This window comes from Lepidochelys olivacea (genome assembly GCF_965140295.1).
Source record: "Lepidochelys olivacea isolate rLepOli2 genome assembly, chromosome: 4".
Taxonomy (NCBI): domain Eukaryota; kingdom Metazoa; phylum Chordata; order Testudines; family Cheloniidae; genus Lepidochelys; species Lepidochelys olivacea.
This window is the reverse complement of record NC_140414.1, coordinates 26,936,948-27,081,126: the sequence shown is the minus strand read 5'-3', so window position 1 is coordinate 27,081,126 and position 144,179 is coordinate 26,936,948. Positions and strand designations below refer to the sequence as shown.

Sequence of the window (144,179 nt, the reverse complement as noted above, 5' to 3'; positions counted from 1 at the left end):
GATAATGATTGTAGTTCATGTACAGAACACCAAATGAAGCGCTCCCGGTTTAATACAAGATGAAAATCCAGACTATTGAAAGGGACTTCCTGAAAACATAAATACATTGCTTTAACATATTCTTTGAAGGGTCTCTCCGCCAAGGTGCTGAGCAACTCCTGGAAGTGCTGTGAGAGTCTGTAGCTGTCACTAATTTAGTAGGATGTGAAGGTGTTCAGCACATTCAGGATCAAGCACTTACATACTACGGGTGAGATCCTCAGCTGGGGCAAATCTAGTCAAGTGAGCAAAGCTGATTAAAACCAACAGAAGATCGGGCCCTATTTGTGCTCAGAAAATCTGAAGGGACTCTGCCAAATATTTCAGCTATGGCACATACTCTTCCAGTGGGATTATTATTTATTAATTATTTTAAAGAAAGCCATCTGATACTCCATTGCAAATGTATTTCTCATGCATGATGGATCTTCTACTGTATAATTGAGACATCTTTTCATCTAAAGAAACGATATTCTACAGAAATATGTATCTGCTGTGTTCCACATTGTGACATAGTACTCTTCAAACTGACACCTCGGGACAATTGGACAATCAAATTAAATAAAGTTAAATTGGTATAAATGTCTTCTTCAAATGAATTTAATGATAGCTAGAAAGTCTGATCAGTAGACAGATAATAAAAGGAAATGTGTTTCACAAGTAAGGGGCAAATGTTTTCTTCTGAGATTTGTGCTGTGGATCTTGACTCCCATCATCTATTCTTTATACCAGTGTGCTGGTTGCCATGTTGAGGATTTTCTAAACTAGTTTCCTAGATGGGATCTGAAAGGGAAGTGACTTAAAAATGTATCTGTAATGTTTACATTGGCCCAAATCCACAGTGGTATTTAGGCTCCTAACTCAGTGAACATTGTTGTTAGATACTAATGCAATTCAATTATTTCACACTGAAAGTTTGGATCAGAGATAAAAAAAAAAGACGCCTGAAAAATGATGATTTTCTGTAAAACTAAAATCAAAAGGGGTTTCTCTGGATGTTTTTTAGAATAAGGTTATCAAGTGAGAGAGGCAAACAGATATAGGAAAGGACTGCTCCTTTACCCATCCCTGAAAGATCAAAGAATACTCTTTCTACAGTAAATAAGAATGAGATTAATAAACTGGTGGTGACTCATCCCTCCCCCGGAGAAAGGAGAGCTCAGAGATTGGTATGACAGGCTTTCTGCTGGGGAGGTGTGAGTGAGAGAGAGAGAGCACACCTTGCAATGAAACTGAAAGGAATTAGATATTTCTATATTCTGTACAAAAGTATAGCACTATATCAGCACCAAAGAGAGAAATGATAGATCTTTTCTATGAAACTAAGAGCTCTAAAAGAGCATTAGCATACATTCCTAGCTAATGTTTTAATGAGGTTACTTTATAATCTATTACATTCTTCTGTTGTAACATTTACCCTTGTACACTCTTAGGATGTATTATTTTTATAGACTCTGAGGAGAAGTTGATGTTTCCAACTATCTTTGAGAGTACTGGCTGTCCCAGTTCTAAGGAGATCATGACCCATCTATCCTCCCTATCTAAGAAGGCAAAAGTAAAGTGTGTGTGAACTCCCCTCCCACCAATCTTTCCAATTTTCTCTTTTAAGTAGTTGAGCTGTATGGTCAGCTCTAAGGAAGTCCTAGCAAAATCTGTGGGTGAAATTTGTGCTCAGAGAGAGAGAGAAGATCACATTGGACGAGAGTTCATGACCTGGCTGCATGGCTGAGATCACATAATCAGTCTCTGTGTCAGGGAGAGGAATGGAATCTGTTTGTTTCAGCTTTTTCAGAAGTCTTGGAGATGCAAAGTGTCTTGTTATGGGCTAATGCCAGTATATTTAAATATCTTTTAAATGCAGTAGAGATTCTGGTGTAAATATCAATTAAGGAACACTCCATTTTTAGGGAGCTTGGTCAGGCAGCCATCTTCCGTCTCTGATGTCAGGTGACTTTGGACAATGGTGATTATTTACTCATTGAGCCCCAACAGTATGAGCACAGACGGGTAGACTGTTGACCCCATGGGTTTATGATCAAACTCAAAACCACAGACCACCTTCTTGCCGCAGGCCGTGCCCTCATTTTCATCCTCACTGCTCTTTCCCAGGCCAGCGTGAATTTAATGAAGCATTAGGAAAGATGCCCAAGTTGAATTCCCTCTACTTCTCCTTACCAGCCACTTTGCTTTCAGCATGGAGTTTACAACCCTGGCCAACAAAGGAAACAAACCTGCACCTGTGACTTGTTGATTTTGGAGCCAAACACTCATGCAATTCACCATCTTTTCCACTCTCCCTTTCCTTCCTTCCCAAGAAAACAAAAGGAAATGTCTCCACCACCACTGCTGGCCTACTGAAAAGTATTTGTTTTCTATGAATCTCATGTAATACTTCAAATCCCTTTCTTGCTGGTGCACAGCCTAAGGGCTCAATCCTCCAATGTGTTGAGGACTCTGTCTCGGATCCAGCACTGCACTTCAGCATGTGCTTAAATATAAGCCTATGCTGAAGTGCTTTGCTGGATCAGGGCCAGAGTTATCAGCATCTTGCAAGACAGAGCACTAAGACCCCACTCCAGCAAAAGACTTCTGAAGCTTCAGCTTTTGGATGTTGGCTCTACCTATTCAGCAAAAAGGAAGACTTGATGCAGAGGGCCAATACCATACAAAAATGCAATGCATTGGGCTGCGTATTAGGGCGTTACAGTGCTACCTATAGAGAATAAAGTCTGTGTAAATGAGGGGTTTCTAAGGAAAGGTCAGGGCTTCCAGTGGTGCTAGAATATCCATAGTGTAATGGTGTTCTTATGTCCCGCTCTTGTCCAGATCAACGTAACACAGAGGATGTTATTTATTTCTACTGACGAATATTAAAAGTGGTAGAGAGAAGCCAAAGGTATGGGTTGGGAATTGAGAGTGGCAGCCAAAAGGAAAAGTTTTTCAGTTTTTCCATTCTTGTCAGCTGTGCGTGTATCTGCTCTCAAATGCCCAGCAGCCCTTCCCCACACCCAGGAACTTGCAGGCTCTATCACTGCATTTGAGAGCCCTCAAAACACCTGTCTTTTTCTAGGACCCGTTCAATTATTGTCAGCAACTAATAATATGGGGACAGGGTAAGAATGTTATGCTCACTATTCCCATATTTTCCCTCTTCCCCTTTCACAGGCCCTCCATTTACTCTCCTTTTCTCGTGCACAGGTAATGAACATGGGGGTGAGGAGAGAAAAGATAATATGACTGACTCTGCAGAGACTTCTGGAACTCCACGGTGAGCCGCATAAACTGTTGCTGCACTCTCAGCAATAAAAGACCTGCAATAATATAAAAGAGCAATCATTTAGGTAGGGAGCCATATGCAAATCAACCGATTAATATTTTTTTTTTATTTAAGGGACCCACCTTGGTTGTTCCAAAATCCTGGTAAGGAATATCAAGAAGGCCATTTCAGAATATTAAAAGAGCAGAAATTTAGTTTAATATTTGATTTTTGTTACCTACCCTGAATGGAACTTGGCTATTTTATATTGTTATATTTCTTCTATCTCCCTTACTTCAACAAGTTGACAGGTGCAAGTGATGATAAACCAATGGGAAAGAGGCCAAAGGATCCAAATTAAGTCTTTTAAAACCTTCAGGTGCATTTTTTAACACCATGTGTTGCTGCTACCAATGAACCAAATAGGTCTGCGCCATGCAACACAATTGTAGAGGCAAACCAGGCCAATCTTATTCATCACACTCACCATTTCTCAAAGAAGGGGAAAGAGAAAAGACTTTCTGGGTGTGATTATCAGGGAAATGTAAGCTGTGGATAATATTTTTAATCATTGAAGGGAGAGAAAATTAAATGTGCTACCAAAAACCTTCGCCTAACAAAGGAAAAATACATAAAAATCTACTGAATGTATTAACAGCATGAATTAATTAGGTTTCTCCTGCCTCCCATGTTACTAACCTGCTCATTTTATCTAATTTTGTTTCAATAAATATACCTTTTCCTCCTCATTGATTTGCGAGCCTGCCACTTTCAAGCAGAATTGAAGTATTTATCTTCTCTCCTGCATCACAAGACAATGAACTGTATTTCACTGAGCTACAGTGTTTGGAAATGGTATGGCAGTTAGAGGAATAAGTGTAATTAAATACAGAGGTCTGTGCTTTAAATGACTTCATATCCTCAATGTCGCTTCCATGGAATTTATAGGTTCTCAGACTGGACTACAAAGGGTGCCCTTCACATAACCATGTCTCTTTTAATTGGCAGTTGAATTCCCTATTTTTAGATTGGTCCAGGCATTGCATTGCCTTTTGGAAACTATTCATTCCCCCAGCCAGCCCTGCAGTTGGGGATCAGGTGCCTCTGTAGCACTATCCCCTTCACATAGTACCCCGCAGAGGGATCTTAACAGCGGCTGGGGGAGCAGAGAGGCCTGGCATTTTTGGAGCTCAGAGACAAGGGAGCCAGAGGATTCTGTCTGTCTGCTCATCCTAGAAAGGAGAAAGGATGGTCTTGTGGTTAAGACACTGGACTGGGCCTGAGGAGATCTGCATTCAGTTCCCAGCTCTCCTAGAGGCTTCCCGTGTCACGTAGGGGATGCCACTTAATTCAGTCAAACTAGAGTATGTCAAAGTACACTATGGAACTTTTAGTGCACAGTAGCAGGGTCCACATAGCCAGTTAGTGCCTGGTGCTGCACATTCACATCCTGGCATGCTGCTCACTAACTAGCCTTGTAGACAAGCCCCAGGAAGACCGTAAACCCTTCAGGGTAGGTTTCAGAGTAGCAGCCGTGTTAGTCTGTATTCACAAAAAGAAAAGGAGGACTTCTTTCCTTCAGGGTAGGGACTCTCTCATACTGTGTGTAAGAACATAAGAGTGGCCATACTGGGTCAGACCAAAGGTCCATCCAGCCCAGTATCCTGTCTGCCGACAGTGGCCAATGCCAGGTGCCCCAAAGGCAGTGAACCTAACAGGCAATGATCCAGTGATCTCTCTCCATCTTCACCCTCTGACAAACAGAGGCTGGGGACACCATTCCTTACCCATCCTGTCTAATGGCCATTAATGGACTTAACCTCCATGAATTTATCTAGTTCTCTTTTAAACCCTGTTATAGTCCTAGCCTTCACAACCTCCTCAGGCAAGGAGTTCCACAGGTTGACTGTGCGCTGTGTGAAGAACTTCCTTTTATTTGTATTAAACCTGCTGCCTATTAATTTAATTTGGTGGGCCCTAGTTCTTATATTGTGGGAACAAGTAAATAACTTTTCCTTATTCACTTTCTCCACACCAGTCATGATTTTATATACCTCTATCATATCCCCCCTTACTCTCCTCTTTTCCAAGCTGAAAAGTCCTAGCCTCTTTAATCTCTCCTCATATGGGACCCGTTCCAAACCCCTGATCATTTTAGTTGCCCTTTTCTGAACCTTTTCTCATGCCAGTTTTTTCTTTTTTGAGATGAGGGGACCACACCTGTATGCAGTATTCAAGATGTGGGTGTACCATGGATTTATATAAGGGCAATAACATATTCTCCGTCTTATTCTCTATCCCTTTTTTAATGATTCCTTACATCCTGTTCACTTTTTTGACTGCCGCTGCACACTGCGTGGACGTCTTCAGGGAACTATCCTCGATGACTCCAAATGGTGCATTGCTCTAGATACCGGACTAGGCATGCATGTTGTAATTGTTGCTGGCTTTGGACTTACATCTTGCATTAAATTGTCTGTTTCTTCTGGTACTCAAGGAGCTGCAGCTCAACATCCACGTCAAATGCATTCCTATCCATCATCACCAGTCCTACTTTACAAAAATTACCCACAACTTCCTGTTGTTATTTCATATATAAAAGACAATATCTCTGCCTTCAGGAGCTCTTAACTAGATGATGCTATTTGCAAGCAGCTCCGAAAAAGTACAATGCCTCCCAGGGGGCTCCATGGATAAATTAGTAGGAAGTAACTTGTGGCATTCTTACTGTAGTGCAGCATATTTCCCACATAGCTCCCCAGATGTGACTCCAACTGCTCCTTATCCTTTTCTGCCTAATTGGAGGCTACGGTAGTTCAGATGAGTTAGAGCAAAGGTGTGAAGCAGAACTTTAGCAGCAGGAACAGAAAGGAAGGGGCAGATTTCATGAAGGTTAGACTGATAAAAGAGACAAGATTTGTTGAGAGCTTAGATGTGATGGTTCAAGGAAAGAGAGGAATCAAATCCTACAGCATATATCAACTGTTTTCCTGCTTCACAATTAATGTTTCATGAGAGAAAAGCCACCAAAGTACAGGAAAAGCATTCATTCCCTGAGAAACCCAAACTTATTTTATTCTCCTTCTTTTTCAATAAATGCAGGGTCCGCTCTTCCTCTGGTTTAAATAGGCATAGCTCCAATTAATCCATCCATTTCAAAGAAGCTATTTTAATTTGCTCCAGCTGAGGAGATCTGGCTGTCAGCCTCGAGTGTAGCTCCCTGACTGAACAGTATTAATATCAGAAAAGATGCATTTCTACATTAATTAGCAGAACATTAATTTTGCACTCTGCTAACACGATCCTAGGTTCTGTGCCATCATCCTGTAAACTGACACCATACTGAAGAATTCAGACTAGCATCCCAATGCCAAAGAAACTTCCGCGTTAGCTATGCAATAGCCGATAATGTATATTATTCTGTCTTGAACTGACAGTGCTCTGTAACACCTATTGATAGTAACGGTAAACTGCTGGGAAAAGAGACTATACTTCTAAAAACTGTTGCCATTTAACAAGTTTATCAGGTAGCTACAAAATGTTGATAATATAATTATGGATTATTTAAATTCACCGCTGTATACAGCACACCACCAAAAGCTGATAAAGAACCACCTCTCTCTCTCTCTCTGCTAGTACAGAGGCTCAGTACTCAAAAACAATATATCTGAGATGTGTCATGGTTGTGGGAGGCTTTTCCATAGGGGGCAAACTCTGCCTCCCCAGTGGGGTGATAGGAGGAATCTCCGCATGGGAACTTTGATGGAATGGTTGGAAGGGGACATTATTCTTCAGCTGGCATTGTTTTATCAGGGTTTATCTGCCATCCTGAAGTCCCATTCAGATCAGGGTGGAAGCAGCATTATACCTTATGTGATAGATTTCCTTTGGGTTATGTAAAAAAACAAAAATATTATTCCATTTCCATAGCTGTGATAATGGAATCATGCTGAATATCAGAAGGTGAGAACTTTTGTCCTTCTCAGAAACATTATTTCATTGTCCCTGTAATAGACTCTGGCACCAAAGTCCCTGCACATTGTTCTGTTTTCCTGTATATTTGCTAGGATCTTCCTTCCAAATCCGTCCCATTACACACACAGACCAGCTCCATCAGGATAACAAACAAAGGAGCCACTGTGTATCCTTCTAATAGAAATTACAGAATTATCTGTGGCCTAATACGTTTCTTAGAATATTTTTCATAGGTAGGCATTACATTACAACTATGCTGTAGAGTCAGGGTGAAATCCCAGCCCCACTAAAGTCAATCACAAAAGTCCCCTTGGGAAAGGATTTGCTGCCCTTTTAGTGTTTAATACAGTAAGAGTTCATATTTTAGATGCTAATATTATGATAATGCTAAGCTACATTTGATTTAGGCCTGTAGTGCACAGAATGGTACGTCTGGAGCTGCAGCTGTGTTCTCACGCCCTGTTTACATTAGTCAGGAAACTGTATTGGTCCTTTTAGTGAATTATGCTTAAACATGGTTCTTGCTAGACAGGTGTTAGCATGGCCAATAAGGATCTCGGTCACTGTACAAATATCTCAAGTATGAGTTACTTTGTCAGAAAGCTTTCCAAGATTTCCAAAGGTTTGAAATCTTATGGTTTTTATTTTGTTGTCCTGCATTTCTTAAAATACTTTTATCAACAGCAGCAACATTTTAGGGTAGGATTGGACCGACTGGTGGAGTCAGAGCAAGGGAAATGACATTTTCATCAGTGCCATCAATTGTTCAGCTGGAGCAGCATGTGATAGTCAAGTAGGAGGTAAAATGTTGAAGGACTTTGCAGAGCATGAGGTAACTCTTAAAGTTTGAAAGGGAACCCAATGAGGAGTGCACTCATAGGTCAAAACAGAACGACATCCAAAACTATGATTGGAAAGCTACCAAGAGGCTACCTTCTAAAAACACTGGAGAGCCTACAGTGAACAGTCCTATAATAAAGTATGGACCAAAGACATGGAATGAAGCCTATTAAAACAGACTAGATTATCCTAATGGTCCCTTCTGGCCTTAAAATCTTTGAATCTCTTAAAATAATCACAAAGAAAGTCTACATTCAGTAGAATTTGTTAATGAAGGACAGAGGTCAGAGTCTATCCTCATTAACACCAGGGGCATTCTGGAGTTAATCCACTGAGGTCATTGAGCTTGGATAGTCATCTCACTTTGGTTTTGCAGAGGTGTAAATTAATAATTCCCGGGGTATCACCTCTGATTTACACCTGCTAGAGGTGAATCAAGCTATGAGAACTGTTTGGAAGATGCATAGCCCAAAATATTGACTGAAAGCTGTTTGGCTCCTAAAGATGCCCAATTTAAACTACTGAAACAAGACTATATAAACTGGATTAGGACTGTATACTGTGGACTGGGAAAAACATAGGAAGCTTGAAAACAATAGATGATTCACTAGACAATACAAGGCGTCACCAGTAGCTCCTTATAAATACTACAGATTATAGACAGTAGTGCTGATCAAATTATTTGTTCAATAGTTTATGTGAACAAATTTCAGTTTGCGTTATTTGTGAGCAGTCCACTTTGACCGTTCGCTAGTCAGGATTTGTTGTTGGTCATTGAAGTTGTATGGCATTATTTCTGCTCCTTGATTGGATGTCTGAAACTTTTTAAGAAGCAGAATGACAAATAATGAATAGTACACTTCTAGTATGAATGTCTGTGTAGATAATTGGTGCTTTTTGGATTTGTGAACAGTTTGACAAGTAATTGCAGTCAGATGGAGGTTTATGAACAGCAAATAATATGAGGCTATCAATAACAGTGGTGTGAACTTGAGAAGTTCCCTCATGAAAACATTCATGAATCATTTTTTTTATTAGAGAGGATCTCAAGCCACAGAATTTGGATCCAACTCTGTAACAGCCCGAAGCTCAGGTACATTCACCTTTATGGCTGCTGTGTGGCCATTCTCAAAACATGATTTTCTTAATGAATAGTAAAACATACATTTAATCAAATGTTAGCTGCAGTCTGAACCAGAATAAATGATATAGCACTAATAGAGGCGATTTTGTGGCTAGGATCTTGCTACATGTGTCAACTGAAAAGGCCACATTTTTGGGATGAGAGTTCTGGCTATGTTGAAAGAGGCCCCCTATTTAAAATGATTGAGTCAAACTCTTATTTAGTCAAACTGCGCAGAACTGCACCTCAAATGCAGAACTACAGTTGTATGATTAAGTAAATATTAAAAGTTCCTCATGGGAACAGGACTGTAACTCCAGAGCTCAAAATTGTCCTCCACCATTTGAGAAAAATGTTACAGGAGATCCTATGAGCCAACTCAGAAACATATTGAGCAATTAGTTTTTGCAGTGACGCTAGCTGTGCCCCTCTGGATTAAGCATTTATCGATGTTGTTAGCAATCCATTTCAATACTGGAGAAGTACGGCTGGTCTAGTCTTGCCAGTTTAGTATTTGAACTCCTAAACTGGTCACTAACAATTCTTTTATTTCTTTCCCTTCACACACACACACACCCCATGAATGTTTAGCAAAGGAAACATTAACAACATATGGACTGTCCTGCAGCATAGTTGGGTTCACCTTTGTTACTGGAACCTTGTATCTGTATGTGTGTGCGTAGCTGGGCAGTGAACAGGACCACTATGACCGACATCTAAGAGTAGGTAGCATAATTTAGTGGGTCTTGTGAACTGCAAATGGCTTCCTGAGTCCAGCTCTCAACACTTTCCATGGATTATTTCTGTCTTCAGAGATAAGAGTGCATATCACAGGGCGCCTCAGTTGTGATCCAGTGAACCGCACCGCCTGGCTAGTTCCAGTAGTTTCACAGTCACAGACAGAAAGCAGGCAGTTTATCTTTCACCAAGGTGTGTATTTATTCCTCTCTTACATGGAAATACCATGCCATGAAGTTTTGGGCTCAGGCTCCCCCTACCCCATCCTCTGAGCCCCTTTTGAGTTACCTCTTGCTTCCTGTTTCCTCCCCTTATATTCTCCCCATTGAACTTGTTAGCTGAGTGATTGTCACCCAGGTGCTCACAACCCCACAACAGAAAGTGTATAATTGCCCTCAACTGGGTCTGTAGCCTTCTACAGGCTGCAGCAATGTCAGTGATCAGGGTGCTGCTGACGAGATGCCGCACAGTGTGCTTTGAAATCACTAATAACTGAACCCATATGCTATATCACAGGGCAGAACTGGGATCCTCAGTCTCTTCTTTTCTTAAGAGGCAGAGCTGGGCAAGCTGCAGCGGCCAGCAATTTACAATGTAAACAGCAGGAGGGGAGAGCCGGGAATTTAGCTTGATTTTTTTTCCTGCTCAGTTTTAAGGCTCAGCTGTCAGACAAGATAATTGCTATACGTAGGTCTGATATGCAATCAGTAAAAAACTAATAGACAGCTTATCAGTGATCGCATATAATTTGAAATGGCCAAGGGAGCAATAGTTATCCAAGAAACCCATAGGTGCATGAAACTTTGCTGTCGCCCATCCTTTGCTTTTAGAGCTCCATTTGCTGCAAAATGATTTCCTAACTACAGCATTTAGATTTTTCTTCCTAGACATGGATGCAGTGAAGCATTGAAATTGAATAATGGGGAGTAATGCTCTGTGCAGCAGTGCATGCTGGCAGTACTTCCTGTCCCGAGCACAGAACTCTGGGGGGGGGGGTGCACAGATGCCAACATTTTCATGTTTGAGCACCTATAGCAAGGCACCTAAATCCATGTGCAGGTATTTCATAGGGAGCTCTGGGTGCTTAGCACCTCTAAAATTCTGACCCTTCTTTAGGTGCTTAAGTCTGAAAATTTTGGCCTGAGCCCCTGCTGTGGGAGCAGTGCAGGTCTCCAGCAGAACACAGGGCTGCTAGCTCTCTGCTCCCCAGTGCTTTCCTGACCCTCTCCGCGATAGGTGGAAGGGCAGGCTGCTAGGGAGGGCTGCAGACACCTGGATAAAGGGCTTCCCACTAGTGTTGGGAGTGCTGGGTTTGTAGCCCACTAGCGGACACATACAAAGAAAAGTCTTCTGCTGTGAGGAAGGACAGTTCAGCAAGGGTGCCCTTGTACCCTGTGCGAGCATGTAGGAGGACAATAGGGGTCAGGAGCATCCCTAGCATGACAGTATTTAGTTTTGGAGAGACAGGAGGTAGGGAATTCTCATATGCATTGGAGAGAATTGAGAGTTGGAAACTGCATTCCAACAAGGTTTCTCTGCATTTCTTGTCAGAAGCCACTAGATGGAACATGCCAAGTCGCACAGCATGCGGGGAGTATGCTGCCTGTAGAAATCTAACCCTCTACTCTAGCTAGGGCCAAATTTTGGCTGAGAGACATGCGCAGAACCCCTATTGAGATCAATAAGAGCTGCAGACACATACCTGAGGGCAGCATTTGAACCCTACTCTCTTAATCGTTCCTTTAGTGTTTGTTACCCAGGATACCGCCAAGGAATAGTGTAGTGGTAGAAGAAAAGGAACAAATGGATTGATGGGAGTTTAATGCCTTCCAGGCAGCCGGTACTCTTAATCCTGCTTTTGTGGAGTGCCTGCTGCCAGCCCTGGTTATCATTAGACTAGTGAGTTAGAGCTAGGATTTAAATAGATGAGATTGTATTAAGGCTCAAACCTTGGAAAGATTCCTGTTTTTTTAAAGACATATTTAATGAAACAGAATGAAATTCAAGACCTGGTTTTATTTAATACTTTTGTTAACAGCAGAGTTGGGGTCTTCAAAGGAGTCTTGGGCTAGATTTACAAAGGTATCCAGGCTCCTCAGGATGCAGATAGGCAGCTAGTGGGATTTTCAAAAGCCAAGCGCCTACCTTCCATTGAATTTCATCGGCATGAGATCAGACCCCTAGAGAGCTCTGAAATACGGACAACAAGTAATGGAGGTGCAGCTAAGAAAAATGAAAGCAAATGCATGCCAAGAAAGAGTGGTGGGAAATAATACAAACCACAGATATTAAACAGATGAATGGAAACACTTGGAAGCAGACCCTCAGCTTGTGTAAATCCATGCTTGCAATAACTGACTTTGAAAGAGTTATGTCAGTTTACATCAGCTACAGATCTGGAATTCAATCCTGCCTGACACCAAGTGCCCTCAACTTCCAGGGCCAGGCATCTAAGAAACAGGAATGCTACAAAAAACATAGGGTTGCTCACCAGCAAATTAGATACAATGTGCTTGCCATGCATCTGGATGAACATCAAATGTGAATTTGGCCTTCAAACACAGAGGCCTACCATCATAAACATGGACCTCTTTGCTCTACACAACTCTGTGAGAGAGATCCTGGATTACGATATGAGTACCTCAATACCAAAAGATGTAGAAAATTGATATTCAGAAAAAGGCAACAAAAATGATTAAAGGGCTGGAGGGAGTGACTTGTGAGGAAAGATAAAAGGAGCTAAATATTTGTCACTGGGGCAGGGCACAGTTATGGTAACTGTGTACGAGTATTTGAGTGGCATTAACACTAAGGAAGGAGAAGAGTGGCATAGGGCGCTCCAGGATCAGATAGCGAGAAGTGACTAGGTGAAAATGGGTAGAGGAGATTTTAAGCTCCCTTTTGGGGAAGAGGAAGTGGTGTGTTGGACACAACTATTCATCAGGAATTTGGCTAGGAAGGCGAACTCACTTCATTTCATTTCTGATTTCTGTGCAATATTTCAGCAGGACCCGAGCCTGTCAACACCACTAGAAGATGTGAGCAAGCAGTAAATACTGGATGGTTTGATTCAGTAATGCTCCTGGCTTCCATTGTGATTGACAGGTAGCAATCCTCATGGGGTATATCAACATCTGGAACACTGGGTGGAAGCAGGAAATGAAGTGAGAAGATCTGAGGAAAATGCAGGAGTTTCTGATTAGGGCAAAAGGAGAGTGGACTCTCTCTGGAAGGAAGACGTGGGACCTAATTCACCATGTCAATACTCCAGTTTTACACCTGTGTAACTCTATTAAAATGAATGGAGCTACTCCAGGGTAAAGCTAGAGTAACACAGTGGTGAGTCAGGCTCATGATATTCATTTGGAAGGGTGACAGTGTGATGTTTGGCTGGCTCACTGAAATCTCCAGCATCACCATAGGGCTAGATTCATCTGGATTTACATGATCAATTCGATATTGTTCTTTCTGAGACCAAACCCCAAAAGCAAGTTATTTTAAAGCAGCTCTACAACACTAGGGGCCAGACTCTCAGCTGGTGTAAATCTTGCCCTCAGATCTGATCGCTGCATGTGCAATTGGCCAAAAAACACAGGGCAGAGAAAGGGATGACCCTACAGGTGTCCTGCCTCGTTTTCCTGTCTTAGTACAGTAACAGGGGCCAAATAAATATCTATCTTGACACTTCACAATCTTTAATATAATTATCCTCACAGCACCCCAGTGTGGTACGGCAGTGCTATTATCCCCATTTTATAGATAAAGAATTGCGGCACAAAGACCAGTTGACTTGCGCAAGGTTATTGAGGGAGTTTGTGGCAGACCATGAACCCTGGCCTTCCAACACCTCAGCCAGCAATTTAAACACCCAACTCACCGCCTTTTCTAATATAATAGTAACTTTTCTAACTGATATACGGGTCAAATTTTTGTGTAAACCTCCCCGCTCTTTCCAGTCAGAAGCCTGACTGTAGTATATTGCCCTAATAACTTTGTAGACCTACCCCACGTACCATAAGAAATACATCATTCTGCCCAGAATGACTTTGACTTGTGGAAAACATGATTCCAATTTATCCAGCTGAAGATGGAACCAAATTGCGTCACTCTGTTACCAAATTGTGTTACAGCTCTGGTGTATTTTGCCTGGCCTTAAAATAGTGATAACTGATACTTTGAATTTCAGGCTCAAAGATGCTATGAATTTGTATCACAAACAAAAATGCAGCTTGGGGGATAAACGCAACAACAATTGTTCTTCTGAATAGATTTACAACCTCCAAATATAAACAGAGCAGCAGGATTAGAATTAGAATAGAGCATAATTTCTGCATTATATAACGAGAACAACCAGTTCTCAAAAGGATTTTTTTTTTATAGTCAGTTCACATTAAATCCCAGTGTGTACCTTCCCCCAGCAAACTGTCTGTAACAGCATCTGGTACTTACAGATCTTCAATTTTATAGTGACACCTACAGTAGTAAGAGAAAAGTACCACGAAATGAGCCATTCACCTCAGACGCTAGCTGCCAACAAATTATGAAAACTATCCATATTGCCAGTTATATAATTATATGCCTTTAACCTATGCATGCACATGGAGATTTTCACGTTTTACATTAGTATGAGCTGCGATACGCTTTGAAGGTAGGTAATGAACCAATATAACATATGATCAATTTTTACAAATCTCAGTCATTACCAAGTCTTTGGGTAACATCCTGGCCCCATAGAAATCAATGGTAAATTCCTATTGACTGCACTGGAGCCAGGGTTTCACCCTGTATATCTAAGGAGGTAACAAAGGTACTTCATGTGGAGAGGGTGTTCCATATGGCTCTAATCAGGGTATTCTGGAATAAGCAGCAGCTGTTAGCAGACATAGAGTATTGTACTGCCTGGGCGTTGGTGAGTTTACAATTAGAGGGGTTGGCCTAGAGGTCTAAGCAGTGGTGAGCTGGAGCCGGTTCACGCGAACCGGTTGTTACATTTTTAACCAGTTTTAGAACCGGTTGTTAAAAATTGTTACGGCTCCCTGAGCTCCCGGCCGGGGAGGCTCCCCCGGCTTCTCCCCCGCCTTCCCCACTCTCGCAGAGCCTCAGCGTGCCGTGCCACCGTGATCAGCACTCTGGACCACTCCTGGGCAGCTCGGCAGCTCCTGCCGCTTGGAGCGGCATGGTAAGGGGGTGGGGTTGCGAGCTCCAGGGCCCTGGAGGGCCCCCCAAATTTTTTTTAAACAGCGGAGCACAAGGCTGCCTCTGCTCCCCGCCTCCTGGCTCCAGAGGGGCCGCCCGTGGCGCGGCCAGTCCCTCCGCCCGGGGGAGCAGCCGGCGGTGAAGCAGGGAAGGGGGGGGTCTAGCACTAGCAGTTGTGTCTTCTTCCCCGTGCCGCGGGCCGAGCCAAGCTTCCCACCCCCCAGCCAGCCACGGTCACCTTCACCCCTGCATCAACCTCGGGACCCCCTGCCTGCCATCTCCCTCCTGCCCACTCCTCCCTTGTGCAAACCCTTCTCTGCCACCTTCACCCCCCTGCAAAAACCCTAGGTACATACACACCCCCGCCTGCCAGCCCCTTGCAACAACCCCCTCCTGCCCACTTCTCCCTTGTGCCACTCCCTCCCTGCCACTGCACCCCCTGCAACAAGCCCCTTTTGCCTCTGTGCAATCTCTTCCCTGCCACTACACCCCCGCCCCCTCCACCTCTTGGCACATCCCTTAAATCAGAACTTTTTATAGGGAACCGGTTGTTAAGATTTTGGCAGCTCATCACTGGGTCTAAGCATCAGCCATGAACCATCTAGATTCTAGAATTCAGGTTCAAATTTTACTGTCTTCAATTCAGCCCTTTGTCCGTCTGAGTGAGGGGAATTGTGTAAAATTCATGGAACTCTCTAGGGATTTCTCAGATGAAACCTTAAAAATGAAGGTCCTGTCTGCTTTGCGTGGACTCTATTTGTGCCAAATTCAGCCTTGACTTCCAAGGGTGCAATTCCTGTTGACTTCTGTGGTAGTTCCATCCATTGAAGACAGGCCTGATTTTGTTCCTGGAAGTAGGGGATTGCCCCTGTGCCTTTGGCAAACAGAGGAGGCTACATTTTAGTGATGCTGTATACATAGTGGATTGGATTCACTGGAACACTCTGGCTGCTTTAAGCCACAAAGCCCATGTAAACCTTAACTAGCCAGCTAAAACATGTTTACAGCATCACCGTTCAAGGCAACTGCACCTGTATTTCCCCTCATGGTCCAGCAAGGGCACCCACTCTAGCCATTACCACTCTTGGGCAGAGACCCACATGTCTCTCCAACCTGACCAGAGTATTTCCAGGCTACCCAGTTCCCTGGCTGCCCTGTGATATTCCCCAGCAATGCAGAGTGCTTCAGCAGGCCTGCTTTGCCTTCCTTCCCCAGAGGGTTTAAACAGTGATTGCCCACAGTTTAGTTACCACACAGCTCTTTCTAAGCAAGCACCTTTATTCTTCCGATAAAAGCATTACAGAGAAAAGATATTAAACAATAAAAGACTCTACATGCATGCTAATAATCTTACCTGAGATCGTCCCCTCTCCAGCAAAGGCTCTGGCAGGTGAACAGGCCTTCAAACTCCACGTAGGGGTTTTTGTGTAGTCACAAGTTCATAAACCACCTCAGCTCAGAACAACCACCCATTAATCTGGGAGACACTTTTTTATCCAATTTGGGCCTTTTTGGTCCATCCTCATGTAACAGGCGATCCGCAGACAATAGGTCTTCTCCTCCTGGCAAAGCTTCAAAGGCTGAATTCCTACATACCGGGAGGCGTTTACATTTGCATACACCTCCCCCTAGAGACTTCCTGGGAAACCCATTTAACTTTAGAAAGGTCATAGTGTTTAAAAGAGTCCTTTGAAGCTGATAACACTTCCCAGGATTTTGCTTTCGTCAGGTCTCCTCTTTATGTTACCTACAATGCCACAATCACACATGAGCTTTTGCATTGTAATACAATGAACGCCTAATATACTTAAATTTAATTCAATCAGGTTTGTGCAGGATATTGATGGAAATTGCCTGGTCACATAAAACTCCTTCAAATCCATGGTATTTAATACCCACTATACTGAACAGAATGTGAATATGCATGGATACAAAGTGAAAAATCTAACCCTGGCAATACATACAGCACAATAGATTCTGAGTCTAAAAAAACATCCCGGGGAAAGATGGGCTAGTTGCAAGTAGCAGCCCCCAGAAGCTGCAGGATTATGTTTACTATTCATAGTGTATGTTCCTAGAAAGTCAATGCAAACTTTCAGAATTTCACTGCATAGATGTTGCTATAGATTTTTGTGCACACTCCAGCCAGAAACATGGCAGAGAACAGGAGAAAAATATAGATCCTTGTATTAGAATGGCAGGGTACCATTTGTGAAGAATCATTGCCTCTAACACACAGTGCTCCTTTTGGGAGTGGAAGGATGAGCCGGTGGTTAAAAGCAGAGGACTAGAAGTCAGGAGACCTGGGATCTCACTTTATACACTTATGATGATGCTATATTAAAATGATCATAATTAATCATCTCTTCCTTGAGGTGCTCCAGGCTTTCACTTCTCAGTGCTTCAGTTGTCTGTGAAGATACTCACAGGTAAGCAGCACATTATAAGTCTGAAGTCCTATTATCATCTCTGCCACTGAGCTGCTGTGTGACCTTGGACAAGTCACTTCACCTCTGTGCCTCGGTATCCCCACCCTTTGTCTGTCTTGTGTATATACACTGTAAGCTGCTCAGGACAGAGACTCTTTCACACTATGTGACTTCACAGTGCCAAATTCAATGGGGCCCTGTGATGGACTGTACAAACCCTCACTGGAGAGAAAGGGGTTAAGGAGCTACTTTAGACCCAGACAGCTCCACCCTGCCACACCTGCAATGCATACACAGGCTGGAGGAGGAGCTTAAAAGGAGAATGGAGTAGCTTACTTCAGAGGTAGCTGGTGCAGGTGAATAGCTCTGCAGCACTGCAAAAGGAGTACAGTGGGAAGCCTAGCTCCTGGGGTCCCTGACTATTGGTGGTTTACCTGACCTGATGAGGAACAAGGACTCTGGCTGTTTGCAAGGTTAGAGACTTCTTCTTGGATTTATTTTGGTTGTGTCTTTGTATTCCCTTCTTGTGTAGGAAGGATCACAGGAAAAGACTGAGGTAGGCAGCTACATAGCACTCTAGGGTGCAGGACTCAGTGACCTATCTCTGGGCCCTGGGTTGGAATCTGGGGGGATTCTCCTACCTACCCTTGATGAGGCTGGAGGCAAAAAGCCCAAACCTGATACCAGAGACTCAGGATTGGGAAGACTGGATATCCCAGAAAATCCTGACTATGGGGCAGGGTGAAACCTGAAGCACCTTTCTGGAGGGTAGAACTAGTCTTTTGTGGGACTCTTTATGTATCCTGAAAGGAGTGGATGCAACTTGTGGGCCAGCTCAAGGACTGAGCCCTACAAGGGGACAAACCACTGTAGGGCTAGAGCAGCTATCAATAGGGAGTACCAAGGACAGAAAAGTGCCTGTCGTCATACCCTCATCTGACGATTAGGCAGTGACTGAGGAGCAGGCCCTGGTATCAGTTGGGGTCTCTAGGTGCTACTGTAGCAATAATCATTTGATGGGGCTTTTTTTTTTAAGTGTAAAAGGGACCATTATGATGCAAGATGTAAATGTTAAACAATGAGGACAATTCCCCATTGGAAAAGATCCTAAGGGATTTGATAGAATCACCATTACTTGGAAGCTCTAAATCAAGAATAAATACTATGATCTAGTTCAACCACAAGCTGTTGGGCTAGATGCAGGCATCACTTGGTGAAATCCATGACTTGTGTTATGCAGGAGGTCAGGCTGGGTGATTCTTCTGGCCTAAAAAGAACCTTATGAATCCATGAAATTATTTAACTTCTGTGTCTCTCTTTCCTCATCTTGACAACAGCGATAATGGTCATTACTAGAGTTGGGTGACTACTGGGGCAAAGAATCTGTGAACATCTTGCAAAATCTAAAACCAATAGTTTTGCATCATGTTTGCACCCCTTTCTTCCTGCTGTCTGTGAACGCTTGTGGCAATGAAGACTTTCATATAAATGTTAGTGATCAATGAATTCCAAGCCGGTAGCCAAAAGGGGTTTAATCATGAAATGAAATCCATTATGTGCCAGATTTGGCCCCCTTGTGAATGCTGAGTAGTACCTTGCTCCTGACACCCATCTCCCTGACTTCCAAGTGTAAGGGGGGAGCAGGCCATATGCCAGAATGATATGCAGGTGTGCTTTTGCACCAGGGAGTACACAGTGCCTCTCAATGCTCACCATGGTGCAGTGTGGCTCAGCTCTGCCCCCTATGCTAGGCTGTGCCCATGTGGCAAGCTCTAAGCTCCAGTAACCTATTGAGACATGTATATTTGTGGGAAAGACCCGTGCCCTCTTCGAAGTCTTGTTCTGAGATTGTGGGCCTAATTCAGCATTGAGTTACTTTGAATTTAGAAGGAAGTAACGTTATTAAAATCAGAATAACACTGGATTTCACACATCTCACTGAGAGTTGAGGCCTGTATCTCTGCCTTGGCCTGTCCCTAGGAAGGGTCAAAGTACTGTCCTTTGAAGAATCCAAAGCAAGGGGTGTTCAGGATACCAATGCTGAGGGTGCTACAAACACATCTTTCTTCTAATCAGGACTTCTTTCTGTGCAGCCTCATAGTAAATGTAAAAAGAAAAGGAGTACTTGGGGCACCTTAGAGACTAACCAATTTATTTGAGCATAAGCTTTCGTGAGCTATAGCTCACTTCATCGGATGCATACTGTGGAAACTGCAGAAGACTTTATATACACAGAGACCATGAAACAATACCTCCTCCCACCCCACTCTCCTGCTGGTAATAGCTTATCTAAAGTGATCACTCTCATTACAATGTGTATGATGATCAAGTTGGGCCATTCCCAGCACAAATCCAGGTTTTCTCACCCCCCGCCCTTTTTCCAAAAACCACACACACAAACTCACTCTCCTGCTGGTAATAGCTTATCCAAAGTGACCACTCTCCTTACAATGTGTATGAAAATCAAGGGGTAGTAAGTCACTCAAGAACACCATCTTCTACTCTACAAAATAGAAGGATGTGTTAAACCTGGAGAAATTATCAGAGAACCACATATAGGTCTTCATTTTTTCCAAAAGATCACTGGAGTAGGTACCTAGTCTCTTCGGCTGTGCATACAACTCTGCTGCCATTTGAGCTGTGAGAATAATGGATTTGGCGGGTTGCTGTCAATTCTGGAAAGTACAAAGGTGGTTTTGTGTCAACTCCAAAAGAAAAACTATTCTGAATTTTTCGCAGATAGTCATAATTGTGTTTGACTTTTCAAATGAAATGTGTCATTTAACTCAAAACATTGTTTAGATTTTGAGCATTTTTTTATATCAAAGGATGTTTCTGAAGAAGTTGTCTCCAATCAATCCTTTTGGATTTTTAAGGGGGGTTAGCCCAAACAAGTTACTGAAATTGACACAAATTCACAAAATATTTTGGGCAACTTGAATCTGCTTTTTTTTCCCCTCTGAAATTGTTTTGACCATAATTTCTCCCAGCACTAGTTAGCATTCAGTAGTCTGAAGGGGCAAGTGAGTGTAGAACTGTAATTAAGCCATGCCAGGACAAAGTTTGAATGATCCCTAGTATGTGACTTAACCTCTGTAGCAGGGAATATTTGGGTATTACCTGACAATGAGGGCCCAAAACTGAAGCCTAAAGGATCTTGTGATCACCATGAATGAGATCTCTGAAAGATTAAAAGTGCAGACAAAACTTAGAGTCCTCTGTTAGATGGATCAGGACAAGAAGCAGAAGCTAGCTTAGAAATTGAGCTGACTCTTCCTGGCTAGAAGAAAATAACAACATATAGAACTTGCATTATCTAGTTGCTCAAGTTTCTCTAGAGGACTGGTATCGCACATGCAGAGGCAGTGTAGTCCAGTGGATAGATTCCTGGACTGAGACTTGATTGCTATTCTTAGCTCTGTGCCTGACCTGATGTGTGACATTGGGCAAGTCAATTTTCTGTGCTTCTGTTTTCCTGCTCCCACTTTTTGTTTGCCTTTTCTATTTAGAAGCTCAACTTTTTAGGACAGTCTCTCTAAGTGTTGGTACATTGCCTAGCACAATGAGGACCTAATCATCTGCTGGAGCTTTTAGGTGCTCCCATAATGCATAATAATAATCTGAAGAAAAAGACAAAGTGCAGACACAAGACAGCAGTGGTATGAGGCTGGGAGTTCCTTTCTCAGGTCTGAAGAAGATCTCCATGTAAGCTTGAAAGTTTGTGTCTCTCCAACCGAAGTTGGTCTAATGAGATATTACCTCACCCACCTTACCTCACGATTAAACGAGGCATGTTAGTGTCTAACAACCAGCTAAAAGATGATGGCCACCACTAAAGAGTCAATGTTTGTTCACAATACTATATACAGTGTTATCTGAGTTACCACAATCCCTCCCTGCCACCTCCATTTAGAATGATGCAGAACTGTTGTATCCCAGATTTGCTGCAGGGTAGCTTAGCAGTGGCAGCTGGCCATCCTGATAAGTATAAACTAACTGTAGTCAACATTCTACTTCCTTTGTAAAATAGATGTGATGAGGTGTATCGACCCCAATGGGATTGCTAAGAAATGGGTTAATATGAACTGTCTGGTTCAGAAAGTGACCATGGCTATATTTCCTACGTGCTGGGATTGTCATGAGAGCAGAGCTGGGCTGGCTGTGGTAAATTTAGTAACTTCAGTGGCAGTGGAGGATGCTGGGCACATTGCCAGATGGGGTTCTAAATAATACAACCACACATCTTGCTACATGAATGTCAAATGGTAGAGCATTTAAAGTCCAGTCCAGTCGCTTCAGTGTACAGTGCAACTGGCAAACTCAGAATACTGAGTGTAATTCATTCCTTGAGCCACACAACAGACGTGATGTACAAGTCAAGGGGCACATGCATAACTGGAAGAGATGAGAAATGTAGTCCTGTTTATATCAAGCCCTTGGGGGGGTGGGGCGGGGAAGCAACAGTTTGTGAGCTAGGCGCTAATTTGTTTCTGGGCTAAGGCAGGGATAGCAACAGTACTAATCAAGGTTTGCTATTAAATTGGAAACTTTACTATGTTTGTAGAACGATTGCTTTCCTAAGCAGTCCTCTAAAACTAGCGGTAGGGAGAAGAGGAAGACCAACAAGTATTATAGGCAGAATAGAATCCCACAGCAAGAATCCCCAAGATGGGCCAAGCTGAACAGAAGGGAACTTAGCATGGTATCTTCAGAAAGGCTTAAAGCCTCAGCTAAAGCAAGAAATTCCTTGGGTAGCTAACAGTCATGAGGCTTCCTCACTTGGAAAAAGAGCTAGCCGTGTAGCAAAAAAATATTAATGACTCTGTTCAGACTCTGAGCAAGTGAGATCTGATGAGTGTCCGGTTGCTCCAGAGGCTATGGCAGGGCTGTGAAATTCCCCACCTTTGGGGTTCAGTTCATGGAAGAGTTTACAAACTGAACCCCAGAGTGGCACTCAGAGGAGTGGAAAGCAATCAACCAACTAGTCCCATACACCTTTGCCATCAACAGGAGTGTGCTCGAGAGCTTCATCCCTCTGCCAACCCCCAGCAAGCTCGCAGGCAAATATCTTGTAAGGAGCAGCTGCACCTATGAAATATATCAGACTGAGACAGGCTAGGAACCAACTTTTCTAGTGATATTCAGCTTACCAAAAATTGCATCCCTATTAATAAGCATTTCTTCAAGACCTTTGCGTTCAGAATTTGCAAGACTATCTGAAATAGTGCTACCTGATTCCTATTTAGCTATCCACAGGGCTCCTATCACCAGAACATCTTTCTCCTCACTCCTGGGAGGTAGGGAAGTTGACTCCATTTATAGCAGGGGAACTGAGGTACAGAGAGAAGTGGCTTGCCCTGGCTCACATAGGAAGCCAGTAGCAGATCTCCTGAGGTCCAGTCCAGTGCCTTAACCATAATTCCATCCTGCCTCCCTGGAAGTCCTGCTAATGTTATACTAGCAAAATTTAACTCACATGCATGTCTTTGGCCAGTAACCTTTCTGATGGGCTAGTAGAATATCATTAGCTTGGTTCCCAACATCATCATGGTAAAGGACAATCTAGTTGACAGACTTGCCTGTGCAGGTAAACTTTCTATTTATTCCAGGGCTACCCAAGAACTTTCTCTTCTTCAGAGATTGATTTTATTTATATTTTGCAGAACTAATATTTAGCCAAATTTTCCTCCCTCCTTTTCTTAGAAAGGGCTTCCTTCCATTTGGTCTTATTTCTGCTCATAATTTGTTTTTTCTGTGCTTGAATTACTATTGTGGTACAGTAATATGTGGGAACCCTATTGTGCCAAGCACTCTACAAACTAGAGACAGACTTGGTTCCTGGCCCAAAGGTTTATTCTTAGACCGCACGCTAAGGAAAGGAGGGGCTCCTTTTACATGGATTTTACTTGGCTTTTTGTTTGGGGTTTGGTTTTTTTGCTTTAACATACTGAGTCAAAACAATCCGTGTCTGGTAAGCCAATACCATTTGAACTTGCATTATCAAGACACTCCTGTAAATAAACTATGACGTGGTGCCGGCTGCTGCTTTTCCCAGCAGAATAAACTAAATGACTGGAACTTTTTTCAGGGCTGACTGGAGCAGCGCAGCTAGAGTATAGACACTATATACCCTCTAAAAGAACAGGAGGACTTGTGGCACCTTAGAGACTAGCCAATTTATTTGAGCATAAGCTTTCGTGAGCTACAGCTCACTTCATCAGATCCATTCCATTTCCACTGAATGCATCCAATGAAGTGAGCTCTAGCTCACGAAAGCTTATGCTCAAATAAATTGGCTAGTCTCTAAGGTGCCACAAGTACTCCTGTTCTTTTTGCAGATACAGACTAATACGGCTGCTACTCTGAAACCTGTCTATATACCCTCTGATTCTGAAACTTGCATCTAAGTGAAGGCAGATAATGTAGATTTGGAAGTTCGCAGGCTGACTCAACAGAATGAAGCTTTGAGTCTTGCAAAGCTGAGACTTAATGAGGATTCTCCTGGTAATGAGGGGGAGAGGGTAAATGGTATTGTTCCGTTACTAGATGGTAATGGTGGCTGTGATGTTACACCCCATATTCTTCATATGATATGAATATGGTATAACAAAGATGTACTTTATGCAAGATGGGTCTTATAACCTTTCCAATGATATCTTACAATTTGCTGAATGTGTTTATCCAATTTGTACACATCTATCACTTTTGTATCTGAAGCTGGGAATATTGACCATGTCTCTGTATTCCAAATGTGCTATGTTGGATGAGGCCAAACAAGGGTAGTAGCTTATTGACGAAATGCACATAAGGATCACTCCAGGAACTCTGTGCACTAGAAACCTCTCAGATAGCTCTATACAATGAGAACTGTTTGACCCAAGTCATAGCAAAAAAAGCTTTCCAGCAAGTGGGGGAAAGATCTAGAAGAGAGACACTGACAACATGGGGGGCCCTTGCTCTCCCTACAACACACCTGGAAAACACCTGAGGAACAAAGACTGAACTGAGAAGTGATGATCCCAGGCTAAGATCTTTAGCTTGTGTATGAAAACCTGGGACAGCCAAGGCAACTTGTGCCTTAATAATCTGCCAGCCTGTTTATCACTCAGGGTGAGAATTTGCTAATTTGTATCCTACCCATCTAGTATGTGTTTTGCATGTTTTGTTTATTTATTAAGATAATCTGCTTTGTTCTGTTTGCTATCCCTTGAACCACCTAAAATCTACCTTTTGTAGTTAAACTTATTTTGTTTACATAAACTGGGTTTAATAATTTCACGGGGTGGGGCAAGAAGTCATGCACAGGTCTCCTCACATTGAGGAAGAGCAGATTTTTATGAGTTTGCCCTGTGCAGATTTTTCTATACAGAGCAAGACAGTATTATTTTGGGTTTATCTCCCAAGAGGGGTGTGCAAGTGAGTGCTGGGGGAGACCTCTCACACAGAGCTAACTTCAGTCTGTGGCTGCAGCTGGGTGTGGCAGTGTGTGTGTGTGTGTTGCAAGAGGCCAGAGAGCCTAATTCAGCAAAACAGGGAGAGGGAACCCAGGCAAGTTGAGCAGGAGAGGCTCAGTGAAATACCAGTACATCAGGTGGCAACTTAGAAGAGGAGTCCAACCCATCACAGGAGCATTATCAATAATGCAGAAAAAGAAGCTTTCAATAAACATGTCTGTATAATATTTGGGGGAGGGGGACAAATGATGTAATGACCTCATGATAAGACACTTTTCCATTTGGCTAGCATCCTGGGAGGATGTTAAACAGCGGCCATTAAAGATAGGCATTTTTAAATCAACAGAGCTAGATAACTTGTATCCAAGAGTTTTAGAAGAGCTGGCTGGGGAGCTTGCTGAACAACTAATATTGTGGGGGTTTTTTCAACAAGTCTTGGAACACCAGGAAGTTCTAGAAGAAAGCTCATGTTTCAAATTTTAAAAAGGGTAAATGGGACAACCTGGTAATTATAAGCTTGTCAGCCTGACATAGATACCAGACAAGATAATGGAATGGCTGATATGGGATTCTTTTTACTAAAGAATTTAAAGAAAGTTAATATAATTAATGCCAATCAATGTGGGGCTTTATACAAAAATAGATCCTGTCTAACTTGATATCTTTTTGTTATAAAAGTAAAGATGTAATACTTAAACTTCTGTAAGACATTTGCCTTGATCGTACATGGGGTTTTTAAATCTAAAATGAAGAAGGAAACATTAAATTGATTAAAGGCTGGCTAACTGATAAGTTTCAAAATGTAATTGTAAACGGGGAATCATCAACAGGGGTTTCTAGTGGGATCCAGAGTAACTTGTTCTTGGCCCTATGCTACTTAACACTTTTATCAATGACCTGGGACAACACATAAATAGCTGATAAAGCTTGCTGATGACCCACAAATTGGAGTGGTAAATGAAGAGGACAGGTCACTGATAGAAAGTGAGCTGGATTGCTTGGTGAAATGCTGCAAGCAAATGTAGGAATGAAGAATGTAGGCCATGCTTACAAGAAGGGGGATTCTATCCTGGGTAGCAGTGACTCTGATAAAGACTTGAGGTGCTCTTGGTGGATTATTAGCTGAACATGACTTCTGAGGGCTACACTGTAGCCGAAAGAGCTAATGTGATCCTGGGATGCATAAACAGAGGAATCTTCAGTAGGAGCAGAGGTTAGTTTGCCTCAATATTTGGCACTGGTGTGACTGCTGCAGGAATGCTGTGTCCAGTTCTGGTGCCAACAATTCAAGAAGGGTATTAACAAATTGAAGAGGCTCAGAGAAGAGCCACAAAAATGGTTCAAGGGTTATAAAACATGCCTTATAGTGATAGACTGAGGTCCTTGAGTCTATTTAGTTTAACAAAAAGAAGGCTAAGGAGTGGGTTGATTAGCCCATAAGTACCTACGTGGGGGTGAGGTGGGGGAATAAATACTTGATAACAGGTTTTCAGTCTAGCAGAGAAAAGTGTAACACAATCCAGTGACTGGAAGCTGAAGCTAGAGAAATTCAAACTGAAAAGAAGGTACATTTTTAACAAGGTGGGTAATTACCTACTGGAAGAACTTAAAGGGTCATGGTGGATTCTCTGTCACTGGCAACTTTAAAATCAAGATGAGATTTTTTTTTTTTTTCCTTTTCCCTAAAAGATGCTCTAGGGATTTTTGTGGGTAGCTTTATGGCCTGTGTAATACAAGAGGTCAGCCTAAAGCACAATGGTCCCTTCTGGCCTTGGTATCTACAGGGTTTAAGGCAATAAAACGACAGTCATTGGAGCTCCCGAACTGAAGGTTAAGATGTGCGCTACACTACAGTGTTTTTGCAGGCCTGGGCTTTTGTGTGCCTAGAATGAAATGTGAAGAGATTTGGTTCTTAAGCAGCACCTATGTTTCCATTGTTCACTTCCTAGAATCATTTGTTCTCAAATATGGGATAAGCAGAGAAAATATTCTGTACATATGCTTCATTAACTCACCTATTAAAAAGCAGTTATTTTTATGGTAGCACTTCAATGTCCCATTTTGCTAGGTGCCTGACAGTCACACAATGTGGGAGTCCCTACCTCAAAGCTTACAATCTAAATAGACAAGTAGCAAGGGAGATCACCTCAAAAGAGGTGAAGTGACTTGCCTGAGATCATACAACAGGTGATTAGCAGGCATAGCAACAAGGTTTCCTGGCCCTCAGTTCACTGCCTTGTCCATTAGATCACACTACCACACAACATGGCTTTCTGATCCCCTGGCTCTTCCAGAAAGCAGGACTTCAAAAGCCCCAACTCTAATGTTTGAAAACCCAAAACTGCTCAGTTCAAGTACTCCTCCTCCACACACACACCCTTAACTCTGGGCCCATTAGAATGACACTATCTTGTGCTATCAATCTTTTGGGGTTAGTATATTTCCCTACACTACAGGAACCCCCCTAATTTATTGAGCCTGCTTAGTTGTTGTGCAGCTGGAAATAGAAAAAGGCAGCTTGGTGCCTACTAGCAGCAAACGATCACTCAATCAGGGCTGCTAATAGATGATACTGAAGGTCCCATCAGCCTGTAACAACTGGAGGTGTGGTGACATGGAAGAAGTAACTCTCCTGTCAGCATTATTTTGCATGTGGAATCCCTTTCCCAAGTACTCTTAGCTGAGCACAGGCTGGGTTCCTTTGAGTCCAGTTCCTGAGGTAGCTTTGCAAATGAGGCTTTTCACAGATCTGAAGGGAGAGATGCAGAGTGAAGGGCAATGATCTCAGAGTATGGTGCCCAGCTTGTCTACCAAATGAAACAACTTTTCAACTGAGCTAAAGGGAATTGGGAGGAGAAAAGTGTTCTGTATAATGGTCTCTGCCTTATGACTAGATCTAAAACCAGTAATGTATGGTGCAGCTGCATTTTTCCTTCCATAAATGCCAACAAAAGGCTCTTTCCCAGCTACTTGATTTCCTGAATCAGAAGAAAAAACAGATGGATATTGGGGAAACTTCACCTCACCTATGCCCTTAAGGGAGCAGTCTTGATAAGAAATCAATGGCAAACTGTTAATCTAGAGAAATGTAGGTAGAAAATGCCTGATACTTAATGACTAAAACATCAGGCCTGCTCATCAGCTGGTGTAAATCCGCATACCTCACTCTCCCTGAGATGGGGAAAGAAGGACTTAGTGTGCTTGCATTGTCTATGAACTGTGGTACCAATATTACTGTTGTGGTTGCTAAACTCCTGCACTATGAGAGGGGAATTCCAGCAGCTCTCCATGGAAAACAGCATATTGGATTTTTCTTGTGGAATCTAGAGCTAGCTTTTAAAACACACCCTTAGATATTTAACTCTCTGTGGACTCCACTCCTGAAGATAGTTGCTGGAAAGCAAGTTTGAGTCCAAACTCTTTTGTTTTGGCACTTCTCTTGCCAGTCTTGGACAGAGTCAGGAATTGCAGAGCTGAGCAAGCGTGTAATAACCGGATGGGGGGGATTAAATTTTAAACTTCCTGTAAAGTCCATTTCAAGTGACAGATGAAGTTTTAGGTCACTTACTACTCAGAACCAACTGTCTCACTCCAGTTCAAGTCCAGCTAAAAGTTTAGACCTTTGACCGCTTAGAAAACTGAAGTTGAGTGTGGCTTTTGAACACATGCTAATTTAAAAGCACCAAATGAAGCAATTCTAATCGATTATTTCTTGGAGTAGTAACACTTGATTTGCCATCTTTTATTGTATCTAAATTACAAACTCTGCAAGGTGATGGCTCCGATAACATATCTTCCTTGCTGATAGTTACTTGGTAACAATCACCTCCTGCCGAAGGAGACAGACCTCTTGCTGAAAGCCACTTCCCTGTTGATCAGCCCATCAGTATTGCATGGGAAGAGAGGAAGGAAAAACAACCATAGAGAATCTAACTTTGAAACAATGATTAAAAATAAGTTAAAGCTGCTTGTGTCAGATATAGCAGGTTTATTTTATAAGGACTCTTCTGGGGTGGGGTTGGGGGAGATTGCAATCTTGCTGCTTAATGAGAAGCGAATCAACTCCGTACTAAATGTGGGGGAGGAACGGTCATTTTGAGAGGAAGGCACAGGGCTGAGTAAGGAGGCCTAGGGTCAAATCTCACTGACAGTTTTTCATGTGAACTTAGGCAAGTTACCTAATCCCCTTGTGCCTCTGTTTATCTGCCAAATGGGGATAATGCTTAGCTTACACCATCCCTGTAACACTAAATTCATTCATGTTTGTAGAGCATTTGGAGATCCTCAAACACTGTCACTAGCATTATATAAAAGGCGCTGCTTTCTTCTCTCACCTCTGTTTTTTAGTTTATGCACCGAGCTCTGAAATCCTCTTCCTTGCTACTTTTGTCATTAACCCCTTCAGTCACTGTAATGGGGCTGAACCTGGTGCACTTTTTGTCAATCAAGGCAGCTTCTCATATAGCAAGCGTCCACAATTGGCGGAGTGAGGTCATCTTGATCCAGGCACAGAGATGTGGTGATGGATCATATCCCCATGCTGACATCACCACAACCACAGTACACTGCAGGCCCTCTTTCAAAGCATGACCAACCTACTCTCTATTTACATTGACTTAAAGGGGAACCTGGAGTCAGTGGGGGAGGCTTGGGGTGCAGGGGAGGAATTTCTCATGATGGCCTTCTTTAAGGAGGGAAGCTCTGCTCAGCAACCCAGACATGTCTATATGCAGTGAAGAGGGCATTAATGTGCAGGACAATGAAGACTATTTGCAGGAGTGTGAAGTGAGTGCAAAGCAGGTGTAAAGAGATGCCATTCTGACTTAGTGCCAATCTATACTCCGCACTGCTGAAAATGACTACAGAAAATGCAAGGCAATCATCAGCCCCACATATCCATGGTGATATCACCCTCATTACATGGTGAAATATTGCTGGCACTTGGAAGAACACCATCTTGATCACATCTACAGCAAAATATTCAGAGTTTCTTGAATGAGCGGAGCGCTTTTTTTCCCTTTACCTGCAAACAGACTTTGATTATTTTTTTACAGGTTTTTTCTGAAATTATTTGGTAAATGGCTTGTGAACATGGCTCCACATATGGACTGCTCCTGATTTAACAGCTAAGTGTTTAGCTGACTCCCCCAGCAGGCACTCAGACTGGATTTTGACAAGCTGTCCCACGTTCCAAATACATGTGTAATGATGAAAAATTGTGAGTAGGAAACCATTTCACAATGGCTACCAATTACAATGAAACTGACATTCACTGCAAAAAAGGCTTCAGCTATTTGATGGTCTTAATTTGCTATTACCTTTGATTAGACACATGCTATTTCTGATTCCCATGTGCACAAACAAGTCTCTGACAGCCCTGTAAATGCTTGTCTGCACCTGTTCACTATACTTTCACTTTCTGTATACATTCTTGCTAACAAAACGTTTCTGTGGGGACACACTTAAGCTAAATCAATACAAGGCAGCTGTAAGCCAATTTAAGTTGATTCCTTACTCACTTAAACTAAATTGATGTGAGCCAATTGGATCTCCCTTGTTATCCAATATTTATAGTTTGTACTACAGCTGATCAGATACTAACTCAGTGCATGAGAATGGTGAGTCTGCGTTCTCTGTCTAACTAATGGCCATAACATATCTATTATTAAAGTGTCAGTCTAATTACTAGTCACCAAGAAGGCTGGGCATGACTCCCCACTGTCATGCAGCATATTTAGTCACTTCCACAAATGTAAAGCAGTGTCATTCTTATTGGGTGGTTCTTTACACTCATATTGCACATATGTGACTGTCAGGTGCAAGGTGAGTGGATCAGGCCCTTTGTGTGCTAACTGGTGTCTCTTTTCTCCTTAACAGTCTATTGTTCACTACACCTTCACCTTGATAAACTGGAGGTGGGTATCACACATCAGGATTTATACAATATAAACTACAGTGGTTGACATTGTTGTAATTAGAATATTCTTATTTTTAAACTGATTTTAAAACCAAGTTTGGTTAAACTGATGCTGATCTGTATACTGAAAAGGCCTAACAGCTCTGCTGGATCAGAGCTGGAGTACAGATAGGCTGGCTGCCACAGGTGTCTTAAGCAAAGGATCACCTAACTCTGCTTAGAGAAGGTGTAATCAACCTGGTGCTTAAATCAGAAGTGTCAGTCTCCCCATACTAGCGTGCGCGCGCGCTCTCTCTCTCTCTCTTCCTGGCACCAGTGGAGCTGAAATTTGCAAATGTTTCCCTGCTCTTCTTAATGCATAAGTCCTCAAATGCAGACCAGGCTTGAGGTGTCTTGACCGCTTTTAGGAGGAGAAAACCCTCAGTCAGATATCCGCTAAGGATGAAGTCCCAGCCCTTGCTAATTCCCCCGAATTATCTTCCCAATTAATTGTATTTTAATTTCACCCCTTGCCCCAAACCTCTTTAAGAGGACTAAGTGGTTTTATTATGTCAGCATGTTTTTGTCCCTCTCCCCAGCATCTGTTGCCAAGGCCCTGATCCAAAACCCATTGAATTCAGTGAGAAAGGGGGGAGGGTGTCTTCCATTTATATCAGCAGGCTTTGTATCAGGCTGTAAGCCTAGTCCGTTAATCAAGAAGTGAGCTGTCATAGTTGGGGTGGGGTAAGACCATACATCTCAGCAGTATTTGTTCATTCTTATTCTGTGGCTTGCTTTTTTTCACTTGTGTTTGGATTGTAATTAACTCATTGCCAGATCCTGAGCATTTCTTCCCTCAAATCCCCGGCTATCTGTAATGCTGACAAGCATCTCTCTCAGCCTTGCATCTTCATCGGAAAACATTTTGTAAAGCCACTAGGTGGCACTATATTCCCTCTGCTGCTGGTAGTGATGAGAAAGCTATTCAGGTACTACCGTGCTGCATTCTAAACCATTCCTGAACTTGATGCTGCCAGGAAAAAATCTAATTAGTAGTTTTACCTTTGAGTAAAACAGCCTGTAATAGACACTCATCAGGGCCCACATGTGTCTTCCTCCAAGTTTTTCCTTTCTCGCTACCTTTTTGGGAGCGGATCTTAAGCAGGTGTAAATTGGTATAACCCACTGAATTCAATGGAACTATATTAATTTATGCCACCAGAGGATCTGACTCTTAAACTAGAATTTCTAGGACTTTTTTTTATCTCACAGGAACTACATTTTTATCTCCGCTGAGATGAGACATTCCTGATTTAACAGCTAAGTGTTTAGCTGACTGCCCCAAATAGGTTGAGTCTAGATTTTGACAAGCTGTCCCACCTCCCCAAATAACAAATTTACAATTGTAGACAAAATTTTCATATAACTACTATAAACTGCAACTAAACTGACACACAGTATGAGAGGCTTCCAAAATATTCAGCGTTTCCCTTTACCACAGATTATACATCAGATATTGTGATATGCACAGCAACTTGTGGGCCCAGATCTCAGCAATCCTTATTCCAGCAAAACTGTCCACTGAAATCCGCTTGGCTGTATTTCTAGCATGGAGGCTTCTATAAATAGAATTGACCAAATTTTCTTTACCCAGGCCATGTGAAATGTGTTGGAACAGACCTACAGCACTGTACCCAATGCATATTGAACACAACAGTATTTTAAGATGTAATGTTTTTCAAGGCACCATGAATTTGGAAGGGGAAGTGGGGGAGATGACTTAATCTGAGTCACTGCTTGTTAAACTGGAGACTCTGTGAACTGAGGTGAGTATTGATTGTGTCCAGTCTACTGGGGGGGGCAGGGGGAAAGAGGGCTGGTTTTTTGGTTGGCAGGATGTTCCCTAGCTCTCAAGCCTATTTAAACTGGTGCAGCACATCTAGATTAAGAGAAGGGGGGCCTGAATACTCAGAGGGTCTGTAAGGCCTTGTCTACACCAAAGAACTTTAGCTTTGCCACCACCCTTGCAGCCCCAGCAGGTCTCTGACTGCATTGGCAATAGCCTTTTTCCCTACACTAGTTAGAGCTGGTGGATGTAGAAGGCATCCAGAAGCTGCTGGTGTCCTAACCGCCATGGCATCAGAGCGAGGTCTAGCTGGCACAAGGAGAAAATTTCAAAGGCAGTTAAGCACCCAGCTCTCACTCACTTTCAATAGACAGTGAAATGCCTAACTGTCCTCTGTGTGTTTGAAAGTCTCCTCGACTGGTTGAAAAGCCAACAGATCTCCACACCAGCACTGCTATCATCGCTACCATGAGTGGAACAGCACCAGGCTCAGCAATGATCAGTCTCTTCCAGAGAAAAGCACAAGTGTTAACCAGGCTTGACGGTGTCAGTCATTCTACTTGCATAGGTAGCCCTACTTTCTTTGCGATATTCCTAGCAATTCTGGGAACCCTATGACACTCTTGGCTTTGCACATAACTGCCTGTTTTGTGTGTACAGCTTGGGGGTAGGGAGTGTTTTCTATGTGGTTATTAAAGACCCTATCGGCTTTAATAAAAATCAAACTTCCACCAAGCTCTGTACTTGTTACAAATAACTAGAATTGCTTTAATGTAGGAAGTAAGGGGGCGGGGGAGGGTCCAGCAGAAGTTACAGCAGCCATGCCATGAACTGGGCTGGTCCCCAGCCAGCTCCAGGATCAGGTGAGCAGAGATGATTTCCAAGCCACACGTGTGCTTGCCTTGCGCAGCTCAGCCAGACAGCAGGGTCCAGACCTTGTAACTCAGTTCTGTAAGGTACTGAACACTTCTGTACAGTACTGAGTGTCCAGCTCCTGAAGTGTGAGGGAGTTGAGCATGCTCAGTACCTGGCAGGATTGAGCCACAATGTAGTTGACGTGAGTAGTAGAAAGAAACATCGGTTGGGGTTTTTCAAAAGCACACAGCATTGGCCTACCTCTGCTCTCATTAAAGTTAACTGGAGTTCTCCCTCTGTCCAAAATGGGAGCAGAGTTATGTCTGCCCTGAGCAGTCTTGAAAATCCCACTCATAATGCATACTTGTGGTCTGAATCCTATGCTAACGCCAGCAGCAGAGCAGGAGCAGGAAACTGGCTCCAGGCTAAACAAGATTGTCCTCTAGGAAGGTAACTAACAGCTGGTCTCCATGGAGCCTTTATCACAAAATCAATAGTAGTCCGTTCTGATTTGCTTGGTGGTTCTTTACTTTGCACTGCTTTCACTGTTTATAAAAATGTTTGAGGCTGGCTGTTGGACTGTAGTTAAAACAAAGAGGACTGACTGGAAAAAGGAATCCAACTTAAGGCCATATCCATAGAGATGTTTGAAACCTTGTGGTTTTGCTTTGCAAAAGGTTTAGCAGATCTTTGGTGTTGGGTCTTACCTTGAACCTCTCTGCATTTCAGGGTCAAATGAGAAATTCAAAGTGAGACTCCCTGTGAACTGACAAGGGAAACTTGGTTGATATGGAAAGTGTGCAAAATTTGAGTTGCACTGAGTTTTGCCCCAGAAACCATCACCTTGGACAAATCCTCTCTAGGATACTATTTTACTGCTTCCCCATTGACCCAGGCAAGGCCACAATGAGCCCAGTAGAGCTAGGGAGGTGAGGATACTTCTGTACACACCACTGGTGAGGCCACTGCTGGAATACTGCATCTGTTTCTGGTGTCTAATCTTTAAAAAGGATGTTGAATGGAGAGGGTTTAGAGCAGTGCCAGACCTCAACTCATGCTTGTGGAAAGCATAAGTGTGTTACTTTGTCTCATGGAAAATCTATTTGTTAAGACATGCTTTGATTACAGGCTGAGTACCTAGAAGCTGGGAGGGAAATATCTGATACCAAAGGGTTCTTTAATTTAGCAGATAAAGACATAGGAAGATAGAATAGCTGGCACTTTCAAACTGGAAATGAGGTACAGAATTTTAAGAGCAAGGGAGCAATTTTTGAAGGGATGTGGTAGTCAGCTGGAGCCCTTAAATTGAGACCTTTATAAAGGATACTGTAGCTCCATTCCTCAAGTTATAGGCTTGAGATAGGAATTATTGGGTAAAGTTCTATTGCCCACATGAAGAAAGTAGATGAGTGTACAGTTCCTCTCTGGCCTTTAAGAGGAGAGGATTCAGATTGATGTCTTCTGAGGTAACCATGGTCTGCATCTCCATACCCTTTCTATGTGGTTGGGGATGAGGGAAAACGTCTCCAAGGAGTCATACCCTATATTTATTCTTCATGGGACTGGCCAATTAAATCTGACTTTGCATCCCAATCGCTAGGATACCTACAGGGGAGTAAACTACTTCTATCCCCTTCAAACAGCAAGACCCAACAGGCTTGAACAGATCTTATTGCTGTGTAATGACTTTTTTATCCCATGCAGATTATTTTCAAGCAGCATGAAACATAGTGCAGCTAAGCAAGTCCCATTCTTTCCAGGCCTGATGCTACCCCACTTCCTACACATTCACTGGCTTTTCCAGCTCCATCTCACCTTGATCTTCAGGGCCATAACTGTAAGGGAGTTGGGGGTGGAGTGTGCTCCCTTCTGTGGTGGCTGCATCCAAAAATGGCAGACCTGCCTGGGAACACTACTTTAAGGGGTTCCAAGATGTCAACCCGCTACCTCCCGATGGCCCAGAGAACTGAGTCAATACTCCAACCTGTTTTCCTGCCCAACTCTAAGCAGCCAGTGCAGGTGGGGGAACTCGAATATCCATTACATAACACTTGATCTAAACAAGAAGACATTCAGAAATCCTCTTTATCAAGGGATGAAAGTGGTGGAGGGTAAATCTACTGCAGGGTTTATCTCTGGCACAGGAAAGAAACTCAACAGATGGCTTTCAGCTATTGACGACAACCACTTGTTCCTTGTCAGTAGTGTTGGTAGCAACAAACTACAAGTGAGTGGAGAGCAGTAGTTCTTCTATACAATGTTCTGGACTCTTTTCCTATGGATCCTGTATTAGTTTTTCCCCTTACTGCTTGTAACAAAATGGGGAAATGAGATTAAAAATCCAATACTGAATGCAAACAGACCATTTAGGGTATACTTTGTTTGGGAGAGCTTTGTGTTTGCTTTATGGATATAACCTTTCCAGACATTGGCTGCTTCTGGTGTGATAAATAAATATTATCTTTTAAAATAGAAGCCTTGCATCACTGCAGACGTAATACAGTTGAAAACATGGATACTTAGTCACCATAAATAACAAATGGCCATTTATAGGCACTCAACTGCCTGTCAAACTGTGTGCTTTTAAATACACAGGAAGATAGAGTGGGAATGCTTTGACTCAAAACTGTACATAAAAGCATAATTTTCTTGAATGTGGTAGATGATAGAACTGAGATTCCCTTTAAAAACTTGTCTGAAGTTTTTTGTTTCTCAGTGATATTTTTTTTCTGCTCTCCCAAAGTAAGCACAAGCTTTTACACTAGAGAGAACATATGCACTTGCACATGATGTGGTTTTTTTTGTGTTTGTTTGCACAAAAAGCAAGCTGAGCATGAGCAAAAAATGCCTGGATCAAAAGCCAAACTTCCCCAAAGGATGGAGACTGCTTAGTTCTGAGATTTTTGAGCTTGCCTATCCCTAGGGCAAACCTGTGATGCAAAAAAAATACAGGGGGATGATACACAGGGCCAGCCCACAACATTTTGGCACCTGAGGCAGGGAGCTCAAATGATGCCCCCCTGCCACCTCGCTTGGGCCAAAACTTTGAAAGGTCTTAACTCTGCCTTCTTCCTGTTCTTCTCCTCTCATGGTACTGCTCTGCTAACAACTTACAATTTTTGAACAAGGCATTTTAAGTGACACTTAACTTTCAAATGCCTGAACAGCAAATGTAACTTTTCTTGTCAGCATGCTAAACACTGGCATTTTTATCTGTTAGATTATTCTAAGTGGTGCTTTCCGTGCCTTCTCGGTTGCAAAGGTTTGAACTGCTTCCTGAAGGTCCACAGTCTGGGCCAGTTCATGCTCTACTGAGATGGTTGCAAGGCCAACCAGCCTCTCCTGTGTCATTTGTGGAGCATAGATGTGTGTGTTTTTTATTATTCAGCTTGGAGGAGCTGCATTCTCCACTGGCAACTGTTACAGGAAGTGTTAGAAGTATGCACAGAGCAACAAAAGCATTTGGAAAGAGGGTGGTCATCTTAGTTGTGCCCATATTCCAGAACAGCCTTAGGAGATGATACTGCCAAAATGTATCTTGAAAGGGCTTTCAGTTCATCGCCTAAATCACTCACATCAATATCGCACATGTCCTCGTGTGTCAACACTGTCTCTAGTGCCCTGCATCACTGTTGTAGGTCTTCTTCAGGTATAGTGAGGAGTTTTGGCATATCAAACATCCCAAATATACCGCTGTGCTCCCTGAGCTGCGTGAAACTTTCTTCAGCTGACTGTATTGCACAATCTAGCACCTGGTTAAAGAATTCAACTTTGAATTGTTTGGGGTCTCTTACGGGATTATCCCATGCCTCATAATCAAAATGTCGTCCTCTTCGATGATTCTTGTATTTTTGAATGGGTGGGAAAATAGCTTCAGTGTGAAGTTCCTCTACCAAGTTCTGTGCACTCTTCAGAACGTTTTGAAATCCCTCATCCAACCAGTAAGACTGTAGGTATGACTTTGCTTTGTCCAGTTGTTCCATTGCTCCAGATATATCGGTCAACCAACTTGGAGTCTCTTGCTTACAACATTTATTTCAAATAGTCTGTCATGCCACAACACTAAGCAACACAGAAATTTGAAGTTGTGTGATTCTGGTGATTCCATTTCCCTCTGCCACTGTTCTCCCACGAACAGTTCCTGTCATAGCATTATCCTCCATAATGGCAACTATAACATCATCTATCTTTCCAATTTGGTGTGCGTTAGGCTTTATCACCTCCACTCGACTTTCCCATCATGTGGCACTCAGTGGTTTCAGTGTCAGATGTTCCCAGATGTTGCTTCAAAATTTGTCATCGATGCATTGTTGCAGAGAAAAATGCTTTGACCCACAATTCAGCAGCCTCACTAGAAGCTGATGCTGCATCAGTGACCACCAAGTTCAATGAATGAGAACTACATGAGACGAAAAAAGCTCAAGGGTTTAACTCTCAGATCCATGTCTGCACTCCTGTTCTTTCCTCTCATGTTGGCAACATTATCATAGCCCTGACCTCTCATGTCCGCTGTCACAGTTCCCGTATCTTCCAGCTTTTTAAGAAGCACATTTGTCATACCAGCTCCTGTAGTATCAATGTCAATAAAATCTAGAAAATGCTCTGACGGTCACCATTGCAGGGCCATTTTCACTAGGTTCTGTTACAAAACGCATCATTAAAGTCATTTGTTCCATATGGCCAATGTCAGGTGTGCAGTCCAGAATAAGAGTAATATCTTGCTGACTTAAGATCTGCCACAATCTTCTGTTTGACATTTGTTGCCAGTAACTGTATAATCTCGTTTTTCCAAGGTGGTGGTGACTCCTCTTAGATGCTCCTGGAGTACACCATCAGCTCCACAATTTTAATGCAGTTTCCATTGTTTGGCACGTACAGCTGATCTGAAGTGCCACACAGTGCTAGGTTTTGGGTAGCAAGCATTCTCACCATGGAAATGAGCCCTTTCAGAACATTTTGCCAGTAAAGAGACTCTGATGCAATCTTCTCTTGATGCTGATCATCTATGGTGGCCTTTACCCTTAGATCATCTCAAGTTCTTTCCACCTATGGAATGCTCTCTGGTGATTTGCTGCCTTCTCATGGCATGCCAGATTTCTAGCCAGATTTTTCCAGTCCTTTCCATACAAAACCAGTATGCAGCATTCTGGGTTTTGGCACACAAGCCATGGCCTCTGCACTTTGTCACCATTGGGGATTTCACGCCAGTAATGTGGTGTTTGGAAACTTCTATTTTCATTGTCTTTGGGGAACACAAACTTTTTCACTTGCTGTGGCCCATGCAGTACAAGGAAGTCCCTCAGGCTACTGCTCAAGTAGGTCCACAGTCCTGGATCATCTAGACTTAAAGAACTAAACGCAGCAGCAGCTGTTTCTTGTGCCTCCACCACTCTTCTCTGATCAACACTTTTTTCTTTAGGAATGTGCATGGTTACATCCATTGGAGATATGGATGCTGCAGTTGCTGCCAGGTCACCTGCCCTCTAACTGGAAGATCGGGCATCTCCTCACCATTCACATCCTCGCTGGGGCCAGAAGGCTCACCATGAACATTTGTCTAGGTATCTGAGGAGAGCTCCTTCCTGCTTAGATAGAAAAGCTTCCTTTGCTTGCTTTCTTTCTTTTTCTGAATGCTGCCCCAGTGGGGTGTTTCCTTCTTTCACTCAGGACTGCTGTTCTGTGCCAGCTGTAGAGACTCTCAACACTCAGTTAAAGGGAACAAATAAGCAGGCTGGTAGCAGGGCCTGAGTGGGGGAAGATATCAGCGTCTTAAGGGCCTAACTGGTTCCTACTACTTCAGTTGACTGCCTGTTCTCCTCAAGTGGGTTCAGGGAAGTAGCAGGAAACAGGAAGCTCCCTGAGAAGCTGGTGTTAATCAGTCCAGGCTCCTGGGGGTGCTAGAGAGGTACATAAGAGGCTCCTGCTGCTTTTTTTTGTTCCCACTCACCTTTTCGCCTGCCTGTTAAGTCTCTTGTGCCCTCCTTCCTCCAGCACAACACTCCACCATCTGTGTCTAGAGCAGAGAGAATACTTATGCACCAACAGCAGACACAATTTTCTACACTCTGGGTCCTAGTGGTACCCTGCCCCCCCGTCTGTCACCCGAGGCAGCCACCTCAGTTTGTCTCATGGGAAGGCCAGCCCTGACAAACCATCACCTTGGTTCTCATCCCAGGCATTCAATATTGAGCATCTACTTCCAACAAATACAAAACACCATGGGTGAAATTCTGGCTCTGCTGCAGTGACCGCAAAACTCCCATTGACTTCACTTCAGTGGGGGCTAGGGTTTCACCCCAGGGTGTTACTCAGCTTCAGCTGAGTTATTGCACATGATTTCAGCTCAAGACAATAAATCATCCATGGTTCTGAAAGCTTTGTGATGCTGGAATGAACTTTGCATTCCTAATGACACCCTGAACCCAGGCAACGTTTGCTCTTTTACAAGACTAGTGATAAAGGATTTACATGGTTCTGGTTATAGTACAAACGTCTCTGGCTAGAGGGTGCTTTTTCAAGTGTTGTCACTTACATAAGGTAAACAATGTTAACCCTTTCGTGGTGAGCTATGCAGATAAAATACTGAGGCAGCATTGCCTGATATGGCAGGCTAGCTACTTCAAACTTGTTAAGCTTGATCTCTCTAGATATATATCCCACCGGGCTAAGTGGCAGAACAGGAGAAGAAAACAGGAACTGCATGTCCAACTAAGACATCGTGTCTCTTCTCTTCTGCTTATTTTACAGAGCACCAATAATGTATGCAGAGCTCCAAGGAGTGCATGCACTGTAGTAAGTAGTTTGAACTAGGACTTGGGTTGTCTGGGAATTAATTTTTGGACTTACAATGTGTAATCACCAGCTAATCTGTAGGAACAGGTGACTTACGTTTGGCTTGCTTATGTATATCTCACATTTTGGTACCATTCCCATATATTGGGAGTATGAATCTTGAGCAACAGCCCTCCCTCTATATGGGGGGGTGGGGATGGGGACTTGTGCCTTTGAGGCAGATGACTTCCCCAACATTCCTTCTGCATGGGGAGAGGAATCCTATGGGGTGAGCACGCTCTCTCCCCTGCCCCGGGGGGATAAGGTAAGGATCTGGCCTTGGTCAGGAGCTCAGTCTGTTTGCATGTCCTCTTCCTTTCCTCCCCCCGAGTCTGCCTTATCTATTTAGGCCTTGTCCACCTGTAGCTCCATGCCACAGAGCAAGGCCTCTGGCAGCGGGGAAAGGCTCTGGGAGCAGGGAGTCAGTGCGGCATCACACGGCTAAAAATAGCCAAGTAGACTAGGGAGGCACTGCTTGGGCATGTAGAGAGCCGGGTAGGGCACATCTATACTCCTCTAAGCAGTTCCCCTATGTCTACACTATTTATCCCTGTGTTAGCTGGGTGTGCAGTATCTGTACTCAACATGCTGCCACGAGTGTAGACGTAACTTTAGAGTGTAAGCTTGCTGGGGCAGGGACTGCCTGCTACTGCATTTAACCATGCCTAACAAAATATGCCCCCTCTTGGTCAGTCCTTAGGCACTACTGTAATAAAGATAATATTAAAACTACACTCTTTATCCTCCTAAATCCTAGTTTACGGTGGACCTTGTGTATCTGGAGCATGTTAAGTGTGAATCTTAGAAGTGGTGTGCCGAATCTTCATTTATTCACTCTAAGTTAAGGTTTTGTGTGCCAGTAATACATTCTAATGTTTTAGAAGGTCTGTCTGTACAAGTCTCTAATATATAACTAAACTATTGTATGTAAAGTAAATCAGGTTTTTTAAAATGTTTAAGAAGCTTCATTTAAAATTTAAATTAAAATGCAGAGCCCCCCAGACTGGTGGCCAGGACCCGGGCAGCGTGAGTGCCACTGAAAATCCACTTGCGTGCCATAGGTTGCCTACCCCTGCCCTATACTTTTACTACAAGGGAAACTTACTGCTCCAGGTCCTCTATTCCAGTTCTTCACCCATGCTGCACTCTTGAACCTTCCATTATCTCTTCTCTGTCCCTACCAGCTGGTCTCCCAGCACTCTGCAAACTCTTCCAAGCCTGCATCAGTTGTCCAGACTATGAGCAGAGTAATGCCGAAACTGTTCCTGACTATCAGCAGGAAGTCCTGACTCTTCACTACCAGATGGCTCATAAGAGACTCACAGCTCACAGTAAGAGGGGAAGAGACCAATAACACCAACTAAAACTTGATTATGAGAATACATTTCTTATAACACAACAAACTTGCCTGGTCCTTTCCAAGATCACTAATGTTGTCTTAAGTGGATCACCTATTCAGATGATATCATTTTAGCTTCCTTTGGAACATCCTTGAACTTTAATTTCCCTATTCTCTGCATGAAAGCAGAAGCAATGTTGGTGTGAAGGTTTTATTTTTATGGCTTGGTCCAACCTCTTTTTCTAAGAAAAAGAAGGGAAATTTCATACCCACAGCAAAATTGGATCGTGAAAGAAGCAGTGCAATGACAACAGATTTTCTTTGTTCCTAGTGTTGTGGTGTTTTTCTGCCTATCATCACCACAGTTTGTATTTGGCAACAATATGCCTGTGAGTGTTATAGTTCTTGTTCCCTGAAAGGCTTCAAATTGCTTCCTCTCTTCCTTGCTCTCTTAACTGAAAATATATTTGCATGTCCACTCTGATCTAACATGCCCCCCAAAACCCAATAATGCAGATTGTGATCTGATACAGTATTGGACAAATCTATTGAAGATGCTGAAACAACATGGTAATGCCATATGGGTTCTACTTTCAATTAACTTAGAATGAGACCTTTGCAAGTTCATATACACATATAAAGGACTTGTACAAGCTTTGTGTCACTCCAACTCCTTTCCAAGCATTTCTCCCTCAAAACCTCAGATTGCTATGGGCTCAGTTTGGCAGTGGGAACTGCAAAGCTCAAGGGGTGAGCACAATCTCTCATGGAGCTCCCATGAGAATGCCCACTGCACTGTCACTGAGGATAGTGCAACATGCTCCTCCCTGCATAACTAGCCAGCACTGATAGCTGGTTAGAAGGGAGCAGGATCCTGGTCCCCTCTTCTCCTCACACTTTTTGAGATACTTTGCATCCTGGAGCATGGTGGTGGTCGTGGTTTGTATTACTGCAGTGTGTAGATGACACACCAAAATCAGGGCCCCACGATGCTAGGTGCTATACAAACATGTAATACCGTCCCTGCCTCGGAGTGCACAATCAAAACAGACAATGGGAGAAAGCAAGTAGTATCCCCCTTTTACAGATGGCATGGCACACATCATGCAACTTGCCCAAGGTCACAAAGGTGGCATTTAGTAGAACCAGGCACTTGAACAAAGTCTCCTGAGGCCTACCCCAATGTCTTAATCACAGGGCCATTCTCCAACTCTTACCTATAAAGGTGAAGAATGAATTAAGAGGAGCTGCATGATGCAGCCCGCAGAGACTGCTAGAAGGAAACATCCTCCTAATATCTCTGCCAACTAATACCACCATAAAACAAGATTTTTTTTTTTTTCCTGAGGTAATGCATGTCCTTTTTGGCATGAATGCAAATTATGTAATTGTCTGTAACTAAACTAGCATTTAGAGAGATTTTCATCCATTTTCTATTTGCTGTGCAACCCTGATGCAGACATTTATGGATTCAATGGCAGTTACGATGAACGGGCTTTTTTCCCCCAAGCCGAAGTCTCCAATGTGACCTCCATAATTCAAACAGATATATTATAAAGAGCCAGACGGGTATTCAGTGTAATGTGTGCAATACTACAACAAGAACATTAACAGTTGATAGAGGTCATGACAAGATGAAATATTTAGAGATGCACATGAGCCAAAACTCAGTGAACTGGAAGCCAAAATGTATTTGAATAAAGGGGGGTGTTGAGCAATTTAGAATAACACCTTTGTAAAAATCAAAGGCTATCCCTGGGCAACTTGTGAACAGACAAAAAGGGCAAATTCTATCAAATACACTATTTCTTAGTAATAACTTGCCCAGCTCTCGTTTCCCTTTATATTTAAAAAAAAAAAAAAAGCAAGGGGGGGGGCAGGAAGCCCCTTAAGACTTTCTAAAAGAAGAGGGGAATAAGTGAATGTTTGTCTTGTCTTAGTAGTATTTCTTCCTCTGAGTCCTTAAACAATCCTTTTAAGGTATTTTCTCCTAAACTCAGTCACTTTGCGCAAAAATAAACCTCGTCACCGCTGCTTAATGCTGTAGTAGTAAGAAAGGGGAACAAACATCTCGGCTTTCCAGTTGGCTGCTAAGGATATGTCTACACTGCAATAGACGTGGCTGGCCCACTTCAGCTGACTCGGGCTGTGGGGCTTGGGCTGTGGGACAGGGAAGGTCCCAGAACCCAGGCTCCAGCCTGACCCCAAATATCTACACTGCACTGAGCCGGAGTCAGCAGCCACAAGCCAACTGTGGTTTTTAATTGTGGTGTAGACATACCTTACTTTAGCTCTGTCGGTAGTTGTTTCATGGACTATATTCTCCTAAACCTAAAGAAGGTTGTATTGCTGGATGTGAAGAAATTTTACAATACATAGTGGCTGATTAAATTATTTAAATGCAGAGGTTAAGACAAGGAACTTTTAATAAAAGTAAATTTATGCTGGACCATTCTGACCAAGAAATAATGTAAGTAGATCAGAATGAAAAAAACACTTTGCATCTTGGTCTCTAATGTTGCAAAAAGGTCTAATATTTATATGTGAGAACTAGCATGTGATTTAAGACTTAATACATTTTACATAGGCTCAATATTAACATTCCAAAAGCAGCCTTCCACAACTCCATCTCGACTTCTGAGCCCATAACCATCTAATGTGTATCTAACTTGGGTATTTATATTGCCTCCGCTACTATCGTATTTGGACACCTTGCAATCTTTAATGCAGTTATCCTCACAACACCCCAGTGTGGTAGGACATTGCTGTTGTCCCCATTGCACAGCAGCACCAAGCCTGTGACTGGCTGAAGGTAACAGGGCGATTGTGGCGGAGCAGGGAAGTGAACCCAGGCCTTCCAGGTCCCAAATGGGCAGCAGAAGTTTCCTTACAGCAGTGCTTGAAGCGTGGCCCCACCCCTCATGCCGCCCCACCCCTCATGCCACCCCACCCCCTGGTTGCTCTTCTCCACCCCTCCCCACCAGCTCACACTGACAGTCGGGGGGGGGATGTGGGAGGGCATGCCCTTGATACAGAGTGTTTGGAGAACAACTGAACAGCAGTGATTGAAAAACTACTCCAATTCTCTGAATGGCTAGTGCCCTGTCAAATATTAAGGAAGGACCCAGGCCAGTTCTGTTAGGGCAAGATCCTGCCACATGCAGAGAAATCTGACCTCAATCCAACAAAGCACTCAGGCACATGAATAGGAGTGAAGCAGAAGGTTGTGGCCTGTGCACATTTCAGGTGAAAATCGCCTTCTGTGTGAAAAGAGCCCCCACAAGGCCCGTGCGTAACATACCTCCCACTTAAACCCTCTTTTCCAGGCTTAGGTTCTGTGTAAGCCTTGTGCTGACCCTTGTCACAGGGGGTGAATTTTATCCTGGTGGAATAATCTGCTAGCTAGTGACAGCACTTCCAGTGGTGGTTTTTCAACAGGTAAAACTCAAATGAGCAGCACTGATGGGTCGTCCTCTTTCGTAGTTACCTCTTCATAGAGAGCAAAGAACAGTGCCGTTTAGGGCAGCATTGTTGACACAAGTTGTGAGGCACCGAATTAATCTGAAAAGGAGGAAGCACTACCCCACTGTTCCCTTGGGACTCTGTTGCCCTTCCACTCTCTGAGTGTTCGGTGATTGTGAAAAGGGCCTTGAAACTAACTACTTGTCCATAGAGTTATCTTGGCCTGGGGCAGGGGGAGCGGCACAAGCTTCCCTGCCATTGCTCTGCCTAAGGCTATGGCTACACTACAAGGCTTTGAGCGACCCGGGTGTGCCGCTGCAGCTGTGCCCCTAAAAGGCATGCGGCGTAGCTGCTGTTTGTCAGCAGGAGAGAGCTCTCCTGACAACCAGTAACTTCCACCCCTCACAAGCAGCAGCGGCTTTGTAGGCAGAAGAGCGCTCCTCCTGACGACAGAACGCTGTTCACACTGGTGCTTTTCATCTGTAAAACTTTTGTCGTTCAGGGGGTGTGGTTTTGGGGGGTTTTTAACAACCCTGAATGACCGCGACAAAGTGCCATTGTAAACAAACCCTAAGTTCCCCACACCTCATCAGAAGGGACCATCTATACAGATAAGGTCATTCGGTCTCCTTGCCTGGTTTACCCTGGGCCTCTCGGCTGAGACTGCTGACAAAGGCCTGACTCCTGATATCAGTGAGCCCCGCATATGAAGGGCTTGCAGGATTTAGGGCCCCAACAACCCATTACAATGATTTTTGTGATGTAGATGTGTCTTGGCTCCCAAGGAGACTGAAACCACTGATGCATTTAATAAAGGCAACTAAACAGCCATCAATGACTTATTGATCTTGGGTGTATTTTTAACAAGTGACATAGTGATGAAAGCTCCTGCAGTCCATTGCAATCCCCTCTGCTATCCAGCCTCCATTTTTATTTTTCCTCTTAAATTATTCAGTTGACTTCACTGTTACCAGTCCACCTGTGAGACCTAAAACTCAACATCTGTGAGCTCCTAAGACTGGAACTAAACTATGTAGGTTATATCAGGCTGGTAATGCAAGGACACTGTATGCAGTGACTAACTCAACTGCAGAGAAAATCCTCTCTACTACCCATCTTTCTCTGTAAGCAATGACTCTGTCCTCCACGGCTCCTTAGAATACTAGCATATTCCATACCTTATCCTGGGGGGAACTATAGCTACCTGAGTCTGTTTTTCAAACATGTACAGTTCCACACTTCACAACTCTTCTCTTGGAATGGCTTCTGACGGTGCCCTTCTCCCAACTCCTCTCTCAAGATGAAGCCAAGTGAGGGGCTCATTTATGCTATTTATCTTTTTTATGACCGCGGAGAACTGGTTATTTGTACGGGGGTAGCACCTACAAGGCCCTCGACGGACATCCAGGCCCTATTGTACTAGGCACTGTGTGACCATAACGAAAAGGTGGTCCCGGTTAAAAAGCTTAAATCTACATATAAGATGAGACAATAGGTGGTTACAACAAATGGATGAGGGAACAAAAAGGAAACTGTGCTATAGCGAAGATCAGCTGAATAACCGACTGCCTTGGCACACTAGCTGCCTTACCGTTGTTGTATGGAATAGGTAGCATGGCAAAGGGGATTTTTAAAGGAGAATAATGTAGCGGGGGGGGGAGTTTTTTTTTATGGGGAGCTACTCCCATATGTAAACGGTTATTAACCAGACCATCTTTCTGGACGGAACAATGGTACATACTGGAGAGGAAGGGTGGGTATCCACATTTTGAAAATAACTAAAGTCTTGACTTCTCCTCACCAGAGACTGGGGTTCCTAGAAGATGCTGACACAGCATTGCAGTCCTAAGGCACCTTTGGCGCGGGGAGGGAAGGCTGCATGTCAGAAGTTCCATACTTATGACGAGAGACTAAACCACAATCTCTCCTGCGTATCCAGCTAGAAGTTTACAGTGCTTTGGCACTTCCCCAAAAGTTCAAGGGATAATCCCACTTTCCTGCCTAACACTGCCTCCTCTCTCTAAACAGGCACGAATGTTCAAGGCTGTTTGTGATGTGAGTTACTTCTGTGCCCATGATACCTGCCACATTTGTCTGTGCAGCCACTGCATTAACCCTTTCTAATGCATTGCTTTTGTCATGCACTTCGGGATACACTAGGTAGGACGGATCCTCTATAAACCCCGGTTTCTTATGGCTGATCAGAGACTCGGAGCTAAACTGTGAGGGACTCGTACTCCCAGGAGCAATAAGAACACCGCGGCTGGATCCAAGCCAAGATCACTGTAGAAGCTGTTATTTTGCTTCCTGGCACTCTGCCTACTATAACTAAACATACACTTAATTTTAAGAAAAATGGGACCTAACTAAGCCCCTCTTGTTTGTGAATCTTATAAACTGAAAGGTTTTTCCTCCTTCTGTTTTCAACAGAAGTTGATGTAAAGCCAAAAGAGTATATGGGAGTGGGTGTGAAGTCCAACCTCAAGCCTTAATATCTGATGAGGCTGTTACAAAACTAAAATGCCTGTGTCTTTGCATCCTTCATACTGTCTATAGGCAGGATCGAAGCTGGCAGTTCTGCTTTAATTTTTGACAGTTGATTTATATTAAGGCTGGATCACCTTCCCTGCAGAAACAATGCAACTTTTAAATCTTCAGCACTTACTGCTTTGGACTGATCTTTGGAATCAAGGCTTTACAATTTGATTTATTGCTTGCCAGTGTACCAGGCTTACAGCAGGTGAATGCCAGCAGCTATCTATTTCCTTGCACTTAAGTCTGCTAAAGGGCTACTGCCAACTAGATTTGTTTTATTAAAAGTCTTACAGAACCTGTAAGATGACCAGAAAGATTTTGATTTTCTTCTTTTAACTGCAAAGAAACATCTCATTACCACATTCCCCTGTAGCAAAACAGCATCATTTTCCTAGTGCACAAAAACCAAAAGCTGGAAACAAAAGTGAAACTGTTCATCTGGAATAATTAAATCCCCTTCTTTACTCCCCCTGCACAAAATGGCAGACAGCTTCCATGTGTTTGTTATATCTGAACTCAGTCTGAACACGCTGGGCCTACTTCCCCACTCATTTTCACCACCTTTACACTGCTAGGAAGAGGTAAATCCAACTCCTCTGATCCTAGCCAAGGAAGAACATGGCTGATTAGAATGCTCTTATGCTAGTAGTTTTCCAACTTACTCTTAGGACAAGAGTACAGAGTTGCATGGCCTCAACTAAGGGTTTATTTGCCACTTGTGTAACATAGTGTGATTTTTAAATTGATTTAGCTAAAAGTGCAAACAGCTGTGTGCACGCTGCTGTTTTGAATCTACTTCATTTCAGGTCGCTCGGATCAATTAGGAATGTCACAGTTTGAATGGTGTAAATATTCTCAGGTCACAGTGCCACTTCAAATAGCTCTTAAAGCTGCTTGGGGGAAAGTGTTGGAGTGAAAAGTTTGACTGACTAGCTAGGTGCAGGCAGTAGAGTAGCGTTTTTCAAAACTCCTAGGAGATCTTGACACTCAGTTCCCATTAATTTTAATGGATTCTGGGAATCCAAATCCCTTGAGCAGCATTGACCATCTCAGCATTAACTTTACCTGCAGCTCTCCAATCAGATACTATTTGTGTCTGTCACTGCACAGGAAGAGGAAGTAAATGACAGGCAAGTGGTGCCAACATCAGGCACTCTGATGGGAACCAAATGTGAGCCAAGGCATTGCATGTCTTGGCAGGCCTAACAGAATGAATAGCCAAAATACAGCTGGTGGGAGTCTGAAAGAGACAACTGACTTCTAACAATAGCAGTCATGCAAGAGCAAGAGAGCGATGTCCCTAACATCAGAGTGGCGGGGAAGAGCCACGTAGGGCCAGGATTTCACCCAAGTTGTATAGCTTCCTGGTTTTTTAAAAACCAACAGCTGAAGTCTCACTTTGACTCTCTGCTCTTGTAAAAGTGGCGGGGGACCTATAAAGACCTGTGGAGGTCAGGACCTCCATTTCAGATCTCATCCCAAAGACCGGAAAGTGAGAACAGCAGGGTGCCAGTTCACCACCCCTAGTAACCAAATCCAGCCACCGGGTGAGGGGGAATGGGATTAGCCTCCTACATAGGCAGCGGTCTTGTACTATAGCAGCCAAGAGACCAACTGTTTCTGTCAAATGTGGTGTATTGGGGAAGCAATCACATTCTGAAACCACAGATCACTGTCTCGTTGGAGGTTATAGGTGTACACTAAAAATTAGCAGTGTGATCATTGCGGCAGGGGCAGCAGTTCAGGCTAGCCACTGGAGCTCAGACTCAAAGGGTCCAACAGGCGCGGAGTTGGGCAGTTAGCCTGAACTACTGCCCCTGCCACAACATCCACCCCATTTTTGGCATGCTCACTCAAGCACAGATAGCAGCTGGAGCACTATGTAGACATACCTCCAGGGGCTCTCCCAGGCACTGTGAAGTCCTCTACCATATTGCCACAAGCACACGTGCCTGCCAGTCTCCTGCTCCAATTCAGCAGATTGTAAGGAGAATGGAGCTATCGACAGTGTGTACATGGGAAAAGCATTTAACATCCCTTCCAAAGAACTTTGAAAGGGAATGGTTCAGAAGTCTGATCCCTAGTTTTAAATAAAAATCCCTGGGCTGCCTTTTCCACTTAGTGTGTGGTGGTCTGATGTGGCTGTCAAGATCCAAACCAGTCTGAAGTACATGATGTTTCTACAGTAGCTGTTCCTCACTAACAGGGCTCTGATTAGACTATGAATTCACATTTGCTGGTTAGTTTGACCAAAAATCAATTCCCTCCCCACCCTTTGTCCCTCTTGTATATTTAGTTTTGAGGGCAGGGGTTGTCTGTCTCTTACTATGTGTATGGGCAGCACCTGGCACAATGGGGCCATGATGTTGATTAGAGCCAATGGATGCTACTAACACTAATAATTAACACTGTTGCTTTGATTCTTTCTATTTTCCTTCATCAGACCCCTCCCTGCTTTCCATTCTGAGAGCTGGGCAAGGCTAATTGTTGGCTTGCAACAGGCTGATAAAACAGTGATACACAAGAAGCAGCTGTCACAATCTCTGTATCCTGTCGCCCTCTCTAAGCAGGTATCCTGATAATTGCCATGCTTATGTCAGACAGGAAGCACCATGGGAGTGGCTGAGCATCAGAAATTTTCCCCTGTTGCTCTAGGCAACTCTGACCAAACTTGCTCAGACCTTTCTTTGCGAGATGCAGCAGAAAAGACACATTTTTCTTTTTCATACCCCTCCATAACATCATGTCTTAACTAGCTCACTTCAGTGAGAATCTCTTCCCACCCCACCCCCATTCTTCTTAAAACTCTCAAGTGACTGATTTGGTCTTTTGGAGTAGAAAAGGTCATGGGGGAACCTAATGCTAAATAACAACTCGGCAACTTATTGCAGCCGAGGAGTCCCATGTAACAGTGGCTCTCAACCTTTCCAGACCCCTGTACCCCTGTCAGAGTCTGATTTGTCTTGCATACCCCCAAGTTTCACCTCACTTAAACTATTTCTTACAAAATCAGACATTAAAAATACACAAGTGTCACAGCACACTATTACTGAAAAATTGCTTACGGTCTCATTTTTACCATATTATAAAATCAGTTGGAATATAAATATTGTACTTACATTTCAGTGTATGGTATGTAGAGCAGTTTAAAGAAGTCATTGTCTATATGAAATTTTAGTTTTACTGCTTCACTAGTGCTTTCTATGCAGCTTGTTGCAAAACTAGGCAAATATCTAGATGAGCTGCTGTACCCCTTGGAAGACCTCTGCGTACTCCCAAGGGTATGTGTACCCCTGGTTGAGAACCACTGTCATAACACTGAAACTGGCAATCTCCTTTTGATCATTATAAATGAATCTGGTGACCTTCTTCAAGAAGCTCTCTCACCTCCATTGTTTGCAGCAGGCCTTGAATATCTTGCAGGGGAAACACACTCAGGCTACAGATGTACCTTCTAAATTTTCCATGAAATTCTATTCAGCTGTTGCTGAGACATAAATTAGTTATATGCCATCATAAATGTGTGTGGTGCTTTGCAATCACAAAGTTAAACAGGCCTCTGAGGCTATGTCTATACTGCAGTGTAAGCCTAGGGTTCACACTCTTTCTCAGACCTAACACTCACCCCTTCCATCCACATACAAATAGTGTTGACCCAGGGTCCCTGGAGCCACGGGTGTGGAGGTTTCAGGCCCTGTGGCTCTGCAGTGTAGACACAGCCCTATTCAACTCGTGCTTTAGGAGTCTGCCAAAAGTATTCCCCAATCCTATTCGCTGACTTTCTCTGGCCTCTGGACAGGCAAGTTTTCCCACACTGCACCAGAAATGGAGAGCACGCCGCTGGTGTGTGGTTCTCTTCCCCCGCCCCCCCCCCCCACCATGTGGGTCAAATTCTCCATTGGAGTGATTGCAGTTACTCCTCCTTTACACTGGTCTGACTGAGAACAGAATATGCCCCCAAGTGGTTCGCAGAAGGTGTAAATTAAAGTAGTGCAGCTGATTCTATAAACTCAGGGGGAACCCTTGAAAAGAGCGCCAAACTTAAAGGAATACAAGCTGTCAGGAACCATATCCCTGATGCCACAGAACCTGGTTGCTGAGCTCTGTGACTTTATCCTCCCGCACAATTATTTCAAGTTTGGTGACCATATATACCAGTGGCACCGCTATGGGCACCCGCATGGCTCCACAATATGCCAACATTTTTATGGCTGACCTGGAACAACGCTTCCTCAGCTCTCGTCCACTCACGCCCCTTCTCTACCTATGCTACATTGATGACATCTTCATCATCTGGACCCATGGGAAGGAAACCCTGGAAGGATTCCACGTGGAAGATTTCAGTAGCTTCCACCCTGCCATCAACCTCAGCCTGGACCAATCTACATGGGAGATCCACTTCCTACACACCACGGTGCAAATAAATGACGGTCACATTAACACCACCCTATACCGAAAACCCACCAACCACCATGCCTACCTTCATGCCTCCAGCTTCCATCCCGGACACACCACACGATCCACTGTCTACAGCCAAGCACTGAGGTACAACCACATTTGCTGCAACCCCTCAGACAGAGACCATCACTTACAAGGTCTTCACCAAGCTTTCTCAACACTACGATACCCACACGAGGAAATAAGGAAACAGATCAACAGAGCCAGATGTGTACCCCGAAGCCTCCTGCTGTAAGATAAGCTCAAGAAAGAAACCAACAGAACTCCACTGGCCATCGCATACAGTCCTCAGCTAAAACCTCTCCAACACATCATCAGTGATCTACAACCCATCCTGGACAACAATCCCTCACTTTCACAAGCCTTGGGAGGCAGGCCAGTCCTCGCCCACAGGCAACCCACCAACCTGAAGCAGAGTCTCACCAGCAACTACACACCGCAACATAGTAACTCTAATGCAGGAACCAATCCATACAACAAACCTCGATGCCAATTCTGCCCACCTATCTACACCAGCGACCCCATCACAGGACCTAATCAGATCAGCCACACCATCACCGGTTCATTCACCTGCACGTCCACCAATGTAATATACGCCATCATGTGCCAGCAATGCCCCTCTGCTATGTACATCGGCCAAACTGGACAGTTCCTACATAAAAGGATAAATGGACACATCAGATATTAGGAACAGCAATATACAAAAACCTGGAGGAGAACATTTCAACCTCCCTGGACACACAATAGCAGATTTAAAGGTAGCCATCCTGCAGCAAAAAAATTTCAGGACCAGACTTCAAAGAGAAACTGCTGAGCTTCAGTTCATTTTCAAATTTGACACCATCGGCTCAGGATTAAACAAAGACTGTGACTGGCTAGCCAACTACAAAAGCAGTTTCTCCTCCCTTGGTGTTCACACCTCAACTGCTAGAAGAGGGCCTCATCCTTCCTGATTTGAACTAACCTCGTTATCCCCAGCCTGATTCTTGCTTGCATATTTATAACTGCCTCTGGAAATTTCTACTACATGCATCCGACGAAGTGGGTATTGACCCATGAAAGCTTATGCTCCAATACATCTGTTAGGGTATGTCTACAATACAAAATTACTCCGATTTTACAGAAGTTGATTTTGGGGAACAGATTGTATGAAGTTGAGTGCACGCGTCCACACTAAGCACATTAATTCGGCGGTGTGCGTCCACAGTAGCATGGCAAGCGTCGACATTCCGAGCGGTGCACTGTGGGTAGCTATCCCGCAGTCCCCACTGCCCACTGGAATTCTGGTCTGAGCTGCCAATGCCTGATGGGGCCAAAATTTGTCACGGGTGGTTATGGGTAAATGTCGTCAGTCAACCCTCCCTCCATGAAAGCAATGGCAGACAATTATTTCGTACCCTTTTCCTTGGATTGCCCGAGCAGACGCCATAGCCTGGCAAGCATGGAGCCCGTTCAGGTCACTGCAGAAGTTATGACCATTGTAAACACCTCACGCATTATTGTACAGTTTATGCAGAACCTGAAAAACCAGGCGAGGAGGCGATGGCAGCACGGTGACAAGAGTGATTTCTCTAAAACCGCAGTCCCCAGCAATTTGGAGATAATGGTGTTAATGGGGCAGGGTCGTGCTGTGGAATGCCGATTCTGGGCTCGGGAAACAAGCACAGACTGTTGGGACCACATGGTGTTGCAGGTTTGGGATGATTCCCAGTGGCTCCGGAACTTTCGCATGCATAAGGGCACTATCACGGAACTTTGACTTGCTTTCCTCTGCCCTGAAGTGCAAGAATACCAAGATGCGAGCAGCCCTCACAGTTGAGAAGTGAGTGGCAATAGCCCTGTGGAAGCTTGCAATGCCAGACAGCTACCGGTCAGTTGGGAATCAATTTGGAGTGAGCAAATCTACTGTGGGGGTTACTGTGATGCAAGTAGCCAGTGCAATCATTGAGCTGCTGCTATCAAAGGTAGTGACTCTGGGAAATGTGCAGGTCATAGTGGATGGCTTTGCTGCAATGGGATTCCCTAACTGTGGTGGGGCTATAGACGGAACCCATATCCCTATCTTGGGACCGGACCACCAGGGCAGCCAGTACAGTTACAGTACAGCAGTCAGTTACTCCTACTTGCATCCACTTACTGATATATATATCTCATACCATCTTCTATATTGCCTCTCCATTTGGCCTGCCTTTAAATGGTAACAAGCTCAGACCCGTAGTCCCTGACTCAGAGTTTTCAATTTTCTCTGAAGAATAAGGTACTAGGGAGAGCATAGATGGAGGTAGCAGCTGGAAGACTAACGGCAATGACCATGTTTTAAGGAGAGATTTGAGGGATGCCGGCAGACAGTGTTGTCACTGATCAACGTAAAGCCAGGCAGCTGTTAAAACAGGCTTTTGCCTTATCCCATTCTATCTCTATGCAACACAACATGCTTTCACACCCTTGAAGAAAGGGACCTACACTATAGAGACCAATCACTGGGATGCGTCAGAGGCAGCCAATCAGGAGCCTATTCCATGTTGCTAAATTAAGCAACAGAACAGGGACCAGAGCAGACGTGGAAGGTAGGCTTCATAAATCAAATTTCCGGACAGTGTTACAGCCTTGCAGTTGAAAAGCAAACCGTGCTCACTCAACCCCATTCATGTGGCTCCAGGCTTCACTTACAGTTGCTGAACATTGCAGCAGATTTTTTTATTACACAGATGATGAGAGCAGATACATTATTACATATTTGCTAAAGCCAATTCATATTTTTATACATTAAACAGGTGTTATACATATTGGACCCCATTTATCCCTGACCCGCGAGTCATTCCACTGACTGCAGTGGTGTTCTACAAAAGAAGAATTTGCACCATTATATTTATTGGGCTTAATAAACCACTTCATTATTCCAGTTTTATGCCAGTATGATGCTATTGACTTGACAGTGGTGAATCAGGCTGTGATGGCCTATGTACCCTCACACTGGCAGCGAAAGGGTTAATTGTAGCCAGAGAGCAACTAGTGCAGCTCGAGTGCAGGGGCATTAGGAGGAGCTGGTGCCAGGTCAGGCAACTCATACAGAAGGGACTTCAGACAGTAGAAGGAAGGTGGTTGGGGAGAGTAGGAGTTTGGACCCTCTCCCAAGCACGGAGCTCTAGCAAAGGTTCAGGAGAGAGACATGGACCTGCAGACTAGGAGAAAGCTCTGAGAGACATCCCAGGCTCTGCAGCGTTCTTTCCTGCTCTCATACAGACGGAAGTGGTAACGGGCACATCCACAAAAGGCCCTTGGTACATAAAGCCCAGATTTAGTGGCCACTTCAATCCACAGAACTCCCACTCCATTGCCACCCGACCCCATGGGTCCCTAAATTCACTCCAGGCCTAAATTTTTGCTCAAAGTTATTTGGGGCCTAAGCTTCTGCCATCTTGGCCCCAGTTCTGTTTCACTTCAAACTCTGGGGTATAACTAGAAGTGATGGAACAGGAAGAAACTCAGAAAGGGAACATGTAGGCTAGCAATACCAGGAAACTTCCATATCAGTGGCATCAGCAGAATAGTCTCCCAAGGAAAGTAATGGATGCCCCAAAACTTCAGCTACTTCCAAGTGGCCAAAGTACTGGAAATTACTACACGGAGAGGAATAATCCAGCCCTGCAAGGGATGGATTGTTAACAAAGCTGATGTTTTAATTTTCATCATTCGGCTGTTTAGGTCATATCCCCATGAGATGAATGGAAGCAGTTCAAACCTTTTCTTAGGGCCAGACTGTGATACCCTTCCACAGTTAGTAACACCTTACCCTCACAAGATACGCCAAAGACTTCAAGGACATCCACTCCTCGTATAAGGTACTACTTCACAGGCGGAATCTGGCTTTCGGGGCTTTCAGGGCCAGATTCTGGCCTCCTATACATTAGTGCACATGGGGAGTGAATCTGCTCAGAGTGCAGTATTAACTAGTCTTTTGTCATAGAGACGTTCATTCACATAGACAGCGAAGGATGCTCGGTCCTGGCCACTTCCCCTTTTTTGCAAAAGGCCTATGGGCTGCATATGCAGCTCAGACAAGACCCAAAAAGGGGAAGCCTCTCAAGAAGCTGCCTTTCCTCTCAGCACAGCCCTCTCTGCACCTTTCTGTTTGTGGTTAAGGTGGTTGTATTCATCTCAGCACTATACAGCCTAAGTGAGCACACACAACCGCATTTGCTCCAACCCCTCAGACAAACACCTACAAGATCTCTATCAAGCATTCTTACAACTATAATACCCACCTGTGGAGGTGAAGAAATAGATTAATAGAGCCAGAAGAGTTCCCAGAAGTCACCTACTACAGGACAGGCCTAACAAAGAAAATAACAGAATGCCACTAGCCGTCACCTTCAGCCCCCAACTAAAACCCCTGCAACGCGTTATTAAGGATCTACAACCTATCCTGAAGGACGACCCAACACTCTCACAAATCTTGGGAGACAGGCCAGTCCTTGCCTACAGACAGCCCCCCAACCTGAAGCAAATACTCACCAGCAACCACATACCACACAACAGAACCACTAACCCAGGAACCTATCCTTGCAACAAAGCCCGTTGCCAACTGTGCCCACATATCTAGTCAGGGGACACCCTCACAGGGCCTAATAACATCAGCCACACTATCAGAGGCTCGTTCACCTGCACATCCACCAATGTGATATATGCCATCATGTGCCAGCAATGCCCCTCTGCCATGTACATTGGTCAAACTGGATAGTCTCTACGTAAAAGAATAAATTGACATCTGATTTGTGTCCAGAATTTATAACATTCATAAACCAGTCGGAGAACACTTCAATCTCTCTGGTCACGCAATCACAGACATGAAAGTTGCGATATTACAACACACAAACTTCAAAACCAGACTCCAGCGAGAGGCTGTTGAATTGGAATTCATTTGCAAATTGGATACAATTAGCTTAGGTTACCTTGCATAATGACTTAGCCACTCCCAGTCTCTATTCAAGCCTATTTCCCCTTGTTTTTTCCTACCCCCTCCCCAGACGTTCTTGTTAAACCCTGGATTTGTGCTGGAAATAGCCCACCTTGATTATCATACACATTGTAAGGAGAGTGATCACTTTAGATAAGCTATTACCAGCAGGAGAGTGGGGGGTGGGGAGAGAAAACCTCTTGTAGTAGTAAACACCCATTTTTTCATGCTTTGTGTGTATAAAAGATCTTCTGTACTTTCCACAGTATGCATCCAATGAAGTGAGCTGTAGCTCATGAAAGCTTATGCTCAGATAAATTGGTTAGTCTCTAAGGTGCCACAAGTACTCCTTTTCTTTTTGCAAATACAGACTAACACGGCTGTTACTCTGAAACCACACACTCTGTGTTCTTCTTCCTTCCACTCCCCACTCCCTCCCCTGTATAATCTTTCAGGAACTAGGTCCTGGAGGGTAATGGTTGGGGCAGGTTCAAGGTCACTCTCTATGGAAAGCAATCATACTTCTGCCTCCTAGGGAAACGAGATTAAAACAAATTGGCAAACACCACACGCTGTGCTAGAAAGATTCCCACTGCTGATCCGTATGGAAAAGCAGTGTGCTGATTACACTACAAACACACTGTATCACTTTTCTGTATGGGAAACTTCAAATTAACTCATTTATCCCAACTCACTTCACAATCTTAACATGAATTAATGTCTGGGTAGAATCAGTTAAAGCTATTCTGGCAAGCCTCAGCATATCCAATGAACAGGAGCTTTTCTAGAATTGTCCACATAACCATTACCCGTCCTCCCTATATACAGAAAGATGTTTTTCTTATCCCAGCTGAGTCGGTTACAGATATGGAAATTCAGTCGGAATATGTTTTGGAAATTCAGTGTTTTCTGGGAAAAACTGCTGCTACTCTGTCTTTTTTGGTCAGGGAAGTATTTGTTTATCAGTATGGGGGTGTTGTAAAGAGATTGCTTTAGTGTAAATTGTAGCTGTTACGAGGAAGCTACAGAATTGTTATGGGGAAGTAACTTGTGCTCTAGCACTACTGTGAGACTTTTCTAGTGGTTGGTTTTTTATCCTGGGTCCAAACGTGCTCTCAATGGGAACAGGAGCAGGGCCTATATTGTCTCTTTCCAACTTGGGATTCAATCTGGTAGTCTCTTCAATAACCTTTACTCCCAGAAGGCTAGAGTGTGGCAAGCTCTTACACCAGTGCATGGGGAGGGAACTGTCTGAGGAGCTTTTCAGCCAGACTGTACAGCCCATGCACGGGCTCTTCAGAGTTGCAGCCACTATGCTCAATGGATCATAGGGACAGTTCCCTCAGAGTTCACCAGAGGGGCAAGGAGGAGGCAAATTCATGGTCCTCCACCACCTTCAACGCTGGCCCACAGAGCAGCCTGGCCACATGAGGGAATTAGGTAGCACCTTCCTTAATGGTGGTATGGCCTATGCAGATCCCCATGAGGTGGTGTGATTCAGAATTCCCTTCTGCTCAGCCCATTGGCTGAATACCACAGTGAGGCCCACAAGCAAGTTCACTGAGGTCACTGGGACGACTTCTCTGAGTGAAGCTTGCAACTTGAGCTCCAGCGCTGCATTGTTTATCCCTTGGCATCACTACATGCACTCTTTGAAAATTCACTGGCATGGAAAATTAAAAGGGTGCCAGCAATAACACACATGCACACATATCACAGGTAACCTGACCCGACGAACACTGGGAAAGCTCCAGATCAGCAGGGGTGTTCGCTACCAAAGGTAACACTCACAAAACTCACAGAAATGAATAGGACAGAGATTTCCATTCGCTTTCAAGTGACTGGAACATGAGAGAGAAATAGAATGAGGGAGTGAGAGATTTTTCTCAGTGGGGCTCTGGTTCTGCTCTTAGTGCTCTGTCGATTAGCACTGCCTGGAAGGTACATTCAGAGTATAAATCTAAACGTTTAGACTATTTCAAAGAAGGTCAAATATAGACCCCAATCTTGCAAGGGTTAATTATGCCTATGGGGTAGTCCCAGCCTGAGACACCTCGAAGGCCTGATTTTCAGAGGTGCTGAACATCTGCTGTAGCCACTGATTTCATTTGGAGTTGTTAGTGCTTTGAATAACCAAGTCCAAGGAATCTCAAGTCCCTGGAAATCAGTGGCTATATGTTTGGTACTGAGACCTGCTACTAGCCCTGGGCCTGCCCCTACTGAAGTAAAAAGCTGGATTCCAAATGACATAAATGAGCATCTGGCTGTGACAAGTGTCTTTTAAAAAAAAATAGATATAATGTGAATTTAGTGAAGGTGAAAGATGCCTAATGGAAAGACCTGGAGAAGGAATCCTCTGTTTCTCAGCACTGTATTGTGTTTAGATCTCATGCATGGATATCTTACACCCCTATCTGCAGAGGAGGTAAAGCATACACAGTCTCTCAGCCCTGCACTGGAGGGATCGCCCCATGGGCAGCAAGGTCCATCTGTGCAATAATGGAATACAGGTGACTGGGAGACAGAATAACACTTTCATCAACTTGGCCTCTCTGAGTCAATACTGGTAAAGGAGCAAAGAGGGCTTGGTTCTCTCTCCATTAGACTGGTGTTCATCCATGGAGTTACCGCTGATTTAAACAGAGGAAACCAAGAGCAGAATTTGGCCCTGACTGTGTAAATCAGGAGTAGCTCCACTGAGATCAGTGGAGTTGCACCAGTGTAAAACCAGGGTCCGGTCACAACTGAGCCCAGTTTTGTTTACAGATTTTAATAAAAAGCCTTTAAGGGGATTTTTTTTAACGCAATGGAGGTTTTGTTTTGCTGTCTTGTTTCCTATTTTAGGAAAGTAAGTCAGTTCATCCTTAATACCCAGTGTATTCTTCCAGTTGTAAATCATATCCTCTGTGAGATACTCCTGGCCTTTGGCAGAGGTATGAACAATTCTCCTGCTACCTATTAAAGTAACTATGTACTTATACATACCACAGTAATATCCACTTTGCAGAAAAGTAATTGAATCTTACCAATATCTCATTGAATTGTTTAGCTAGAGCTTGATGTGTGCAATTTCTGTGGGCAGAAGAAGTTGAAGAGGCACCAGTGGCTAGAAGAGTGTATGCTGTATGTTCCTTTCATGTGCTAGAAGAGATGTTTCAGAAAGCCATCCTCGAGAAAAGCCAGGCTGAGAGGAAGACGTCTGTTTGCTTCATCTTACTTGGACCATGCTAGCTCTTAAGACTTCAGATTTCTCAAAATTTGCTTCCTGTTATGCGTGCACAGCAAGACATGGAAAATACTGTTGTCAAAAAATTGAGCCAGAACCTCAGTTGGTATAAATCAGCAAAGCAAGCTGAGTTGATAAATGGAACAATGCCAATTTACACCAGCTTAAGATCTGGCCCATTACTTTTAGAGTGGCCTAGCCAAGACATATTGAGTGCTGTACAACAACTAAAACACACTCAGTACTACTGTGAGAAGAATTTTTTGAAAAACCCTGCATGCGCTTACAATGACACAATAAAAAGCAAATAGAGGGAATCAAACATTTTGGGGGGGGGAGGGAGGGAACAAGGTGGGGTAGGGAAAACATGACTGGCCAGGCAGAAATATATTTCAAAGTTTAAATAAAGGGGCTGACTCTCATTTACATCCTTTCTACCACTTTAACTATGCCGGTGTGGTTAAAGTGATACAATTCACCTAGTGTGGATGCAGTTACACCACCATAAAGGCTCTTCCCATACAGGAAGGGGAATAAGCTAAACCAGTATAAGACACCTTTATAGCACTGTGACTGTGCCCACACTAGGGCTTGTACCAGTATAACAACTATGGTAAAAAGTTACACCCTTCACCAAAATAGTTACCCTAGTACAAAAACTGTGTGCAGACCAGGCCTAACGTCCCTTTACACAGCTACAATGTACATTACATGCCAGAGTATAAAGGGGCCTTAGTATAAATGAGAATCAGGCTCAACAAACGTTATTTTCTTAATGCTGTGTCACTTAAGACAGCTACTAGAAATTCAACTCAACTCAAACTTCAAACTTTTGCTCAAAAGCTTTGCGAATGTCCCAACAAATATAGACTGGATCATACGTGCAGGGGGGCAGTTGTGAGTGGTTCACACTCCTCCCCAAAGAAGACCAGTGGATTTTAACAGGGTTAGGGGTTTTTTGTGATGGAATGATCTGAGTGTGTGTTTATATCTGTCTACACATAGGCAATCCATAATGTTTCTGGGGGCCTGGACCTACCCCCATTCACATGAATGGCAAACTCCCATTCACCTCAACTGGAGTAAGAGCAGTCCTGACCTCAGTTACCACTGCTATTCATCTAAACAGAAAATTTCTGATGCTGAGTAGTCCAGAACTCAGTCATTAATATTGTTGTTTGCTTATTTATGCATTAAGTGTTGACGCTGTGTTTACCTTTTGTAGAGAAGGTAGAAAGGACAAGGATCGTGCCCTAAGGAACTCTCACGCTACAGATGGTGATGGCTTCATTATTCAATATGTTGCTTAAATAGCTGCATGTAGAGAGTTGCAGGAGGCTGACTTCCCAGCCCCTAGAATGAGCCACATAAATGCTAGCCAGAATTGCAGCCACTGTTCTTAGGGGAACTCATGGACTGCTTCTCCCAGAGCAACTTGCCCCAGAGAGAGTGTGTAGTAGATTGCAAAGCCCTAGTACAAGTAGAGTCCCCAGCGGCGCTGTGTCTGAGATGGAATGGCTCCGGTGTCTCTCACTGGAAAGCAGGCAGCACTGCGTACCTCCTTTGCTTCAAGCTAAGTGCTCTCAGTACAATCTAGCTACTAGGGACTAGAACTGACCAAACAATATTCCTCAATTTTTTTCAGTTGATTCCACGATATTATTTGGGCAAATAATTCACACTGTTTTTTAAAAAAAAAAATCATATGCCCATCTGTAATATTAAACTGCTCTCTGCTGAACTAAAATGATAGTCAGACTGTCAAACATAATGACACCGTGGGCTCTATAATATGGTTGTGGCAAAATAAATCGAACAGTAGAGTTGTATACAATATTTGCAACATTGCAGGTAGTAGCCTCTGGCTTGAAATAACTGTAGTTTAACTTACACCTCTCTCGTGCAAAAGGTTACTTGGTTTCTGAGGTTTTCTAAATGAGTTCCTTAATTTTAGCATGTTTTCCAGAAAGCGACACAGTAAATCTTTGGGTTTGAAACTGAGGAAGTGATAAGAATGTTAAGCCGTATTTATGCTTTTTTTTAACTGATTAAAAATGATTCATGTCTTGGACAAAAATTTGATATAAAAAGACCCTTGTACATTTGTTATTCCAGAGATAAGTGTACTATTTGGCTAGAAACAAGAATACGCTCACTCTGTGTATTCTAAAAAATGAAGAGCACGAGGGATTTACAATTTTCAATTGCATCTTTGAAACTCATAGGGACCTGATCCTTGGTTCTGGCTGAGCTGCAATGTATTTTGTTGGGAGCAAAGGTAAATTTATGCCACCTTTGCATTCCTCTGATCCCTATGGGTTCCAGGGGCCAGTTCAGTGCCCAACATAAAGTAAAAAGAAAAGGAGTACTTGTGGCACCTTAGAGACTAACCAATTTATTTGAGCATAAGCTTTTGTGAGCTACAGCTCACTTCATCGGATGCATACTGTGGAAAGTACAGAAGATCTTTTTATACACACAAACCATGAAAAAAATGGGTGTTTACCACTACAAAAGGTTTTCTCTTCCTCCCCCCCCGCCCCACAAACCCACTGTCCTGTTGGTAATAGTACTCCTTTTCTTTTTGCGAACACACACTAACACGGCTGTTACTCTGAAACATAAAGTAAAGCAGTTTCAGGGCTACTCTAACTTATAGCACCTGCTTTGGTCCTCAAGGGGACACTGCAACAACCAAGGATTGCCAGAGAGCACTGTTCTTGGTCAATGCCCCTCCCCTTAAACAAGCCCCCAGCATGCCCCCTTTGGGGGAGTGACCTACAGCCAGCTGGGAGAGGTCGAGAGCAGTTGAGGATTTCCTTACCCCAAGGGCATTCCCAGTGAACCACTTAGGACAACTGTAAAGCTTCTGTGCATTGCTTGGGACAGAACCTCAGCTGGTGTAAATTGTCATAGCTCTGGATCTGTCCCTAGAGAAGCAAAAAGCAACCTTGTTTGGAGCACCAGTACAGCTCATAATGTAGGCCTTTTCTAAAAAACAGCATGCACTCCAAGACCTGATTTTCCTCTAATTTACAGCTGTGTAAATCAGGAGCAGTGGCACTGAAGTCGCTAGAGTTGTATTGGTTTAAAATTTGAGAGAGGGGAAAATCAGGTGTAGATTTTTATTAGCCAGACATTAATGCAATGTTAGGAGTTCTGCATGCAAATCAGGGGTGAAAGCGGGCCAGTACGGTGTACCGCTAAGAAGCCGGTACCGGCCTGTATGCAGCCCCTGTAAAAGCGCTGCCCCTTCCCTGTCAGCGGCCCTGCTGGTAGGGACCCTACCGGCAGGGCCACCAATGGGGGAGGCAAAAGGGGCAGCTGCCCCACGGCCAGCGATTTAAAAGGGCCCAGGGCTCCTGGCTGCCGCCGCTGCTACCACAGCAGCAGCCGGAGCCCTAGACCCTTTTAAATCACCACCGGAGCCCCCAGGGCCAGGGCCAGGCAGCGCAGATGGGCTGGCTAGGGGAGGCCCTCTAGAGCAACAGCAGGGGTGAGGTGCACAAAAAAGAGGAGCAACATTAGAAACACTGAGCCTTAAGTTGGCTCTGAGTAATCAGACTGTTACTTTGATAAAGGGACATGAAAACTCTGAGCACAAAAGAAATAGTTTTCCTTATGTAAAAATTGATATGGCTAATATAATGTTATAGAAGCTAAACTATGAAAGCAATGTGCATTTTTCCCAGGATATGTGCAGTGTATATTTTAGAAGGGGTAAAAGAAATGCAAACAAAACATACTACTTAATTAAAATCCTGGTAGGGCTCTAAAGGGAGCCACAATAGGTTGTATTGTCTTTTTCAGATTGCTGTGTGTTTTGGAGGCAGGAGTTGAAAGTGAAAAGAAATCAAAACTCGGGTGGAAGTTGATTGTGTCCCTTTTAAGACAGATTCTCTGAGCTGCTGATGGCTTTGGATCCAAAAGCAAGCCAGAAAGCATCTGTTTTAATGCAAATTACCTAACAGATAGAGGAAGGAGAGAACTGCAGCATGGCACCATTGGCTGGCCCAATATCATTAGAAGAAAACAGATAACCCAGAGTAGAAGTCAGTTACAGTGATTGGTGTAAGAAGGTCAGAGCCAAAGCCTGACAATAAAATTCATATATTTATGGAGAGAGAGCGAGATCAACACTCAAAGACCATCCAGAGCTCTGAGATAATAATAGACAGCCCCTGACTAAGTCAGCCCTGATTACAGAATGGGCCCCACCTGAGAGAAATTAGGTGATTCCAGGTTTTACTACTGAGTGGGCCTAGCTGAGAAAGGGCTGGAGGAAAGAGAATGCAGGGAGTCAAAAGGTGCCTGCAGGGTCTTCAGTGAACACCGAGGGGACAGATTGGGAGACCTAGAAGGGAAGTAAAGAGGTGAGGAAGGAAATAGCACAGGGAAAACTGCATTATGGGTAGAGGATTTGACTAGCTGTGCAGTACAGGGCCCTGGGCTGTAACCCAGAATTGAGGTTGGGACTGGATTCCCCTACCAACCCCAAGAAAGTGGCATACAAGGGTAGTTGAGCCCAGCAAGGGGGCTGCAGGCTGAATGTGACCACGGTTTAGAACCGGTTGTTAAAGGGGTGGGCAAACTGTGGCCCATAGGCCACATGCGCCCTGCGGGACCGTCCTTTCCGTTCCGCCTGAGCTCTCAGCTGGGGAAGCTCCTCTGAGAATTTTTACTCACCCAGCGGCACTCCGGGCCTTCGGTGGCACTTCGGCGGCGGGTCCTTCACTCGCTCCAGGCCTTCGGCAGCACTTTGGTGGCAGGTTCTTCAGTGCCACTGAAGACCCTGAGCAACTGAAGGACGTGCCGTCGAAGTGCCGCCGAAGACCCGGAGTGACTGAAGGAACCGATTCTTCTGCTTCTGGCAGCTCATCACTGGTTGATGGGGTAGGCTACGTAATGATTCCCTGTTCTCTTCATTCCCTCTGAAGCACCTGGCATTGGTCACTTTTGGAAGACAGGGTACTGAGCTAGATGGACCTTTGGTCTGACCCAGTATGGCCATTCTTGTGTTGAATAAGTTTCATAAAGATGTATTCAGCTATTGAGGATCTAATCGTCCCAGAAGCAGTGTAACATTTTCATGGACTCTCATTTTGCTGGCGCCTGACTCTGGCCACAAGGGTTTCACTACATAGTTTTCCTCATTCAGCTGCTTGATGACCTTAAAGGGCCCATCCTGGGCAGCCTGTACTTTGTTCTTTCTGACTGGAATGAGAACCATCACCTGGTCCCCGGCAGCATAGGAGCAAGCACACACTGAGTGGTTGTACCAGAACTTTTGCTTCCCTTGGGCCCTGGCTAAATTCTCCCTGACCAAGTCCGGAGCTCAGCGAGCTTTTCCCAGAAAGTCAGTACAGACTCCGCCTCTGATTTTTCATTGGGGGAGGCCTTCCCCTCCCATTCATCCCTCCACAAGTCCAGAGGGCCCCTCGCTCTCCTCCCATACAGCAACTCAAAAGGACAGAACACAATTGATTCCTGGGCACTTCCCAGTACGTGAACCAGTCCTGTAGGTGCTGGTTCATAAAGGTTTTCAGTATTATCTTTAGGGTCCCATTGAACCTCTTCACCAGCCCGTTGGACTGAAGGTTATACGCTGAGGCCCAGGTGTGTCGCACCCCACACTTCTCCTACAAGCACCAGAGCAGAGCTGGCATGAAGTTGTACCCCTGGTCTGTAAGGACCTCCTTGGGGAACCCCACTCTGCTGAAAACGGTCAGCGGTGCGTCTGCCTCGACAGAGGACATGGCCATCTCCTTGGGATAGGGAGTAGCAAAATCTACCACCATCAGAATGTATTTTTTTTCCCTGTCCGAGTTGCCTTGCTGACAGATCCCACTGCGTCCACAGCCACCTTCTGAAAGGTTCCTCTATGATGGGCAAGGGCCTCAAAGTTGCTTTCCCCTTGTCCCGGGCCTTCCCCACCCTCTGGCAGTGGTTGCAGGACCTGCAGTACTGCTGGAGGGTATCAAAGATCCTGGGCCAGGAAAAGTTCTGTAGCAGCTTCTGCTCTTTGAGCAAACTGTCTCCAGGGCAAAAAGCTTCCACAGCTTTGACCTTCCTGGGTCTGACCTTGGAGCATTCAGCATCCCCTTTTCACACCGTGCACTTCCCACAGTGAGTCCACACAGGCAGGGCTGCTGGGGAAGCCAGAGGGCCCTGCACCCCAACTCCGCAGTCAGAGGTGACTCTTAGCCAGCCGGTAAAAGAGAAGGTCTATTTGTCAACAGGAACACCAGCGTAGAACAGAGCTCGCTATTACAGACATCTGTAACTTTCAGCCACATCTATCTTAGGAATCCAGAGGAGGGGGCCGGGCCAGCCTGCCGATGGCCGCAAGGCCAGTAAGAATTTAATATTGCTGTCACCCCTCATGCAAATCCTTACACAATTTGATGGATGGTGTTGTTATTTTTTCTTACACCATAAGGAAGTTGTAAAGCACGGAGGGTTTTATTTTGTCTGGTTGCCTCTAGTTTCGTTAAGTGGACATTGTTAATCCTATCTTGTGACAATGTGCAAGACCTTGCATCGTGTGTGATGAAAAGGGAAGCAAAGCCATCCCCAGATTTTTTCAGCTTGCTCTCACCAGGATGGGAGGGAAGATCTGACAGCAAGAGAGCTTGGGGAACTTTTCACGGCTGGGGCAAAGGTGAGGGAAGTGAGGATTTCATCAGGTGAGGGTGGAGTTGAGAGAATTCTCACTAGAAGCTTGGGGAAAATGGAGCCAGCTAGAGGGTCAGTGTACTTCTGGGGTGGGGAAGGTTTTGGTAACTGGAGGGATCAGAGCACAGGGCAGGTTTTGTAGCTCCAGGAGATGGGGTGGGAGGCCCCAAGAATTTGGCACCAAGGGGAGCTGGGCTGGGAGTGTGTCCCTGTAGCTGCCCCAGAGGGCTCTGTAAGCTGGGGTCACTAGTTTGGGCCACTTGGGTAGAAGGTGCCAGTTTGTACCCCCGAGCAATCTAGTCTCTTCTTCCACTGCATCAAAGGGGAAGAGCTCTCATCTCCTTTATGCATGAATTTGAAATCTTCCCTGTCACCGAGTGAGGGGGAGTCAGGGCCCTACACCCCCACTTCCTGCGATTCACTGTGACTCTCAGCCAGCCAGTAAAATGGAAGGTTTATTGGACGACAGGAACACAGTCCCAAACAGAGCCTGTAGATACAACCAGGACCCTTCAGTCAAGTTCTTCTGTGGGGCAGAGAGCTTAGACCCCAGCCCTAGGGCTCCCTCCATTTCCCCAGCCAGCTCCAAATTGAAACCCCCTCCAGCCGTCTCACCTAGCCTCCCTCTAGTTCCTCCTCCAGCGTTTGTCCAGTTTCCTGGGCAGACAGTGTCACCTGGTCCCAACCCCCCTCCTGGGCTCTCATGTTACACGCTCGGGTATCTTCCCTCAAGGAAAGTCTCCCATCCCCAATGCAGACAGTTCCAGTAAAACTCCCCTGCAGCATTCCCAGGTCAATACTCCCCACTCCCTGCTGCGTCATATCCCCTTTGTAGAGCCCAGGGTACAGCCTGTCTGTGGGCATGACAGCTTGCAAGAGGATCGGAGATGCTGCACAAAAACAAAACAAACAGTCCCAGAAATGTAGTCTCCCATGGGGAGAGTGGAAATCGGAGCACCAGGGCTTTACACGGAGGGAGCGGAAGAAGAAAGGGGAGTGCCACATGGGTGGTTATTAGCCAGCTTTTCATTAAGTTGATCACAATTAACCTGAAACATCCCCCTCGTCAGGATGTTCATGGTGAAGAGGGGTGATCACAGCCTGATGTCCATGGCAAGCCAGCCTCCTCCCTCTGCAAGTGAACTGGGGTCGGCTGCTTTTCTGACCCCGTGTAGCCACAAACTCAGCACGTGCCTAGGTAGGTAAGAATTAATGATGGAGGTGCAAGTAATTTCATGCACACAACTGGTCATGTAGACAGTGATTCCGTCTCTGTGCTTTTCCCTACACTGGAAAGTGGCATTTGTTTGGTTTGTTTTCCTCGACATTCACTATAACAAAATATTCACTAAAGGTTTTAAGTTAGAACATTTTACTCCTCACTGTCTTGCTCCTGAGCTTCGACACATCAGCCCTGAAGAATGATCCCTGGCTTCTCAGTGAGCTGGGAACTCCTTGTAACCTAAGGAGAGTTAATTAACCAGAGTAGTTTTCCCAATTCTTTCTCTAACACCAACACATTAAGAGAAAAGGAATAAATTATTGACCAGTGGGTGATATGCTTCAAAATGTCTCCAACGCACAGCGGTGTTAGAGGCCGGACGAATCTGATTAATTGGAACTTCTAGTGGTGTCATCCCATTTACGAGAAGGAAGATGCCCTTTTGCGCATGAAACAGGTCTCAAATGGTTTCCGTTATTCATATTGAACCTGCAGGTTCTCTAGAGAGTTAGAGACAGCACAGCTGCCACGGATTTTCCCCTAATTGAGGAAAAAATATGATTGAACTAGAGAGAGAGACCATGCCATTAAGTTTCTGAGGAGTCTCTTGAGGCCACCAGAACTGTACTCATTTACAGCAGCTGAAGATCTGGCTCAGGAGACTGTCAGCTTATGTGCTGGCTGACTTTACACCATGCTTTTCAGGGATCATTAAGAAGATTTTCTTTATTTCAAGAATGACCATCACCACGGCATCTAGGCAGTAAGGCCAAAATTTTCAAACGAACTCGGCATGCAAATACCTTTGCACCAGAACAGCAATGTGTTATCTTCCAGCATCTCATCTCCTGTGAAGGCTTTCTGTATGTGTGAAGATGTACTACGGGAGTGTGACTTAGCTTGCGGGGCGGGAAGCTGACTTAATCAAACGTCTGTTTGCTCTTCATTTTACCATTTGTCTAGGTTCCTTTACTCCTTCCAACTGCAGGTCCCAAAAATGGTAGAAATGTAAGTTAATAGTGATGATTTCAGTTTCAAATCCACCTTCACTCACTGTAGCATCCTAAAATTTAGTAGATGTAGGTGACCTGCAGAGTGTGGCTCATGTAACTTATTCCAGTGAGCCTCCTCTTGATTTTAGATTCTCAAGGAGAGCATTAAAAAGAACAAGAAACATCACAAAGGTTCAATCACTTCAAAACAAACAGTCTCTTAGCACTGGGCCAAAGGAAGAGATGCTGAGTTAATTGACTATTGACTCCCTTAAAGCCTGGGACAGTAAACTCCCATTGAAGGTACAGGAGGAAATGAGTTATCTTTCCTGAGCTGTGATGCATTCAAACTCTTATCCGTATATAAGAGAATAAAAGATTGGTGAAAGTCACTGAACCTAATCCCAAATCTCCCTTTGTCTGGTCAACTAGAGTCTATCTACTTTTTAGCTCAGAGATGAGATTAAACTGTACTAACATTATTGTAAGGGACTCTAGCTTCAAATATTCCCAAAAGTGTCCTGCTCTGAACACACAGTTCTGTTCACCTGGCATCTGAGCTACTAAAATGGAAATAGAATGTGTTTGCTTTGATATCTTACTTGATCTAGCTTCCAGTGAAGTCAGCAGAAAGACTCCTATTGATATGAATGGGAGTTGGATTGGGCTCACAGAAAGTGATCCGTGCTCCTACCCTGCTTAAAAAGGGGGAAAGCGTTGTGGCTGTGAACCATCTAGCAAGCCTATCACAAGCTCAGTGAGCCTACTCTGCAGGGATGTCCTGCATCTCACAAAAACAGCATTCTAAAGAAAAGCCGGCAATATAGATGATGATGATGATTGTGTCATTTTTGAATGCAGGGCTAAATTGATCTTGTTTGGCACAGCCCTGCATTGGGGATGGTGCAGAGATGCACCACAGATGTGCCATCTCAGTAGGGCAAAATACTTCCCACAGCTCCCTAGTGTGTGAGAGATTGCACAAACCCCACTACCCTTTGGAAACAGCTCTGCAGTCCCCCGAAAGGAAAGGGTGCAATTCAGGTCTGCCTTGAGTAAACCACGGAAAGGTGTTCAGGCTCCTTATTCCCTCCCCACTCAATGCACAGCCAGAATCTAACCTAAGACATGACCATTTTTCTTGTACTATATTATATTAACTTGCCATGCTTCCTTATAGGATTTAGCATACCTATAGATCACCCTGTATGTCAGATACTCAAACTGCAGCGATTGGTGTGGTATAAAACTCTAAAGAAAGTAGAATTTTGATAGCTACCCCAAAAATAGTACTTGGCCCACTGTAAAGTTTAAAAACTAGACAATTAGAAAATATGTACTTTTATTCAGTTGAACCAAAATACAGATAAAATAGCAGATATGTTGACTACTGCAACACATTTAATGTAATCAGTGTCTGTTTCATCAGTGTTTTCATAAGTGTTAACATTCTAGAAAAGGGGTATACATAACAGTGTTTGCAGATGACATGAAATGATAAAGTTTTGTTCAAAGTAGAATGAACTGCAAAGAACACCGGAGGTGGCTAAACAAAGCTAGATGCGTGGTAGATAAAATTGCTGATTAATGCAAAGTAATGCACGTTGGAAGGAATAATTTGAAGTACTCCTAAAGATTTCTGGGTTCTAAATTACCTAACTACCCTGCAAAATGTCCTAGGCATCACTGTGGACCACTCAATGAAAGCATCTGCTTGATTCACCATAACAGCTCTTAAATTGTTAGGATGTATAAAGAGAGAAAATATGTATTATAATTCTACTTTGGCCAGGATGGTGTCCCTAGCCTCTGTTTGCCAGAAGCTGGGAGTGAGCAACAGGGGATGGATCACTTGATGATTACCTGTTCTGTTCATTCCCTCTTGGGCACCTAGCGTTGGCCATTGTCAGAAGACCGGATACTGGTCTAGGTGGACCATTGGTCTGACCCAGTATGGCTGTTCTTATGTTCTTATATTTTGGTTCCCTCACCTATAAATAAAGGTATAGCAGAAACAGAAAGGGTTTTTAATATTGTGGCACGTTTGTTTGGTTGCTTGTTGCGGATAACTTGTAAGCAGCAGCTACATCTAAATAAATTGTTCTTCATGAGATAGACTCAGGCAGAACGGACTTTACTGCTTATATGCACAGTTTGTAAAAATAACTGCATCACAGCTGACAACAAGCATTTATCCAAGATCTAACTCCTATTCACTCAGATAAATAGAGCTAACATGACAAACACCAATAGCATTGTCTGATGACAATAATATTTTGGGACTGGACATAATTAGAGGCATGGAAAGACTTACCTACCAGAAGAAATTGAAAAGTTTGGGTTGCTTGTTTGGAGAGGAGATGAATAAGAGGGGACAGATGAGGTATACAGAATAAAGAATGGTTTAAAGAAGGTAAATGAGGCACATTCTCAGAATACAGGAACAAGGGAACATCCTGAGAATTGGCAATCTGAAAAATTAAAAAGAAATACTGTGTTACACAGTGCAGAATTATCCTGTGAAACCTTGCCACAGACACCACTGAGCCCATAGCTTAGTAGGATTCAAATGAGGATTAGACATTTATATGGTGAATAAGAACACCCATAATTACAACAGATAGGATAAAGTGTTCTGAAGAATGTAAAGCTTTATACTTCAGGGCACTAATTGATGGGGTTAGGAAGAAGCCTCCCATCTGGACAATTTATTTCATTCACTGGTGTTTCATCTTCCTTTGAAGCAGATGGTTCTGGTATCTGAGATGAGATACTAGACTGAATGGGTCATTGCTTTGATCTGTTACGCCAGTTGCTATATTTCTGTGCTTAGCTCCTCCTTCCTCATGCCAGATATGTTTTTTGATTGTAGGATATAGTTTAGCTCAAACTCAAGGGGTTTTTTGCTGCAACAATTATCACTGGTATTTACAAATCAAGGTTGATATGTGAGCATTTCCTTGGGGGAGGGGGTGGCTTCTAGTAACCTGCACATGCAGTCTTCTCCCTGGCCTCACCAAGAGCCTCTGCGCCTGTTCAGATCTTTCATTCTCATTCCCCCTTTCAGGTCCCCTCTCCCTACTACTCATGGATTTTTGTCCTCTATGCTTCCCCTACAGTATTTTCACCTATATGTTCACCCTTCAGCATCTGCTCTGGCTCCTTTCCTTGCAGGGTGCAACTGGCCTAAGAACCATGCAGTGAGGCTTGGACAGGGCAGGCAATGATGATTCAAGATCACCCTTCCTGGTGGTCCAGCCAGTGATGCTGTTGGGCGCAGTGCGAGGGGAATCCCTATCCTCCTCTCTCTGTACAGCTCAATGGTAGCTGAGTTGGAAGGGCAGGAGGTAGCTGCTACTGTCTGGGAGACACATCGCAGGCAGTAGCAGCAAACATAGGCCTCACCCTCTGGTAACAACTTGTGTCGGAAGCCGTACCCGCATAGCACATGGACCAGCTCTGAGGAGGTGTATTCATATGCAGAGCTATATTAATGCTTCTAATTAATGGATTCATGACCTGAACTTTAATGCACACGGTAGACGTGAGATTTATAGTGCCACCATATCATGGATTTTTTTAACTACCCAAATTTATATTTAGAAGCGTATGTATTTTTAGTTTACAGCTCCCTACATCACTCCCAACTGCCCCTTAAAAGAGTCCCTAGCTAATCTTCCTGTTGCCTAAACCCATCAAAATATCAAGAGGTTTTCAGTCATGTACAACCTACATTGTGTAATGAGAGAGATCTGTTAGGCAATCTAGGTATCTTCCTGCCAATGCAAGATTATTCCCAACAGTATATAGCAATAAAGGCCCTGGCCTTGCACAGGCTGACTCCTCTGAGGCCAAGATAGGGTGTGTCTATGCTACAATTGAAGGTGCGATTGCAGAGTGGGTAGGTAGGCCTACAAACGCTAGCTATAATCTAACGTGGCTAAATTTAGCAGTCAAGACATGGCAGCACAGGCTAGCCCGGTTAGTACATACCCAGGGTTCCAAGCAGGCTTATACAACCTGTGCCGAAGCCCATGCCGCTGTGTCTTCACTGCTATTTTTAGCCACGCTTGGTAAATTAAAGCTGGAGCCACTATGCCTATATGAGCCGCAACCACACCTCCAGTTCTTGCAGTGTAGACATACCCTGAGTTACACTGCTGTAAAACCAGTATAACTACTGAGAGTAAAATTAGACCTGGACACTATGGTTTTTATATTGCAGGGGTGTAGTACAAGATGACACATCAGGAAGGCGTATACAGTGTTGGCCTAAAAGTGAAATGTTCGCTATAATTATGGTTCTTTATCATGCTCTGATTTTTTTCTCTAAAAAACCAAGCTATCTCCTTTTTCATTTCCATTCAGGAGAGAAGCAGAATGGAAGTGTACAAGAGGCATGCATCAATCAATCAGTCAGATTTTTATATAGATGGCAGCACTGTGTCATCAGATTCCAATCAATACCAGCTGATTCCTGTGCAGTGATGGCAATAATTCAACCGCAAGGAATTCTAAAGATAGACGTGGTGGTTACTGTCTAGCTGGGCAATCGGTCTAAAAGGTTTTCAGTGATGATATGCCAAGAGTGACTTCTGTTCAAATAAATGTTGCACTCGGTTGACTTGCGGGATGAAAACAAAATCTCAGTCTTTGACAAAGCAGGAAGTCAGTGTATGCATTGTTACATATACGCTGAATGACTTCATCAGAAATATCTGGACATCTCCCCACTATGGCCATGAATTTTTAAAGTATGACAGGTTTTTGTTTTAAAACTAACATTTTAAAGGGAAGGTGAATTTATAGCTCTGGAAAAAAATTGTTATTCCACTTTAATGAGAACATCAGGAAAGAGATTTACAGTTGTGATCTGTGGAAATACACTTGTTATCTATCCCAGTTCTTTCTGGGTTCATGCAGCAAGGTGGTTGCATAAGCAGGTAGGTATTGTGGCCCTATTGTTTGACCTTGGTACTGCTGCATATGTACCAACATACCATGTGATGGGTGCATAAGAAATCACTGCATAATGGAACTCAATTTTGTTGACACAATCAGAAGTTAACAGTATAAATTACTGACTCATCACATGATTGTTTTAAGCCATTCATGAGATGGGGGATTGTTTTGTATGGCATGTTTCACATTTAACAATATTGAATATGCAAAATATGTGTGAAAAGAAAATAGCAGAATGTAGAATCAATCATATGTAAATACACTACACAACCAGCTACAGTGACCCCATAAGTGTCATGACAGAGTGACCAGAAGATTCCCATCATACCAGAGAAACTGCAGCTCAACCAGAATCTGAAGTTGTCAGGAGACTTATGCTGAGGGTCCACTGTGGCCCTTTGTTTCTTCAAGTATTTCAAAGTGAAATGTGACATTGGTGTAAGGATTTGCAGAGTTAATATAACACAGTGGAGTTGAATAATTGTAGACTGTGCTCATGTTAACTGCTCATTTCATGTGATATTTTTTTTTTAACCCAGAAGGTTTAAGGGGAGAAATTCAGAAAATTGTGAGGAAAATGTTGTCAGCAGTACCCACACTCCCCCGCTGTAAGCTGCATTCTCTCTCCCTGTCTAATGGTATAAGAGTGCTGTTATTGTGGCTGAACTGTGCATCCATTTGTGAGATGTCTGGTACAGACCATTAAGTATGTTAGAGGGGAAAGGAGCGTGAGATGCTGTGAAACACGTGGAATGAATATTTACTGCACTCTCTGGGTTGTGTGGAGAGTGCATGATCAGAGAAGGTACACATACCACACCACTTCACGTATTTTCTTTCTTGATGCACTTGGCTCTAATGGTACGGTTATCACATAGCACAATACAGCTGTTTCATATCAGGGAACACTACCATCTTCCCACTGTAAAGAGAATACATTTCTTTGTTCATGTATGCATTGTTTTTAGGAAGGGGATGAGAACCTACATAAGATCATTAAACTTTACTATTGCTAACATTGTGTTTATGGTGCTTTTCAGCACAATCCTCAATGGGAGTTTTGCCTGACTAAGGAGTGCAGGATCAGGCACGCAGTGTGTGCCTTTGGGCTCCTTTCATATACTTTTCAAAATATTTGTATTCATTTTCTTGAACACACAATGTGCTGTCTAAAACATACTTGGATATAATTATAAGACAGTATTCATTGTTAGGTACCTCAGGAAAAGCTGTACAAAGCACTATTATATAAACACTATTACAAACAATGGACCAGATCTTCAGCTGGTGTAAACTGGTATAGTTTCATTACCAACAAAGTTATACTTTTAAATTAGAAAAATTCTCAATTATATCATATCCTATTTTTTCAGTGACAATAAATTCCTTTCATTTCTTTCAGCAGCTTGGTGATAAACTTTTTACCTCATATTTCTGGTACCCTTCTATGACGGATATGGCAATTTCCTGCAGTAGCCTAGACAAGCCTTCTTGAATTAAGTGTAAATATCTTAGGAGTTCATTGTGGGACAGTATGTAACATCTCTAGTGGGGAGACATGACTAATGTAAACCCTAGGAACTGTTATGAGCTACAAAGGACTCTCTTAAATAATGTGCCAAACAAGAATGAACTTTTACTTGAGTGGGTTTCCTAGGAAATACTTGGAAGGAGGAAAGAAACCCATTGTCAGCTGATTACCTGTTCCTAGGCTCCCAGGATCAAAGGCCCAAACTATAAAGTAGTGACTTTCCAATTCATGGGGGTTCCTGTTCTGAGCCAAAGGTGTTATGAACTTGTAACCACAGAAAAACCTCTTATTGAGGTTTAAGGTTTGACCACCTGCCAGAGCCCCTGTTGGAGTTGGGTTGATCTCTGGTAAGTTTATTAGCAGGCATGTAATATTTTATTGTTTTTAATAAGTTTTCTCTGTAATGCTTTCACCTTAAGAATAAATGTACTGGCTTAGAAGTGGCTGTGCGCAGGCCTGTTGAGAGAAATTTTGAGCCACAATACATCATGTTCACCGAGGCCACAACCCCCCCATTTCACTTAACTTACACTGACATTACAGGTACTGTTATCCGCCCTTTCCTCCCCTCTTGTCAGCAATATGGGGTAACTTCTAACTGTGGCAATTACACTGTTTATAGTCTCAGAGGAGGAAGCAAAGCAGGTCTGTTTGGGCAGTCTGACTTGCCTAGGAACTCACAGTGTAGGCAGGGAACCATGCGGCCGGGAAAAACCCCGGCAAGGAGGGAGAGAGAGGTGAGTCTGCAGCCAAGACAGGTGATGACTCAGGAACCAGAAGCCTAAAAGTGGGTGCCCTGGGTGGACCGGGGGAATCGCAGGTGCAGGAGTCCTGAACTGTGATACCTTCCTTGTTCAATATCCTATACTAGCCTTCAAAACACTATAGACGCTCTGTTGTGACAGTGCATTATTATATGTATTATAGTAGTTTGTAGAAGACCAATCAGGATTTCTCACTCAGATACTCAGAGTCTAACTGGTTGCCATATGTGGGATCAGGAAGGAATTTTTCCCCTGGGTCAGATTGACACTGATCTTAGGGGGTTTAGCCTTCTTCTACAGAATGTGGGTGCAGGTCATGTGCCAGGATTAACTGTGTATATCTCACTTAATCATTCCCCTTCCATTGCAGAGGCCTGGAGCACTGGTGCACCTCAGTTCCTCCTATTCTCTGCCTGTGGCATGTAATCGCCTGGTCTTCTGTGGTCTTGTTTCGATTATTGGGTTTAGTGGGTGGGTGCTGGGTGGTGTTGGCTTGTGCTATGCAGGAGGTCTGCCTAGATGATTTCGTGTTCCCTTCTGGCCTTAAACTTTTATGACTCTACTATTAGGTCCCTATTGCACTGTGAAAATACATATTAGAAGACAGTCCCTGACCACAAAAACTTTCCGTCTTAAGATCCCAATGCAGAGCAAGCTTGTAAACATGTCCTTAAGTCCATTCCTATACTGGACAGCTCTTAAGCATGTGCTTAAAGTTAAGGGGTATTAGAACTCGAGAAAACACATGGACTGGACTGTGAGAAGCACTTGAGCGTGTGTGTGTGTGTGCGCCAAGGGAGGGAGCAAGGAATGCTCTTTCCCCCCCCCTTTGAGTGCCCCATGATAATTTGGATTATATAGTATCCCTCAGTCTCCCTTTTCTCTGATGTATTAGGATGGATGTAGTGAGAAAAAGCACTTCAAGAATATTGTGACTTCAATGACACCAAGGATAGGTAGCTCAAGACTTCCTAAAGGAGTCTTCCTGCATTGTATGTATGCTACTTGTAGGCTATCCCTGTATATTAGTTTTTTCTTTTCAAAATTATACTTAGCCCATTTCAAAGAAAGGCAGATTGAAGTCCGATGGGGCCTGATCCAAGCCCACTGAAGTCAGTGTGAGTCTTTCCATTGTCTTTAGTAGGCTTTGGATCAAACCCATAATTTGGAAGGCACAGAGAACATTTAAAAAGTGTTGTACATCTCCTTGTATGTTTCGCTTCCATATAATTTTGTTCACATTTCTTTTTCAATCAGACTTAAGGTTGGATTCCAAAAACGAGGTAAGCGTCAGCTATAAATACAGAGATGAAAAATTTCAGTTTCCAAAAAATGCCAGAGTTGGGATAAGGACTGCTCTTACATCTTTACATGGCGTGTGATTTCCTGCTGTGCACTGAACATAGCTGTAGGAGGGAATTAACTAAGATTTTAAATTTGAGTTCAAGATGGGTGGGAGAGAAAAGCCCAGTCAGGAAAAAGGAATCATAGAACTGGAAAGGACTTCAAGAGGTCTTCTAATCCAGTGCCTTGCACTCATGACAGGACTAAGTATTATCTAGACCATTCTTGACAGGCATTTGTCTAACCTGCTCTTAAAAATCTCCAATGACAGAGATTCCACAACCTCCATTGGCGATTTATTCCAGTGCTTAATCACTCTGACAGTTAGGAAATTTTTCCTAATGTCCAACCTAAACCTCCCTTGCTGCAATTCAAGCCCATTGCTTCTGTCCTACCCTCAGAAGTTAAGAAAAACAATTCTTCTGTTCTCCCTCCTCCTTGAAACCACCTTTTATGTACTTGAAAACTGTTCTGTCCCCTCTGTCATCTCTTTTCTAGACTAAACAAACCCAATTCTTTCGATCTTCCCTCATAGGTCATGTTTTCTAGACCTTTAATCATTTTTGTTGCTCTTTTCTGGACTGTCTCCAATTTGTCCACATCTTTCCTGAAATGTGGCATCCAGGACTGGACACATTACTCCAATTGAGGCCTAATCAGGGCAGAGTGGAGCGGAAGTATTACTTTTCGTGTCTTGCTTAGAACACTCCTGCTAATACGTCCCAGAATGATGTTCGCTTTTTTTTTGCAACAGTTTTACACTGTTGACTCATATTTAGCTTGTGATCCCACAATGACCCCCAGATCCCTTCCGCAGTACTCCTTCCAAGGCAGTCATTTCCCATTTTGTATGTGTGGAACTGATTGTTCCTTCCTAAGTGGAGTACTTTGCATTTGCCATTATTGAATTTCATTCTATTTACTTCAGACCATTTCTCTGGTTTGTCCAGATCATTTCAAATTGTAATCCTGTCCTCCAAAGCACTTGCAACCCCTCCCAGCTTGTTATCGCCACAAACTTTATAAGTGTACTGTATACCATTATCTAAATCATTGATGAAGATATTGAATAGAACCGGACCCAGAACTGATCCTTGTGGGACTCCACTCATTATGCCCTTCCAGCATGTCTGTGAACCACTGACATGATTACGCTTTGGGAACGGTTTTCCAGCTAGTTTTGAATGATGTTAAAGGGGTGATGGAGAGTCTGCAGTAGAAGACTGGGGATCACAATCATGCTTTAGCAGCTGAAAGCCCAGTACAGCAGTGGCTCTCAACCTTTCCAGAGTACTGTACCCCTTTCAGGAGCCTGATTTGTCTTGTGTACCCCCAATTTTAAGTTCACTTAAACTACCTGCTTACAAATTCAGACAAAAATACAAACGTGTCACAGCAAACTATTACAGAGAAATTGCTTACTTTCTCATTTTTACCATGTAATTATAAAATAAATCAATTGGAATATAAATATTGTACTTGTATTTCAGTGTATATAAAGTAGAATAAACAAGTCATTGTTGGTATAAAATTTGTTTGTACTTACTTCCCTAGAGCTTTTTTATGTAGCATGTTGTAAAACTAGGCAAATATCTAGATGAGTTGATGTACCCCCGGGAAGAGTTCTGTGTACCCCAAGGAGTACACGTACCCCAGGTTAAGAACCACTGAGGTAGAGAGTAGTGAAGTTGGGTAAAAGTGAATTTAATGCCAAGGGCATCCCATGTGGTGGTAACAAAAATGTTGGTCCAACGGTATATGGGCCTCTATTAAAAATCCAAACAGGGAATCTTGCAACTTCAAAAAAATTAGGAAAGCTGCATCAGCTTTAAGATCTGCCACTACTGAGGTGCATCTGAGAACTGGGAGACCGCTTGTAGATGCTAGGTCTACAAGTGCTGGAGGCTGGCTCTTTTTTAACAAATGCAATCGCTGACAAAGGGAAATTGCATCCTCCAACCTTTCTTCTTGGACGAGTAGGGGAAGCTTCACGGAAGTACAGTTAGTAGCAGCAGGATAAATTTTAAGCCATTGGTTCTGTATAAATAAGGCTGGTCATTTAGCAGAAAACTAGGGAGGAGTCATGCTTTGACTTGATATTTAGGCACATAAGTAAGTGGCCTGATTTTTTTCAAAATCACTGAGCAAATACGAGCTGCTGAGAGGTCAGCATCTGCAAATCCGGCCACATTTATCTGGGTCTCTAACTGGATTTAGGAGCCTGACTTTAGATAACCAGGTATGAAAACGTGGGGTGAAATTTTCAAATGTGCCTAGGGCCCAGGTGGTTAAAGGTATTTAGGCATTGCTGCACTCAGCGTTGCAACATCTAAATCACGTTTTCAAAGATGATTTTGGCACTGGAGCCTAAATACCCATTGGCTCCTAAATGCCTAAATTCCTTTTGAAAATATAAATATATTAGGTATTGCTGTGCTCAGCACAGTGACCCCCAAACACCTGTAAAATCTTGGCCTATATGACTTAGGAGCCTGTGTTTCATTGACTTTCCATGAGACACAGGCTCCTAAATTACATTAGAAATTTTACGCCTTGCTCTTTTAAAGTGTCCCCCTCGGTTATTGTTGTACACTTTCCCCTGCCTCCAGGGAATGAGTTTTAGTAGTTGGAAGATTGGACGGTTAAAATAATGGCTGTTGGCTTTTGGCACAAGTGTAAAGAATTGATAGTAATCATCAAAAATATATCTTGGATTTCACACTGTTGTATAAACCCAGAAAGCCATAGTCTGGAATAAATCCTACTACATAAATATGTGCTGATGTTTATGGCCACTGGTGGGATATAAATAGAACATGCAATTGGAGGGGGTGTAATAAGTGTTCCATTTTTTCTGACTCACAGATGCCTACTTAACTCATGAGAGGGAGAGAATCAATACCAAGCCCTAAGGGGTTTTCTGCAGAACTGTGGGCGGAAGCTTTTGTTGTGTGTGTCCAAAACAAACACTTGCATTAATATGGATCAGGGAAATGTGATTTATTGTTCACATCAGAGATAGAAAAGACTGGCCAAATCACCTACTCCAGTGTTGTTTAAACTTTTCCATACTGTAACCCCATCTTATAACAGAATCCTTCCTGCTTTTAACCATAAAGCATTTGGGACCCTACCCTCATTTAGCCATAAAGAAAGGGAGGATGGTTAAGAACCCCTTTGTTGAGAACCCATCATTTATTTTGTTCCCTGGCAGCGTAGAATCATTGTCTCCAGTTTGCTGTAAATAGATATAGATAGTATTTCCTTCTTCCTAGTAGTATGAAATTCTATCTACAATTTTTAGACAATTTTAAGAGCAACTTTTGAATGCAGAAAATCTACAGGTATGCTTGCCACTACTGCAGAGAGCATACCTGTTTTTTCTGGTTCACGACGGGCAAGTTGGGCAGAATTTTCAAAGCAGAGACCAGATTTGTGTATGGAAAAAGTCACAGCAAAAGTTTTACCTTTCTTCACATACACATTTGCCACAATTCTAGAAGTAAATTGTATAGCTGTGCAAGCAAGTTTCTAGTTAGATACCTAAATAAACAGCTGTTTGCAAACAAACTTTCCTAATTTGCACAAGTAGCCCTAGTAAATGCTTATGGATTTAATGGATTTTATATGCACGGGTCTCCCTCTTCCCATATAAAAATGATGGCCTGCTATGTCCACCTGTGTCTAGAATACAGAGAAAGAGTTTCACTTTAGGAGCTAGAGAGAAAAGATACTGCTCAGGCCTAATAGATGATGCAAAGCAACCCTGCATGAGCACCCTCAGCAGCCCCAGCCCCAGCCTATCTGCTGCTCCATGCAGCTCTATCTCTGACATTTCTTGCCAGTGAGGGGAAAGTCACTAATCCCTTCCCCACCACCACTGGGGCGCTTTGCAGCCTCCTTTCCCATGGCTGGGAGAAGCAACAGTGTCCACTGGCAGCAGGGAGAGCTCTGGGGAGCAGAAGTGGGGCTGGTACGTGCTGGGGGCAAGCTCGCTGAGTGGCAGAAACCAGGCGGCCTTGGGGAGGCAGCACCTCCAAACACATCTCTGGCATTACCCGCCTGCCCAAAGGACAGGGGAAGCGATAGGAGGTAGCAAGACAGAGCAAAAGGGCTCACCCACCATCCCAGCTAGTGGGCAGAGGGGCTCGGTCCCCACTCCCCTGCGGGCAGATGGCAGAGGTGGGGGGCAGAGGAGCTTGCCCCTCCCCCGGAGACAGATGGCAGAGGGGCTCAGTCCCCTGCTTCCCTGGGGCCAGATGGCAGAGGTGGGGAGCAGAGGGGCTCGGTCCCCCCCCCCACGGGGCAGATGGCAGAGGTGGGGGGCGCAGGGACTCAGTTTGCTTCCCCAGACAGGGGCGGGCGGGGGGGGTGCACGTGCAGCAGGGGGAAGAGCTCCCCCCCCCTTGAATGTAAAGGGCCAGCTCTCTCCTGGGGGGCGAGCCTGACCATCCCCGCCCGGGCAATGGCGGTGCGGGCGCGGGCTGGCAGCGGCGGATCCCACCCGGGCTCCCGGGAGGCTCCGTCGCGCGCGCCGCTGCCCAGTCCCTGGCCGCCCGGCAGCGCCAGCGGCGCCCATCTGCGCGGCCGGCCGCGGAGCTCCCGCCCCGCCCCGCCCCGCCCCTGCAGCCCCCGCCCCGCCCGCGGGCTGCGCGGTCACTGGCGGGGCTCGCGCTTCCCCGCGCGTGTTGCCTGGGCGGGCTCGCCGCTCCCTGGATCGGTTTGCCTTGCGGGAGCGCAGCGGGGGCTCGCCCGCGGGATCTCTGCGGCCGCCCCCCAGGGAGGAAGCGCTTCCTTTGCTGCACAGAGGATGGATTTCTCTGCAAGGTCATCCGTGCCTTCGGCTGAGCTGCAGCGGCGGCTGCCCGGCGGCGTTGAAGGTAAGGGAGGGAGCCCAGGGCCGGTGGCTTGCGGGTGTATGTTGATTGTACGTGGCCGGTGCTTGGGGTGGTGTGGGTGTCACACGGTCATCGGGGCCGGTCCTGCTCCCCCAGTCGCTTCAGTGCAACCTGGCTTGCTTTGCCACGGAGGGAAAGAAACCGCCTTGCACCTGGAGGCGAACTCTGCCTGCAAGTTTGATCAGGGCAAAGCAACCCCAAGGCATTGCCATTTGCAGAGGGCTGGGGACGGGCATAATACCAGCGAGGCACAGCAGGGGATGCCTTGCCTGACAGTGGAAATCGGGGCTGGCAAATGGGGTGAATACAAAACGCCCCCGCCCACCCACCCAAATGCTTTGCTGCATGCGCGAGGAATAAGCAGCAAAACCGGTCTGGGTAAAGGGAGCGTGGCGGGGCCGGCGTGGGGGATGCGTCTGTGCCCTGCATGTCTGCAGCCCAAGGTTGTCGCTGTGAATTCTTAAGAGGCTGAAGCGTGGACAGGAGGAGGGTGACCCTTGCAGTTGGATGGGGGACCGCAGTCTGGGTCCTCTTCTCTGTCCTAGTGCAGCACTGGGGAAGAACCCGTTCCCATCCAAAACACTTGGACGTTGTTTGCTAAAAGCTGGTGTGCCTTTGGGATTATCCCCCCCTCCAAGGAGTCTGGGTCGTGGCTGGGGCTGGAAGAAATGTTTACTACAGCAGGAAGATAAACAGAACGGTTGGGATGCAGGCCCAGATTCATAACGTATTTACACCCCATTTATAGCAGGTGGAGGGAATTGCTGTTGAATATTTGACTCTGAAAATACATTGCAGGCATTTTACCAGATACCAGCTCAGGGTCAAATCCTGAAGTCTTTACAGGGAGTGTGTCTTACTATATGTCTGTACACTGTCTAGTATAGGGCTGCTAGGCAATACTGCCATAAAAATAATAACAAAATAATTAGGCAAACCCTCCACTGAAGTCAAAGAGGGCCTAATTCTGCCTTTTAATTACGCAGACCGTGTAAGAAAGCAGAATTGTCTTCTCAATGGCTTCAGTGGGAGTTTTGCCTGAGTAAGGATTGCAGCAGTGGGTCCAACCCATTTATTTTTTTCCAGTCACAAGTGCTGCATGTTGTTTTTTTAGCTTCTTCTCATGAGTGTAATGGTCACCTCTCCATTGTAGATCTGGGCAGAGAGACCCAGATGAGTCTTGAAAAGATAATTGCTCAGTTGTTTGTTGGTTTCAGAATTATTTTGTTTGCTTTTATTTCTGTGGTTTGTCTCTGGGAAGCTGGTATGGTTTTTGGTTTTCAAAATGAAATAAACAGAATAGTCGGATGTTAAAGGAAGAGAGGAGGGAAACAAGGTGCTGTATTTCCATCTGTAAAAGATGGGTTTGAGTGGCAAAAATGAGTTTTGCTGCAATGTTGCTTTGCTATTCAACAGGGGAGAGTAATTGCCCTAGCAACAGCACTGTTGCACAGTACAACTACTTGCCCAGACACAAGTGACGAAAAACAAAACACTCCATATCTTTTTGCGGTGTCATTTGTTTCAAAACCTTTGATTTTTTTTGCACAGATTTTTGTTTTTAAAGGAAGGGTTGGGTGGAATAAGAGTGAGGTGGATGACAGAATGAGGCTTCACAGCAGGCATCCTAAAAGAGACTAGAGAAAAGCCTGTGAGCAATACTTTGTATCCCCTTCCCAATCTCTGTCCTTGGAATGTACTTTTTCGAGGAATGAAAATACATGTTACCCTATCCTTCCCCTTGTATTTCCTAAACCAGAGTTTTCCAACCTGTGCATTCAGTGGAAGTCTGCTGAGAGCTGACTGGTCACATGATGTTAGTTCTCTTTGTTTCCAGTTGCTAAAGTGAATTAAAAGAAATTAACATTCCATTAAATACTTTCCAAATGTTACTTTTTCCTGTAAACCAGTGCTGTAGTTGCCACGCTGTAGTAAAGCGGTTGCCTGAGGGAGATGACATTTGTCCGTGCAGGAATAGGAGTGGGGGTGTGCAAACGACAATCACTCTGAGATGTGGGCCACGCTGTAAAAAACGTTGAGATCCCTGGCTTTGAGCATTACTGCCATTCCATACCTCAGGGTTCATAAATCTTCCAAAATCCTGTTCCTGCTCCCACTGAAGTCAATGGGAAAACTCCAGTTGACCTCAAAATCAGAGACTGATGTATTACAATGGGGGAATCACAGTTCTTCACATGAAGTTCTTCACACTTCCAATGAAGTGAGCTGTAGGGGCGGACTGTCTCTACAGTGGTTCTGTGAACCTGAGGAAAGATGGATTATGAGCAGCATTGTGTTTTGTTGCTAGTTCAGTGAAACATGAATGGTGCTTCTCCACGCTTTCTAGTTTTTGGGGGTAAAGAACTAGATGTGAGCAGAAGAGGTTAAGAACTTTGATCTGCTACCACTACTTTTTCTTTTTTCTCCTTTTCCTTCTTCAGACACTTTTGTTGAATGGTTGAGATTCTTGTCCTTTCCATGTGGAAGATGCAAGCCTTCCTTGTCCTGTCATGTGTTGTTGTGGATCGTGGGATCATAGAAGTCAGAGAGGGAAAAGACTTAACAAGCAATTTAGTCATATCCCCTGCCAGTGCAGTATTATACATTTTGCTCTTGTATCTCTTTTTATGCTGCTCTGTCTGACATTTCAAAGCTTTGCCTCTTGAACCAGTGTGAATGGTAGTCCATATTGTTGGCCAAGCTAAGAATGAACAATTTACCTCTCGCTGAAGTGTTGTATTATTATGTAAAGAGTTTAGCCTTTCAGATTGTCATTAATTGGGCAATTCATTATAATAAATGCTTGTCCCTACCAGGTACGTTACTTTAGGATGGCAGGTTCTTTTAATGGTGGTGCATTAAAAGATAATAGATATAGATAAAAGTCCACTGTTTCATGCTCTTTAAAGCTAACTAGAAATTAATAAAGGTCTACATTTTCTTGCTTCTCAAATAAAGATCACACCAAGGAGTAGATTTTTTTTATTTTTATTTTATTTTATTTTTTGTTGTTTTTTTAATTAAAGAAAGGTAGAGCATGGGCATGGTAACTAAATTATGTGTGAGTATCTATAACTTTCTACATTTATAATGAACTAATTCAAACATAAGGACATGCAGCTCTGTTAAAAGGATACTGCTTATTTTGCTGGCCTTTAGAAAAAGGAATTTGCTTTGTTCTCTCTCATAAATTTACAAGTCCAATGTGTATGTAGTGATGTCTGAGATCACTGCGGCACCTGCTTTGGGTTACCTCTTAAACAGCAAGTGTGTGAGCACAGATATTCACTATATCTATCTATCAGTCCCTCATCACCACAGTGACTGCATGCCTCCCAAGTATTTAAAAATAGGAAATGATATATGTCAAATCTATTCTTGGTGGAATTATAAAGTTAGTACTACAGCAATGTTTCTTTGACAATTTATTAAATATGTGAATTTTTTAAAGGAAATAACCTCCTTTTTATATCCTGTAAGAGCAATGGCTTGATTGACGTTTAGTTTTGTGTGCATGCCTGCGCCCATGAAGAGCTTCTTTCTGCAAGGAAGCAAAGCTGGTGAGGGGGCAGTGAATTTTTCCTTTTAGTTGGTTCCGTTAGTCTTCTCTCTTGCAGGAGTGAGTTCTATGGTCCATATCCAGCTACTGGCAAAATTCTTTCTCTTTCGCTCTTGAGCCTCCCCGTATTGTCTGAAGGCATACGTGCTGGAACTAGAGGTGCAGGGGGTGCTGTCGCTGGCTTGAAGTACTAATAACCCAAATAAATGGTTTCCACCTTCAGCACCCCCACTATAAAAATTGTTCCAGCATCACTGGCTGACACTTTCATCGTTCCAGTGGATCATGTCTGCCATGATCATGGTCAGAGAAATGTTCTCTCGGGCATTTAAGTGCAATCCCATGTGTGGTTTCCATACCAGGGCAGAGACTTTTAAGAGGACTCCGTTCAATGGGAAGCCAGGGCCAAGGATGGAGCCCAGATGATGCATTCACAATGACCTGTGTTGCTAAGTGGTTGGGCTCCTGTTTTGTACCCATTGGAGCTTTATTCAGGATGTGTGGCCTCATTCTTATGTATTATGAGTTGCACGCTTGGAGGTCACATGTATGTGGATCAATGTGAACAACACTGAGTCTGATGTGATGGGGTTCAACTTTCTGGCAGAGGGAAGTGGGTATTTTTGACACTGGCTTTTTGAGCAACCAGTGACATTTAGCAGTGTAACAGGACTGAAATGCTTTGGACTTTATTAACAATCTGAGGGCAGATGCCTTCAAGCATGAGGGACATTACAGAACAATTTAAAGACTATCAGTTACTATTTTTAAGTTATAAGAGTAAAAAAACATGACTGGGCTAACCATCTTCTCTTTCTCTTTCAAACTACAAAAGATTGCTTCATTTGCAAACATTAAAGGCCCAGACATGAACTTACTCCTGCAAGTCTTCCCTCTGGGGATGGCTTAGAAGCAGGTGGATTATATTAGTACATTCTGGGAATGGTAAAGTAGGTCAAATTTGAGGCGTAAAAACCTTGCTATTCTTATGTTTTTTATTTTACTATTTAACCAACAAAACACCACACATAAAAATTGAAGCTGAGGCATGCAACAGATCGTTAATATTAAGGGCCAAATGCTACTTGTTGGTTTCCTCTCTGGTGCAAAAGGCAAAAGCAACCTGCTACTTTCAGAATTACAGATATATATGGAGAGTGAAACTAGATAGCATAAAATAGATAGGAACCTAGAGTGAATTTTTACTGGTGACTTGCAAAACATTGAAAACAGTCTTTTAACGCATTGCACTGTGTTCTTGGTTTCATTTTATTTCTTTGTTTTATGACCAGGTGCTCTCTCTGGCCCAGTGAGTGTTCCACTGTGGATAAATACATAAATAATCATTGAAAGAGGGAGAGAGAATGGCAGTAGCTCTGTAGCCCAGTGGTTAGGGTCTCTACGTGGGAGGTGGGAGACGCTTGATCCAGTCCCCAATTCCAATCTCTCTAATTATTGATCCACAGTGGAACAGCTTCAGCAGGAGACAAAGGGAGCCACACATCAATATAGCCTATTAGTTTGAGCACTGTCCTGAGAGGTGGGAGACACCTGTTCAAATCCTATTTCCCACTCTGGCAGAGAGAATTGAACTTTGGTCTTCCATATCCCAGGCAAATGCTGTAACCACTGAGCTAAAAGCTATAAGGTGGGCACCATTACTATCTCCTCTTCCAGCTGGATTTTTGAATGGGATATGTTCCTATAGGCATGCTCAGAGGCTACCCATGACTTAGAGCATGGCATGCACATCTTCCCTCAATTCATGAATTGCCCTGAGGCTTAGGCAGGAGGTAGGAGTCCTGATGCCTATAGTGAGCAGCAGTGCGCATATCCCAGGGTATAAAACCTAGGCACATAGGGAACTTTTACAGCAGAAAGTTAGGCACCGAGTGAGTTTAGGCACCTGCAGGATGAGGCAGCAGCTGAGTGGGAGTTTGTGGATCGCAGTGGTGCCACGCCCCAGGACAGCAGCGCCGAGGCTCCTCAGTTGCTTCCTGGATTACACCCCACCGTCTTACAAGAGACTTTATGACAGGATGAGGTGCAAAACAATGGCAGTAAAAGATGTTTAACTGGAATACAATCATTCCTGGTACTTTCTGAGTCAAAGAAAATTGATTTCCCCCTCCCCCCACAAAGAGAATGCTTTAGATAGTGTCTCTGAATAAATGTTTTACATTCATTTCTAACAAATTAAAACGAGGTGTATGTGTGTTTTTTCCATTGTGTTGTACACGTGGACTTTGAACTCGGAAACTGTTCTATAGCAACAAAGACATGCACTGATTGATATTTGAATCGTAGCGATTCAGTTACTTATTAAAGGGGAGCAACTCACTTCTTGTTTAGAGTCAGTGGCCAAATGTTTGAGTTTGCACATTTGTGGCAAATATGAAAGAGCAGAGATGTCGGTACCCTGCTGTGTAAACATGGAAAAAGTGTAATCGACAACACTCACGACCCCATTCAATCTATTAGTTTGAGAGAGAGAGTGAGCTTTGTGGCTAAGAGGCAGTTTAGTACTGCTTCACACTCTCATCTGTCCGCTGCTGAAGAATGGACACATTTACTTGGGTACAACTATTTAATTGAGGTGGAGGAGAGGGAAATGCCAAAATGCACAACAAATATTGCTCACAATCAATTATTTCACCAGTTATAGTCCCCCTGCCCGGGTACTATAGCCTGTCCTCTTGGAGAGACCAACTTTGTGCTTTCATAAGTCTTTTCCACCCCGGACTAATATGATATAAAAAGTAAATGGTGTAAAAAAGAAATCTGATATGTTGCTGTTACCAAGTTTTCCAAGTACAAGGTGTAGTTCACATTCAAAAAGACAAAGATTCTACTGTTTTAAGAAGGATCCAGCTGCAGGTCACATTTTTTCCAACATGATGTCTGTCTGGACTGTAGATAGTAGTAGCTCCAGTAGTTGCTTTCTCTATTCACTTTACTATACACTAATAGTAGCATCATGGGATGTTTAGTTCCATTTATTTGATTTTGCTTTTGCTTTCCCAAGGTGATCTCTCTTACCACAACGTAAAGAAGCTTCTTAAGGGTGCTGAAAGATTTCATGTCATTCTGATGACAAGATCATGAGAGTTCAACCCTTCAGAAACAACGAGGAGTCCTTGTGGTACTTTAGAGACTAACATTTGTTTGGGCATAAGCTTTTATAGGCTAAAACCCACTTCAAAAGATTCATGGAGTGGAACATACAGTAGGGAGGTATAAATACACAGCATATGAAAAGATGGGAGTAGACTTACCAAGTGGGGGGGGGGGGGTCAGTGCTAACGAGCCAATTCAATTAAGTTGGAAGTAGGCTGTTCTCAACAGTTGACAAGAAGGAGTGGAAATCACTTTTGTAGTGTTAATGAGGCCAATGTAAACAAGGTGGCCCATTTCAAACAGTCGACAAGAAGGTGTGAGTATTTAGCAAGGGGAAATTAGTTTTTGTAAAAACAACGCAGAGTATTTGTGGCACCTTAGAGCATAACAAATTGATTTAGTTTTTGGAGTGACCCATCCACTCCCAGTCTTTATTCAGGCCTAATTTGATGGTGTCCAGTTTTCAAATGAATTCCAGTTCTGCAGTTTCTCATTGGAGTCTGTTTTTGATGGTTTTTTGTTGAAGAATGGCCACTTTTAAGTCTGTTGTTGAGTGACCAGGGAGATTTGAAGTGTTCTCTTACTAGTTTTTGAACGTTATAATTCTTGATGTCAGGTGCCCATTTATTCTTTTGTGTAGAGATTGTCCGATTTGGCCAGTGTACATGGCAACTCCTTCAAAGGATGAAATACAACACTGCATGCTCACGTAAGAGACAGCATTTGTTAGCCCTTGCTTTTGGTAAATTAGTGTAGTGGAGAATTTACAGAGATACAGTAGAACTTCAGAGTTACGAACACCAGAGTTATGAACCGACCGGTCAACCATACAACTCATTTGGAACCAGAAGTATGCAGCCAGGCAACAGCAGAGACCCCCCCCCCCAAAAAAAAAAAGCAAATACAGTACAGTACTGTGGTAAAAATTAAGGGGAAGAGTTGACAAAATAATGAAACTGTTTTTCTGCTCGTTTCATTTAAATTAAAGATGGTTAAAAGCATTTTCCTTCTGCTTAGTGAAGTTTTAAAGCTGTATTAAGTCAATGTTCAGTGGTAAACTTTTGAAAGAATAACCATAACGTTTTGTTCAGCGTTATAAACATTTCAGAGTTACGGACAATCTCCATTCCCGAGGTGTTCATAACCCTGAGGTTCTGCTCTAGCTCTTTCCTTGCTTCCGTGTTGAAGGACTCAGGGCAGGTCTACACTACGGCAGGGATGGACGCTCTGGGATCAATCCACCGGTGGTCAACTTAGCGGGTCTCGTAAAGACCTGCCAAATCGACTGCAGATCGCTCTCCAGTTGACCCCTTTACTCTACCCCCAACGAGAAGAGTAAGGTAAGTTGACGGGAGACTTTTCTCCCACGGTGTAGACTGTGCAGTAACTTGACCTAAGGTATGTTGACTCCAGCTACGTTATTCACGTAGCTGGAATTGCGTAGTGTAGGTCGACTTACCACGCTAGTGTAGATATAGCCTTAGTTGAAGCTCTAAGGAGCACATAGTAGTTTGCAACCTACCAAGTTGCTGGTTGGAAAAGCTGGCAAAGAACACACATGGGTGGTGGTTTTATTTTCATAAATTCTTTTTGGCAGTGCTGCTGTAAGTAGAGGTGGCTGCATTCAGAGGGCTACCTATTGGATAAAGGAATGTGGATACCAAGATTATAATACACTCAACCATCTTGTCTTAAGAATGTATATTCAGAAAATAGTAGTTTTTTGATAGGAGGAGAACTAGGGAGCACTAAGGAGAGAGGATTGAGGGCGGCATGAGGAAGAATGTAAGAGGAAAACTTTGGAAGTGGCAGCACTGTCTTGAAGGTGGAAGATAGAAGCTAAAAAAGGGGGTGAGGAGGAGAGAGGACGATACGGCTGCTCTCGTAGAAGTGGAGGATAATTTTAGACTGGAGTTGAGGTGGGAGTCTAAAGAGGAGGTGGTGCAGGTTGGTTAATGGACTAGCCTTCTATCCCAGAGACCAGGTTTCAAATCTTCTTTCAGTCAAAAGTGACAGCTCAGCAGTTCCCTCTTAGTGAGAGATCCCAACCCTCCTTTCTTGCGGTCATGCTATATAGCACACTACTTTCAGAGGGAAACAGATTTTTCCAGTTTTACTTTTTCCCTTTGGTTCAGGCCAAGATTCTCGAGTGTCAGACACAAACCAAACAGGGTTTCCCTTCACTGATCTTAAAAAATTAAGGTGACTGGAATCCTGCCCTGGCTTCATTTTATTCTGTTTTATTTCACTGTCTCCTTCCTGGTATTATTTTTTCTCATTCTCTTCACATCCCCAAGCACTGGTCTGTTCAGCATGTTTGGTAAAAGGTTTGCCAGCATCCACGCTGAGCATACACTTATCTGCAGAAACCCATGGCCCCTGCTCTATCTTCTTTTAACCACCTCATGTCGCCACAATTTTTGACAGGGCTAATTGTTTAATTAGCGCTGAGTGGCACAGCAAGCAAGCAGAGCTGTCAGAAACAGAGCTTTATAAAATAGGTCATTTTACATGCTCTGCTATTTATTTCTCAGAACAGCCATCCCCACCCTTGAATTCTTCAGAATCTGGTTCCTAACCAGTCTGCTTCCCTCTTGAAACTTGGCTCTCTTTTTCCACTTCCACTCATCCTATCCTATAAGAGATGAATTTTCTTGTACAGCAGAGCTAATCAACACAGGCTGAAAGGGTGGCGTTGGAGACTTGGTGCATTGGACAAGATAGAACCCATTATAGATTCATAGATTGTTGACTGATTTTATGCATAGTAACACCATTACTTACTAGTACTAGTGTTCACCAACTGAAATTTACTGCAATTAAGTGCCACATACAGTAATGTGATTTGTATCTATTTTATCACTGCTTTTTTCAGAGAGTTTATGTAGGTAATGATAGAGCAGTTTCTTGCAGTGTTTTAACAGTTGGAATTAGTCCAAAAACATTGGCAGCTTTTCCACTATGTTTTGCCTCTCGACCTGGCTGACGTGCTGAGCGGAGAGAAACATGGGATATTTTTAGCTATTGCTCAGGTCTGAGTCGAGGAAAGCCTGACAGGATGGTATTTTATGGACATCTAATTTAACAGCTTCCTCAGCCCCAGGTAAATAAGACCATTAGCATAGAGTTACTCATGGTGGATGAGACAACAGGGTCCATCTGAACTAATATCCTGCTCCTAGAGGTGCCAGTGAGGGATACTTAAGAGCAAGACAAAACCCAGCTCACAATACCCTCTGCCAGTTGTGCTATCCTGGAAGGAGGATTCCATCTCCGCTTCCTCGGTAGAGCTGCTTCAACCCAAAAGCTTTGTAATATTGTGATCTAACTTCCTAGCTAAGAAGATACTACACATTATGATAATCTATGATAGCACCTAGAGGTTTCAATCAAGATAGGGCCCCATTGTGCTCGGAATTGTACATAGTTGTTTATTGCTATCTGTATGTTCAGTTCCTGTCTCAGAGTTCAACAAGATTGGTTGGTTGGTTGGTTTTTTAATGTGAGATTGCCCCAAATCTATGGTCTCAGTCATGTAACTGACTGCACTTAGTCACAGGGGTGCACATGCACACAACTGTGGGCAGGATTGGGGCCTCTGTAGACAAGACAGAAGGTGGAGGTAAAGGTATTAGAACTGAGGCAGGAGAGAGAGAGAGAAAAAATCAAGTTCATATAATAAGGATACTGGAAAGCCAGGCATATAGATCCAGATCTCAAGTGTCAGTCCAGCTCTTGCAGTACAACACACCATCCAGTTCTGGTGCAGAGCCCCCTTCTTACCTGCTAGTTAACAGATGACATACATGTTTTAAGTGCCTTGGTTTTAGAGTTTGGGTTTCGTTTTCTGAATGCCTAGTTGCCTGCGAGCAGTGATCTTTCAAAGTAAATTAATTCAGGCCAATCTGCCCCAATATATTTCATTTCTTTGTGTAAATCGTCTGCAAGGTCAATGATGTAGAACTCATGCATCATGATTTGACAGCCAGCGTGTCCAAGCAGCAGAAGCCTGTAGAGCAGTCAGCAGCTACAGAGAACAAATTTCTAATGAACTATGCCCATAGATCATTGGCTATTAACACCATTACACACCATATTGATCTTTTTTTTTATGTCCTCCCGTAAATCAGAGCAGGTTTATTATTAGAGGCCTCCAAATAGGTAGTGAAGGATGAAGTCTCTGTGTATGTAATCTACAGTGGGAAGGCTTGCATTTCTTTAAAGGAGTAGCAGTCTGCCTAGTTGAAAGGCTGGAAGAGCCATATTTCAGGATTATTGTTAACTACAGTTAGGTACCTGTTCTTTCAAATGTAGGTGGAGAGAGAGAAGCAAATAGTTTATAGTGACCTGCTTGAAATGAAGGCTCAGATAAGCAGTACTGCATCCCTGTGGTCAGAAAAAAACCCAAAACCCTGAGCATATGACAGGCAAAAAGCACCGAAAAGGGAGCAGGTTTTCTCTCTGCTAAAGGGAGCAGGCATTTCCTGGAATTTAATTCTCTATGAAAGTGATAAACCTTCGCTTGAATATATAGATATAGATAATGATATGAATTAAATTATATCCTGCTATAACTGACCCAAGTTAATAAATGTCACGGCCGTCTCTTGGCGTGGCATCAAGGTCATGCTATAACATTAGCTGTTGTTGTGATCCAGAAAACAAATAGGCTATTTTTGTATGTATGTGTGCGGGGGGTTTCTTAAGAGAACATGACAGACAAATATTAGTTAGCGTGATCAGGATCCCAGATTGCCTTCTAGTGACGAAGATCTTTTGGTTCATCATTTCCAGTGACGTGAATGTGACAGCAAACAAAGAGAAGCCAAAAAATAAAACAAACAACCTGTACAAGGTGTTACGCAGTCAGTTTTGCTGCTAAGCTTTCCTTTGTGCAGAAGGACTGCTGGTTCGGGTAGGGAACACTAATACTAACCGCTGCTGGGGACTGCATGCGGTAAACAGGTACAGCTAGAGAAGATGACTAACTTTAAAAGGGGTTGTAAAAGAAAATAGCTTCCTCTCAAATTATGATAGCAAACATTTGTAGGGCTTGATCTAGCATCCATTGAGGTCAGTGGGGTTTGCAGTAGCCCCATGTAATACAGTTCAGAGCATTTTACAAACCTGAACTCTCACAACTACCCCCCGGAAGGAAAACAAGGCAGAGAAAGTCAAGTCATAATCTTCAACTTAGTGTGCCTAAAATTAGGCAACTAAATTTATATTTAGACACCTAAGTAAGTGGCTTGAGGTTCAGAGGTGCTGAGCACACATGGTCAATGGAAGATGCAGGCATTTGGAACTATGACTGGGTCTCTTGCCTTGGCTGACAAGTTTTCCTGCAATTCCCCCTTAAAACCCACTACTTGCACTTAACATTCACACATGAACCTGATCGCTAGTTCTGCCTCCACCCATTATTCACCCCAGTTATTTGATTTGTATCCTGTTTATCAGGATTGAGTCCTGGCCCTATGAATTCATGCTCACCAGGGTAAGACTCACTGGGAGAACTTGCCCAAGTAAGGGCTGCTCACATGAGTGTGTTTGAAGGAGTGGGCCCTTCAAATGCCAGGGGGTAGAGACCTTGTTTAGTTGCTAGAATCTGATATGCTCTTCGAGGCCCATAAAAATAACGAACCATAAACAGCCAAAGGATACAAAAAAAGAACACTGGGGTGGACTGAGAAAAGGATGGGTGGGGGGGGAGTATCCTCTGTTGCACAAGTAGGACAGCTCTATTAGAACAACACAAAGGAGACTTATCAGGGCTGGGGATCTGGCCCAGTGAATTATCTTGCTTCTGATCGATGTTACTTACATCACCACCTTCTCATCCCAAAGGATCTTTAGAGACACAGAGAGTGGTATAGCATCACCCTTTATTCCTGTCCATGGCTTGTTCTTCCATTAAGCCCAGCCTGGTTATATACCTGCAGATGACACCCCACCATATAGTCTGTGGTCAGTTTCTAGTTCTGACAGACTGGTTAGATTTCCTTTTTTTGGATCCTATCATCTGTTTGTCTTCTGCTGTGTCCCCGTGATCATAATTTTTTCAGTTGCAGCCAGTCCCATACCCTGATTTCACATCCTACCTTCCCAACTTCTTCTTTTGCCTTAAAAATCATTCAACTTTATACATGCCATCTTCCAAGGAATTCATTCCTACTGCCTCTAGCCTTCTGATGTCTGTTTCATTTAACTCAGTTGGTTCCAAACCATAGAGTAATACTGTTAGTGCACTGGTTTGATAAGATTTCACATTGGTACCAAATTTAACGTTTGTATCCGTCGATAATTTCATCAACTTGTGTGCAGCACTTGTAGCTAAAGCGTATCTTCTTGTAACTCCTTGTCAATGTAATCATCAGCACTGATCAAGCTTTCTTGGTATAGCTAAGATTTTCCTTGTTGTACCACTTAACTGCTGCATTTCAACCTTTGATCTATGGTCCCTTTTCCAAAAAGCAAACACTTCATCTTCTTGGCATTTATTTTAAACCCAAGTGGACTAAACAATTATCTGAGGTAACGAAGAGTATCTTCGTTAATTCAGATGTGTCTGTAAATTGTATGAGGTCATCAGCACAAGCTAGAGAGCTTAACTCTCGATCACCCTACGCCAACTTCAGCCTCGTCTGACGCCACAGTTTCTTGCCTACTATTTCTTCTAAAACTGGCCTTAATCTGTTGACAAATTGCAGTACTTCCGTCATGATTTTTCCCAGTACTGATGATAAACTTATACTTTCATAATTATTCAGATCAGGAGACGCTCCTTTCTTCAGGTTTGGTACAACTATAGCCATTAGCCAGTCTTCTGCTACCTCTTCTTGCTCCTATTCTTTCAATGCTTTGAGAGCACGTGTCCCACCAGCTTTTGGAGTCTACAGAAATGCTGAGTGTGGCAGTGATCATGAACTAATGGGAAACATTACGATTCAGGTAAAGTCAAACCGTATGAAAATGATATACGAAAAGATTAAGTTGTATGGAAACACAGTCAGACCAGAGAGGCAACAAATGAACTGACAACAAATGACAAGAAGTGTTGGAAGTATGGAAGGATCATCTTGGCAAATTGCTGAACTCTGCTGTTCTTCCAGATGCAAATATTCTAGGCATGTGAGATGACCAAGGCACCTTGCAAGGTAAAATGGATATCCTCACTGAATTACCCTCAGAAGGTGAAGCAGTTAAAAAATGGAGACGTGGCAGGAATAGATTACATATAATTAATTTTAGTCGGAGTTGCTTACAGGCTATGGGGCCCAACTTCTTGAATCTTCTGTGGTCATTTACACTTGTGCAAACTGGGTATAAACCACTATGATTTGGTAGCGTTTGATTCCTATCTTGCACTGTTGTAAATAGCTACTCAAGGAGTAAGGGAGTGGGAAATCAGACCCTGTAGGTTTTGTTTGATTGTATTGGCAAGGAATTGTATTTAAGTCCTTTCTTGGAATGTATAATGGGGCGGCTGCTGGCTTCTGACTCTGGCGCCTCCTAGTGGCCCATCTGGGGATTAGTTCACCAAATAGTCTGGCGCCCTTTCCTGGGGTAGCTCAGCCTGTTGTCCCACTTACTTGCTCTATGGCAGTGGTCACCATCCGGTAGATGGCGATCGACTGGTCAATCAAAGAACCTCTGCCAGTCTATCACAATGTCCAGCCACCAAAAGTCTGATCATGCAGCAGGGCTCAGGCAGGCTCCCTGCCTGCCCTGGCCCCACGCCATGCCCGGAAGCAGCCGGCACGTCCAGGGCCATCCCTACCCATATGCAAAGTATGCAGCTGTGTAGGGCACCAAATTTCCTGGTGCCCTACACAGCTGTGTGCTTCTCCAGCCCCTGCTCCGCCCCAGCCCCGCCTCTTCCTGCCCCAGCCCTGCCCCCACTTCCCTGAGGACTGCAGCAGGGGTCGGGCCTGCAGTCACCGGCAGCAGTAAGTGGCGTGACCTGGCCCCAGCCTGTTCTGCTCCCCTGGCTCCCAGCTGCATCGCTGGTGAGTGCTGGGCGGAGCGGGCTGGGGCCAGATCACTCCACTTCCAGCCACCCCATGAGTGTGGGGTCGGGCCCACCCTGCACTCACCGGGCAGCAGGAAGTGGAGCGACCCAACCCCAACTCGGCTCGTGCTGAGGGGCGGTTCCCCCTGCTCCCCAAACCACAAATCCCGCCCCCCCCTGCAGGGGGCTGCATAGCGCACCAAAATGGATAGGGATGGCCCTGGGCACGTCCCTGTGTGGGGAGGGTGGCCAGCTGATCTCTGTGTGCCGTTCTTGCCTGCAAGCACCGCCCCCACAGCTCCCATTGGCTGGGAACGGGGAACTGCGGCCAATGGGTGCCTGCAGGGATAGGTAGCGCACGGAGCCATATTCCCCCCACCCCTTGGGGCCATGGCGCAAGGACATGTTGGCAGCTTGCGGGAGTGGCACGGGGCTGGGGCAGGCAGGGAGCCTGATTTAGCCCTGCTGCGCCACCGCCCGAGGCAAGCACCGCCCAGCGGGAGCCCGCACCCCAGCCCTGAGCTCCCTCCCGGAGCCAGCACCTCATACCCCGTCCTGCCCTCCTCCCCCAACCCTGAGTCCCCTCCTGGAGCCAGCACCCCGTACTCCCTCCTGAAGCCCTTACCCCCTCCTGTACTCCAACCGCCAGCCCTAGGCTCAGCCCAGAGCTCCCTCCCACACTCCGAACCCCTCGGCCCCAGTCCAGAGCCCGCACCCCAGCCCGGTGAAAGTGAGGGAGAGCGAGCGGGGATGGAGTGAGTGGGGCGGGGCCTTGGGGAAGAGGTAGGGTAGATCCTGGGTTGCCCTTAGATTCAAAAAGTGATCCTGTGCTTTAAAAGGTTGGAGACCACTGCTCTACGGCCTCTCTTGTGCCCCTGGAGCTCCAGCACTTTCCTCTTCGTGGCTTAGCCTTACGCCAAGTCACATTGATGTGTCTCCTCCTCTCTTCCCTCCCCCCCGTTCCAGGGTATTATCCTCAGCAGTCCCCAAATAGGTTGCCTCTAGAATGCCACTCCCGCAGTGGCTTGTAGGGGAACCTGGGTCCACTCTCTACAGCAGCTTCAAAACTGAAGTTTAGGTTTTAATTCTCCAGGCCCTTACTTCTCCTTCCCTGGACTGCTCCCTACTTTCCCCCCTTGTATGAGGGACTGTGACCTGCAGGCTTCCTCACAGAAGTCCTCCCTCCCTGTTGCCAGTTCCTTGGCTTTAAAGAAGCCCTGCCTGTTTCTGCCCAGGTGAGTTTCATCCCCTATTAAGCCTCATTGCATCTTGGCTCTCCTCCAGGTACAGCCTATGGCTAATTTGGCCTCTCTTGCCTACATTAACTCCTCCAGGGCTAGTGTGGTGTTAATAATCCCTCTTAAAATGCAGATGTGTGAGGTGTTGACTGAAAGTCCGGCTCCATTCTGGAGTTCTGTGATGTAAGAGATCAATCCAGTGGGTCTTCTCCCCGAGTGACAAGGAGGTGCAAGAAGTGAGAAGACAGGACCCTAGTAAAGATTCTAGTTGGAAATTTTCAGCTAGTTGCACTAAATTCCATCTAATCTAGTAGGTTTTGGAACACAGCAACAAAGCCCAGTGATCAGTCGCTCCCTGAGACTACTAGTTGTCCATCAGAAGCCAACAGAGACATAGAGACTAAGTGAAGGATTATAATAGAATCTACTGGAATTTCCTGTAAAGGGGATACTCAAAGGGTCTGACTATTCTCTGATACTTGTGTAATTCAGGAGTAGCTACATTGAAGACAACATGTAAAAAAAAAAAATTAAATGAGAGGGGAATTAAGACCAAATTTTTCTTGGGGGTGAGCAGAGGAGAGGGGGAAAAAATGCTGTGTGAAAGTATTGTTTCGACCCAGACTGCCTAGGACACTGATCTGATTTCACAATCCAATACACGAGTGCCTGGAGGAAGGGGTGAGAGGTGTTTCAGCCAAAGGGTTTAGCTTACATCAGAGAGGGATAGAGCCGAACTGTAGTTTTGTGGGGTTCGGGGAACGCTGGCTCTGGCATTTGAACAGTGGAGCAAGAATTAACCAATTAAACCCATGACTAAACTCACTGAGCCTGATTTCCCAGTGCTTTTTCATCTTGTGTGGTCATTTACACCTTCATAAGGTGATTATAAAACACTCCCAACTCAGAAGGCTTGTGTGTTACACCCACTCTACACTTACTCTGCCAGATTCAAACCAGGGTGATCTGAGTCCAAATAAGCCAATAATAGAGCCTTTCTGCTTTAGAGCTGTAAGATCTGGACCATGGTATGTTTCCAAAAGCCAGGTTTATGCTGCTACACTGGTTTATATTAGCTCAGGATCTGGCACATGAATATTTTCCTAAGGAGGCAAAAACTTCTGTTTTCTGTTTGTTCATAAGGATAACCCCAGCTTCCAAATCCATGCACCCCTATAACTTTTGTGACTGCTTTAATAGAATTATCATTAGGCCATAGGAAAACTCACTCAGGTCAATATGAGAGGAAAACAGTAAGTGTTCAGTCTTTACATGTTGTTGGGAACTCCTCTATTCACTGGCAGGTTTTGCCAAGTTATATTATAATACAACCCAGCAGCAATTTGGCATGAATTAAGGAATGTTCTGGTATGAAGGAGAAACCACCATTATAAGAGCTCTTGGAATGGATACTAGAATATTGTTTGGTATGATCCTAGAAGTTGCAGATAGAGAAAGACCTGTTTAAAATCACTGAGTCCATTCCTTTGCAAGGGAAAAGTGTACAGTGTCAGATATCTGGCTGATCCTACTCCAGAGACCTATATTTAAAATTAGTTACTCAAGTCAGACGATAGAGGGTTGGAGCTAGATGCATGAAATTCTCCACTCTGTGTCTCCTCTCTTGTGTATTCAGACTTATTTCTTCTCTCTCTCCTTTTAGGGTGAATATAAGAACCAGAGGGGCTACATCCTCTGCAAATCCAATGTACCTGGCTATGTGGGGATTCCTTTAGTGTAAGGGCATGTGACAAAGAGAAAGATGGTATAGTCAAGGTGCTGCTGCATTCTGGTAATCCCTGGCTGTCAGAACAGCTCCTTGTGCGGGGGAGCATTGTATCTGACCACAGTTTAGAGCTGCCGTCAGAGCTACTCTAAATTGTATTGGGGGAACAAATTGGACCACAGCCAATCCCGCTGTCAGAATGTCCAGGGCTTAAAGATTGGGTAAATGAGTTGTCCCCTCCCAGCGGTGCTAGAAACCATACTGGTACAATTGAGGATCTGGCCCTGAATCGGGGGGGGGGGGGGGAAATTGGCCTTTAGTATTTAACATCTTAACCTTACTCCATTCAAATGCCACTCTCGTTACTGTTAATTTTTGTCACTTTTAAGCACCAGTTTCACAAGAAATGTCCTGGCTGATGCTAGGTTCAGCCTCAAAGATGAGTCATTCGGAAAAGGATAAAACATAAGTATATGCAGGGTGGCACTGGAGGAGGCAGAACAAGTGTGATAAAACATTTATCTGGAAGAGGATACTCAGCAAAATTGTATGGAAACATGATGACAGAAATATACCACCCTGGAAATCTAGTATCTTACAACAGTAGTTAAGTTTTATAGCAGTGTGTCATGCTGAGTCATCTGAGTATTGTTAAAACAAAATGCTAATTCATCCCGCAGGGTTGATAATTAGTGAACGGGCTTAAATTCAGCACAGGATTATGAGAAACCCACGTTTTCATCCAGGCTTTACCCCCTAATGCCGCCATTTTTAAAGCTCCCCTGAGTAATCCTGGTCGGTCACTACACTTCACTGAGTTACTGATCTCCATCTCGTTCCTGAGGATTACAAGAAAAAAATGCAGAAGTGTTCAATGACTATTACTGTTTTGATGTGGTGGGAAGATGAAATAGTATCATATGGCGATAACACTCTTTCCATTCCATTAGTAGCTCTGGAGGATTTGAAACAGAAGGTCCGAAAGTTACACATTTTCAAATCGGCAGGTCCAGATAACTTGCACTCAAGAGTTTTTTAAAAGAGCTGGCTGAGGAGCTCCCTGGACTGTTTATGCTGATTTTTCAATAAGTCTTGTTCCAGAAGACTGGAAGAAAGCTAAAATTATGCCAGTTTTTAAAGATGTTAAACAGGATGACCCAGGTAATTATAGCCCTGTCACCCTGACATTGATCCTGGGCAAGATAATGGAGCTGCTGATATGGGACTCAAGTAGTAAAGAATTACAGGAGGGTAATGTAATTAATGCAAATCATGGGATTATGGAAAATAGATCCTGTCAAAATAACTTGATGTCTTTTTTGTTGTTGTTGAGATTATAAATTTGCTTGATAAAGGTAATAGTTGATGTAATATTCCTCGACTTCTGTAAAGCATTTGATTTGATATCATGCGTCATTTTGACTAAAAACCTAGAATATTATAAAATTAATATGGTGCTCACTAAATGGATTAAAAACTGGCTGGCTAATCGGTCTCAAAAAGTAAATGTAATTGGGGAATCGTCATTCAGCAGGTCTGTTTTCCGTGGGTTCCTGCAGGGATCAGTTCTTGGCCCTACGCTAGTTCAGCTTTTTATGGGTGACTTAGAAGAAGACATGAAATTACCACTGATAAAGTTTGCAGATGACACACACATTGGGGTAGTGGTAAATAAATAACGAAGATGCCAGATCACTGCTACAGAGTGATTTGGATTGCTTGGTAAAATGGGCACAAGCAAACTGTGTGTGTGTGTGTGTTTTTGTTTTTAATGCAGATAAATGTAAGTGTATACATCCAAGAACAAAGAATACTTGGAGGATGAGGCACTCTAACCTGGGAAGCAGTGACTGTGAAAAAGATACTGAGGGGTAAGGGATAGAAAATCAGCTGTACATGAGCTCCCCATGTGAAACTGACTGAAAAAGGTGAATATGATCCTGGAAGGCATCAACAGGGTACTCACTAGTATGAGCAGAGAGATGATTTTACCTTTATATTTGGGACTGGTGCACCTGCTGCTGGAATACCATTTCCAGTTCTGATGCCTACAATTCAAGAAGGATGTTTATAAATTGGAGAAGCTTCAAAGAAAAGCCATGACAGTGATTAAAGGATTAGAAAACCTGCCTTATAGTGATAGACTTCAGGAGCTCAATCTATTTGTTTTAACAAAGAGCAGGTTAAGGGGTGACTTAGATTATAGTCTGTAAGTATCTGCATGGGGAACAAATATTTAATAATGGTCTCTTCAGTCTAGCAGAAAAAGATAACACATGATCAAATGGCTGGAAGCTGCAGCTAGACAAACTCAGACTGGAAATATGGTGTAAATTTTTAATGGTGAGAGTAATTAACCATTGGAACAATTTACTGTCAGTTGTGGTGGATTGTCCATCTCTGACCGTTTTTAAATCAAAACTGGGTATTTTTCTAGAGGATGTGCTCTAGGAATTATTATGGGGAAGTTCTATGCTCTGTGTTTTACAGGTCAGACTAGATAATCACAATGGTCCCTTCTGGCCTTGGACTCTGAAGAATTAGCACTTCTAATCTACAGATCTCAAAGCATTCTTACAGATCGTGAAATCAAGGCACAGAGAGAGTGTGACTTTCCTGAGGTCATCAAAGAAGTCAGTGGCAGAGCAGGGAATAGCATAATCCAGGTCTTCTGGCTCCCAGTCTGTTGGACCATGCTGCCTCTCACATTTGTACAACTGGCACTAATTGGCACTCTTGTTATCAGCAGTTTCAGCCAAGGATTGAATGGGCAGAAAGAGTCCCACCCTCTGGAGCTGAATGCTTCAGGTCAGATTTGAGGCCCATCAGCGAGATAGTTTTTAGGCATTTGCACTGCTCCTATTGTACCTGTTCTGTGCACAGACGGTTTTTAGGACTAAATTCAGCCTTTAGTTTCACCCATGCTGGTTCATTCATCTCTAGGCAGTGAGGTTACTGTGCTGGGGGTGAGAACAAAACCTGGTCCTTAGTCTGTAGGAAGGTTGGACAAGTTGGATCGGTGGTGACCATGGAAAGGTTTCATAAATAGGGGGTTCAGTGGGATTGATCTGATTGGTTTAGCCATCCATGCCCTTTTCCACACAGGAATTAAACAGTAAGGGCCAGATTGTGTCTGGCCTAGCAGATGCACAAGAAGGGGAGGGCAAAAAGCAGTCTTCTCCCCCTCCTCCTTGAGCATCCCAGACACATAATCGTCTCTGTTCTGGTGAGGATAGGAACTGTTCCCGCCTCTTCCCCCTTCCCCCATCCCCTCCATGGGAGCAAATCACTCTGAAGGGGACAAGGAGGAGGTGAGGCACAATCCTAGCCATTGTGGTGGTACAGCTTTGCATCATCTGTAGTCATCAGGATGTCAAATTGTACAACCAGGCCATAAGAAAAGAGGCCTGCAAAGCCTTCCCTTGAAAAATTCCTGTGTAAAATGGTTCCTTTTGGAAGTAAATTCCAAACAGAAAATGCCTGGTAATATCAGAAATACACATTGGCATGATACTGGGAAATTGCTGAGTAATATGCATCCGACTCAAGTGGGCTCCGGGGAATATCCTCTGGAAAATGTATTTTTATTATAAATTGGTTCATTTTAGAACTGTACTCTTCCCAGCTGGGCAGGAAGGCCGCCTTGCCAAAGCAATTGGCATTAAGTATACCCACACTTTGTCCCCAAAAACAAGACAAATATACTGGATGTCTTGATGTAGCACGCAAGGTTTCCTCAGCAGGGTTCCTGTACACCATGTATTTGTGGGTATTCGCATGATCCGTAACATCAGGCTTGTGAGAATGAGAGCAGAAGTTACCGCTGAGAGTCAACCCAAATAGGCAGATGAAAGGAAAGAATCCAAACCATGACTACTGTAGCCACACAACAGTATTGCCCAGGAGGAAAAAAAGCTGAAAGGGGGACAGAGGTAGTAATATTTTTAAGTAGCTAACAAGCAAGGCAATGGCAATTCAATTATCTTCTATTGCATTTCTCGTCATATTTTTAACAATCAAGCATATAACAAGAGTCAGTTACCTTCAGTAATTAACTGCATCCTGGACTCACATGCCAAGATAACCCACTTATCACGTGCTCCCCACTAAGACCATCTGCCACCTTCTAGTGAGTAGTGAATCTCACATACTTAGCATTTTACCCTACATTTCCTGTAATTGTCTTTAAACTTAGTTGTGGTCATTGTGAGTGGTCTGAGCTTTGTTTAACAATCAGACTAGCCTCTAGCCACCAGTTTTGACCACAGGAGTTCAATTAGCTGGCAACCAAGGCAACCCCAATTACTTTAAAGCAGGTTATGCTGAGTAAAGTAACTAGCAAGCAAGACACTGCTTAGCATAAATTCAGTGAGTGAAACTGGCCTGTTATAAAAGGGTGCAATCCTCTTGAGATCAGTGGAGTTGCACTAGCTCATAGTTAAATTTGGCCTGTTAACGTAGGTGTAGAGACAGAAATATTAACATATGTATCCAAAGCACTGTAGGTTCCTACAATCCTGACACAGGAAGTCAACCAGAAATGTCCTGGCAGTCAGCTGTATGTAGGTAAGTGATTCAGAATGAAGGGAGGGCAGATGAGGTAGAGATGATTTGATGGGATGGCTGGACTCTACACTGTATCTAGTGTGTAGGATGTCATTTTAAATCCTTATCCTCTTATTCTACAGCCAAGTGATCCTAAAAAGGTTCCTGGAATTTACAGGGAGACACAGATGTCTCCATATAGCTGCAGATAGTGCAGTTGCAAGGCCTAAGTTCTAGGTGAACACTGAAGAGTGTAAAAAGAAAAGGAGGACTTGTGGCACCTTAGAGTTTAACAAATTTATTTGAGCATAAGCTTTCATGAAATACAGCTCACTTCATCAGATGCATGCCGTGGAAAATACAGTGGGGAGATTTTATATACACAGAGAACATGAAACAATGGGTGTTACCATACACACTCTAATGAGAGGTAAGGTGAGCTATTACCAGCAGGAGAGAAGAAAAACCTTTTGTAGTGATAATCAAGGTGGGCCATTTTCAACTGTTGACAAGAACGTGTGAGGAAACGGGGTGGAGGGGAATAAACATGGGGAAATAGTTTTACTTTGTGTAATGACATATCCACTCCCAGTCTTTATTTCAAGCCTAACTTAATGGTGTCCAGTTTGAAAATTAATTCCAATTCAGCAGTCTCTCATTGGAGTCTGTTTTTGAAGTTTTTCTGTTGAAGAATTTCCACTTTTAGGTCTGTAATTGAGTGACCAGAGAGATGGAAGTGTTCTCCAGCTGGTTTTTGAATGTTATAATTCTTGACGTCTGATTTGTGTCCATTTATTCTTTTACCTAGAGGCTGTCCGGTGTGGCCAATGTAGCTGGCACATGATGGCATATATCACATTGGTAGATGTGCAGGTGAACGAGCCTCTGGTAGTGTGGCTGATGTGATTAGGCCCAATAATGGTGTAAACAGTAGTAGGGACATTGACTGGATATATAGCTTGTTGTACCATTTGTCCTTGTGTGGACAAGTTGCTGGACCCTCCCATGCCCCCTCCTGGCTGGATGTGGTATTGCAACACTTTTTGACTCGCCTTCCCCACCTTCTTTTGGCCTACTATGGTGCAGGGGTTTCCTGGCCCTTGACTGACCACTTCACAGAGTCCAGCCTCTCCCTGGGCCCAAAGTCCTTTGGCAAAGTCCACCAAAAAAAATGTATACAAAACAAACCTTCAGCCTGGGCTCATCGGGCAGTCCTCGGCAGAGGCATACCTCTGTCCCCCAGTCTAGAGGCTAGCGCACCTCTTCCCTTACTCAGAGTTTTTGGTGGGCTCCAGCTCATCTGTGTCCCCATCTTAGTCAGGCTTCCACCTTGCCTCTGGAGAAGTCTGTCTGGTCTGTCTTCCTCTCAGCCTTCTCTTCAGGCAGTGGAGAGAGAGGGAGACTGCGCATATCCGGGCACTTCCAACCTTCTGTCCTCTGAGTCTCCTCCCCAACCAGACTCACCCAACTCTTCTTGGAGAAAACTTGCTCTCCCCCAGCTGGGCTTTGCTTCTAACTAGTCCTTGCCCACCTTCTGCGACCTGTGTTGGGTAGACATCCTGTGATACATGAAGCAGGGGGAAGTAGCTCCCTCCGATGGACAGCCAGCCAGTTAGCTGTAAAATCCGTCTTGGTCTGTTCTCTGCTTGCTTTACCTGTAATGGATTAACAGGCCCACAGGTAATAGAAAGAGTGGGCACCTGACCAAAAGAGCCAATGGGAAGGCAGAACTTTTTAAAATGGAAAAAGAAACTTTCCCTTTGTCTGTTGTTCTCTGGGCTGCAGGGACGGAGCAGCAATGCTGTGTAAGGCTTGAACCAGGTATGAAAATTCATCTTCCATACCTAAAGAAATTATCTGGATAGGAAATGTTTAGTTCGACACAATCAGGTTTATTTTTAATTTTGGCTTGTGAATCTGCTCTGTGCTAACCCCTGATGCTTTTGTTTGCTTGTAACCTTTAAGCTGAACCCCCCAAAAAGCTATTTTGGGTGCTTAATTTCTGTAATTGTTTCTTTTAAGATCTAGCAAAAAGCGAAAGTTCCAGATGTAATTTTTTTCCTTTTTGTTTTTAATAAAATTTATCTTTTTTTTTTTAAGAGTGGGATTGGATTTTTGGTGTCCTAAGGGGTTTGTGCATGTCGTTTGATTAGCTGGTAACCACACCTACTTTCCTTTTTTCTTTTTTCCCCTCAGCTCTTCCCGGGGAGTGGGTGAAAGGGCTTGAGGGTCCCCCACAGGAACGAATTCCCAAGTGCTCCTTCCTGGGTTCAAAGGGTTGGGTTTTTTTTTTTGCATTTGGGTGGTGGCAGCATTTACCAAGCCAAGGTCCGAGAGACGCTGTAACCTTGGGAGTGTAATACTAGCTCAGAGTGGCAAGTATTAATTTTTAAAATCCTTGCGGGCCCCCACTTCTGCGCTCGGAGTGACAGAGTGGGGATTCAGCCTTGACACATCCCATCACACTTTGCAACAATTTATGCCCTGATCCTGCAACTCACTCCACAGGGGCAGACTTCATTGACTTTTTTGGGCTCCCCAAGTACATAAGGATCTGCCCACCCAGAACAGCTTCCAGGATCAGGGCCTTAGTGAGTTCATGCACAAATGCTGATTTTGATAGAACCTTTTTGGGGTGCTCACATCTAGCACAGCCTAGAGCTTTGGTTGTACCAGTGTATTCTGGGTGTCCTGAAGAATCCATCCCATTACCACTGAGAGAAATTTTTGAGACCTTCCAAATGCCAAGCACTATATTATGGGGTTGCGTTAAGAAGACTAGCTGAATAAGTGTAGCTATGCTGCTTTTGTCTTCTGTCCACACTGCAGAGAAAACATTGTAGACCGCACTGGTTTAGTGGAACCTGCGCTAAAGACTTCATCCCATGTTTTGCAACAAAATGGTATGGCCAATGTTTGTAAAGCATGGTAGTTGTGTTGCATGGACACTCCAAGCTCAAAGTATTCCAAACAATGGTTTGTCTCAACATCGTCTCACGAAGTGTAGACAGCACCACCAAAGAAAAAGGCTTTGAGAAGGAAAGTTGAGTGGGCTTTTAGCCCTCTTCTCACTCTTGATTTGGCTGCAGGGAGCAGTTTTCCTGTCAGCTCACTGGATTTTTTTTTCTGGCCAGTTATTGAATGAGCTTCTCTTGCCCACATCTTGAATTAAAACCAGTTAGTGAAAAGTCCTTTCTTTTGTTTTCCTGGCTGACTCTGCTCAGGCAAGGCTACAGAAGAGAACTTGAAAAAAAAAAAAAGGGGGGGGGGGGATGGGGGGAGCTCAATTTGATGGAGGCTGTATCCGGTTTGTGGGGATCTTTTGGTTTCCCTTTGGAAAACTTTGGAAAAAATGGGAAAACATTTTAATGTCCTATTAATTTGCTACTGTTCCCTCTCTTGTTCCCCCTTTTCACAGATTCTAAGGCCAGAAGGGAGCATTAGATCATCTGGTCTAGCCTCCCGTATATGTAAGCCGTAGAATTTCACCAGTTACCCCATACGGAGCCCCACGATTTGTGCTTGACTGAAGTACATCTTTCAGAAAAACATGTGGTCTTGATTTGAATCCATCACTTCTCTTGGTAGTTTGTTCCAGTGATTAGTCACCCTCACTATTAATGTTTGCATATTTATAATTTGAATTTGTGTGGCTTCAGATTCCAGCCACTGGTTCTTCTTACACCTTTCTCCTCTAGATTAAAGAACCCTTCAGCACCTGGTATTTTCTCCCTGGGAGGGTATGTATATGCTGTTGTCAAGTCACCTTCTCTGTGATAAACTAAACAGGTTGAGCTCTGAGCTCTACAAGACTCTTCCCCCCCCCCCCAAATAATTGTCAAGACTTTTTTCTGTTCACTTTTATCCATGTCCTTTTAAACATTTGGACACCATAATTGTATTCCAGCACAAGTCTCACCACTGGCAGGTACACAGGTGAAATCTCCTCACTGCTCCCCTGTCTGTACATCACATTAGCTCTTTTTGCAGCAACATCATACTGGGAGCTTGTGTTGAGTTGCTTATCTACTATGAGCCCTAAATCTTTTTTTCAGAGTCACTGCTTTGCAGGCAACAATCCCCCGTTCTGTAGGTCTGGCCTGCACTCTCTGTTTCTAAGTGTGTATACACATTTTTATTTGGCTGTAATTAAACTGCGTTTTGTTTGCATGAGTCCAGCCTATTCAAGCCATCCAGACAGTTCTGTGTGACTGCCCTGGCCTCATGATGGTTTATCTTTTGGCCAATCTTCATGTCCTCCACATACATTATCAGTACTGATGTTATTTATTTTATTTATTTATTTATTCTCCCCTTTTTCAATTTGACTTCCCTACCTTAAGCCAAATTAATCAGTTTCTCCTGTCAGGTGCCAATGACTGAATCTGTCCTTATTGAGAAAGTATTTCCTGTCTGTGATTGACCAGAGAGCAGGCTTTGCAGAGATGGGATTCCTCGTCCTTCCGTTTTTTCTCCCTGCTTTTCTCTCTATCTGTTACATCTCCTTCCTTTTTCTTTTTGTCTTCCATGTCCCAGAACAGAGAATCACTTTCCATATGGCAGGAGTACAGCTGCATCTGGATTATTGCGTTCAGTTCTGGTACCATGTTACCAAACAGATACTGATAGATTAGAGTGAGTTCAGAGAAGGAAAAAAACAATGATGATATGGGTCTCAGAAGGACCGAGTCATGCTAGAAAGGTTTGAAGAGCAAAATATGTAGCGCTTGTCTGTGTGACGCACAACTGCAGAGGTGGTAACAGTGGCAAATATTTGAAGGGCGTTAAGACTAAGATTGGAGGGTACAAGATGGGATAATTAAAAAATAATGAGCTGAAACTACAAAAAATTGTCCATTTATACTGAACATCATGAATAGCCTGTTGGCCTTGAGATATATTAAGCTGTAGAATAGTCTGGCAAGGGAAATGGAATAAATGACAGATAAGGAATAAATGCGGAAAGAGCACTCAAGCCCAGGGCCAGAAGGCCAACACATTTTTGTGTCAAAGGGGATAGTTTACATTCTTCCTCTTTGCTCCCTCTTTCTCTTTCAGCTGTCTTTGTTTTCATGCTGCCCTCCTGCCTGCTTACCAACCACAAATTCATTCACAATTTGTACAAAATATACAATATAAATGGGGCGGAGTTCATCGGCCCAGTACTGGAGAATTATAGTGTTCCAGAGATCAATGGAACAAACATTTCAGGACAAGTTTCCTGCTCTGACTTGGTGAAATAGGATGACTATCGGATAACCATGGAACTTAGCTAGATGCCTTGCTTGGCTGTGAGTCCCCACGGAGCAGACATTAGAGCTAATGAATTTCTATCAGCCTCAACCTGATCCTTAAACTAGAGAGCAAATTCCCCACAATTATCAGGGGAAAGAATCAGCTACATGTTCTGCTGGGAAAGAGAAATGGGTGAGAGGGTTGAAATGGGGCCATGGGATATTCCTGTCCATCTGCAACGCTAGCTAAACGCTGACTCTTTCTAGCCACCTCCGTAGCCTGTCTGTATTCACAGAGATGTTTGTTTTCCCAGTAACTTGATGTACAGTAAATCTAGGAGTTTTCCCACAGCTGCCAAAGCTTGACATCTGCAATTTTTAGAAAACCAGGGAGCAGAGTGATTCTGTGGGACCAGTCTGAGTCGGGTTAGAGAAATTATCTTTATTGATTAATGGGTAGATAAGAACCCTGGGGATAGCGCAAATGAGGCTCTTGAGCTTAGTGACAACTAACCGCTTTGGGACAGGACCATCTTTTTGTTCTGTTTGTACGGCACCTAGTGCTATAGGGTGCTGATCCATGGCTAGGGCTGCTGGGTGTTACAGCAATACAAATAATAAATAAGTTTCTCCTCGCTTTTTCTAGGTCTCCAGCCTGGGATTACTGGGCCACAACTTTCTGAGCCACTTATCCCTGTGTCTGCTCACGTCCTTCATCCATTCTTGGTCTCCTTTTTGTCCCCTCCACTCCTGCCAGCTGTCTGTGAATGTACAAACAGTCCATTTAGAAACCAAACACAATCATTGGGCTGTCCGTACCTTGTAAAAACTAAATAGTGTCTATACCAAAAATACACATGGCTGGTCACTAACTCAGTGTCATGACACCCGATGTTTAGTTAACATTGGATATCATCTCTCCAGTTACACTGTCATTCTTGATCCCCTGCCTCCCTATATCCAGCAGCCAAGAGGTGATAGTGTTGTGCAGCAGCATAAATAGGGCCATTCTCAAGACTGCCTGCTTAATTCTTGCACCCCGTTGGGACCCGTTATAGAGCCGCAATAGCAGCAAGCACTTCCCCCAGGCCAACTATTGTTCTTGGTCAATGGCATCTAGTGCTTGTGCGGTTACTAGGGTAGCTTCTTTCGTGCACTGCCATTCTTAAGAGAGTCAATAGCAGGTCAGCAAGTCCCTCTGTGGCAGCTTTCTCTGTAAGCTACCCATTTGTTTTCTCAGCTTCAGCTTCAACCCACCCTGAAGCATTGCAAAGGCAGCTGGTTGACTGGCCCAGCACTGATCCAAGTCATTCCTTACGGCAGCAATCCAGCTGCAGGAAACCCCTCTAGAGCTTCATAAATTGGAAATGTTTTAAAAAATGAATACGTAAATGCAGATTCCTATGTCCACATTTAGGCACTTAAGAAAGTGGCATAAATGAGAGGAAGGTTGGCCTTATTAAGGTACTGGACTGGGACTCAGGAGATCTGAGTTCAATTCCAGGTTGTTTTTCAGACTTCCTATGTGACACTGGGCAAGTCACTGGGTCTCTCTGGGTCTCGGTTCCCTGTCTGTAGAGTAGGCTTCATAATACTGCCCACTCTTTGCATGTTTAGACTGTGAGCAGCAACTGTGTTTGTGTGTGTGGTTCTCAGCACAATAGGGCCCTGATCTTGGCCCTTCTTAAACATGGGAGACCAGAACTGCACACAGTATTCCAGATGAGGTCTCACCAGTGCCTTGTATAATGGTACTAACACCTCCTTATCTCTACTGGAAATACCTCGCCTGATGCATCTCAAGACCGCATTAGCTTTTTTCACTGCCATATCACATTGGCGGCTCATAGTCATCCTATGATCAACCAATACTTCAAGGTCCTTCTCCTCCGTTACTTCTAATTGATGCGTCCCCAGCTTATAACTAAAATTCTTGATATTAATCCCTAAATGCATGACCTTACACTTCTCATTATTAAATTTCATCCTATTACTATTACTCCAGTTTACAAGGTCATCCAGATCTTCCCGTATGATATCCCAGTCTCTCTCTAAATTGGCAATACCTCCCAGCTTTGTATCATCTGCAAACTTCATTAGCACACTCCCACTTTTTGTGCCAAGGTCAGTAATAAAAAGATTAAATAAGATTGGTCCCAAAACCGATCCCTGAGGAACTCCACTGGTAACCTCCCTCCAGGCTGACTGTTCACCTTTCAGTATGACTCGCTGTAGTCTCACTGTTAACCATTTCCTTATCCACCTTTCAATTTTCCTATTGATCCCCATCTTTTCCAATTTAACTAATAATTCCCCATGTGACATGGTATCAAACGCCTCACTGAAATATAGGTAAATTAGATCCACTGCGTTTCCTTTGTCTAAAAAATCTGTTACTTTCTCAGAGAAGGAGATCAGGTTGGTTTGGCACGATCTACCTTTTGTAAAACCATGTTGTATTTTGTCCCATTTACCATTGACCTCAATGTCCTGAACTACTTTCTCCTTCAGAATTTTTTCCAAGATCTTGCGTACTACAGATGTCAAACTAACAGGCCAGTAGTTACCCAGATCACTTTTTTTTTTCCTTTCTTAAAAATAGGAACTATGTTAGCAATTCTCGAGTCATACAGTACAACCCCTGAGTTTACAGATTCATTAAAAATTCTTGCTAACGGGCTTGCAATTTCATGTGCCAATTCCTTTAATATTCTTGGATGAAGGTTATCTGGGCCCCCCGATTTAGTCCCATTAAGCTGTTTGAGTTTCGCTTCTACCTCAGATGTGGTAATATCTACCTCCATATCCTCATTCCCATTTGTTATGCTACCATTATCCCTCAGATACTCATTAAAGACTGAGGCAAAGTATTTGTTTAGATATTGGGCCATGCCTAGATTATCCTTGACCTCCACTCCATCCTCAGTGTTTAGCAGTCCCACTTCTTTCTTTGTTTTCTTCTTCTTTATATGGCTGTAGAACCTTTTGCTATTGGTTTTAATTCCCTTTGCAAGGTCCAACTCTACTTGACTTTTAGCCTGTCTCACTTTATCCCGACATGTTCTGACCTCAATAAGGTAGCTTTCCTTGCTGATCCCTCCCATCGTCCACTCCCTGTATGCTTTCTGCTTTTCCTTAATCACCGCTCTGAGAGGCTTGCTTATCCAGCTTGGTCTACAACTCCTGCCTATGAATTTTTTTCCCCTTTCTTGGGATGCAGGCTTCCGATAGCTTCTGCAGCTTTGATTTAAAGTAATCCCAGGCCTCCTCTGCCTTTAGATCCATAAGTTCTTCAGTCCAATCCACTTCCCTAACTAACTTCCTTAATTTTTGAAAGTCAGCCCTTTTGAAATCAAAAACCCTAGTTGCAGATTTATTTTTGTTAATCCTTCCATTCAGTTTGACCTGAATTAGCTCATGATCACTTGAACCAAGATTGTCCCCTACAACCATTTCTTCTGTGAGGTCCTCACTACTCACCAAAACCAAATCTAAAATGGCATCCCCTCTAGTCGGTTCAGGAACTACTTGATGAAGGGATCCATCAGGTATCGCATCTAGGAAAATCTGAGCCCTATTATTATTACTAGCGCTCGAAGTTAGTCTCCCATGATCACGCAGTTTCCATTAGTATTTACTTCATTAGAAACATTTAAAGAGGGCTCTATCCATATCCAGATTTTAGATCCCGGCGGTCTATAGCACACCCCACGCAGGCTCTAGTAGTTTTCTTGCCCAGTGTAATTTTTGCCCAGACAGACTGTCTTATCCATTCCATCGCTTCTTATTTCTTTACATTCTACCTCATCATTGATATACAAAGCAACTCCACCACCTTTACCTTTATTTCTGTCTTTCCTAAACAGCACATGCCCTTCAATACCTGTAGTCCAGTCATGACGACTATTCCACCATGTTTCTGTTATCCCTATAATATCTGGTTTCACTTCCTGCACCAGTAGCTCTAGTTCCTCCATTTTGTTACCTAGGCTCCTTGCATTGGTGTACAAACATCTTAATTTTTGCTGTTTGGCCTCGCTCACATTCTGTACCCGATTAGGCACGGTCATTCTACAGCCAGTATACCCTATTAGACTGGTATCCACACTGCCCTTCCTCCTTATGTCCATTTTCTTACCCACGGCTGTATCCTTTCTTTCTTCGTTTTCTTCCCTCTCAATGCTAAAATCCGGCTTAGAGATTACCTGGACATCTCCCAACCATCTCCCTCAAATTCCTAGTTTAAAGCTCTCTTAATCAGTTGTGCCAGCCTCCATCCTAGAAGTCTATTTCCTTCCCTACTCAGATGAAGTCCATCCCAAGAGAACAGTCCTCTGTCCATGAATGCCTCCCAGTGGCCATACATCCCAAAGCCCTCCTTATAGCACCACTGCCTAAACCATCTGTTGACAGTCATAATCTTGTCACACCTTTGTTGCCCTTTTCTAGGAACAGACAGACTTTTGTGGTAATAAAAAGTTGCCCATTTTAAAAAGCACACCATTTCTTTTTACTGGTGTTACCAACCTCTTCCTGATCCTGACCGAGTGAGGGATCATTCGGTCACTTGGTGCTGCCCTTCTCTCTTTGGGCCCTTGAGTGTTCTGCTCTCTAAACCTCATTTTAAACTCTTCCTTTTCTCTGTAACTGGCAAGGGACGTGTGAAGCATTTGGTGATAGTCTGCAAGGACGTTACTCTATGAAAATAAATCACAGTATCTGGCTATTCATAATGGCTGTATAGTTGCCATATATTTTTCTCACTGCCTCAGGTAAGCATTTGTCTGTATGTCATCTGCTTTTCATTTGAGGCCAGTAATTGAGCTCTAAGCTGTGAATGGTCTGCTTTCACTCTCTGCTAGGTTCTGTTCCAGCAGACTTGGAAACAAGGAAAAGAAATTTCACACAACCTTGCTTATTCGCAGCTGTTCTCTAGCAAGATGCAGCATGACCTCAGGTCACTCTTAAGATTTACAGACTAAGTGGAAGAGCTATTTGAGTGGGGATAGCTAAAACTACTTGAAAGCGGGGGCGGGGGGAAGACAGGGTCATCTAGATTGACAAGCAATTGTTGGATGTTAGCTGACAAACTAAATACAACTTTAAGGCCATATTAGTCTCGCTTTTTGGACATTTTGGGGCTCATTTGGCCCTCAGAGGATGAAAGAATTGCATGGTAGTTTGAGAATCCATCTGGAGATGGGCTAGTTGTGTTGCTGCCTCAGTGGACTGATGATAGTATACAGCTTTTCATCTGTAGGTCACCAGTTTGAAATGCAATCCAGGGTAATGATGGCCAAATAATGTAACTGAACATCTAAAATAAATCTCACAAAAAGACAGGCCAGTCCTTGTCTACAGACAGCCCCCCAACCTGAAGCAAATACTCACCAGCAACCACATACCACACAACAGAACCACTAACCCAGGAACCTATCCTTGCAACAAAGCCTGTTGCCAACTGTGCCCACATATCTATTCAGGGGACACCATCACAGGGCCTAATAACATTAGCCACACTGTCAGAGGCTCGTTCACCTGCACATCCACCAGTGTGATATATGCCATCATGTGCCAGCAATGCCCCTCTGCCATGTACATTGGTCAAACTGGACAGTCTCTACATAAAAGAATAAATGGACACAAATCAGATGTCAAGAATTATAACATTCATAAACCAGTCGGAGAACACTTCAGTCTCTCTGGTCACATGATTCCAGACATGAAAGTTGCGATATTACAACAAAAAAACTTCAAAACCAGACTCCAATGAGAGACTGTTGAATTGGAATTCATTTGCAAATTGGATACAATCAACTTAGGCTTGAATAGAGACTGGGAGTGGCTAAGTCTTTATGCAAGGTAACCTATTTCCCCTTGTTTTTTCCTACCCCCCCCCACCCCAGACGTTCTTGTTAAACCCTGGATTTGTGCTGGAAATGGCCCACCTTGATTATCATACACATTGTAAGGAGAGTGGTCACTTTAGATAAGCTATTACGAGTAGGAGAGTGGGGTAGGGGGAGAGAAAATCTTCTGTAATGGTAAACGCCCATTTTTTCATGCTTTGTGTGTATAAAAAGATCTTCTATACTTTCCACAGTATGCATCCGATGAAGTGAGCTGTAGCTCACGAAAGCTTATGCTCAAATAAATTGGTTAGTCTCTAAGGTGCCACAAGTACTCCTTTTCTTTTTGGTGTGAAATGAGCGTTTTTCATTAAAGTCCTTAAGTCCTTCGTTAGCATTTCACACAATTTCTTTGATGGATAATTTTAATAGCAAGGGTATTTACCATGTAAATGTTTGCTATTACATTGTGACAGGAATAAACAAGCTAAAACAATACAAGTAACCTTCCATTAATTTTATGAAGTGAAGCATCCAAAACACTTGCACATTTACAATCGCTTTGATCTAATACACGAGTAAATTGACCTGAATAAACTGTAGCATGACCCGGTCAGCCATCATCGTACTCGCTTCACTGAGGATGGAAAAAATGGGGGCAAATTTAGTATAAAAAATGAACACATTACTTTGAAATAAACAGATAATTAGAAGAAGAAAGTAATCAGAAGGAGAGGGGTTGGTTCATAAGGTTGTTAATGGGACATATAGTCTTCTAGCCCTAGGTCACCGGTCCAAATCCATTACAGGCGGTGACTGAAGTTCATTACCATCGGATGCCTTTTGGGTGGAGTATATGTCATGAATTGTAGGCCCAGTTGCTAGTGTACATACACTCACAGCACAGACAGGCACAATCATTAGTACCTGTGTTCGTCAGCAGAGAGGCCAATAATTGAATGTGCACAGAGACAGAACTATCGTCTGGTCCTTCTAGATGGCCCCACCAGCCACGCAGTGAGGCATATGGGTGGGGCAGGGTGGGGGAAGTTTCATTGCCACTGCCTATAGGGTAATTGTTCTCTGGATTCCAGCCCCCAGGGCTGCCAATACAGCATCTTTTACCAGTACAGCACTCAATTCCCTTCTATTTTTTGGTTTGAGAGGGATCTGACCAGTTAGTTTCATCCAATCAGTCTTATTTTCTCAGGGCTGCCATGGGGGCAAAGTCAGTATAAGGTCTTTCAGAGGAGACCTTTGAAACCAGAACCCTGTCAGCCATGTGTGGATACTGAAGATGCAATGGTACGTTTTGTAAGGGTAGGGATTTTCCTGGGTGCCCTTGTCTAAAGTGTTCTCTCTTTGGGAGTCAGTGGTAGATTCGCTGTTGCCTTCAGGCTCAGACAGGGCTCTGCTACATTGTATATTGTTAGGCCCTGACCCAAAGCCCACTGGAATGAATGAGAAGACTCCCATTGGCTTTGGTTCAGGACCAAGTGCTTTGGTGCCATGCTGGGGTGAAAGATGCTCTGGTGAACGTATAGCTTGGTAACTGTTATGCATTCATTTATCATTGCAACAGACATATACCATTTCCACTGGCACAGTCGGGGGCCTCGCAGACAGGAAGAACTTTACACTGTCTCATTTTGTTTCGAACCTTCAATGAGTTCTGTTGCCCTGCACAGTAATACGTAATGGGTGCTTTCAGGAGGTGCTAAGTATTCTGGATCATATGTTGTGAAATAATAACGATAAATTATGTTCCCCAAAATAGATTTTGATTGTGTACCAAAATCAGTGCATAGAAACTATGTGCAATTAAAAAACAAATCTAATAAAAACTTCTGAAATAAATGAAAGGAACAACACTAAACACGGAAGGAGCATTCATGTCCATTTTGGCTACACATACAGCAACTGCGGCGCTCTCAGGTCAGTGTATGTGAAGCTGTGTTCATACTGTCCCCCAGCATGGAGGGGTAGGGGTGCGGCCCCTGACGCCGCATGGAATGGGGAGGGGGGAATGCTAAAACAGAGTTCTCCACTGACTGCAAAGGGAGGCAAGTCCATGCTTGTTGAACCTCTAGATCCATAAGAATTGGCAAGTTCTGTATTTTCCGCCGGAGAAGGTCCACTATGTCCTGGTGTATCTCCCAGCAGGAAAAGGAGAGGGACTGTTGGGCTAGGGACTCCTAGCTGCTCTTTCCTTCTCCTTACAGTCGGATATATTCACCCTCCAGGGTCTCTGTTCAAGTCTGATACAGCACCGCCTTGCGGGATCTCACTGAATATGTCGTCCCAAGTCGCATTTTTCTCTCCTCCTTGTCGTGCTCAGGCATTCCGCAGGTGTGGGGGGGACACCCCGCAAACCTGCAATGGCAGCAGTACAGATAAAACACACAGAGGTACCGTTTTCAGTCTAGTCACAATGGACAGCGGACGCTAAGATTCAGAGCGCCTTTCCCTTGCTCCCCTGAAGTTTTAAACAAAGCATGGTAATTGACACTTCAGAGCATCTGCACGTGGCACTGTTCTCCAGGCCTAGCCATGGGGAGTATGGCCCATCAGGGAACGAGAGTCAGGGGCTGGAGGGAAATGAGAGATTTATTTTGTTGCATGAAACAATATGAGTCTAAGGAAATGGCACTGAATACTGGCCCCGTTTTTTACAGGCGATGATGATTGTAGCTGATACCTCAATTCTGAGGGTAACAGAGGCACTGAGCACACAGCAGCTGCTGACATCCCAAAGCCACTCGGGCCCACATGCTACTAGCCCGTGTACTGCAGTGGTGCCTGCTGAAGTTATTGCCAAGTGGCGTGGGAAAGTGTCCTACCATGGAGGAGGAAATAAGGCCGCCATCCATAGAAATTTTCAGAAGAGGATAGCAGAGTACCTCCATGAAAGCTTCATACTGGTGTTGGGCGCCATCAGTACATTTACGCATTGTAATGGGAGGTGCATTCATATGCTTACCCAAGGTTTCTTCCCTTGAATCAGGTTCACTGGTGGTCAGCCACCGGGATTCACTGCAGTGGAGTCTCAACCAGGTCCTGGCTCGTGGCATAACTGGACCTCCTGGTCGCATGTCCCCCTCCTCATCCTCCTCCCTGTTCATGGCCGGGGTCTGTGTCTTGGGCTCCTTGGATATATCATTGGTGGTCTGTGTAGTGCTGGTGGGGTTTCCGCCAGGCATACAGCTTGTTGTAACAGCAGCAAGTCTGCGGCTCGGCACCAGATTGACTGTTGGCCTCCCTGTCGCAGTTCGTTCACTTTCACGCAGCACTGCTGCTGGTCCCTGTCGTACACCTTTGCCTGCATTCCCCATGCAGTCTGCTTGCAGATGTCAATATTTCATAGCTCTGCTTTCCCAGCCTCTTCTCCCCACGGGCCCAGGAAATCCAATACCTCTTATCTACTCCAGGCTGGAGCATGTAGCCAGCACAGTCAGTTGGGCAGTTGCGCACAACAACGGAGAGGTGCTAGGTGTGCTTGCCAAGCTGGGCAATCAGGAAAAGGCGTTTCATAAATTCACAGGGTTTTTAAGGGGGAGTGGGTGGGACTTCTGGTCTCCGTGACCCCTAGGCAGTGGAGTTCACAACTGTGACCGGAGTGGTCAGTGTCAGGGGTTGTGGGTCATCTGCTGGAGGACTGTTCGCATCGACATAAGTCCTGAAGTGTTTATATTCGCGCTGCATCGACCTCAGTACGCATCCATGGCTGAGCACCGCTTGCGGAGGTGGTGGTGTTGCATTATCATAACTGTACATTGAGGGGAGACAAATTTAAGTGTAGACACATGCACAGACGGGTCGACACAAGGCAGCTTACATTGACCTAATTTTGTAGTGTAGACCAGGCCTCAAAACAAAAGACTATAGGCAAGTCTTAGGTCCAGTGTAGGATAAAAAATGAGCAGTTTTTCTCCCTACTGTAGGTTCTTCCAATGGCAGAATCTCCTTACAGGTTAGAGTTACACAGTGGCAGGCAGGTGCTGCTATGGTACTTTTCTTGGTGCAGTAGCAAATAGTCCAGATTGAATAGGATGCTACCATCATTTCTGGTTTTCTTTCTCCACAGTTTGTTGGGTGTTTTACTTGTGACTTGCTATTGGATTTTTTTATTTTATTTTTTTTATTTTTTTTTTTAATAAATGCCATTGGAAAAATGTAAATGTTGGCAATTTACATTTAAGAACTGAAAAGTGTTTTAGAGATGGATGGCACCTTTTATCTTTTAGGGCATCAGTTCAAATCCGGCCCTGATCAGTAGTGACCAAGAGTAATTATCTTCTCACATCAATACGGAATGTGGTGTTGGTCTCAGTCCAGAACCCAGTAGACATGTGCCCACATCATAAAAGCCACCATCCTAATTGGCACAGCATTAGCAGAGAGAACAAGATTTGTACAGTCACTTCACCTCTGAGGTGATCACTCTGCATTCAGATTAAGGCACATTGTCGTTGCAGTGTGGGGAAACTTGTATGGCTACTTGATATTATTGTAGCTGCTCTGTGGAGCTATAGAACGTCAGTTTTCAGTGCCGTCACCTTTCAACTGCACCAAATTTAATGCATTTTTTTTTTAAAAAGGTGTTGGGTGGTGCTTTTAGATTTCATCACCATTTTCATCTTTAAAAGAAAGCGGGGGGGGGACGAGGCAGTGCAGTCACTGCTTGTATAATAGGTGGCTTGTTGTGCGCGCACATGTTCGCTCCTTCAAAACCGTATCTACCCCAGAAATCAGCCATAAACAGAATGATCCCATGCTGCCTTTGAGAAATCTCATATGTGAAATTATTAAATTGAATAGAACATGCAGATAAGTAGTAGGATAAATGTAACAATGTGCAATAAAAAGAAACCAAATAGGGTTTTGCCAACCAATCATGTCCCTGCTAGGCTGGCAATGATACGAATGTAAGTGTAACCTTAGCTGATATAACTGTTGTAGCTGACTGGCAATTTGTCTAGTCATTGTTTGATTTGGCTATTTCTATATACTTGTAAACCATTTATCCTTTCCTTTCACCTTGAAAGAAAATGACTGTTGAGCTTTTAGCAGTGTTCTGTAATGAGCTTGTTTTCTGGCAAGGAATTTTAAGTACCTTGCAAAAGGAATTGTTGTTTTAACAAGCACTGTAACCTTGGACAGAGAGCATCAGGAATGAGGCTTTCCAGTCAAGACCTGTTGACTGAAAGGCAGAAGTCACAGCTTTACCAACTTAGGGGACTATAGGCAGAGCTTTACTAGCAAGGTATTGCATTTTCTGACATTACCTCCTGCCAGCATGGGAGCACACAGGGGTGAAACAGAGATGAGGGAATGCAGGGGTTTTGAGTGAAAAATGGACCATGTTTTCAAAGGAAAACGTTAAACATCCGCAAAATCAGAACATTTTTTGTAAACTTAAAATGAAATACAAACTCCTCTAATTTCAGGTTTCAGATTTCATTGCAAACATTTCACAGCCCTAGGCCCCAATCCTGCAAAGGAGTCTGCTGACATGGACCTTCACCAGCACATGGAATCCCCTTGACTTCAATGGGGGAGACTTCATGGGTATAAAGATCTGCAAAGATGGGTCGTTTTGCAAGATGGAGCACAAGTTTGTAGCCTGATACACAGAAACCTGAGTGTGCAACTGGTACAGTCATCTGTAATCAAGTGCAATATATGAAGATGCAGCGAAGTGAAGAGAAGCTGATTTTAACCCCTGGAGAATTTTATTTGTTATGGTATAATACTGGCTGCCAGAGTGTAAAAAAAAAAAAAAAACAACCTAAGAGTGAACTTTGGCCCAAATTACCTGCACCCAAAGGGTATATATCAGAGAATTGCTGAATAGCAAGCAAGTTCTCAGGAGGACTGTGAGAATATGAGCTAGAGCTGCAAGGGACTGTTTGTTTGTATTCCACTGGCATAAGGAAAATTGGTATAGCACACAGTGAACAGACTGGAAGATACAGTATTAAGGCAGAAGTTACACTTCCTTTTAAATTACAATCAATTAAGAAGACTTCATTTACCCCTTCTGGAAGGGGGGTAAATAGGTGGGAAAGTTTTCAGATGAAACAAAATTACTCAAGATAGTTGAATCCAAAGCTGACTGTGAAGAGTTACAAAAGGATCTCGCAAAACAGAGCGACGAGGCAACAAAATGGAAGATGAAATTCAGTGTTGATAAATGCAAAGTAATGCACATTGGAAGATATAATCCCAACTATACATACAAAATGATGGGGTCTAAATTAGCTGTTGCCACTCAAGAAAGAGATCTTAGAGTCATTGTGGATAGTTCTCTGAAAATATCCTCTCAATTTGCAGTCAAAAAAGCTAACAATGTTAGTAACCGTGAGGAAAGAGAGAGATCATAAGACAGAAAATATCATCATGCCACTATGTAAAGTCCTGGAACACCCACACTCTGAATACTGCGTCCAGTTTTGGTCACCCCGTATCAAAAATGATATATTAGAATTGGAAAAGGTACATAAAAGGGCAACAGATGATTAGGGGTATGGAACAGCTTCCATATGAGGAGAGATTTGAAAGACTGAAACCGTTCAGGTTAGAAAAGAGACCACTAATGGGGATATGATCAAGGTCTATAAAATCATGAATGATGTGGAGAAAGTGAATAAGGAAGTGGTATTTACCCCTTTCTCATAACACAAGAACCAGGGGTCACCCAATGAAATTAATACACAGATTTAAGACAAACCAAAGGAAGTACTTCTACACACAATGTACAGTCAACCAGTGGAACTCATTGCCAGGGGATGTTGTGAAAGCTAAAGTATAACTGGGTTCAGAAAAGAGTAAGATACATTCATGGAGGATAGGTCCACAATGGCTATTAGCCAAGATGGTCAGGTATGCAGTGCCATGCTCTGGATGTCCATCAATCTCTGACTGCCAGAAGGTGAGGCTGGATGACAGTGGATGGATCACTCAATCAATTGCCCTGTTCATTCCTTCTGAAGCATCTGGCACTGGCCACTGTCTTACACACAGTTTTTGAACTTCTATGACTATATCAGTTTAGGAACTGATCTAGTTAAAGAGGTACAACCCTCTAATGTGAATGCAGTTATACCGATATAAAGGTGCTTATATCTGTACTGATTGTACAGGTTATCTGACTAGGGGTTGTACTGTTTTGACTGTATCGATTTCTAAACCGATATAGCCATCACAGTACAAACCTGTCTAGACCAGCCCTTTCGCTCAGTGCCATGTATTTAATAGCTCTACATTCAAGGGCTCAATCCATAAACTGTTGAGCGCTCCTGTGGGGTGCTGAGCACCTTAAATGCCCATTGAATTCAGTGGGATCAAGGGCACTTAATGACACACAGGAAACACTACGCATTTTGCAGCAGGAGGCCATAGTACAGCGGCTAGGGTAGCTAACACCTAAACAAACTCCGAGCACTCAGCATATGGTCTGTAGGAACTGCTACAACTGTGGAAAAATTGGAATTTGAAATAAACGAAGTTGTATTGCGTCTGGTCCGCTGGGGTTAATCAGTTACAGAATGTCTTTCTCAAAAAGAAAAGGAGTACTTGTGGCACCTTAGAGACCAACCAATTTATTTGAGCATAAGCTTTCGTGAGCTACAGCTCACTTCATTGGATGCATACCGTACTCCTTTTCTTTTTGCGAATACAGACTAACACGACTGTTACTCTGAAAGAATGTCTTTCTGTTCATTTCACTGTGCTTTGGATCAGGCCCATAGCATATTGTGCTATTTTCCAGGGATCACTTAAGCCATTCTTTCTTTAGCATTGAGGATGGCAGAATAAAGTGAGTTTTCTCCCATGATATTTATACACATAGACACAATTTCATAATTTGTGTGTATTAGGGAGCTACTGGTCGCAGCTCTGTAATTCAGGTTGTGTTCTGAAATGGGCTTGGGGGTGGGGGCATAAATTCATGTTTTTTCTTGATGTGAAATTTCACGTTAGTTTTTGTATGTTTGAATTTTTTATGGTGTTTTTTTGTTTTGGTTTTGTGTAATAGATTTTTAATAGAAAATATTTTAAATTGGCTTCTGACTAAAATCTGTCAAGTTTCAGCTGTCTTATTCTTAATATACGTAGTTGAGGGGTCCAGAGGAAGGCGGCGAGCGCTATGGCCGGGGCGATGGGGGGAGGGAATGGGATGTGGGTACAGATGAATGTAAAAAGCAGGCATGTGGAAATGGGGTATAGCTATAGGGGGGTGTAGTGGGGTACAGGAAAGAGCCTGAGGAAATAGGGGAATAGACTTCAAAGGGACTACTCCCATGCATTAAAGTTAAGCATGTGCATAAGTGCGTTGCTGGTTTGGGGCTAGAGTGCTCAGCACGTTACAGAATTAAGGTCTCCCTGGGCAGTGGGAGTTAGGGAGAGGACTCAGCTGTCACAAAAACATGTTTCTTCCACTGACGCTAAAGCTACTCCAGAAAAAATTCCTTCAGAGTGATTGGTAGCTGCTCCCTTTCAGTCAAAATGGGAGTACTGTGTTATCACATGCTTTGTTCCCAGCATTTTGCCCTTGGTTTCTCACCTATTTTTTCACCTGCTAACTACCATTACAAAGAAAGCATGAGTACAAGCAGATGTTTTTCTGAAGCAATTTTCCCCAGTTGTTCCTCTCAGGTTCATAACCTATTCCTTTTCTCTCCTTTATCACGTCTGAGTATCCTATCATGACAGTGGCATCAGCCAATTGTGAGATGCTACAAAGTGCATCTCTTTATTCAGACTTCGGGGAAGGAGGAGCATGAGAGGTTTTGTGAGGGGGGCTGTTGATGGGGTTGTTTTTTTTGTAATTTATGTCAAAGGCACTTAAAGTGTTAGACTGGTGCTCCGTGTTTTGTTTTTGTTGTTGTTTTTAGCTGGATGTTTGTGGGCAGGGGGTTGGTGAGGATGGTTCTTTCATATACTACAAATTATTGGGCCAGATTCTCGGTGTAACTTGGCAGAGCTCCATTAACCTCCATGGAGCTATCCCAATTTACACCAGATAAGGATCTGGTCCCTAGAAAGCAACAATAGGCAGGACATTCACATTTTCTCTGATCGCAGTGCTCACCTCTGATCATAATACACTCCTTTTGTAACGGTTACTGTATCGCCTGACCATTAGAATTGTATAGATCTCAGATTTAACCCTCTTCTAGCTAAAAGCAAGTTTTCACGATGCACAGAAAGCATGCTCTAAACTCTGAACAGCATTATTTTTCCAGACTCAGAAGGGTTCGGGGTGTAGCCTGTCTTTGTCCTGTGCTACATACAAGCCCTTTTAATACATTTAACAAATGATGCTGAAATAAGTTTCCCTGTTTGCAAAAATAACGTGGTCTATAATCAAGGCTAGAAAAGAATCCGCGAACGATCCGTGATCTGTAGTATCGAAATTCCGGGGTGGGGAAAGCACTCATGAGAAGAAGTGCTTCAGTATTGCTCCGTATCATCTGATCCGTACAAACAGGCGAAGGATGGTGCAGCCTCTGCTCTCTCCGTGCACATAGGAGAGCTCCATGAAGAACAGTCACCCAAACTGCTCCTGTGGCAGCATGGCTCCTTATTGCTTCCTGCTTAGGACTATGCCTAAGGGTGTGTCTACATTGCAAAGTGAAAGGGTGATTGTAGCACGGGTAGGCACACCTGTGTTTGTTTTAATCGAGGTAGCATGAATGACCATAGCAGTGTAGACATGATGGCACAGGCTTCATCACGGGCTAGTAACCAGAGTGCATACTCGTGGTCCCTGGAAGGTTTTGGATTCTCTGGGGATATCTTACTGAATCATTTCCCTGCCATTGTGGAGAACTTTAGGCAGTGGTGCACCTTGGTCCATCCTGTTCTCTGTCTGTGGCAAAGAATGGCCTAGTGTCTTCTGGGCTGTAATTTTTTGATCTAATTTTGGTTGTTGGATTTAGTGTGCGGGCACTGGGTGGGGCTGGTGGCCTGTGATATACAGGCAGTCAGAGTAGATGCTCCGGTGGTCCCTCCCGGCCGTATTGTACAGTTGTGACTCGGGTAAGGCAGGAGATAATACAGCAGACAATCAGACAGACAGAATGAGCGTAGCCGAGTGGATAATGGGAATGTACCTCGGCAGAAGAGCAACCTTGAAATATTCAACCCATCCTCTCACCTGGGCTGAGTAAAACAATTTTTTCGGTATTAGTCCTCATGATCAAGGGTGAGCCAATAAATTCTGTGCAAGGGTTGGTTAAGTTTACATGTAAAATTTGCTGAACTGCAGCCTAGTGGATAACCTTCGATTTCCATTGTTAATCAGAAGCAACCAACAGATAGTCACATGGGTTTCATGTAAATTCTTACAGAAATTGTTGGTGCCGTGTTCTAACATCAAATCTGTGCATGCCTCTGTCAGCTTTGAAACAGTGTTCTTCCTGGTTTTGGAAATGCAGACTCTGATTATCATCAGAAATGTCAGCAGCACAGCAAAAGAAAGAGATCATGTCTGTAATGGACTTGTAACTCTTTCAGAGACCAATTTGTCTCAGACACAATTCCCCTGCACTCACGAAAGCAAACGTGAACGACAAATGGCACACATCTCGATGCGTACGGGTTCCAACAGACCTGTACTGTAGCTACCAAATCAGTATGACCTATCACAAATAAGTCCCAGTGAGTGTGTCACCAGCCCATCCTGCCAGTGCACATTGTCCCTTCAAGGAGTAATGTCTACACATCAGCACTAATAACAGTTGTGTTCCCATGTGCATAAGGGAATGGAGCTTTAAATAATTCTTGCTTACAGTTTGGCTTTGCTTTTGGACTGGAGCCTGCTAAGTGAGAGATGTGGCTTTTTGGAAAGCTATACCCACTTTCCCTACAACGCACATGAAACACAGGGAATCCAGGTGCATCCCATAATATCATCCATCACCTTCACATGATGCTAGCATAGGATGGTATCTTACTTTGAGCATCTTAATTCCTTTCTTTCAACTATGTATCCCAAACCAGGCAGGATGATATAAGTCCAGAGTGTCTTGAGTTAAGATAATTCCTTTCAAACTGCTTTACTTTCTCAGCTGTCATTTGTCTCTACTTCTCTGTCTCTCATTCATAATGACAGATCTAGGTCCCTCAGATACCATGAGAAAATAAACTACAACCTATTAATAGAAGCCCCCGGAGAAAACAAAACAAAACAAACCTTCCTATGCTAAGACCATGAAATTACAGCACTCCCCTGGAAAGACTGAAGTGGAAATAAGTCTTGGTATCAGAGACGTGTGTATGAAGCTAAATATCAAAACTGGTGCTCTGATATTCACATTTTCGGTACTCCACAGCAAATTGTAGAACATCCGTGTCTTCTCCAAAATTAAAAGCCCAGAGGGAAGGCTGATGTTGCTACTGTTGCAGAATACATGTTGTCAGAGTGTTGTCAATTCTTGCAGTTTCATTGTGATTCTTGTTATATTTTGTGCTTTTTCTTAAAGCCCCAGCTCCTGGAGCCATGTGATGAGATCAGACTCTCAGCTTTCATTTGAAAAGTTTCTAACCCTCATGTTTACAAAGCAAGGCTTGAAAATGTGAACCCTAAAGACTCAAAAACCAGACAGCAAATAAAAAATCTTGTGACTTTTAGGTCAATTTCATTATTTTTTGGAGGCCAGACTCATGACTTTTGAACCTTGGGATTTGGCAGTATTGACAATGTTAACTAATCATTGGCATACTTCCACATGTTTGCAGATTATTTGTAAAGTAGAGCTTTAGATTGCAATTCTCAGGCTTTTTTAACATTTGCAGGATTTTTGTTTTTTGACAATAGAGGAAACTATAACATTGTTTTAAAAGGGGGATATGCTGAAATAAGTGGTAGATTCTTTCCACCTTGACTTGAAGTTAACAAAGTTGTTTGCCTGGGAAATGCCTTAGATTTTAAAAAAGATGCGCAAACCACACAGGGATTCTGTCTGCCTATACAAGTCATGTATGGACTCTGGCAGGCTTTCAAAACTTTTTTGTGTTACTTGTCTCAAGATGTCCAGGAAAATTCCACCCTGGAATAAGATATGACATGAAATTTTCAGGTGGATTGATTTTTGTTTGAAAGAAATGATTTTGGTATTGAAAATCCATGGTTATTACTGGGAACTGCTTTCCATCTTTATGGTGACACTAACACCTCTTCCTCATAAAATTAAATTTCAGATGATTTCTCCAGGTGAAACACTGAACACATTTCACCTGAGCAATTCCACAGAGATTTCGGTTTGTCTTGGCATGTTTTCCTTCCTAATATTGGGTTTTATTTTCATATTTCCTCCAGTGGCTGTTCGCCTGCCATAGGTTTTTTTTGTTCCTGTGCATTTTTCACTGCAGTGTCTGTCGGACAGTCTTTGCATAGTTTATTCAAGGAGCCCAGGATCAACGTGTGCTTGCAAGCAGTAACAAAGATAACTTCCACATGCTGTAGTCAGTTCATTTGGTCTCCTTTACATAAAGTTTCTATTGGCTTCTGATTTTGAACTGTCATACTCTAGTTCCTGTTGGTTGGTTGTTCTCTGACAATATAAATAGCTTGGTTCAAGTTCTGCTTTCGTTTACACTTGTGCATGCCCATTGGATTCAGTGGGGTTTCACCGGAGTCACTGAGAGTATGTCGACTCTCTGCAATAAAAAACCCGTGGTGCTGAGTCTCAGAGCCCAAGTCAGATGACAGGGGCTTGCAGGACTTGGCCTACGGGGCTAAAAATTGCAATGTAGACAGGTTCAGGCTGGAGCCTGGGCTCTGAGACGCCACAAGGGTTAGGGTCTCGGAGCCTGGGCTCCAGCCCCAGCCCGAATGTCTGCAGTGCAATTTTATAGTCCCGCAGCTATAAAGCCATGAGCCTGAGTCCGCTGACCTGGACCAGCCGCAGCTGTGTCATGTATCACAGTATAGACATACCTTGAGTGGAGAATTTGACCCTTGCCTAAATTAGATAGCAGAATAGTTCCCATTTGGTGATAGCAGAGTCAGTTTTTCCCCATTGTTTTAATTAGCCATTCCTTATAAATTAGGTCATTGATATCTGTTGTCATTCTAGCAGATGATTGTAGCTCCCTTTCAAGATCTTTCATTCTGCTCGTGTGCCCAGAAACAGAAAAGACAGTGTTGTACTGTAGATGGAAATACCCTTGCCTGCCGTATACAGCTGGAGCAGCGAAGTGATCATCACTCCGGGTACGCTGTAACTAGAGTAGGTGTTCCTGTACAGCCTTTGTCACAATAGGTGGAGAGCAGCCTGTTGGACAGATCACAGAGGGCCAGATTCTGCTTCTGTACCTCACTTACTCCTCCAGGAGTTCCACAGATGTCCAGAGAGCTACTTGAGGGGTAAGGTATTGTTCGACAACCTTGCCTATTAGAAAAGGGCCAGATTGTGGAGCCATCACTCATTTCGGGGGGCACTTCCTCACAGCAGTATTGTCATTGACTTCTCATGAACAAGTGCTCACAAACATGAATCAAGTCTCCACAACCTGAGCCTAATTAAATGTATTTAATGTTCTGAGGTTAAGTGAAACATCTGTGTTAAGTTCTCTTACCCCACTGAAGTCAACAAGGCGTCCTGGGGGTAACTGAGGGCAGGATCTTGTCCCTCTGCAGTGGCTATCCCTTGGATAGGCAGTGGAGTATAGTTTTAGTGATCACGACTTGACAGGTCATTTGAATGAATAGAATAAAAACAACTTTCCAATGCCATTTTCTATAGATGCTAATGCATTTGCACTTCACTTTTGCAGATCCCTGGGAGCTTGCTTATATGCTTCATTCAGAAGCAATTTCTTTGATGTTTTCAAAGATAGGAAGGAATCTCACCTTTTTGAAGGGAGTTTGTAGCTGAAGACACTTGTGGGAGGGCCAGACAAAGCCAATTATAAATAACCTTATAGACCTGCCTTGGCATGAAGAAGCTTGTTAGAAGCTGCTTTCTTGGCAGGGATGAATCAAACATACCCATCAAAACAGGGGTGGACCAAACTGATCCTTCTGCCAAGTTTCCTCTCGTGTGTGTATGTGAACATCCAGTAGGCAAATACATAAGGGTTAGGAGATGAGAAATATTTATACAAGTTAGGAAAGAGCTCAAATTCACGTGGAAGTCTGCAGAAGAGCTACAAGTGAGGTATACCCAACAAGCAAAAATATTTATACAAGCTGCCAACATTTTATTTTACGTAATATTCTACAGAGTTTACTTTCCAGTGTCCAGAAGTACGCATCTGCATATGTGTGGTCCATCCCTCATTAACTAAGGGGCAGTTTCTATGGCCATTTTACGATCAGTACCAACAGAAGCGTGAATTGCCAGTAGCATTTGGCAGGATGGACCAAACCCTCAGAAAATTGTTTGGGAAAAATAAGTGAATAATTCAGTCATATGAACACACCAGGGACCAGATTATTCTCTCCACAACACAGGGGACAGGGAACTCCTTGTGAATCCCTGATCATCCACTGCTCTTCTCTGGATTCCTATTTCAGAGCTTGTGCTCCACTCAAGCGTCCTAATGCGTGTCCTGATAAGAGAAAACAACGGAGTATATGTAATATATCTGGTTGCCGTTTTTAGATACTATATCAATTTTAAAAAATAACTTATCCTGACTCTTGGAAGCCATGGCTGTGGGATCATGTCTCACTAGTGAGACTTTTATTGCTTCAGCTGGTAGGTGATGGGTACGTTTTGAAGCCCTGTGTCAAAAAAATGAGATATTACATCCAAGTGTAACTCCTTTGGAATAGACAAAATGTACATGAGGTCAGACTAGATGATCGTGATGGTCCCTTCTGGCTTTACAGGCTGTGAGACTTGCTCAGTTTTTCCCAAGAAGGTGTGGGTTAAAGCAGTTCCTAAAAGAATGGCCCTCCCGACCCCAGCGCCTCCAGTGGGCGGGTTTAAAAAGTAGGGATCCAAATCTCAGCAGGTTAGTTTTCGATAACATGCCATGTCCCCAAAGTTTTGTATCTAAGCATTGCCTGTCACTGAAAAGAGTTTTCTCTCTTTCCTTCCTTCCACCAGCAAGTCACCTAACAAAATCTCTGACGACCAGAAAGGAGTGGTCCTGATTCTGATCAGACTCCACCAGCTTTACTCTGTTGTGACTCCATTACTCTAGTGTCAAAGGAGAATCAAGCCCAATGGGTGAAGCCTGTCTGGTGCGCTAATGATCAAATCATGAGGGAGGACTGCTTAAATCCAGCCATTTCTTCGTTAATTTTCACTGGGTCTGTGAGAGGAGCTAGCAAGTACATTTGCTTGCTTCATAGATCAATTGATAGACCTAGGGAGCACAATCCTGCTCTCCAGAGTCTCTAACTCTCCTAGCCAGACTCGCATACACTCTGTAGCAATCAAGGCATTGAACACCACCAGGGGGACTCCCCTTTAGCAAGACTAAGGAGTTCTCCCAGCCCTCATCAGTGTAATGTGAGGGCAGGTTCTTCACCTGCTCAGCTGGAGAAGACCTGTAAAAGGTCCTGGGTTGTAGTTTTGCTGTGCTCTTTCCGTCTCATACAGATCTGTTCCTGAGGTCAGCCAGGGAATATTGCATGCAGATAAACCTGGAATTTCCATGTTGCCCACACAGACCTGCATCCGATATTTATGCTGAAACTTATTGTCATGAGATGTAGATTTTTACAAAGGTTTTGGAGATCCCCTGCAACCATCGTGAGATCAGGGACCATGTTGATGTCAGTTTTATCTGCCACTGACTCCCTTGATATTGATCATATTTGGAAGGGGAAGGAGGAGGGAAACAAGAAAATTGGAACAGGAGCCACCAAACCTGCCCATTCCCCAGTGCACAGCCACGAAGGACGATTACTGGTGTCTAAAGGTGGGATAACTTTCATTGTGTGCACAGTGATGGCTACTGGCTTTACATCAACTGAGAAATGAGGACTTGTGGCCTCACGCAAGGAGTTTTTTTTGGCTTATTTTATATAAACTCCCCACTTCCTGCTCAGCTCATCAGAAGTTGTACTTGGAGCATTTTGGTTTGTGAATTTGTATGGGATACCGCAGCAAGATTCCTGTTAAGAAGTTCAATAGCCAGTGGGACCAATAGCCATGGTATTTTAGGGCTGGCTTAGCCCTGGACATTTTTGGTTGGGTAGAGCCCAAAGGCACGCCAAATTAGAGATACAGAGTTAAAATGATAAATTATGAATATCTGGAGGACATCAAGTTAATGAATTCGTAATGCGTCACCATGTTTTCCTGTGTGCAAAACTAGGTTTGCTGTATTCATTTTGATTTTGTTTCCATTAAACCCCTGGGGCCTGCTTCTCCTCTCACTCTCAATGCACTGCATCTCAGGGGGAGTTTTACTGAAGTCAGTGGCAGAGTTTCACTAACGCAAGTCTGGTGTACAATGAGGGGAGAATGAGACCTTTTGTTGAAAAGGGCACTGCTGGTATCAGTATCCCCACTTTACAGATGGCAAAATTGAGTCCCAGAGTGGTGGTATGACTTGCCCAAGGTCACCTAGCAGGCCAGTGACAGAGATGGAAATATAGAACCCAGTTTCCTGAGTCCCAGTCTAGCACTCCACTGGCAATGGAGATGTGGGAGGGGCTTTGAAATGAAAGCCTTCTGGGGGAGACAGACAACCTACAACGTAAAAGAACAAGGCAGGGATTTTCCCAAGTGCTACCATTGATCTAGCTCTGCTTCCATTGTCGTCAATAGGAATGTTACCAGTGAATTCAGTGAGAGCAAAGTTTTGACCAACACTGAGCTCTTTTGAGAATTCCACTCTAAAAGCACATTTTAAAATGTATTCCGAGTTCAAAATGAGAGTTACCCTGAGATTCAAATAATTCTGCTCCCTCTGTTTGAAATTCCCCCCTGCTGTTTCATCTGGAAAGGGTATTCTTCTTGATATCCTGTTCCGTGGTGGTACTGAGTTTAGCTATGTTTCACTGGACAAATGGTTACTCTTCAGCAGTGGGCAAACAGATGTGTATACAGGATCTACCTGTAGTTCGTAAATCAGTTAATACATTTTGTCAAGAATGCTTCTAGAAGATTATATATGCAGAATTGTTTTCCTTTATGAACATAAGTATACATAGTACTTCCAGTAGCACAGCCAGAATCAGTTCTGGTGTTTTTCTTAACATTAGTCCACAGTATTTCATTCAGCAGTTCATTTTAGCAACCAGGTTTTACTTCACAAGTATTAGTCTGAAGGCATAGGCGCCAACTTCTCATGGCGCCGGTGGGTGCTTGTGCCCCCCAGCTCCACCCCCATTCCAATCCCTTCCCCCAAAATCCCCACCCAAACTCTGCCGCCTCCCCTGAGCATGCCGCGTTTCCCCTCCTCCCCGCTCCCTCCCAGCAATTGCCACGCGAAACAGCTGTTCCACGGCGGCAAGCACTGGGAGGGAGGGGGAAAAAAGCAGGCACACTCACGGAGGAGGTGGAGGCACAGGTGAGCTGGGGCAGGGCAGGGAGCTGCCGGTGGGTGCAGAGCACCCACCAATTTTTCTCCGTGGGCGCTCCAGCGCCTATGTCTGAAGGTACTAGAAACTTGACACAGAGACCTGTCTATCTTCAATAATTCTATTGCAATATAAAGCACCTCACAATCTTTAGTGTATTGGTCCTCCACAAGTCGGTGAAGTTAGAGAAGTATTAACCCCATTTTACAGATGGGGAACCAAGGCACACAGAGAGACTTAATGACTTGCTCAGGGTCACATGGGAAGTGTGACGCATAACAGGAATTTGAACCTGGATTTCCCATGTCCCAGGCTAGTCTCCTCGCCATGGGATCAAACTTCCTTTCTGCAGGTTCTTGTATCTCTAGCTTTGCATTACTTAACGTTATTTATTCAATTCTGACGGCAGAATATTTTCCACAAACCATCCACCCAGATCCCACTTCCCCCTTTTTTTTAATAGCTTTAGGTGCCAGGTCAATCACATGACTAAATCAGTGCACAACATTCTTATTCTTTTCCATAAAATAGTCAACAACCAGGGCAGATTTTGATGCATTTGTAGCTAACGGCTACCTCTGCTTCTCGATCCTACCTTGGAAATAATTGTATGGAAAAATATTTGCAATTCAAATACTTTTTATTCTGCAAGTGAAAAATTACTTAGGGGGAGATTTTCCGAGGCACAAAGGGGAGTTAGGAGCCCAACTCCCATTGACTCAGTGCGAGTCAAGCGCCTGTCAGCCCTTTGTGCCTTTGAACATCTCCCTTAAATATTAAAAAGTATTTTCCCTGCTTAAATCCGATTGCTGTTAACGCTGTGTTTCCTTCTTTAACAGATTGGCTCTAAGGGAAAGTTGTTCCTGACCACATTCCCCTTGATACAAACACTGCTCTGCAAGAGTATTGCTGGAAGAAGCTGACTGCAAGCTACAGCTCAGAGAAATTCCATGGGGACGGTACCAGATCCTCTGAGGTCTGCCCAACTTTTGTTGGTTGCCGCTTCTGAAGAGAGAGATTGCCTGGGAGATCCGCAATCCACTAAGCACCAGCACAAACAAGCAAGCATAGAGAGGAGCAGTAATGGCATTTCTTATACCAAGGCTGAATCTGCTGGAGTTTGCTTGTTTGACCTGAACTGTACTGTAGTTTCCAACATCCAAAGGGATGAGCACCTCTACGGGGATGATACTAGCCAGCAAGACATGTTTTTGCCTGGGTCCTTCAGCCAAGCTGAAGAAGTGCCTCCTGCATGTACCAAGTCGGCCAGTAACTCGGAGCAAACGGGCAGCCGTGACGCCACAGTGCAAGCACAGGTTGTAGCAAAAACCTCTGCAGCTGGACATGCAACAGATATGATGCCAGCTACCCACAATTCCAACCAGCTTATACAAAGCGACCTACCAAGGATAAGGTCACTGGCACAAGTTGATGACTGTGCAGTGAAGGTCTGTGGGATGAATGATCCAGCGGAACTTCAGGAGTTAAATTATCCATCCCTAGACAACACTATCAAGGGTAGTGAGTCCTGTCACCATTCTTCTCAGGCAAATACCCTGCAAAGAATAGACATGGAAAAAGAGAAAGCAGTGGAAATAACTGACCCTGGCTTCTCTCCGGCAGCCACTGCAGTGAGGGACTTCAAAGCTATTCCTTTTCTGGGGATCAGGCCGCAGGTTTATTCAGAAGCAGAGATAAGGGATGCAAGTGATGTGAAATCCTGTCCCACTTTTAGGACTGCACTTGCACAGAGCAATAAGGCTTTGCCACAATCCAGCCTTGAGGGGACACAGCCCTTGTGCGAGGCAGAGAAAACAGGACCAGTGCTGCCCCAGCTCTCCAGGTTCAGAGAAGTAGGTACAATGACAGTCCAGCCTGAGAGCACATCTTTAACTCGGGAGGCAGTAATCAGGACATGGCGTGATGCTGAGGTTCAGGCAGTGGCCAGTATGGAGAGCAAATCCGCTTCCACCAGCCCAAGTATCCTTGCTGCATTCCTCAAGGGGAATCCTCCTTCAGAGGCAAAGGAGCAGTTGCACGTCAGTTATCAGAGTGGTGGTGGGCAGAACCAGTCAGAACTTGTTGACAACTTTGCATCACTCCAAAAGCCAGCCTGGTGTCCTGATATCATGCCAGAAGGGTACGCTCTGACAGCTGCAATGGATCCAGTGAAAGCTCAGCCTGCCCAATTGCAAAAGCATCAAGGAGACCCACCTGACACCATCTGTCCAGTGCTGGCAGGTAGCATAACACCTGCCTGTCCATGCCCCCAAGGAGCCGGGAACACCCAAGGAACGCCGGCTGATAGGGCAGAAACCCAAGGAGCCTGCTTGGCCAGAGACAGCACGGACATTCCTCCACTGCCATCAGACGCTGCAGTCTCACTGAAGGCAAAACCTGTGTACCAGATTACGGTTAACACCAGTAATCAACCTGCAGCACCTCAGCAGTCTGGAGATGGTGAACCCCACCCATCTCCATTTACAGCCGTCCCTGAAACAAGCAACAACTTTCTGCACCAAGTCAGTGATTCAGAAAGTAACCAGTCACCTGGACACGGACACGGTAGTGTACTCCATGGAACTGAGCAGACAGAGACCCTGTGCAGCGCAGCTGGTAGCAGCACTGGTAGGAAGCCTTGGCAGTTCCCGCGTGTTGATGAAATGCAAATCAGTCCGGTTAATGTCAAAACCGAGAGAAAGCCAAAGAAGGAAGAAAAGTTCATGTTGCTTGAGGCTAAAGGAGGAGTTAACATGGGCACTGGAGCTGCTGCTGGCTCTGCGAAGGTATATGCACCACGTACGGTTAAAACGGAGCCGGACAAGATGTTGGAAAAAACTAATCAGGCAAAGAAGTCCAGCAGCCCGAGTCTGCAAGCTGGATTGACACCTGAGTTGAATATGAATTCTACCCATGACACCCATAGGCTGGGCACCCCAACAGCTCCACCATGTCAAATTAGCAAGGCCAGTGAAACCAGGAAGGAACCAACAGCTGTTCCTGCCTCTGCTCCACGACTGCCACATCTTGGGGAAAAGAAGAAAAAGCCCACTGTGGCCATGGAGGCCAAAGTACAGGTGCAGCAATCCAAGCACGTCAGAGACGTTGTGTGGGATGAACAAGGCATGACATGGGAGGTATATGGTGCTTCGCTAGACCCAGAGTCACTGGGGATCGCTATCCAAAATCACTTACAAAGACAAATACGAGAACATGAGAAACTGATCAAGGCACAAAGCACCCAGAACCGGAAATCGATTTCCTCGGATACATCTTCAAATAAGAAACTTAAAGGGAGGCAGCATAATGTGTTCCAGTCCATGTTGCAGAACTTTAGGCGACCTAACTGCTGTGTCCGACCTGCTCCTTCTTCTGTGTTAGACTGATAGGGGTTTGTGTGTCCACAGGTACAACCCCCTCTCCCCAAAGGTGGAAATAAACCCCACTGCTCAGTTGTATTATCTGGGATTATAATGCAGTGACCGTGGAAATTCTTACCGGAAATTTTCAGAATAGTCACTCCATTGTCCCTTGATGAGGTATCACCCCTTTGTTGTTTCCATAGTAGACCCTCACCCAGTCTACGGTCAAATGAAAAGCGAGGCACTTTGCAAAAGCACAATTTTAAATTGCCAACTGACTGCAGTGAGAATGGGATCTCCTGACAAGACATGAGGCAGAGAGAAGAATCGTATAAGTGTTTATAAAAAGTCATTTTTTGTTGTATCACAAGGACTAGCATAAGGTGTGGTGGTGATTGTTCTTTTTAATTAAACTAACCTTAAATAGCTGTAAACACACACATACTCTCCAATACTAACAAATACAAATTCCTTTAAAAAAAATCTGCATTGAGTTAAGTGCATGAAAGGAATAAGGGGTTAAAAGCTTTGAGTGGTAACATAGAAAAGGGGAATTTTCAAAAGACACCAAAGTAGGTAAGTGTTCATCTCCCCTTGAAATATAACAACATTTGGTTTCCTAGCACCATTAGGCTTCTTAGGAAATCCCAGCATTAACTAATAAAAGATGTAACTGTTGATGAGGGGAATCACTAGAGCTAGCCATTAAAATTCAGAAGTAGAGAAGTAATTATGAGGAATGCTCTGTAGTCCTTTTAGAATTCTGTTTATTTTAAAAGAAAAGAGCTTTCAGGCATATTCTTTCCAAAGAGAAGAGTGGTGAGCAAATCAAATACGAGCTCTCAGATCATTTTAGCATCCACTGAAACATGTGAGATTCTCTACTTACAATTACTTGCATCTGGTGGCAAGTCACCTTTTGTGTGATGGTAAATCTTCATTCCAAACTCCAGGGGGAGAGAACTGGCTCAGATTCTGAACATGTGAAAACTGACTTGAGCCCATATTGTCTCTCAAGCCTGCAAGTTGGTAGGAATTCCAAACTGGGAGAGCTTGAAGAATTCACCACAAATGTACAGATAAATTATTGCCCAGTCCTGTGAATCTATGGGAGCGCCTCCTGTGGAGGGCTCGCAGCATTGGGCCCTTAGCCATGAACTTGCAGATTCCAAGTAATTTAATTGTATTGCACTAACATTAATGCAGTTGAGTTTTACACAGATGCTCATGGAAAATGAATTCCACGCTTGAACACCTAAGTGCTCGTAAGTAACAAATCTTAAAATTACATGCATGAGTACTCGGAAGTAGTAAACTTTATATGCAGTTGGACATGGCTTGTCACTGCAGGGGAGAGGGTACCACCAGACAAAACTAAGCGAGGTATGGAAGGAGTTAAATCAGCCAGCCATGCAGATCTGGCTGCACCTTGGCTAGTAGGACCAAGCAAAGTCATACATTACTTTTTATAGTAGCGATGAGAAAAAAATATATTTAAAATCCTCACCCAGGTAGTAAATTTTACAGAGGTCTAACTTGTATAGGAACAATGCCTCCAGAAAGGCCTCTGAGAGATCCAGGACAAAAAAAGTTTAAAAAATTGATCTAAAATTTCCCAGGTATTGCCGCTTACCGGTTACCTCTCCCTAAACTGTTACCTGTCCTTGAGAGAGTCAAAGCCTCAGTAACGTTTTCAGACACTTCCTCTTGATCCTAAAAGTGCTGCTCAACTGGTCAGAGAGAAGAGCCCCAATTAGCCATCACAGCCCCAAATAAATATTCACAGCCAACTGTTAGCAATCAATTAATAAAGTAAAGAGATAACTATATGCTGAACAAATTCAAACAATTGGAATAAACCTGAGAAAATCCTGATCTACTTGCTGCATGTCTACAGTGCACTTAGACAACTGCGGTTGGCCCGTACCAACTGGCTCGGGCTAAGGGACTGTTTAATGACAGTGTCGATGTTTGGGCTCAGGCTGCAGGCCAAGCTCTGGGACCCTCCCACCTCACCAAGTCCTGGAGCCCGGGCTCCAGCCCAAGCCCAAACATCTACACTGCCATTAAACAACTCCTTAGCCCGAGCCCCATGGGACCGAATCAGCAGGCACAGGCCAGCTGCAGGTTTTTAATTGCAGTGTAGACATACCATTGGAGGCTAAATTAGTTGAGTAAAGTATTCACTTGGAATTATTTCAGCTCCAATCTTCATGAGCCAGATTCACAGCAGGTGGAAATTGGCATAACTTCATCCAAGTTAATGGATGTATGCCAGTCTTACACCCTCTAAGGCTTTGGCCCCATGTTTCTTTCAAACAGATGTGTCTAGTTTAATATATAGACACAATATACTGTGCATGCAGCATTATTGGAACTAGATAGGAATGTTTCTAGTCATCCTCTGCTATGGTTCAAGGTAGAACAGACTGTAACTAAAATCTGGTACTGGGCCCAGTGCTGCAGTCCTGTTCAAGCAAAACTCCCATTCTGTTTATGAATGTATGATTTATACCACTGTTGTGGCCTGATCCCGCATCCATCATAAGCAGTGGCAAACCAGTGCAGAACCAAGACCTTAGTGAACTGAATACCAAAACTCAAAGGTAGCAAGTACTTTCCACAAAATACGGGGCTGCTATCCGAAATACAATGGTGACTCAAGGTGACAGCTCTGCTCTTGTCATAGTGCAGTGTAATTCATGTCATGCATGTACTTACACTGTGATGTGCAGAATAACTAGTGCAACACAATGATCTATATGTACATGTACTGCAACCTATTTAACGTCATGTAAATGCACATACTGAAATCATGCAGGATAACAAACTTCAGGGCCCAAATACTCCACTGGCATAAATTGGAGCAGCTCCATTGAAGTCAATGAAACTTTGCCATTTGCACTAGCTTAACGATCTGACCCTTTTGTATAAATGATCACAGGGTAATAGTCTTGTGTGTTACAGACGCTCAGGGTGACCACATAACTTGTGAGAAGTTTGGTGAGGCCGAGTTGCAGGATCATTCCAAATGAGTGAAAAGAAATGAAAAGGAGTACTTGTGGCACCTTAGAGACTAGTCTCTAAGGTGCCACAAGTACTCCTTTTCTTTTTGCAAATACAGACTAACACGGCTGTTACTTTGAAACCTGAAAAGAAAAGGTTTATTCTGCTCTTCATTGGGATGTCCCCTGAGGGGAAAGTGGTTGTTTTTTAAGTTTTATTTTGTGATTTGTAAAGTTTTTGCATTTTGATCCTGGCTGAGTTTTGGGGCTCAAGCAGCTAGCTGTGGCAGTGGACTTTAGCCAGCAGGATGTCTTATCCTAGTCTTGCTGTTTGTTTGCCTTTCTGCAAAGCAAGCCGCTTTGACATGATCTTAATACACTGATGATAGAAGGAGTGCAACATTTGTAATAAGCTGTGGTTCTGCAATCCGCTGCCTTTTTAACCCTGAAAATAACAGCCCAATTAAAAAACCATGAATTCTGATGCATTGCAACTAGAGAGCAAAGCTGTTACCTTGCGTCACTGTTACGTTTTGTAGGTTATCTGCATTTTTAATGGAAAGTGTTTTCCCACCTTCAGTTTTGGCATTGAGGCTCACCCAGGGCCTGATGCAAAAACCCGTGAAGTCAATGGAAAGATTCCTAGTGACATCAGTGTGCTTTGGATCAGGCCTCAGGTGAGTTGTATGACTGATACATATTGAGTGTAGCATCCTGTGAGAGGAAAGGTATTAAGTACTTTGTCATATATCTCTCCTGAATAAGAGCTTTCTCACTAAGAAAGGTGTATCTGCTTCCGAGTGCAGCTTTCCATATTTATCAGATGCTATTTTGGGTGTTCCTTGACCCCTTCCCCACTTTTCATTTTACATGTTGGGGCTAGCACAGGAAGGCTCAGTACCTTTAACAGAAGTCTGATGACTTTGCCTTTGATTTAAAACTCCTGAAGATAAGAGTGGAGATCCAAGCTGAGACACTCTCAATTTGGAGAAGAAGTGACCTAAACAGACATGGCTTTCGAGCACAAAACAAGAAGTGAGAGAGGAAGAAATAGATTTTTACTGGCATTTAATTTTTTTTTTCAGCTGTGCGCACTGACAATAAGTGGAGTGTGCATACAGGCAACATGGAATGATGCTTACCTAGACTTACCCCTGGCTAATGAGAGTGCACGATCACTCGCGCTACAATATTTTAGCCAAGATTTTCAAAAGTAGCTGGTGGGTCTCGGTGCCCAACTTGAATCAGTGTAAAGGGAGCTGATTCTCAGAAAGGGCTGAGCAGCTGCCTTGTGTAAATCACCTTGGAAAATCTTGGACTTGGTCTTTAATGGCACACACTAATATTTTGAGGTTAAAAGAGGCCATGCAGCTCATCTGGATCTATTTGCCCATCTGTCTAGTGTATATACGCTGTCTTGATTTTCTTCCTGACTTCTTGTTTAAATCTTTGTTTTTCCAATAGGTTCACAGTTCTGTTGCTGCCTTTCATTAAGGCCATTCCATTTAATTATCCTGTGTATAGGTCACGTTTTACATGGCATGCATTATAATCCCTCATATTGTAAATTTGAAATCATTACCATGCAGCAGCAGAAGCCTTTGAGACAGTCTTTACTGTGTTTATAATATTAGAGTAGTAGTAAATAGCATCTGCTAATAAATGGTAGCAAAGTGACTATTTCCCCAAAAGCGTGATATACAATAGTGTTTCCAGTGTATGTTTCCACATTTGTAAGATTAGCAATATTCTCCAAGCTTGAGCATTTATTTCCCACTAATTTTCCTACACTGTCCACTACCGTCTGTGGGATATTTGGGGGAAATTGCTGTGATTTGTAGAAAATCCTGTCTTCAGCACTGTGTGGCTTTGTAGCTTTGGTTTTTGCACTTCCGCCGAGGACGACTGTTAAATAGGAATTATTTTGCTTCCACCAAAGACTGATCAGGAATGGTGATGGTCATTTATTCCTGTCTGCAATGCCACATACCTTCTTATACTGTAGATCGTGTTATACTTCCCAAATGTAAATGTACTGCAATGCTCTTCTCAAAAACAGCCCTGAGTAATTACCTTTTCATTGATGGAACCAAAATTTGTGGGTATGTCCACTTTGGGGACTTAAATCCCATAAAGCTTATATAATATAATATTTTAGCTTAGTTTAATTAAAGTTATTATTTCTAAGCTCAGTACTGAATTGATTCTTAACTTTCCTTTTGGCATATTTTCAGGCTTACAATACATTAATTCCATTCCTCCACCCTGTCATGTCACATTACTTTAAGTGGCATCCAGTCTTACTACTGAACTTGGGCTGACACATATAGGGATTCTTCCTATGTACGTCTGTCAAGGACATACTTTTTGTTTCTTTCCATCCCCTCCTAGCATTGTGAATTTCATGTGGATTTTTGCATGGAATTAAATGTGGGCAGTATTGTTTGGTAAGGCGAGTTGACAAGTTTGGCGTCTCTTACCACGTTTGTGTCTGTGCTGGCACCAAAGAAGTTCCCAATATTTGCTGCAGTGTTGTTGTTTCATGTTCAGGTTTAAGCCTTTTGTGCTGTTTGTTCTTGTGACTTCAGCTCAATTCTGCTCGCACCCTCATCAGCGGTAGCCATGCCTGATGCCCTGTGAAGTGATGTCAATTGAGGAGCCTTTTGTCCCTTCCTCTATTATTCCCCTTGTTATAAACTTTTGTGATTCATTCTAGTCTGAATTGTCCCTGTATGAACTTGTTAATAGGAGCATATACATGTATGATTCAGAGTGTCCTGGGGGCGAACTGTGGCTATGGATATTTACAGAGTTCCATGGACTTCATCCTGCAGCCCACTCCCAAAAAATATTTTGAAAATCTGGGCTCAGTTTGCTCAATTTAGACCAAAATTTGCTTGGCGCTTAATGACGGAGGATGAACATGTAGATGAACTGAGTAAAATAATTGTTTTGCTTCATGAGGAATCGGCAAGATCTGTCTTAATTCCCTGCAGCTGTTTCTAGTTGTAATATTCACTAGCCTATCCATCCCTCATCACAACTAAACAACCTCTCTCGAAGTAAAGTATCGCCAATACATTTATAAACTAAAACTAAAGAAGTGAGACTGCCAGGCGGCTGCGTCCAAAAGACTGCTCAGGCATCAGTGGAAAGACTGAGATGGTCAGCAGAGCATGACAACAGAATGATCCTTAAAAACGTTGTTTAATGCTAATCTCAGAAATGTCTGTGAAACTGTACGTGGGCACAACCACCTACTGAAATGCATTTGAAGCCAAGCAATAATGTGTCCAAAAGAGTCAATAAACACCAGCACAGCTCATGTAAACTAGTCTATATTTTTACTTTGCTCTACTAGGGCAGAATTTAAGCAACTTGATAACTAAATGCCAGGTTAGAGCTTTCTCCGGCGTAAGCTATCTAGACAACCATGTTTAAAATGAACCTTGTTGGAGCTACTGGAGATTTCATCATCAACAAAAGGAACCTTATGCTTGGGGCAGCACTGACCTGTCATGGAGCTTAGCAAGGAATATGATTATGTAGCCATCCTCCCACTGGCTGGGAAAACTTGTTCTTGGTTTCAGCCATGTTGGTGTCAAAATCAGAAGTGTGTAATCAGCCTGGTGGGATGAAAGAAAATACTGAAAAAAGTCCTGTTTGCCTTCACACACGCTCCCTGCACTCCTCTTGCCCTGTGACCCAAAACCACACTGCGGCAGTTAAATGGTTAATAATATGAAGGAATACTATACAGAATGGTGAAAAGAAGGTCCACATGTAAAGTGAAACTGAACGACATATGTCTTTCCTATGGGTAAAAATGTCTGAAAAGCCCCAGGTTTCGAAACAGAAGGTAGAGTAACAGATTGAAGCAACCCTTGTATTTAATTTGCTGTAGGAAAAAGAAAATGTGGAAACCAGTCAGAGGAAAGGGAACAAGTTCCATGTTGGTGTATCTCTTGGAAAGTTATAAGTGGCCAGATAGATTTGGGATAAGTGGAGTTCATGGAAATAGAAAAGTTGTTTCCATCTTGACCTCAGGAACACTATATTTTTCTAGATTGGGAGCCTGAGCCAGTTTTTAGGATCCATAAACATAAAGCCAAGGGGAACCCCCCAACTCAGGCAATTTGCAGGATAGTCCCAAACATCTGTGGAGTCTGCTGTTGTCTGAGGTCATTGATCTGGGT

General features: G+C 43.8%; 1 protein-coding gene across 1 annotated transcript; it reads left to right on the top strand.

The window, feature by feature from the left end:
* Positions 1–82,618: 82,618 nt before the first annotated feature.
* On the top strand, positions 82,619–143,308 carry GPRIN3 (GPRIN family member 3). Its single transcript, XM_084626919.1, has 2 exons — positions 82,619–82,825; positions 134,456–143,308. The coding sequence occupies exon 2, from the start codon at positions 134,567–134,569 to the stop codon at positions 137,000–137,002; it is 2,436 nt and encodes an 811-aa protein (XP_084483045.1). The 5' UTR covers positions 82,619–82,825; positions 134,456–134,566; the 3' UTR covers positions 137,003–143,308.
* Positions 143,309–144,179: the final 871 nt, after the last annotated feature.

Excerpts from the sequence above, each read along its gene's own strand:
- GPRIN3 (XM_084626919.1), top strand. The coding sequence starts at position 134,567 with ATGGGGACGGTACCAGATCCTCTGAGGTCTGCCCAACTTTTGTTGGTT.